A 144,179-nucleotide genomic window follows, 5' to 3' on the forward strand; every position below is an offset into this window, starting at 1 on the left:
CTAAGCAATGTAGGGGGTGGAAATTGGCACAAACCCCAAAAAACAAATGAACTTACAAATGGTCAAACAATACAAAGTCTATTCAAATCAGTCCTCAACCTCCTGCAGAGGGAAAGTGAAAAATATGATTTCTGAACACCACTCTAAAAATAATCATCTACATTTGATCAGTTTCAACCATACAAAAAAACATGAACAAAATAATTACCAAACATCGGATACAAAAACAAATATCCCTTTGGTAATTAATCAAAACGACTTTACTGTTGCTTTTTAAGGTGCTTTTTAAGTGTTACATTATATAAAGCGTTAAATTTAAGGCAGCTGGGGCGCTTTTCCAAAAAACACAACCACCTCTAGCAAAAGGAAGCACTCCAACCCCTCACGAGCCGTGAAACAATAGCATGGCATGTACCACCTCCTGGTGGTAATGCTGCTCAAGCTTTACAGTCTTGCAGTGTTCATGATGGCTTGCGGCGTCCTCCAGGTCTTCGGCCGTGTCTCCAAAGCCGTGGTAGTAGCCGTAGTGCAGGTGATTACCAACATCTGATGGGAACGTGGCCCACGCCGGCCTTTGAGACGTACAGCCGCCGGGGCTGCCACTGAGATGCAGCGAGCCGCACATGTCCCCATCAGACTCAGCAAGTGGCTGGAGTGGCTGGCAGTGACCGTTTGGGGTATAGCTCTTCTGCATGTAGCCACTGCTTAAGCCTGTGGCTGTTTCTATGGTGCCATCTGTTATTCAAAACAAAACACGCGGTCAGACAGACACAGACGAGCCCTCAGGGTATTGGAAAAGACAAGGAAGCACAACTGGGGGGCATGGACTGTTTTTTGTTTGTTTTTCATTTTGACCAATTCAATGAATTTGCTGTGGATAATTGTCCACCCACATGACAAAATTAGTCCCAATCAACCACGAGAGCAAGACAAAAATCTGTCTTTAAATACAATCCAAACAGATTATTAACATAAATGCCACACACCAAAACTGCTGGACACACCAGTGTCTAACAGTACTGTACACAACTTGGCCAACATTTATATATAATAGAGCTGACTTTTGTATAAACTTTTGGCCCCTATTGATGTATAATAGGTTTGCCATGGTTAATGTTGAAGTCCAGAATGTATGTACGCTTGTAACAGGCGTTCATTAAGATGATAGGATTTTAATGCTTTCTGCAGGTGTTTGTTTTATTTAACTGAAATCTGCTTTTCGTTCAGCTGCTCCCATATTTAGGGTGCATACCTGATTTGGCACGGTTTACGCTGGATACCCTTCCTGACAAGTGCACCTCCCAATGCCTGCCAATGGTTTGGCTGATCGACCAATCCCCTCCCCTGTCGGTCTGTGTAAATGCCCATCTGACCGATAGCACCTCTGAGTTTCCCACCCATTAGTCTTTTATTTAACAGAAACATTTAACAAATACTTCACCAGGACAAAGCAAAGGCCAAACATAAAAATAAAATGAAAAAAGTTATGTCAGATAGCAGGATTCGGATAGGATATAGAACATATATGAGGATCAAAGCAGTGTACGCTAATTTGCCAGAATAAAAGAGTACTGTGATATAATAATTGGACATTTACATGCCACTGGATACATAAAATGATCATTTTGCCACCATGCTAAGTACTTAAAGGACATAAAGATTGATGTAAATGAAATAAAATGTGACATTGTTTTACAATGTATATTACAAGTAGGCATAGGAGTTTGTGCAGCGCCATGGAACATGCTCAACTATTATTGGCATGGGAGAAAGGCTCTCAACTGCAGGACTGTCCACATGACTCTCATTGTCAGTAGGTGTAGATGGAAAAGGTCCAATCGCACCTGATTGGCTGGCTGAAGTGGATTCCACATGCATACTCTCCAGCTCTGTCCCATTGATTGTCTTTACAGGGAAATCCACACCTGAAACCAGACATTCAAACATTAGCTGTTGTATAATAAATAAATATTTTGTATATTATTTCATATAGGTGTAACAATGCATTGTGACCCAACATACAGATATGCAAAAACAGAATGTTACAGGTAAATTACAGCTAAATTATGACCATCAGGTGCTATCAGATATCACATCCATGTCAACATTATGCAACCGCACAATTGGAACACTAGAAGATGCAAATTATATGACACAGACAGATTTTTCCGCCGCAATTGTTTATCTCCCAATCTAATCCCAATCTAATCATTTCCAGTAGTGGGGCTGCTTGCACAACCCCCAATGTGATCAAGAAGAGAAGGATCACCACACGTTCCTTTCAACACATGTCCAATCTGCTGCTGCTTCTGATCACCTGTCAATGTTGGGTTCCCACACAGAGCCGCATCACGTACGAAGAGCCACACAGACATTGATCGACTATGTCTGGGTTTGGGTGGTCGAGGCCCCGCAATGAATTGGCCGGGGTGTGATTCTGGGGGGACTGAACCCATGGCGGAACATGAACATTTTATATATTATTTATTTTCAAATGAATAAGCAATACATAGATCCATCATTTTCTATTGCTGATCACTAAACATATTCCAAAGTTCATTTTAAAACAGTTTATAGAAGTATCATTTTTCTTCAGTTAAATTAAATGGTGAGTGTAAAATACCCCACTCCCAAAACTGTGCATTGTGGATACAAGTACTGTAAATTTGAGCTTCTACCACAAATTTCTCACCATCAACTCTTGCTTTCTTGACACGATTGAACTCGGAGCATTCGTGGAGCCTCTTCCTATTGGTTACTCCATTTAGAAGACTCCGCCCTTTTATGCATGCGTGCTCAGTTCCATTACGACCAAAACCATTTAATTGCCTGAGCTGATTTGCTGCATTGAACAGGAGTTGAGCGCACTCATGAAAGCCTTGTGCCCGAGCCAGGTCTGCTGCAGTCAGTCCATTTGTGTTCCGTAATCTGCACAGCCGGAAAAAACAGGATTACAATAATGCAATATTATAATTTTCATCTTTACTAATGACTCAACAACAAGAGTTTAATGAATTAGCAATGACTTAAAATGTGAGTCTTTGTAATTGATAGATACACACTGCAGAAGGACATTTATGCAACTTTTAAACTGTAATGAAAATATTCCATCAGATTTATAATGCAATACCCACTTTTTGGGAGGATCACCTCCTTTATTTAATAAAATCATTTGGTACAATACTGTAAATAAATACTTCAGCCACTTCTAGACACTTAAAAGCCAATATCTCTTTTAAGTCTACTGCACACTACACAATTTTCAGAATTGCTTACAATGTTAATTGCAAGAGGTTTCCCATTACTCTTGGCAACAGAAGACAGAGAGCAAACCATCACAATCTATCAGGCTAAGAAATGCTTGGGTGACACAGCAGACTAAGACGCTGCTTCCTGTCTGGCCAGGAGCTTAACAGACACGGTAACATGAACCTGGCCAGGAGCTCACACGGAAATAATTGGCTTTGCCCGAGTGAGGAAACAGGTCGAATTTACTGCTGCTGTACATCTGCATCCGGTGCTCTCTGGTCGAGGTGGCAGAAGAATACAAAGGGTGTAGCTTGGTCCCCTGTACACGAAGTGACACTGCCGCTACTTATCCACCACTGGTGGATGTGAAAGGTGGCTGCAAGCTTTTCAGAGAACGTGTATAGTAGTCTGCGGCCCTCAGCAAAGGTTGGAGGAAAAATTAAGCACGTCCAAATTTGGCGCAATGTGGAAAAATACTTTATAATAATTAATAAAAACTGGTGTAGTGTGCATTAGGTTTTAAATGTTCAGCTAATGACAGTAATATAAACAGGCTGACAGTATGTGTCCAACTGCAGTGTGTTACTAATAAAAAAAAAAAAATTATGGATGAACCAACTCAACATTTTTTTTTTTTTTTTTAATTAACGATTTTTATATGTATAGATTTACACTAATTGCATTTAATAATGTCTAACAGCGGTGAAATCTGATAAACAGGTACTATTATAGTTCTTACTGTACAGGACAGACATGTTAATACAATCACACCACTTATGTTGGCATTTTGTTATGCTATTGTAAGTATAAGTACTGTGAAATTTAAGACAGTGTACAAAACATTTACTTTTACTAAGGCTTATTTAATGAAGCTAAAAAACTGCTTGCACTGTTATTAGCGACAACTATACGTCTCTCTAGATAAAGGTGTCTGCTAAATGTCCTTTACTCATGGGCAGTGCTAGCTCAGCAGTTAAGATACTGGACTATTGACCAGAAGGTTGCTGGCTCAAGCCCCAACACTGCCAAGTTCCTACTGTGGGACCACTAAGCACCTTCAATTGCTTGCACTTCATTCAATCACAACTGTAAGTCTATTTGGGTAAATACAACAAAAGTAAATGCCAGAACTCTTAACCAGCGGTTTTAAATTCCATTTCTATTCTTTCTGTTTTAAATTTCATATAAAACTGTTTGTTTGTTTATTGGGATTTTAACGTCATGTTTCACACTTTGGTTACATTTATGACAGGAACGGTAGTTACTCATTACATCAGTATACATAGGTTCACAAGGTTATATCGAACACAGTCATGGACAATTTAGTGTCTCCAATTCACCTCACTTGCACGTCTTTGGACTGTTGGAGGAAACCGGAGCTCCCAGAGGAAACCCACGCGGACACAGGGAGAACATGCAAACTCGACACAGAAAGGACCCGGACCGCCCCACCTGGGGATTAAACCCAGGACCTTCTTGCTGTGAGGCGACAGTGCTACCCACTTAGCCACCGTGCCGCCCCATATAGGACTGAGCTACTTAAAACAGGAGTAACAAGGTAAAAATGTATAAAACAGATTTTACAGGGCCTTACTACACTGATTTTCTTCGTCTTTTTTTTTTTTATATAAGGCTCAGCAGGTGGATAGATGCTTTCTATTTACTACACAAAGATTTCTAATGTCTTGTACAAGCAGTAAGTTATAATCTAAAGTTTTTTTGTATCGACATAAGAGTACAGCGAGGAATAAAATGTTAGTGGGTTCATCCATTGATTTAGTCCCTTTACAAATCCAATTCATAGAGACAAATCATGATGACAAAAAGAATAAGTTATACAGGCTTTACACAAAAAGTACATGATCGATTTCCATTATAAACTTAAAAATACATAAGACATCTTTGCATTTGCCTTATTAAAATGTGCAGAAATCTAGACCTAAACTAATCACTTTTTTAATAATGCCAGACAATAATACTGCCCATTGTTATGTTGTGCAGTGTAAATGTGAGAAAAAAAGAAAAAAAAATCTGATGTTATAACATGAAGGTATGTAGGCGTTAACATGAAAAAAGGAGGAATATGTATCCACTTTTAAAATTCAACTTTTTATAAATCTATCAACTCACAGGCCAATTGTCTTGGTTCGGGGATAGACAATACAAAAAATGCTCCTAAAGTTTCTGTACTTCACAAAAAGCACAAAACTTGTTGCTTATGACTTAGCAGGTGAAAAGAATATATCTGCGAGTGTGGCGGAGGGGGCTCATGACAGCCGTGGCCCTGCAACAATCAAAGTTGGAGCAGGCAGCAGGAACAAGAGAAACTCCAACTGGCCACAAAGTTTTAAAATAATTCATTACGTGTTATATTTAAGAAAAACTGTGAATTTTTTTTTTTTTCATTTTTAAAATGTAAATAGACAAATTACTTGATTATCTAAACAACCAATAGCTGCAGCCCAACACATTTATTCACACAGTTTACATATTCAAATAAAATTAGGCAAATTTAGGGGCAAGGTTTTTACTTTCCTTCCCTATGTTCACGTACTGGAAAAAAAACCCAAACAAAATAAACAGTTTTGCACAAACCACATTTAGACTAGTTTTCCTTCCAAAATGTTTAATTTAGCAAATAAAACACTTAAGCTGTGAGGGATTTTTTTTTTAAATCTACTGCTCTAATCACTGGGGTTGGTTATTGAACCACAGAATACCTAATTTGCATGGAGAAATGGAGAAAGTCTACAAACAGGATTGAAACAGGAGTACAGAAGTCGTTGGTATTTGGTATATGAAGCAATAATTAAAAAGTCAAATAATGAATGCAGGTGTTTAGACGTCAGAAACAAGTTTCATAACCTGGGGCAGTTATTGTCTGGCATGAAGTACAGTTGTATGGAAACGTTTGGGCACCACTTGCCAAGTGACACCTTTATCTCTTTCTTTCTTAAACACCTCTGCTGTGAACTATTTTTAAATTTTTCTTTGAACATTTAATAACAATTGTTGAATCAGTCACAATAAAAAAAAAACTAAAAATTGTTAGGTCAGGACTGTGACGGCCATTCCAAAAGCTTCAGCTAGCGTTTCTTAAAGCAGTTTGTGGTTGATGTGCAGGTCTGCTTTAAATCACTGTTCTGTTGTAGATTTATTTCTTTGGATTTTTTGGTCATGTTTTACACACTTTGGTTACATTCACAGAAATGGTAGTTACTCATTACACAAGATTCATCAGTTCACAAGTTTAATGTCAAACACAGTCATGGACAATATTGTATCTCCAATTCACCTCACTTGCACGTGTTTGGACTGTGGAAGGAAACCGGAGCTTCCGGGGGAAACCCATGCAGAGAGAACATGCAAACTCCACACAGAAAGGACCCAGACCGCCCCACCTGGGGATCGAACCCAGGACCTTCTTGCTGTGAGGCGACAGCGCTACCCACTGAGCCACTGTGCCGCCCTCGTCCTGTTGAAGAAGCCTTCAAGCAGACCCTTGGTGACTGGCCAAAGAGTTTTATTTTGGAGTTCATCATTACACAGCATTTGTATCCAAAATGCCTCAGGCTTATCCAGATGTGAGCAAAAAGACATATTTGTGCGAGCAACACTGCACAACAGAACAGTGTCAGCTTGACCGCCCTGCTGGTCCTATTGATTTACCTTTCAGCTCAGCATACAAGCAGTTCTATCTGAGTCTAAAAGACTTCCAGTATTCCATAACTGTCATTTCTTAATGGCATTTTAGACAAAGAAAACTCAAGAGGCTTTGTTATCTTTTTTATAGTGTTTTTCTACATTGTAGGCATTAATTAGCTTTTTTTCAGAGTAAATTTTGTAGAAAAGCATTCTGTTGTTACATGTTTTTACAAGCTTGTCATTACGCTCGTCATCAACCAGCAATTATTAACAGTTCTTACATCTTACGTTCAGACCTAATGAGTCTAGGGCAGTGGTAGTGCATTGGTTAAGGTACTGATGCTGGTTCAATCCACATTAGCAAGGTCCTTACGTTTCAATTACTTGAATGGTATTTGATCAAAACTAGAACTGTGGAGTCACTGTAAAGTCAGCTAAGGCCTAAAAAAAAGCTCTGAGACTTTAAGACTGAAAAGTGGTTCAAGCATTTGCACAACTGTTAAAATGTTTAAAAGAAAGATGTCATTTGGGCCAGTGTGCTTAAATTCAATTAAATGAATGAAATGACTATAAATGGCAATTCACACAACTGTACATAGTTTGAAAAGCTACACTAAAATACAGATCATTCTCAAGTACATAAAGTTTAGGCTATTTTAACTTGTTTTTCAACCCATCTGTGCACAGAAGTATGTCATATTAACACCATTTTCTGACATTCAGAAGTAGTAATTCTCTGCATCATTAGATCGCTGTAAACCTCTTCCTTAACCATACGCTTAGATGTCCAAAAAAATTAAAGCAACTTTCAGACTAAAACCTGAGTCTGTCCTGTAGACTGAAAGAGAGCAAATATAAAACATTAAAACAATATTGTAAACAAATCATGCAGTTCTAAACATTACTAGCATTACTGATTTCACCGCAGGAAATACCTCAACAGTTTGCCAGTGTGTAGATACTGAAGGAAGCGATAGTGAGAACACTCAATGCCAGAACTGAAGCACGTGTGGCAGATTCAGCAGTTTTTGGAATGCTTCCCCCCTTTTCTGTGCTTTACTTGAGAAAATCATGTCATGTTCAAATTCAATGGCTGTAAAACATTAAGATGTGCAGTGTTTTGTTCTTCTGGGTCAGTTTTCACAATTAGCTTGAATTAAGTTTTGGGAACATGCTACGTTCAGTGATAAAAGCAACATTTATTACGCTATGGGTCAAAATTATAAACAAAACATTTAAAATTCTAGCTTGCACATTTGCCTCCAACTCTTTTGTAAACAGAGTCTAAAATTGTTAAATACAACACAAGCTAAAATCATTATTTGCAGGTTAGACTGAAGCTTGAGGGTTGAAAGCTCATTAGAATAAGACAGGAAAAGCAATAACAAGAAAACAACTTGTTTATAATGTTAAACTCTGAAGTGATCAGTGACAAAGGCCGTTTGTAGTGGTGACCATCAGTAAGTACAAGGAGCAAAATGAAGTGCTGCTGCAATAACTACATTCTAGCTTCTTAATATCGATACTGACACGTTTAACCTTTGGATTGGTTTGGATTTTTAAATTGTAATTGCTTTATCTCACCTTTAAACTTAGAAATCGACCAGAGGTTTCATGCTAGAGACTTGGACAATATTTAATAAAATTAATATTAAGTTTAACAAAGCTTTTCAGTAGTTTTTTCCTCTGTTACAAAAAAAATTCCTCGGGTGGAATTTAAAGCTGTTCTGATATTAACATAAATAGGCTACGATGGATCTGGTCTCTCTGGAATCAGTGAGCACAATGCAGTAAAACACCCCAGACTGGATGCCAATCCATCGCAGGGTCTCAGTCGCCCCTCTGTTCAGACATAGCCAATCATGTCTGTATGTAAATTCCTGATCGGCTGATAGCACTGCTGGGAATTCAAACCCTGGATCCCATGGTAGTGGGCTAGCATAATTGACAGCTTCATCATCGAAGTGCCCGTAATAGATCGGTGGTCTACAGAAGCATAGGTCATGGGGACATGGGCTTAACTTTGTCACGCTTTCCATGAGAGCTTCAAGCAGAAGGTGGACTGTCTGCTTTAAACTGCTTCCGAGTGTGACTGACTAAGTGCTTCTTGTATAGGTTGTGGCAGAAATGCATAAAATTATATAGAATCGAGCAACGACAAACATTAAAATGTGGGAAAAAATGGGATCTGAGTAACTTCCACCACACATGACATTGTTTCTGACATTTCTGTACTGATTGGCACTGATTGACTGGTCTATGTTGTTTACACAGTATAGTGCAAAAACCCCACACAGTGAGTGGATACACGATTCATATAATGAGGTCACATTTGTCTCCTGCAGTACTTATGGAAACTTTAATTAAGCTCATGGTCCGTGTCTGTAAGAAAAAACTGAATAAATGAACAAATCAGCCCTAGTGCAAAAATAAACAGCAGCACTTCATTTAGCAACATGAACTATATTTTGTGAACTACAGCTTTGAAGTTTTAAAAGTAGTAAACATCCCAGTTAGCATTGTGCCAAACATTTACATTAATTTAACATTAACTTAAATAACTTCTTAGTATTACCAAGGTCTCTTGTCTCTTCCGCCTGGTCACTAATGGACATAAGTTTAACATTTAACACCAGCACTAAACTATTTGACCTTTTCTTAACTGTTTAGTTGCCTCATGTTGCTGTGGGTGCTCACAGGTTTTGGTGGGTGATTGAGGGCTGATGGTCCTGCCCAAGGGCCCAACAATGACAAATAGTAGTTAGGGGGCTTGAACCAGAAACCATCCAATCACAAGCCCTGTACCTTAACACTGGTACTGGATGTGCTGGGATAGATACTTAATTGCCCAGCTCAATCTGGCACAGATACATGGTTTAGGTTTCTCTTTATCATGCCACAATCAAGTCCTGGACTTGTAATAGGAAACTCTCCGGTTTAAGCTTCTTCACCACCAAATTGCCACTATTGGGCACAAGAGTGCAAGGCCTCCCCACCTTTCAATGCTTGGGCTGTAAAAGTTTCTGCTAAAAGACTGAGTGTCTTGATATCTTGTACTTTAAACTAGAGATGTACCGATCTCCTTTCAGGGATATCGGCCGATAGCCGATTCCGATGGGGGGGGGGGTGTTGCAAATTTAGCAGTAAATAAAGTACATCAAACAATTATTTTTTTACCCACAGGAGACATATTTCATTAGTCTAACTGACCACACACACACGCAGGTTTAATGTTATCCAGTTCAATCTGAATAAATCTTAAAAAGAGCCTCACAGTGAAGATAAACCGGAGCAGCGCGTGCGTGTGTGTTTGTGCCTTTAAGAGAAATGATCTGTTCACTGTATCGCTTAAAGTGATTCACGAGTCGATTCATTTTTCGCGAAGCGTAAGTTTCTTTTCTCAGTTATCTCTCCATGTTTACTGTTATTAATTAAATGTCGTGGTTTTAAATAAACACCAGATACTTCAGAACAGTTTGTGTGACTCTCTTACATTAAAAAGCTTCATTAAACTGCTATTACCACAGATCTGTAACCGAGTCACACTCGTTCCGTCTAAGGAGCTAAAAGTTTTCTGATGATCCTAAAAGTTTAGCAGATGATCCTGAACTAACGAATTTGGTAATGAATAAACTTTTGCCTCTGATTGGCTCTGTAACGTTTTCTGTTCTCATCTACATCACAAGTAAGAACCGCTTACGATTTACCAAAGTGAACCAGGAGTTTATATAACGTGCTGATAGAATCGACTCAGATGTGACCGGGTTGAATTATCTTTTTAAAGTAAATATTTAAATCAGCAAAATTACATCGTATGTATGATGCACAACGTTAATGATGTTATTTTAGGTCATGAAGAGCTTTCACGATGGTTTCTGTGCGATTGTCGCAATTTTGATGCGATGGTTGGTGCTTTGTAGCTCAAAGTCTGGATCAATCCACTGAGCTGTTAACTTAACGTGATCTTTATATATCACACGATCGGATAGGCTACATTTAGGAAATATCGCCGATCGCCGATAGCATATTTTGATTAAAAATCGGCCGATACCGATTCATAGCCGATCGATCGTCCCATCTCTACTTTAAACTATTATTATAACTGTAATAGCAAATAAGCAAATTCTGTATTAATTCTATAATATAAACATGACAGAGAATTTCACTGAAGGTTAACTGTTTAAAACAAGCACAGATGCATTAAAAACAACTGTATTTATAATTTGGTTTTAATGGTATTTTAGTCAGTTCCTAACAAGGTTCCTCATCAGCAATAAAGTGTTAATTTGTATTTCAAGGATTTTTTTAGTTCACTGTTGATACACAAACACATTTAACTGTGCTTTTAAGTATTCTAACCAATTAATCAATCAATAACTACTAAATTACTAAAATAATTCACAGACTGTCAGTTATCTAAAACATAAAACTTAGTATTTAATTAAATACCACATCTAATATAAGGCACAAAGAAGAGATGTCTACTTGCGAACGTCAAAGTAGCCAAATTTGTTGTATTATTGTCACATCACCACGATTCTTTTTACATTTATGACCGTTTGTCAAAGCTCACATTCCCAATGAGCTTTCCTTTCTTCAAGCTCACAATTTCAACAGCAAGCATTTGTGTATTAATGTGCTTAATGTACAAGCCATGCTAATTTACTGTGTCTATTCAATGAATGATATTACACATAGTAAACAAATGCACAATTGCTTACAATAACCCCTTTACAATAAACGTTTTAATAGAAACACAGTTACATTGCAACATACCGGGAGCATCCTTCGTTCTTTTAATTCATGCTGACCCCACAAAAGGCAGATGAGGTTGCAGGAGATTACAGCAATGAGTTAATACGGTGTTCTAAATATTTTAGCATACCATAATTGTATAAGCTTAAACTGTTTACTTCTGTGCTCATCTTGCACTCATGAACGTATCAGCTACATGAAATGCACACTGATTAACAGGACAAGCCCGTCGGTGGGCCTGTCTGTGGCATTTATTAGGTTAGATTCTAGTGCATCTAAGGTCTTTCTTTACAAAAAGCCTGTGCATAACTGACAAAACCGAACGCAACAGACACTAATTGGCAAGAAAAAACAATTAGATGGTTTTTTTTTTTTTTTTTTTTTTTTAAACCATATTGAAACTTCCTCTTTTTAAAACGACTGCAATACGATGTTACAGCGCATGTGCAGAAATAAAAGTACTGTAGGAAATCTATTCTACTGTGCAAACAATAGTAATATCAGTGGTTTGTTCAAAACATCCCTTTTTAAAACGACTCGGCTACTTTTATGCGGAACACACACTTCTCAACAGAAAAGCACTGGGGAAAAATAATCCATAAAGTCCGGAGCGGGCTTGTGGATGTCGCAAATATCTGCCAACCTTTAGATAGTCATCGAACCTGTGTTGTAAACAGTGGCACTAATTTTAATGTATATTCAGTTAACTTATTTTATAACTCAGCAAGTTCCACAGAGTTTTTGTTTGGTTAAAAATGAAATTAAAACTATTTTTAAAAACAAGAAGAACTAAACTATGTATTCCTTATACTGTCTCGTGCAATGTGTAAGGATGTATAATTTCTTTTAATGCCACCACATTGACTTTGGGGAGTAAATACAGTGATGTTATTGGTCCCGTTTTCTTTGCCTTTTCCCCCTCATAATTTTGTTTTAAGTAAAAAGTATGTACGTTTTACAGCACTAGCAATTTACTAATTAATTGCATATTCATACCTTTCACTACCACACGCTATTTGTTCCAGGTCACAGGAGTATCTGTATTTCATACATTTGTAAAAGGGAATAGATAAAGAAATTGTGCATTTGTCTTGGTCTAAAAACAACTGACCATTCATTAGGTCATAAGTTAGGACATTCCTTTAGGTTAAAACATATACAGAGGGGTAAAAGGGAAATCCATCAAAAATGCCAGGGCAGCATGATACCAAAAGCCTTTAGAGCTGTATACATCAAGTGACTACCTAAATTATTATTTTTTTCACCACTGGGACAACTTGCTGCTAGGCCTACTTGTCTAAAAAGAAATGTCAGATTCAAGAGTACTGGGTGACTCTAGCAGCTTTAAAATAAGAAATTCCAAATCACATTTCCACTTGAGTTACAACCAGCATTGAAATTTTTAACTGGATTTGAAAGCCTCAGACCAGCTCCCACCACTTAGTGAAAGTGTTTTGGCAGATTAAATTCCTTTGTGTTGGCAAATAAAAACAAGTGGGTTTTTGTTGGAAATCCCTTTTATGACAGCATTGTTAAAACATTAATAGCAGTAGAGTAACAGTTTAGAAAATTAAAAAGGCACCGGGTGACTTACTCTGGTGTAGCGCCTGAGATCAACAGGGCATTGACACACTCCATGCTACCTGCTCTTGCAGACTTATGGATGGGAGCCTCACCTACAAAGTCCTAAAACACATTAAATTAAATGAAGACAAACTGGGTAGAGCAAAAGGAAACTCCGACTTCCAACATTTTCAAAAATAAGACAAAGGTGACATATTTACATGACTTCCTTGTAAACAAATACAATTTAAAGCAGTTAAGGGTTAAGGACCTTGCTCATGACCCCAACATGGGCAATCTAACAAAGGCTTGAACCAGTGATCTTTCCATTTTTAGTTCAGTATCTTAACTGCAGAGCTAAATGATGAATTACTTTATCATTTACAAGTGCACAGCACATGTATATGAATATAACAAAGGAGGTTTCTTTTTCTTATTATTATTTTACAATAATATAACAATAAAGCTTTGGATTACCAATTGCATATTTATTCATTTATTCAGTTAATGCTTGTAATGAACTGTGAGCTAAAGACTTGGTATAAAATCTACATTCTGAATTCTGAACTGGTTCTGCTCACTGTGTTTATGTTCTGTTCTACACCACCGTCATGTTCACCATGTTACCACGCTGTTTTTTTCCATTAAAATAATGGAAAAATAAATATTGATATGAAAGTTATTATTGTTTTTTAATGGTCAAATTCTGCATCCCTATCCTTGACGGTTTTGAATAATACAGTTTTTAATGTCGAATGAACAGGGGCTACTGAAAGAATGACAATAGTGGTTTTTAATGCAACATTCACCTGTCTGTTGATATCAGCACCAGCCTGCAAGAGCCACAACAGGCACTCTGGGTGTCCTCCGAATGCCGCAATGTGTGCCGGAGTCTGTCCAAATCGTGTCGTCACAGAGTTCACCTCACAGCCCACCTCAACCAGTCGTAAAACACACTCCAGCTGTAGTGGGGATCAAAGAGTGATGTTATTTGATGCTGCTTTGAAGGTAAAACATGCAACCATGTGCCTTTCAATAGCACTTCTAAATTTAATAAAGCCTGGAGCTTATACAGTTTATCAGGTCAGTAAAGCAATCCTAGCTGCCAATCAAACAAGAAGGCTGGCATAGGCTTACTGTAACCAGCAAGGGACAGTGGTAGCCTAGTGGGTAGAGCTTTGGGCTATCAAGATTGGCGGCTCAACTCCAGGCTCTGCTAAGCATCCACTGTTGGGTCCTTGAGCAAGGCCCTTAACCCTGTCTGCTTCCAGGGGCGCCGTAAGGTGGCTGACCCTGTGCTCTGACCCCAGCTTCCAAACAAGCTGGGATATGCGAAGAAAGAATTTCATTGTACTGTACACCTGTATATGTATATATGACAAATAAAGTATATATTCTTCTTCTTAAGGCAAGGTCTCCTTTAGACTGGTTTTGGCGGGCTGCAGTCCATTGGCTTCAGCTCGACCAATCGATGACGGCTTTGGTACAGTCTATGTGGGTCTGTTCCAAACAACACATAGTTTCCCTCACCTCTGCACACTACAAAGTGCATTACGGCTGCTCTTCATCCGCTGGCTTGAATTGTTAGAGGAGTCTACCCTAAAGTAGTGTGCTGTGGGAGTTTAGAAGTGCGCCAGGTATTCCCCAGAATGCTTTCGGACATGATTTTTGAGTGACGAAGCTGCTTAATAAAGTGCGCACTATACAGTGAACAGGAAGGGATTTGGGACAAGACACTGGTCTGCCTTTGTGTCCGTGCAAGTTGATTTTCACCCGTGGTATTATAATGCAAAATGATAATGTTCATCAGTGATATAGTGAATGCATATATAGTTCCTGCTGCCAAGTCAAAAGTCGTACTAATAAAACACAACGTGCATAAATAATTAAAATAAAATCATGCTGATGATAACATCTAACGCTTGTAATCAAGCAGGTAGCAGCATCAGTCATCTGACCTTAATACTGCTGACCCAGATTAAATCAGTGCTGTTAAATGTGTATGGTCCTTATTAACTCGTGCATTAAGCAGGATGTAATTAGTTTCCAATTTATAATATAACCTGAGCGTGTAAAACCAGCACTAAATCAGGTTCTCAAACGCGCCTACTTAACAGGTTGCCAGATTGGTTGAATTTCCGCACACATAACATTGGAAGCCCTTTTAGATGACCTAAACGAAAGTAACACAATATGTAATACTCGATTTGAATTAAGATCAGAACAAAAGCCATCATTTATCACCAGAACTGTACTGTGAATATACCAAATAATCAATTTCTCGCATTTAAACCAAGTACAGAATCCACAAGAACCGTTTTTATGATTTGAAACCACCATACAGCGGTGTTGTTATGTTATGCTTGGTTTATCTAATGCACTAATTCCTTTTAAGATTCAAGAGTTTTATTGTCATGTGCACAGAAGAACCAGCAGTTACACTGTACAATGAAATTTTTACTTTGTTCGTCCTCCAAACGTCAATAAGTATTATACATAAAACAAAATTAAACTAACAGAATAAAAACTTAGAATAAAAACTTTTAAAAATACATACATTTAAACTATAAAACTTTTTATATACAAAAGAATAAAAAATAGAAATAAACTAAGGCAGTAAAAAAGGCACATAGCAGCAGTCATATAAGTCATATATTTTAATACATGCCTCCTTCATAAAAAAATGTATGTAAAGTTAACTTTATAAAAAGTATTGTAAATTATATGTACATCAACCAGTTAGGAGAAAACTAAGATTCGAATAAATTACACTGTAGACTGGATTATAGTGAGCTGTTCGGGTCTGAACATTTTCTGAGTTGACTGCAAGCGTTGGGAATCGACGAGTCAATTTTAAGAGTCGATACCGCACAACAAAAGGGACATAGAAATGAGTTCACTGCAAAGATAACCTGAATATAGACTCGTTTCACATACGGCCAACATGTCAGTTTTATTACTTGGCTTCTCTTGGCAATCATTAAACATCTTTCTGATTACTTATTTAATTGTTTTCTACTCTATTCTTAGATAAATTGCGACCAGAATGATGTCTAGAGTGAACAGTGAGCGATTATTCTAATGTACGTTGGTGAGTCGAGTCTTGTTCTGTCAGAATCGACTCCCAGACCCGGTTAACGAGTCAGTCGGTTAGAGGTGGAGTTTAAACCTGGCAACCTCTGATCCGAAAATTACCTTTCTAAAGTGTGTTGGGCGGTTAACGGACATTAAAACAAACCTAGTAAATACGTTATTTTAAATGGCCGTTCGGAGCCTGGTTAGGTGCTGAAGTACAGCGGCTACCTTTCCAAAGTGAGCAGCCCAGTGAATCGGAGTCCAGCCGTACAGCGAATCCTCGGTGTGGATCTCGGCTCGGCCGCCGTGCAGCTGAAGCAGTGAGCAGAGCGCGCGCACGTCGCCGTCCCTGCACGCGCGGTGCAGCGGGAAGCGCGCGCACAGCACCTCGTCATTAGAAAAACCAGATTCGATACCCACAGACATGCTGAGCAATCTTACTTTCTTTCGAGAGGTGGACGACAAAAATAACGTTTTATTCCAGGACGACGAGGTACCCGCTCAAACAAAAGCAGCCGCCGAGCAGAACACCGGCCACACACTCTCAAACTTCACAAGGCTGCGCGGAAAACCAGGACTGGACTTTCAACTCCGGTTATTAAGGCGCACGCAAAAACCAGACATGGATTCTGGACTCGGATTAACATGCTACAATGAAATACACCCAGTTATACACTGCCTGGCCAAAAAAAGGTCACACACTCTAATATTTGGTTGGACCGCCTTTAGCTTTGATTACGGCACGCATTCGCTGTGGCATCGTTTCCACAAGCTTCTGCAATGTCACAACATTTATTTCTGTCCAGAGTTGTATTAATTTTCCCCCAAGATCTTGTATTGATGATGGGAGATTTGGACCACTGCACAAAGTCTTCTCCAGCACATCCCAAAGATTCTCAATGGGGTTCAGGTCTGGACTCTGTGATGGCAAATCACAGGCACGTGCACAGATCGACCCCTAGTGGTGCTCAAGCACCTGCCCTTTTGCCCTGGATGAGAAAAGTGCCCTTTCTGCTGGAGCCCAATTTTTTTCTACATTCATCAATGTTTAAAAATAAAAATTACCCTCTCTGTCATCAATTCCCCCCAAAAGTGTTTTGATATCTGACGGGCATTTATTTGAGTTCTTGTGAGAATTCTGCCCCCATCTGATCCCCGCCTTGCCGCTCCCGTCTCCTCCGGTTAGCACTCATGCAGTGCTGAGCGCCAGGCCAAACCGCTGCTACACACTTCTCCTCTGACCCGCAGCATCAGACAGACAGGTAATGACAGTGTTTCATACAAAGAGCATCCATGCATAACGCATAGCCTACACGTTTTGTGCTCATGAGTCATGAAATACGTGATTTCAAAGCCTTGTCCAGCTGTTTACTGACGTTTGTCATATTTAATGAAGGGGCAGGAGGACAAACTGGGAGCAAGGTCATAAAAATCTTCCAAGAGATGTCACCAAGGAGGATGCTCCTGTAAAGCATCTTCTATTTGATATACATGCTACTTGAATGATCCTGCTCCCTTCACCTCAGTAGAGAGCCTCGCCTCCTTAGTACATAGTTGTATTATATACGTAGAGTATATTAAATGCTTTATTTTTATTTCATTTATTCAGAGCAGAGTAAGTTGATAAGTTTTAAGTTAGAATATTTTTTAATTATTTATTATATTGTTTGGTTATTAAAAAGCGCGCACAATATGGCCTTGTTTTTGCCTGCCAATCCATGTGTGAAAATGATGTCTCATGCTCCCTGAAGCATTCTTTCACAATTTGAGCCCGATGAATCCTGGCATTGTCATCTTGGAATATGCCCGTGCCATCAGGGAAGAAAAAATCCATTGATGGAATAACCTAGTCGTTCAGTATATTCAGGTAGTCAGCTGACCTCATTCTTTGGGCACATAACGTTGCTGAACCTAGACCTGACCAACTGCAGCAACCCCAGATCATAGCACTGCCCCCACAGGCTTGTACGGTAGGCACTAGGCATGATGGGTGCATCACTTCAGCCGCCTCTCTTCTTACCCTGATGCGCCCATCACTCTGGAACTGGGTAAATCTGGATGTGTCTTTCGACATGAACAAATGAGAAGCTACTCACTACATCAGTTAAGGTAAAATAACTTGTTGCCAGCTGAAACATAATCACCCATGCAGTAATTATCCAATGGGAGGCTCTTACCTATTTGCTTAGTTAAATCCAGGTGGTGACCTTTTTTTTGGCCAGACAGTGTATTTAAGTATTTATATCAATCATGTAATCACACTATATATCCAATATTCAGATCACTTCAAAATGCCCCCTCCCTATATACTGCTGTTATTTTTTTAAATACAAATATTCCACTCACCAGCTTTGTGTAATGTTAGTGTTGTCATCAGTTTATATGGCAATCATGTTTAGGATTTAAGACGGACCCCTCCCCCTTAAATTTGGTCCCCGCAGTGTTCAATTCACGGCTACAGCCTTGATTTAAACATAAAGGTCTTTTAGGTATCACTTTATCCTGGTCAGGGCTGCGGTCTGCCCGGTTCCACTGGGAAACACTGAGCACAAGGGCTAAACACCCCCTTTTTTACTTTGATAAAGGCTTGTCAGTAAACAGTTTCTCAATGCATCTAAAAATGCAAGTTCAGACTGAAAGCTGAGGCGGCACAGTGGCTAGCACTGTCGCCTCAAAGCAAGAAGGTCCTGGGTTCGATCCCCAGGTGGGGCTCCGGGTGCGGAGTTTGGATGTTCTCCCCGTGTCTGCGTGGGTTTCCTCCGGGGGCTCCGGTTTCCTCCCACAGTCCAAAAACATGCAGTCAGGTTAATTGGAGACAGGTTAATGAATGTGTGTGTGTGTGGCCTGTGATGGACTGGCGTACCGTTCAGGGTGTTACTGTGTGTGCCTTGCGCCCATTGAAAAGCTGGGATAGGCTCCAGCACCCCCCTTGACCCTAATTGGATAAGCGGTTAGGAAAGTGAGTGAGTGAGACTCAAAAGCCATAAATCAACCACAAATGCTGCCAACTACAAATGTTGTTCTTGTAAGTGAATCAACGTGTGTATGTTGCTCTGTGTGCACTGGTGCCCTGTCCAGTGTTTATTCCTGCCCTGTGCCCACGTTTATCGGGTGGCACCGGACACACTCAACCCTTACCAGGATAATGCGCTAATAAATGAATGAATTAACATTTCAAATGTTTAATGCTTTGTGATGCAGGTGAATGCAGCACAGAGAGATGGGTGAATAACAACTTAAAACATTACCACGATTTAAAATCATTCCTTTTTAATTATATGTATGCAGCTCATTTTCGTCTGGTGTTTATCCTGTTGACCACCTGGGAAGCTTTAAGTGCTAGCAGTGCTGGTCGTACCACATTTTGCAAACCACTGCTGTGTAATATCCAGTCCTGTGTCAACAACACCATTTTGCAGAATCGATTCTTCTTCTTCTTCTTCTTCTTCTTGTTGGTTTATTGGCGGGTGACATCTCTTTGGTGCATACCGCCACCTACTGTACAGGAGTGTGTAAAGGGACTTAACAGGCTATGTTTTCTAGGTCTTAGATTCTTTTAATTAAACCTGTATCATTAAGGAATATAATTAATGATTTAATTCGGTCACACTGCATCCCTTCTTCTTTAAGAATATTTCCTATTTCATTCCCTTCCTCCCTTTCTTGCCATTGGTGTCTATATTTTGTGTATTTATTGCATTTAAATAATACATGATTTACATCTTCTTGGACGTGACATACATTACATAACCCATTGCCTTTCCCTATTAACCGTAGTGTGTTATTAAGACCTGTGTGACCCAACCTTAATCTACTATATACAATCTCTTCCCTTCTGTTGATACCTATTGATGTTGTCCTTTTCCCCCACACCTTTCCTTGAATTGAATAATATTGCCTGGCATTATATTCTGTTTCCCATTCATTTTGCCATTTCAGTATAACTTCAGATTTAATTTTGGTTTTAGCTTCTCCCTTCCCTATTGGAATTTTAATTTCTATATTTCCTTTTCCTAGCGCTTTTTTAGCTAATTTATCAGCCATTTCATTTCCTTTAATACCAACATGTGATGGAACCCAACAAAACTGAACTATTATTCCAAGGTTCTTTAAATTCAGTAAAATATGCCTAACCTCCATAATTAAATCCTCTCTTATTGATTTACCTGTTTCAAAGCTCATTAAAACTGCTAGTGAGTCAGTACATATAACTGATCTAATTGGTTTGATTTCTTCGATCCACCTCAGAGCAGTTATTATTCCAATCATTTCTATTGAGTAAATTGATAAAAAATTGCTTACTCTGTATCCATACTTTTTCTTAAAATTTGGAATATAGATCCCTATTCCACAATGATCATTTTCTGGATCTTTTGACCCATCTGTAAAAATTTTAAGAAAGCCATAATATTTAGATATAAGGTACCGTTGACTGCATTCTGCAAGACTTTGTTCATTTGGTTGCTCTGCCTTCTCTTTCAGTAATTTAATATCAACAGTTGGAGTTGGTAGTATCCATGGTGGAACCCTACTTATCACTAATGCAGGACTAAATTTAAAATCTTTAATTCCATACCTTTCTGCTGTGCTATTAATGTTCCATCCAAAACCATTACTCTTTGTTTGATATTCCCAACATTCATTTAAAACTGATAAAGATGGATTACACACACTCCCTTTCAGCCTTACCCAGTATGTTAAGGATAATTGATCATATCTTAGTTTAAATGGGGTTTCTTTAGATTCTACTAGAAGTGCACATGTAGGTGTTGTTTTAATGGCTCCTAAAGCAATCCTTATTCCTTTATACTGAATCCTGTCTAAACTTCTGAGAGATGTTATGCATGCTGACCTATATACTATGCATCCATAATCTATGGTTGATCTGATTAGTGCTTTATATATATTCATCAAGGATTGTTTGTCTGCACCCCAGTATTGCCCTGAGATCATCCTCATGAGATTTAGTACCTTTTTGCATTTGGTTTCTACATGTACTATATGATGTTTCCATGTCATTTTTTCATCCATCCAGATTCCTAGGTATTTAAATTGTTTCACTCTTTCAAGTGGCTGGTTATATAACATTATTTTAAAGTTGTCTGGTACTTTCCTTCTAGTAAAAAACATCACTTTAGATTTTTGCATGGAGAATTTAAAACCCCAGTCCATTCCCCATTGCTCTAATATTTGCATTTCTTTTTGTATGATTTCTGCTATATATGGCACATTACGTCCCCTTTTCCAAATCACAGCATCATCGGCATATAATAATCCTTCACTTCCTTTTCCAAATATATCATTTATCATGATGTTAAATAGAATAGGACTGATTACACTCCCTTGGGGAATTCCACTTTCCACCATGAATTCTTCTGATAATTCATTATTTACTCTGACCCTCAAGGTGCGTTGTGACAAAAAGTCAAGTATGTAGTTGTACACTTTACCTTTAATCCCAATCTTCTCCAGTTTGATTAATAGGCCCTCCCTCCACATAGTATCATAAGCCTTTTCAATATCAAGAAAGACTGCAGTCATTACTTCTTTCATAATTAATGATTTCTCTATCTCATTACAGAGTTTCACTAGGGCATCAGTGGTTGATTTACTCTTCCTGAATCCTGTTTGATAACTTTTAACCAAATTTTTATTTTCCAAAAAGTAGTTCAAACGAGCAACTACCATCTTTTCCATGAGCTTTCCTAAATGTGAGGTCAAAGCTATTGGTCTGTAATTCCCTGGGTTATTTGGATCTTTTCCTGGTTTAGGAAATGGAAGAATTATTGCCTTTTTCCATATTTTAGGTAATTTACCTTCATTCCAAATTTTATTAAATAGTGTTAGGATCTTTTCCAGCATTTCATCAGGGAGTTTCCTAAACATTGGATAACATAAATTGTCTGTTCCTGGTGATGAGTATGCTGTGTTATTTACAGCCATTCGCAATTCTGAAATATTAAATTCTTCATCCAGTATAGTTCCTATTTCTGTTTTGGCATTTAGGATACCTTTATTTACTTTTAAGATATCCTCTTTTCTTTTTTTAAAACATTCATCTAAATGATCGCCTTTATGGACATCGGCAAACATTTTACCCAGCATATCAGCCTTTCCTTTATCTGATATAGCTTTAATATTGTTATTATCTATTAGTACTGGGATACTTGTTGGTTTATATCTGCCTGATATCCTTTTAATCATCTTCCATATTTTATCCAGAGTTGTTTCTCCTCCAATTGTAGAACAAAACTGCCTCCAAGATTCTCTTTTAGCGTCTTTTATTACTTTCCTTGCTAGTGCCTTTTTCCTTTGATATTCTATAAGATTATCTACAGTTAAAGTTTTACGTAATATTTTAAAAGCTCTATTTCTGTTTTTAATGACTTCTTGACATTTATCATTCCACCATGGAACATTTACTCTTTCTTTTTGACTTTTGCTAATAGGAATGCTCTGACTAGCTGCAGTGAGAATGAGTCTGCTTATACTATCATTCAACTGATCTATAGATTGGTCTGTCTCAGGTATATTTTTCATTTCTTCACTGCATCTTTGATAATATTTCTCCCAGTTTGCTTTTATGAAATGCCATTTATGATGAATGTAACTCTTTTCAGTCTTCAACTCCATTTCAATTTTACAGAAGATAGGGAAATGATCACTACCAATGCTTGTGTTCTGATCTACTTCCCATTCACATATATTAGCTATTTTCCTATCAACTAAAGTCAGGTCAATACATGATGTTTCATTTTTGTATATATTTATCCGTGTTCCATTACCATTATTTAAACATACAAGCATTCTGTCATTTATCATTTCTTCAACAACCTCCCCATTTAAATTTGTATGTTTACTTCCCCATAGACTGTTATGGGCGTTAAAATCCCCACACCAAATTTCTCTATGAGTTCTTTTGATAATGTTTTTCAATACTTCCTTAATTAAAACCTTGCATGGGTTATAATAATTAATAATTGTATATTTACCAGTAGTGCCATTAAAAATTTCAGTCACAATACATTCATGTTCCTCAGCTGTTTCTATATGTCTGTATGATATTCCTTCTTTGATAAAGGTTATACATCCTCCTCCTCTATCTTTTCCTCTATCCTGCCTTATGCTGTTGTAGCCTTTTAAAACAAATTCTAAATGTGATTTTAACCATGTTTCCTGTATACAAATAATATCTGGCTTATTAGTTATCTCGTGAACATATCTTTTAAACTCTTGCCCATTTGCAATCAAACTTCTTGCATTCCATTGAAGAATGATTAGTACCATTAAATATTTAGACAGTTTGTGATTCTCCATATTTATTGTTTAACATTTCATGAATCTCATCAGCTTTAGTTGTTGTGCCCAAAAAATCATTTGCATTTTCTACAACTGATCTAATTCGGTCACTTTTTCTGGCGTGTTGCATTGTGACATTGACTATGGAACAGATAAATGCTATAAATTCATTTTTTTTAATCAACAGAGTCTCATTGGAAATTCTTGTTTTGCACTCACAACATTCTGATGCTTGGTTAGACCTTGGTAAGCCTACCTTTGTCTGTTGTGTTATCTCTCTCATATGGTTCTCATTATTCTGTCTCACTGTGTTTGAACTGTAGGTATTACTTGTTGGTGTCCTAGAAGTTTGCTCTGTTGGAGAAACAGTATTGTTAGTATTAGTGTCTTTCTTAGCTCTGTGTATTTCTTTGATTGCATCTGCATATGATACTTGATGAGTCAGTTTGTATTTCTGTATTTCTTTTGCTTCCTTTTGTTTCTCACATCCTCCATAAGCAGCACTATGCTGACCTCCACAGTTGCAACATTTTAACTGAACATTTTCTCCACATTTCCCATATACATGTTCACCTCCACACTTTACACATCTTAGCCTACCTTTACATTGTGCAGCTATATGACCAAATCTTTGGCATTTAAAACACCGTAATGGAGGGGGATTAAATTCTCTTACTGGGTAGCACATGAAACCCATTTGGACTTTTGTAGGCATTTCATTTTTAAAGTAAAGCAGGACTGACAAACTTTCTGTTTTCTCTTTACCTTTAGTCAGGCGTTTCACATTAACTATTTCTCCCCCTTTCAGGTTACTCTTGATCTCTTCGTTTGATACTGAAACTGGAATCCCGAATATTACTCCTCTTTTCTTTGCCGCTATTCCTGGGATATGCGAGGTTATTTTAGTACCATTTAACGTAGTCTTTTTTAAAATCTCCCCTCGCTGATCCTCAGACATTGCAAATATCAATAATCTACCATTACCCATAAACCGTGCATGATTAATTTTACCTATTTCCTTCTCTATTGCTTTGGTAACATGAATGGGGTGTAAATCTGGCCCTCCTTGTTGTTCAAACACTATAACTACTTTCCAAACTTCTTTATTTGGCTCCTTGACTCTAGTTCTTAATTCAGACTTGCTCCTTTTAACTGTGTCTATGGACTCATTACTACTGCTAAATTCTGATCTTCGTCTTACTTGTTTTTTCCTAATTTCCTCCCAGAACATTTCGTCATTTTCATCCAAATTCTCATGATCCCGTATATAACCATCTGATTCCTCTGCCATTGTCCACTTTACATTCACTGTACAGTTGTATTAGTTTAATTCAAACCTTCCGTCGCAAAACGTCCTCCTTCCACTCCCGTGCAAAGTCAATCTTCTCCCGAATCGATTCTTGAAATCGACTCCACGGATAACCATACAAAGAGTAAGAGTCGATTCCCACAATGTGTGGAACCGAACTGAAGGTTCGGAATTATACATAGGGAGCCAACAGAGGGAGCTAGAAAGATTCATTTACCCTGTAAAACATAAAAAAAAAAACACTAATACGAGTTTCTACAGATGTTGTGTATCAGAGAACTGACTAGATAAATGTATTTGATCAGCATGAAATCATCCGACCAAGCTAAAACCTCACCACAGGGCTCGATAACAGAGGTATTACACATAATACAGCCTACAGCATTTCCAAAATCCATTTTTTTGTATTAGTTATGAGGCACTACACTAGCATACCATGTTAATATCACGTTTGTAAACATGTAAATGTTTAATTTAATTAAAATTACTTACAAATAGTTGAAAAGGGGTTGAAAGAGACACATAGTCAAATGATGACAAACGAGTAAACCTGCTCAATCTGGCAAAAGCTAACAAAGATAGCACAGAAAACAAACGTTAGAAAGGTAGTTTAGAGATACATTTGGTTAGAATTTACTAAGATAGCATTACATAACATTGTCTTTAATTTCCAAATATACAGTATTATTATATAAACATTACTACCGTCGTGTTTTATTAAGTTAACATTATAACTCCCGCTCGTTTGCTATTTTTGCTGCAATACATCAGTAACCTCCAGATGTCGCCATTGTTTCACTCTAAAGCCATAGTATTACTGGTGACGAAGAGTAATAATCAGATAAGATAAACCTTATAATATATACATAATATAATACAATATAATATAATACAGTGGAATTACATATGTACAGTCAATTTGTGATGCTTTGAGGCACACAGTGTTTTTTTATGCAGTTTATCTTTTTACTTTTACCCCGTCTACAGTGGGTGTAGTAATCAGAAGGTCGCTGGTTTAATTCCCATCACTGCCAGGTTACTGCTGCTGGGCTCTTGAGCAAGGCTCTTTTTTTTATTTTACTATTTTTTCCCACTTTTCCCCCCCCAATTTTATCCCCCAGTCTAGTCGTGTCCAATTTACCCTGAATGCATCCTCTATACTGATTTGACCCTTCACCGCTGACTGAGGACGCCTCCCAACTGACATGCGCCCCCTCCGGCACGCATAGTCAGTACGGATAGTGCATTTTTCACCTGCATGAGTCGAGTTCATACACTTGACGGGCACTGTGCTCGGAGGGCCACACCCTCACCAGCGTTATTCCTCAGCCCTGTGCAGGCGCCATCAGTCAGCCAGCAGGTGCCGCAGTTGCACCAGTTATGAGGACCTATGATCCGACTTTCTTTACCCGCTAACCCTGAACAACAGCCGATTGTTGTTTATGCTGCCGCCCAACCCAGTCGGAGAGGCAGAGCTGAGCTTCGATACGATGTATTCGAAACCCCAACTCTGGTGAGCTAGCGTACTTTACCGCTGCACCACCTAAGCAGCCTTGAGCAAGGCTCTTAACCCTTAACTGCTCAGACTGTATACTGTAACTGTAATGTAAGTCGCTTTGGATAAAGACGTCTGCTAAATGCCGAAAATGTAAATTTAAATGTAGGAATACCTAGGACAGGGCACCAATCCATTGCAGGGGACGTCACATGGATCTGTGTGGGGACCCAACACTGGCAGTTGACAAGAAATGGCTGCAGATTAGACACATGCCGGAGGGGGCGTGTGGTGATCTGTCAGCAGCGGATTCACAATGGGGAATTGGAAATGACTAGATTGGGAGATCTATTCATCCAGGAGAAAAAAACAGCAAAAAATCCCAGGCCCATTATACTAATACCAAAGCTTTGAATAATGTCTCATAGCCACTGCATATGGAAATACTAAGGCTTTTTTATGTATGGATGTAGGATGCAGGAGATAACTGCTTTGTCCGGGTCCGAAAAAGAGATTTGGACAGACTGTGCACAGAGGTCATGCAACTGCGAGAGTTTCTACCCAAAGTCATCAATGGTGACTTTCTAGAAGCCCTGCATAAAGCCCGGGCCCTGGACATATGTAAGATGTAAACCTAATGCTTGCACTTTCACCTTTACCATCTCCTATTCAAATGACAACACTTCAGTTTATGGTCCCTATTTAGCAGTGGTACCTAACATCCTTGTTGTGTAGGATTTATGAGAAAGTTTAAATGTGTAGAATGCTTTAGAAATAACGTGTTTATTGGCTTAGTTCAGTAATGCTATCTCCATGTTCATTGTGTTGTACAGTAAAGGAGCAGAGCCAGCAGGAGCAGCGACAGTTAAAGCAGGACTGTTCACACCTACAGTCCTGCCTTGAAGCAGCACAATCTGAGTGCCAGAAAGAGAAAGAGGTGAGGAAAATATTGAGTATTATTCCATTTAAAAAAGGAAGAAAAAGGGTGCTTGGGTGGTGTAGTGGTCTGTTACGCTAGCCCAATACTGATGACACCCAGGTTTGAATCTCAGGGATGCTGTTAGCTGGCTGGCGTCTACACAGACATGACTGGCTATGTCTCAGGGTTGAATGGCCCTGCAATAGATTGGTGCCCTGCCTTGTGCCCAGTGTTTATTGGTGGAACCTGACTCACTTTGACCCTGACCAGGATAAAGCATTTGATGAAAATTAAATGATTTAGGAAAAAAATTCTTTAATAACTGTCATGTAACTACATATACTATAACTACATTATATCATTATCAATAATTGAGCTTATAAATTTGTTTATGTGATGTGATTGTGCTTTCAGGAGAAACTGGTTCTGAGAGAGCGGTTATGGGAAAGCCGTGAGCAGCTTCAGCAGCAGGCGGAGTTCTGTACTGGTCTGGGTGCTGCTACCTGCACTCTGCTCTGGAGCGCCTCACGCAAAGAAGAGGCTGTAAGAGACATCCTGGCTGATGTGAGTCATTTTAATAATAAAACATTTTTTATAGCAGAACGGCTGGTGTACACTTTTTGGTGATTGTTAGCAACAGTAAGGCAATGTTTGAGCTGTGGGTTTTGTTAAAATAGGGTTTTGTATGCCCTTATAAAGTAAACAATGTTAATTAAATCCAGTAAAATGTGGTGAGACATTCACCTGACGTACTACTGCTGCTGCGATCCAAGGTTCGAATACCTATATGTGCTATCGGCTGGTCAGGCAAAAGACATAGAGACGTGATTGGCTGTGTCTGAGGGGGAGGGATGATCGACACCTGTTACTGCATCTCGCCAATTGATTCTAGGGTAACTGGACCAGGATAAAGCAGTGAAAAAACATGAAAATTATTTAAAAGAATAATATGATGTAATGATATTAAGAAGCGTAAAAGCTGTTATGAAATAAAACACAGTTACTCTTGTGTTTTATATTTATGGAAGTGTTCCATAAATTCCATATTTAGTTTAAACTGATGGGGCTTTTCTTATTTGTTGGTTGTTAAAACATAGCTTGTGTGTCTCTCTGTGATCTTCTTTCTGTCTGTATGATCGTGTGCTCGGATCTGTGTGAATGCAAAGGGAAAGCTGGAACCCTTCCTAAGTGTAGCGGGTCAAACTCTGGAGAGTTTTGTCAAATCTTTGGACGAAGAGGAAAAACCTCAAGAGCAGAATTACAATTCCCACGAGCACCAGTTTGTGCTAGCACTGGCTGGCGTCATCACTAGTAAGGATTCTTTATGTACTGATAACTTAAATCCAGCTGCTTTTGGCTGCATAAAGCAGTTGTAAAGCACTAAAGCTAATTGTTGATGTATTTTCAGATTTAGCAGCTGTGACGTGTGGGAGGGACTTCATTTCTAGTTCTGCTCATGTCCTGTTGGACACTCTAATGCAGCTGCTTGGGCTGATGAAACCTGGAGTCTTCCCAAAACTCAAAGTGTAGGTCGCAACTCACATAGGCACATAGGCAAAGAGGTGACAATTTATAGGGGAAAAAAAAACAAGTTACTGTATCTTGCTAAGTTAAGCTGTCATGAACCTTTAAAACTGTACTGTACTGAAATTATGACACACCATTCTGATGGTGATGGGGAGGGCGGTTCTATTGTTTTGGCTCATTATTGAATAAAACACTGCTCTTTGTAAATAAACACACTTAGCTATCAATCAGTAAGCAAATGATGTATTAAGGTTGAACTCTGACGCGTGTGTGTGTGTTGCATCTGTGTGCAGATTGATGCTGATGGCTTTATACAACGTCAGCATCAGTGTGACAGGACTAACATACATCAGCGAGAGTCCTGCACTCCTACCACTTTTAACAACCCTACTTAAAGGTGTGTGTCATTTGGATTTGAACTGTTTGAAATTACTTTCTAAAGCCTAATTTACCTAATGAAGTGGCCTTGACCAGGTTAAGACTGGTATCTGTTAGCTGTGAATGATAGCAATGTAGTCATGTCATTGTATTGCATCTATACCTAACAGGTTTTTTTATTTTATTTAATCTTCATCAAGGCAGGAATACACTGGACAGGGCTTTGGCCTTCCCCCAAGACATAATCAATCATTTATGTATAGATGTGTACAGATTATGGATAGATTATAGATATATAGACAGATTATAGATTTATAGATTCTGTATAGCTGTGCTGTATAGCTGTGCTCTCAGCCACAAATTACTTGTGAGCCACAGAATTGGGGTCTTTTTAACTTCTTTACCTGAGGTTTGATGATCAATGTTTTTGCACTTGCATCCCTGTAAAGCTGCTTTAATCCCATTTAAATTCTAAAAGATACATGTGAATAGACTTTGGAGTACATGGAAAATGTGTATGTCCTCAAAAGTGTCTTTTAAAGTTACAAACACAACCAAATCACAATCCCCATTTTACTTAATCCCCCTCTCTTCTTTCTTCTCAGACCTGTCAATTAGTGTACTTTATTACATTTGTAAAAAATCCACAGCCTTTGGATATCTGCTATATTATCATTGTTGTTGTTGCTGTCATTGTTAGACCAGGATTCGGAGATATGTCTGCAGGCTCTGCGGCTGCTTCAGTCTCTACTGGTGGAGGGTGACGTGTTGGTCCAGCTCAACCCAGACCTGCAGCGTTCCCTTCCAGTAGAGAGAATCCATCAGTTGGCCTCAAGCCGCCACACAGCCCTTAGCAAGACTGCCCAGGAGACTCTAGAGGACATTGCCAGCCTCACCAAATCTCCCTTTCTGAACACAGAGAAGGAACAGTGAGCTCACTGACTGAACTTATACTTCGTGTGGGCTAGTTTTTACTCCTCAGCTCATGTTGTCCTCTTTTGGCAGTTCAGTGCTCTTTTACTGGTTTTCTGGCATTAAAGGCAGTTGTTTAGTAGGATTGGAAATTTAATAGACAAAATGTATGTGTTCCAATTTTGCTGTTACATGTATTACGTTTTTGGATTGCTGAAGTAAATGAAAAGTTTTTATACTTTATAATAGAGTGATAATTAATTAACACACAAACTCATAAAAGAAGATGAAAAAGAGTTTTAGCTAGACCCTTTTCTAAGAGATGCATTCATATATGCTTTGGAACTAAAGTTTTAAAATCAGAGCAAACAGTAGAAGTAAACACACTGCTTCTTGATTAACTTCTTTTATTACTATTACTATAACTTGTAACAGATCAGGTAAGGGGCTTTCTGAACGAAAACAGAGCTAAGAGCTGAGGGACAGGTAAAAAGACCAGTGTGACATGAGTTAAGGTAAAAAGAGAGCAGGCAGGTGAAGTAAAAGCCAGTATGCAAGATAAATCTGCTCACAACCTCTAAGAATGGAAATGGAACAAATCCTTTTTGTCATTTTATAATTCTCTAAATCCAGGGCTACACTAAAAAGGAGTTGCTATTGTGTTGGGCAAGAAAATCAGAAGTCAATCTTAAATGAACCTTTAAATGGTTGTCTCAAAATTTAGGACCAAACCTTTTCTACTGATCATTTCATTATCTTTTAGTTAGTTGTACTAATTTTGAAAATAAAAGACTCTGTTAAGCCTCATTCACACCCCCTCTTTTATCTGTCTAAGAAGAAGGAGCGGAGCTGGATTTGTCATCCCGGGTAACGGGGATGATACGTTCTCCATGCCCAGACTCTGAGCCCCCAGTTTTTGGTCCGCAGCAGGCCATCAGCCGACAGCGTACAGGTCACGACCGACTGGTCCACGTTGGAGGGCAGACGGTAACGGCGGTGGAACTCACGCGAGATGTATCCATGGTCATCCTGTAGGACAGAAGGAGAAAAGAGGAAAAAGTTAAAGGAAAAAAGTGGTGAAAGTAAACTAAACTGCACTGAAGTATAAAGAGGTTTGTCTAGGACTCTTTTTGTGAAAGTGGCACACAATCTTATGCATGCACATTCTAATAAAGGACCACTTTTCCCACTTTAGATTAAGTAAACCAAGTGCCAATTAGTGGCATTCACTTTTGCATTTTCTATGAAATGGCTCACCATCTGAAACAGATTTAAGATGAAGATTGTGTTGCCTATAAATGATTAAGCACAAGGTGTAAACAAATGCCAAAAATGAGGCAAATGTGATGTCTATCTGAAAACACATGCAGTTATATAACATCTGCTGCACCACCACATTAGGCAAGTTAATTAAAGCTTCAACAATGTCATAACAATCTGTGGCCAAGACAATATAAGACCCTATGCCCTTCTCTTGGTACAATTTGGTCATTTTTATAGTCCACAACAATGTTGAGTGATGAACAAAAGTTACATTGTCTCCAATTAAAATGCTTAGAAACTGGTTTGCTTTGTCTAAAATAAGATAATACTGATATACAAATATTTTTTGTTAGTTATTGCTTGGCTACACATTAGTGATAATAGTAAAATAGTAAAAAATATGGCTGACCTAAATGTCTTGTGCAAAAATAGTGTGCATGAGAATTGGTTAAATTTGCATGAATATTTGTGTGGTCAACTCACCTGACGCTCTCCGTGCTTGCCCTGAATCTCCACATAGTGATCTGCCACCTTTACTTGAAGCTCCTCAGGCGAGAAGTGTTTCACATCCAAGTGGACTGTGAACCTATCCCTGTCAGAGCTCACCTGCAGAAGAGACACGCTTTTAAACTGTTGAATTACTCAGTAGAAAACCTCATTTTCACTCAGCATGTACTGTGATGTACTCAGAAGTTCCCTTCAAAATAAAACTAATAGTTAAACTAAAACTTAATTTTTTCACTTATTTGCTGGGACATCTTGCTCTAGTACATGGTGATATCGATAATACAAAAATTTAATTAGTGTAGGAGAGTTAAAGACTAACCTATACAACTATCACAATCTTTTATTTATGATGACAGACTCATAGTAATTACAGGCTAGTACTAGTAATACTAGGGATACTTTCTCCTCAGCACTACACATCATTGACCTATTCTTTATTTCAATGGTTCTATTATATAATAATCAGGTCTATAATAAATAATGAGCACTACATGCATAATACAGCATCCCAAGCTCATTTCATCTGTTTGTTTTTATTGCAAATGCTGTGCTAATTCTTACCCCGTCAGATAATCTATGTCAGAAAAACAACTTAGCATTATCAAACCATAAACAAACCTCAATTATGAAATTCACGTTTACATTTAGGCCTAATTTAGAAACAAACTTGTACACCTACCTCAGAGATGCCTGAGCTGGAGGAATCCAGAAAGCTTCGGAAGAGCGAGTGGCGGTAAAAGGGGCTGATAGTGGAGGCACTGTAGGGAAAGAGATCATAATCAAACAGACCTTCCCCAAAGAACTGGTCGAATAGGCGAGTGGGATAGCCCAAGACACGTCTGACCCATGGGTGTTGGATGGTAATATCCATAACGACTTGGCTTGGCTTGTTTCGGACTGTTGTGACTTAGATACACTTAGGTTTACGATCCTGGTGCTCTATACACTTTTTAAATGACCTACTTGCCTAAGGAAAACGAGTAAACGAGTGTAAGGTTAGAGAGGGCCTTTTAAGGTTATCGTAACAGACTGATATTGTGCCAGGATGAGCACTAGCCCTGAAATGTAGACTCCCCCACCTTTATATAGAGAAAGTGGCGGAAAAAAGGGCTTAGGCTTGTGTCTGTCCGGAATGGCATGAGTTCATGGTGGGAACAACAGTGTCAGCAGAATGGTTTTGACCTGCAGATGACAGTCTGGCCCTGGTTGGCAAAACAATCTATGCACAGGGATAAATAAGTGAAATTGCTAGAGAAAGGTGAATTTAAGACAAGGTCAGGTTCTGGTCGCTATGCCTCTTGGTATAAAATTTGTATGACAGTTTAGGAGTTACTGTGATTTCTGCTGAATTACCCTAATGACTGGCCACTGGTTTATATTCCATGAAAAAGCTGACCACTACTGCTTCAACCTGTTGATCAGTCAGTAGTCAGCGAGCTTATTGCAAAGACATTTATTTGTAAAATGTGACCCCCTTTGTTTAGCATTAAATGTTAATTAAAATGCCTATATCTTTAATTAAAGAGCAAACAGGTTAGCAAAGATATTTATTGTCTACGGTTTAAGTGGCATTTCAGTAGCCAGGACTGTAATATCCCGAACTCTTGCACAATCCCCTATCTGATGACCCTACCTTTGACACATGTGGGGTGGTATTAAGGTAATCCTGTTGGTATTTTTCTCACCCGCCATGAAGGCTTAAACAAAAACCAGTGATGCTTTTTGTCAATGTAAAAAGCACCACGGCAGCAACAATCATCAGACAGCTTGGCTATTTGGGTGTTTTCCAACAGCGTGGCCAGAGGCAGGGTATTACTGGTGATTAAGTCCTGACCTTATGTTTAGCATTATCAGCAAAAAAAAAATCTCAGTGGACTATACATTAATAGGATAAAACACATGACAAATTTTGATTTAAAAGGTTAATGTTCTTGTGGCACTAGTTGCATGGTCTGAAAGAAACAGAAGAATGAACTAAAAAAAAAATCTATGTTTTTAAAATTCCCTATCATTAAGGGTTGTGTTTAATGAATGCATGCTTACACTTACTAAGCACTTAATTGGGTACACCATACATTTGAATTATGTCAATGACATATTATTGACTTTAGCCCATTTGTTGCTCCGGACACTTTGTCACCATCCTATACCCCATTAATCAAAAGAAACCCTTATAGTTCCCCACTGGACTGTGGGAGGAAACCAGAGCTCCTGAAGGAAACCCACGTGGACACGGGGAGAACATGCAAACTCCACACAGAAAGGACCCAGACTGCCCCACCTGGGGATCGAACCTAGGACCTTCCTGGTAGGAGGCGACAGTGCTACCCACTTAGCCACTGTGCCGCCTGAGACTTACATGGTAATGACATGGTAGAGTGTGTTGTTTTGGTATGAGTATCAGGTGCATCAGTGTTTATGGGAATTTTAAAGACCTCAGTTTCATCCCTGGGGGAGCAGTATTGCTCAGACCAAAAATATAAGCCAACAGGGTCCTGTGCCCAGCAATTGTCCACTGATAACAGAATAGAGAAATATTTTTTAAAAATAGAAACAGCTCATAAAAATAGTTTTAGTCTCTAAATGTACACCTACAGTAACGTGCGAACAGGGTGTGTTTCTAACAAAACAGAACAACACACCCCACAGTGTAATTACCATTTTAGTGTAATTAAATTGCAGCGCTGAAAATGATCCATCACCCAAACATAATCTGGTCAGTGGGAGCCCCTTTTGATTATTAAATGGGGTAAAGAGATGTGACAGATAAACAGACTGTACATGCTACAAGCATACAGTAGTGTTCAAAATAATAGCAGTCCAACTCCATTAACCTGATAAATCACTGTTTTTAGTAGAAATGCTATTTCTACATAGCAAAAAAATTACTTGAAAGTGTAGTAGAGTAATGAAAACAAAACAAACCCAACAATTAGGACATGCATCCCACTCATTCTGAGTAATCGAAGCATTGATTGAAAGGGGGTTGTTCAAAATAATAGCAGTGAGGAGTTCAATTGGTGAAGTCATTCATTCTGCAGAAGAACGGGTGTCAGTTTTGGCCCTTATTTAATTTAGGAGGGTGGCAAATGTTGCTCAGGTTGGTCATAGCACATTTCCTTCTGAAATACTGGGGAAAATGGGTTGTTCCAGACATTGTTCTGATGAACAGCGTACTTTGATTAAAAAGTTGATTGTAGAGAGAAAAAACATACAGAGAAGTGCAGCAAGTTATAGCCTGCTCAGCTAAAATGATCTCAAATGCCTTGAAGTGACAACCAAAACCTGAAAGATACGGAAGGAAACGTGGAACTACTGTTCAATTGGATCGAAGATTAGCCAAAATAGCAAATACTCAGTCAATGATCACCTTCAGAAAGATCAAGGAACATCTAAATTTACCAGTGAGTACAGAAGATGATTAAATGAAGCCAATTTACCAGCAAGAACTCCTTGCAAAGTCCTGTTGTTAAGATAAAGACGTGTCCTGAATGGGTTAACATTTGCCAAGGAACACATTGACTGGTCCAAAGAGAAATGGCTCAACATTTTGTGGACTGGTGAAAGCAAAATTGTTCTATTTGGGTCTAGTGGCTGTAGACAGTATGTCAGACGACCCCCAAGCACTGAATTCAAGCCAAAGTTCACTGTGAAGACAGTAAAGCACGGTGGTACAAAATGATGATATGGGGATGTTTATCATACCATGGTGTTACGCCTATTTATCACATACGAGGGATCATGGATCAGTTTAAATATATCAGAATACTTGAGCAGATCATGTTGCCCTATGTCGAAGAAGAAATGTCCTTAAAATGGGTGTTTCAACATGACAATGACCCAAAACATCTTGGTTACAGACAAACAAGATTGAGGTAATAGAGTGGCCAGCACAATCCCCTGACCTCAATCCCAGAGAGAACTTGTGGGCTGATATCTGAAACGTGTTTTTTTGAGGCAAAACCCAAAATTGCAGAACAACTGTGGAATGTAGTCTAATCATCCTGGACTGGAATACCTGTTCAGAGGTGCCAGAAGTTGGTCGACTCCATGCAACATAGATCTCTGAAACAATTGTTATGCCACTAAATATTAGTTCAGTAATTTAAAGTAAAGTGAAACCTCAAACATTTTTTGAACTGCTATTATTTTGAACAGCCTAATATTCATTTTTCTTAATTTTCTGTAAAGGATTGACACAAACTGACTAAATTTTGTTAATGTTTTGATTTAGAATTGAAAGTGTAGTATTTTCAGTGCATTTGCATTTATGGAAATAAAAGTTATTATAATGATTTTGTGCTTTATTCATTTAAAATCACTGCTATTTTTTTGAACACCACTGTACTTGACACACATTATAGAGCTTTTATTTATTTTCTTACTTAAAAATGACAAACGTATACAATAACAACTTTTCACAACATTTAGAGTGAAAAAGGGGAAAATGCCGATTATATTTAAGGACAAAATACTTGTTTTAATATCTCTTAAAATCAGTTTAAACTGATCACACAAACACTAATCCAAAGATAACAGATACCCAAAATTACTGTTTAATCTTATCATTTAATTTTCAATTGTAAATAATTATTTTAAAGAAATTATTGAGCAAAATCTAATTTTCACAATTATTAACTTTCCTTAAATGAAGTTTACTAGCTGATAGACATCTGGTGTTTTACATTTGCTTCTTTAGATATTGAGAATCATGTAAAGTAACTGTTCAGTAAAGATCTCAGGTGAGACTTTAAGAGCACCCCGTTCATGTTTAACTGAATGTGGTAACATGGGAATAGCCATTATGGACATGTCTTGCTAGGACATTTTACACCATCACTACACAGCCACAGTGCTAATTTAAACACTGATATATAAACTTCATTTGTTTCAAAGCCTTGATTTACAACTATTCTAAATAACCAAACAACTGTCAGTCACCAAACATTATTACGGCTGAAGACAAGTAATGTAAGGAGACTGGATTTTATAGTGAATGATTCCTTTACATCGTTACAGTTCAGAGCATTTGTTGGAACAAATAAGACACATACATCATTATCACTACCAAAATACACAAGAAGCAAAATCTTTGTTTGCATATGCTCAGTTGGGCTCATAACCAAAAACTCCTAGAACTGAAACCATTTACACACAGGCAGAGGTTAAACAGGCCTAATCACTGTTCGTCTGTACATTCAGATACTGATCGTTCCCGTTTCTTGTAAGCTGTGACGAAGTTGAGTAAATCGATGGCTGTCACTACTCCAAATACCATGTGCTTCATACTGGTGGACCCATCTGTCAAATCTAAGAGGAACAGAGACAAATGGACAAATATAGTCACAGATAAGGTGGCATGGACTTTGAACATTTAAATAAACTGATCAAATCATCATAAACATGGCAACCCTGAATGATAGTTATCAGACTAGTAAACATGATACTTTTTGTGAAACATTACATGGTTTACACTTGTACACCATATTGTCTAGATCTTGAGTTTGACCCCAAATAATGCTGTAGCCACTCATGGCTGAAAGTTTTTAAAAATACAGCTGGCTGGTAGCTGGCCTTAAACAACACAGAAATGTATTATGCTGACAAAAAGCTTTTGACGATGTACAAGTTACATATCATTTATGGCTCATATCACTGGCTCACATTTGCTTCCAGGAAAAATAAACAGTGGCGAATTGTAACCTTATTCACCAGTTCCATTAGTTACACAAAACTCAGTGGAACATGTGCAAGTATATGGTTATACATACAACTGTGATCCAAATACCAAGGGTAATATTAACATTTAGTTTAAACTAGTTTTATCTTCTACCATATTTACTAGAAATAAAATTTTAAACATCAAAATGTAAAAAAACCCCACTGTTATGCCGCAAGTTCACCCTGGCTTTGCACAAGCGTCTGGCAGTGCATTAAAAGGTTTAATCCTTGGCATAATGAGTACTGGCATCAACTTAGGGTGAAAGTACATGTAGATATGTTAATAATGATTGCCAACTGTGCTACCAGTAGCTTATTTTCATACAGCTGACATAATTTAATTTCCTAGAATTTCATTTCATTACAAATTGTAGACATTTTCTTCATCTATTCATCTATCTATTTCTTCTCTGGCTTTAATAGAACCAACCACTAAACATAAAGTAAGGAATACAATATTAAGGTAACAAATAAAAAACAAATGCTAAAAACGTTGTATATATCTGCAGGATAGTACTGTTAACTGCTCAACTTTTAATGTAAAAGCTAAAAGCAGAGCGAGCACTTACACTGAATCTGTTTGTGCACCACCAGGGCGAAGTGATCCGTCTCCAGGATGCGAGAGAGCTTTCCAAGATTATCAGTTAGACAAATCTAAGCAAAGAAAGTGGCTCATTAGAATATATTGTGAATATATTTAGCACGCTCTGCTAGCTAGGTGAAGATGGTAATGCAGCTCACCTGTTTGAACTGCTTGTAAAGCACTTTGCTGACTGGGTCAGAGGGCTTCACCTTGCCAGCAAGCACAGAAGCTAACATGTTTCCCAGAGTTACCATACCAAGAATAGCCCTAATGCACACAGAGAAAAAAAAACGTTTTGAGTTTAGTTTGGCTTATTTTCCTGTTTAAAAACCCTCTATTTTTATACTGATGTACCTTCTGCATCTGCAGTGTTTACAAAATTACCACAAATGTTTCTATTTATGCTCAATCCTAGAGTTTTTGGTAACCTTGCTAAAGAGAATTAAAATGGTCAAGAAAAGGTCTTGGTGGGTAATTTCACATCGAGAAGCAAGTATCAATTCATTATTCTTCATTAAATGTTCTAGCTTAAAATGGTAAATAAAAGACTCACCCAGCCTCATCCAAGACTGGTGCTTGATCAAAGCCCTTTTCTTTTAGAATCTGGATGGTTTTCTGACAGCTAACTGTGGGTAGAACAGTAAGAGGAGCAGAGAGGTTCAGATTCTGCAATCTTAGATTCCACCACCTGACAGAGAATAAGAGAGCAAGAGCAACAGATCAGACTTTATTCAAACTGTGTTTTGTATAGTTATTAATTATTTACGGAATAAATACTGTAACACCTACTCACCAGGGTTTGTTAGTCATGATGTCTTCCGCTGTAAGGAAGCCCTTTTGGAACATCCACTTGTCACTCAGGAACTTGGACCTAAAAAAGAGGGAGGAACTGTTTAAACCTCTTGTAAAGTAAAAAGTACTTTAAATACTTTTGTTTTGTATGCATAAGTGTGTATAGCATTGCCTCTGCTAAAACAAAATACACAAAAATTAGTGACAATTTTAGTCATTAACTTAATCCTTAGTCTCACTTTTATTAGTTTACTTTATTTCCCCCCCTGTTCTTACATGTAGTTACGGATGGAGTCAGGGAGGATGACCACACAGCGCTGTCCTTCTTTCAGCTCTTTAGCGACCTTCACCGCTGCTGCCATGGCTGTGCCTGAACTGCCACCTAAAGAATGAGTAAAATTAAAACAGATTTCAATCTGGCTTATATAAACCAGTCAATTAAACTTGACGTATTCAAAATGTCATTTTTTCTGGAAACCAATTAACCATACCACATAGCAGACCCTCGTCTCTGATGAGCATGCGAGCCACAGCAAAGGATTCTTCATCATTGGACTTGTACCAGCTATCCACAACCTTACAGAGAAATACACACAGAGCATTTGGTATCATACACCGACATGGTGTCAGAGATTGCTCGAAATTATGGAGCTTTCATTATAAATATAATAACAACATTATGGTAATTTTGTCTGTATTTGTTAAGACACAAGCACAATGTGCTAGAATAATATTGGTGTGTTGCTTAATTGGATGGATGTGATACTATTTATGGACTGGACTGAGTTGAGTTTTATTGTACTTTAATACTTTGTGGTATTTTCCAAAGCATTTTGGACCAAGATTGCAGACACGACTGCTTTCTTACTTACTGCTTACAAGGCTCAGAGGTTAAGGTGTTGGACTAGTAATTGAAAGATTGCTAGATCAAGCACCACCAGTGCCAAGTTGCCACTGTTGGACTCTTGAGTAAATCCTTTAAACCTCAATTGCTCAAATTGTCGTGAATGTAATTGCACCTACTCTTATTGCAAATGTTTCTAACACTGTTTCTCTTGTCACCTTTTCTTATAAAACTGTCCAATAATTTTTGAATAGAATGCCTTTATTTGTCATATATACATATACAGGTGTACAGTACAACTAATTTTTTTCTTTGAACATCTCAGCTTGTTTGGAAGCTGGGGTCAGAGCGCAGGGTCAGCCATTGCACGGCGCCCCTGGAGCAGAGAGAGTTACAGACCTTGCTCAGGGGCCCAACAGTGGTTGCAAGGCAGAGCTGGGATTCGAACTATCAACCTTTCAGTTGATAGCCCAAGGCCCAACCCAATAGGCTACCACTGTCCCTGTAGCTTATGCTTCCCACTTTTCATAAATCAGCACAATTGATGTAGCAAAGTAACTGTGTGAAGATGAATCATCATGATCTTATCTAGAAGAAGATTTGTATGTGAGCATTTTATGTGGAATGTGTAAAAAATTCTGCATGTTTTTTTCTAAACATTTACTTACAGATCTGTCAAGCACAGTAGGAATAAAGTCATAACCGATGCCCTCCACCTCATACTGAGTCTTATCAGTCCGATTCAGCTCGTCTGGCTCAGCCAGAATAGATCCCTCTGGGTCCACACCAATGATCTGACACACAAGACAGACAATGCATCATTCTCTGCCCAGTTATAAAATGAGTCAAGAAAAAAAAAGAATTAGTAGTACATCACGATTCTCACACACACATACTAACCACTTCTAAAAAGACTTAGAAAACATTTTGAAAAAGGCACACATCTGGTAGGGGTTTCACAGGGGCTGGACACTTAAATATAAAAATAAACTGAACCCATTTCTGCAACTGGTGACATTTTATTTTTTTCAAAATTTTTCTGACCACTTTATCTTGGTCAGGGTTGCAGTAGAGCTGGCTCAACTTGGTAATAATGGGGTCAGACTACTGAAGCAAACACATTCATTCGCTAATTCACATAGCAATAGAGGACAGCCAGGAGGAGGGATATATCTATATTACTATGCACATTAATCCCCATAGTTTTGGAACGGGTTGCACACTCAGAATACAAACACATGAATTAATTTAACAGTTACTAATTATACCTTCACTGATGGTTAAAAATTAAAAATATCCTTTGACACAAAACAGTCAATTACAAATAGTACGATCATTTTAGCATTTTAGGCAGTGTAAATTGTGAGGTCGAGACACCAATTACCTTAATGTTGGGGCATTTCTCTTTTAGCTTGCGAGCAATTCCAGTAATGGTGCCCCCAGTGCCGGCTCCTGCCACCAGCATGTCCACTTTCCCTGAGACAAAGAAGACAGCAGTCTTAGATCATGTGACACTGTAGGCAATAATGAAATTAATACATTTCATCTAACATTTTAATCTTGGGAACAACACGGGTAAATGACAAGAACATATTTAAATCTAAAAAGGTTTATGGCGAGATAAAAAGTAGGAGAGAAAACACTAACCATCACACTGTTCCAGTATCTCCTCAGCAGTGTTGTCGTAGTGAGCCAGGGGGTTGCTGGGATTGCGATACTGATCCAGGATGTGAGAGTTGGGGATCTCATTCTTCAGGCGCCACGCCACACCCACATGGGACTCAGGTGAGTCAAAACGAGCACTCGTAGGTGTGCGGACGATCTCTGCCCCCAGGGCTCTTAACACATCCACCTGAATGCAAAATCAGGTTTTTAAAGCAATGGTTTAAAATTGCAATCAACCATAAGATAAAGGTAGTAGTAGTTTAAAACCTCAAGGATGTTTGTGGCAAGTGATTATTGAGACACTCAGCTTCTGCTTAAATATTAGCTGCTGTATAATCCTGTACCTGTTAGCTTCATAGTTAACAACTAACTCAGTGTAAAACTGAGAATGCAAACTTTGTATATCAAAGCAAAATGTCTTGGACTATATGGTAAGGGAAAAAAAACCATTTACTTATGTATAGAAACCATTTATCATATAATGACCATATTTAACCTACAATAATTTTTTATTTAGACTGTTTTTACCATCTATTCTTTTTGTGTAATTTTATGCATCGATTATGCATGGCACTAATTGTACAGTGAGCACAAGACACACATCATAGTCACAGTGTTTTACCTTCTCCATACTCATCTTCTCTGGCATGACAATGATGCAGCGGTACCCCTTCACGGCAGCAGCAAGAGCGAGACCAATACCTAACACAAAAATATGTATGTTTGTTTGTTTTGTAATTTTGACATTTTCGACAATTTCGCATCTCCCCCTTTTACACCGTCAACCTCAGCCCCACTGGCTGAGGACTGCAGACTAGCATGAACCCCCTCATGTATGAAGCCATGATGCTATTCTTCTCAGCATGCAGAAGAGGATTTCTGAAATGCACAGAAGTGCACACTGGGTATTTCTCCGCAGCTCATGCAGGCACTTCAAGTAGGAGACGCTGGTGCAAAGGCAACTAAGACACAGCCAATGGACTTGTACCAGCTATCCTCAGCTCCCAACCAGGTCTGTTGGAACACTTAGAATTAAACATCTACACTTCCACTTTCACAAGGACATTACCAGTGTTTCCTGAGGTGGGTTCTATGATTGTATCTCCAGGTTTTAGGACGCCGTCTCTCTCTGCATCCTCAATCATGCGCAGACTGATCCTGTCCTTCACACTTCCGCCAGCATTGAAAAACTCACACTTTGCCACTGAATACAAAACAAGCACACACAATACATAAGAAATGTAAACTATTCATTTATGTATGCAAAATATAAATGTATATAGTTTGTTACTGGTACTGCAAATTTCCTTACACAGCTCACACTTGAGTTCAAAGGTCTTGGGGATCTTGTTCATGCGTACCATTGGTGTATTACCTATTTTCATTAGGATGTTGGGTAGGATGCTTGGTGTAGCTGTCCTGAAAAGATGGATTTTATTAGTGTAACCAATTCTTTTTTAGCTTAGTCATAGTCAGTTCTTACCACCTCAAAATTCTTCCCTGTCACACAACACATGCTTCCTCCAAGACACATAAATCATCAAATGTTTTTTAACATATCAACAAGTCTTTTCTTTTTTCAGGGTAGAAATTCAAATATTAAGTGAGGAACTGCTCACCTTAGTGGGTGTGAATGTGGAGAATCCTTGTGCGGTGTTTTCAGGTTCCAGGTGCACTTGCTGGGGAGATCAGGACGAATCCATATCCTCTCTATGGCCCCGTTGTCTTTGTTTATTTGAACTGCTTGATTTACATCATCATTAAAGCGCAGTTTGTCTTTCTCTGTGTGCCCCCCTTCATTTTTCTGGAATTGTCCATCACTGACAGTGCTGTTGCCCTTTTTTCCAGCAAACGGGCAGACTGGTTTAGAGACGTCACTCTCTTTGGTGGAGGGCACTGAAGGCATGATTTACTGGATGGGGTCCAAAAGGCAAGTTACTTCAATGCAAAACTCTTTTAGACTGAAGGATATCAGGGAGAGGTAAATTTGCAATAAACTATTGTAAGCATATTGTAATTTTTTTATTTTTATGCAATATTATTAAATAAGCCACTAACAAAATGAAAATGAGATTGGGATTTTAACGTCATGTTCTACACTTTGGTTACATTCATGACAGGAACAGTAGTTACTCATTACACAAGATTCATCCGTTCACAAGGTTATATCAAACACAGTCCTGGACAATTTTTCTCCAATTCACCTCACTTGCATGTCTTTGGACTGTGGGAGGAAACCCACGCAGACTCGAGAGAACATGCAAACTCCACACAGAAAGGACCCGGACTGCCCCACCTGGGGATCGAACCCAGGTCCTTCTTGCTGTAAGGCGACAGTGCTACCCACTTAGCCACCGTGCCGCCCTGAAAATGAGATACTGAAAGCCTAATTGTACCGTTATGGATCACATTTCAAAATTCAACCATGTACAATTTCACATAATTAAAAATCACCAATTTCTAGTGCAGCTTTTGGATTCTGGCATTGACTGGGAAAAATACACACCAAGATTGAATGAGAATGTTCCTTATCTAACATGTGGTGTACAGCTGTTCAAACCCGACTCTTTCTGATCAGCTCTGAGAACACACGTCTTGCTTGAATACTTCATCATTAGAGACCAGGTTCAGTTTGTCCTCAAAAACCCAGCTGTAGTGACCATTTTAAATTTTATTTTATTACCTGGATTTACACATAACTATTGGGATTTGGCCTGACCTTTAACCAAGTCATATGCAAGAAAAACCAAACCAAACAAAAGTCATTAACATAGCTTTAACACTTTGTTGAAGCATTTATACTTTGTACAATGCTATAAGTTATTAATTTCTTTCAGATTATTTGGAGTAATTCATAAAACGTGTATTGGTTTCATTGGCCTAGTAAAGGAACAGGATACTGGGCTAGGACTTTAATAGTGGTCTTTTTATAAAACATCACAGGAAACAGACTGATAAGCAGGCAGCACTTCTTGGAAGTACATGTAATTCAACACTGTACACTACAGTAACAGGCATTAGCATATGGAAGAAGCTTAAGACTCGGCATGAACTGGGCACAAGGAGTACTAGATTGTTACACACTGTTTGGTGTCAGATACTTAGTGGAAAAGTTTTTCAGAATGTATAACATTAAATCAGTTGTCCTTAACCAGGAAACTTAACAAATACATGTCATCTGTCGAAATAAAAAATGTATAGCCTATGATGGAGGAACAGGCCTAGCAAATTACAGGCCAAGTCATTTTTGATTGAAATGTATAACCTATTAATTTACATTGAATGCAAAATAAAAATTAAACCCAAATAGCAAATACTTTTAAATCCTGGTTTATCTTTCTTATTCAACTTAAAGAGTATTTTCTTGACAGTGTCACCAAATAAGAGGGGAATCAACTCTAATAACCTCTAAAAACAGCTAATAACTAACTGTTGAAGCACTTTTGACTGAACATGCTTTTCAAACAAAAGAAAAACTTAAGTTAAAATGTAAGATTAATGTCTGACCATAACTTTTGTGTGCTACAGGTCATTAGAAACTAGCATTTACCATAGACCATGCTATAACATAGCAGTGATTTCATTTTATTTTATTATTTTATTTTATTTATTAGTGATTTCAGTGATTTTATAAGGTGATTTCATTAAACACATGGGACTGTGCAATTTCACTGACACATGGGACTGTGCAATTTCACTGACACATGGGACTGTGCAATTTCACTGACACATGGGACTGTGCAATTTCACTGACACATGGGACTGTGCAATTTCACTAACACATGGGACTGTGCAATTTCACTAACACATGGGACTGTGCAGTTTCACTGACACATGGGACTGTGCAATTTCACTAACACATGGGACTGTGCAATTTCACTGACATGGGACTGTGCAGTTTCACTGACACATGGGACTGTGCAATTTCACTGACATGGGACTGTGCAATTTCACTGACACATGGGACTGTGCAATTTCACTGACACATGGGACTGTGCAATTTCACTGACACATGGGACTGTGCAATTTCACGGACACATGGGACTGTGCAATTTCACTAACACATGGGACTGTGCAATTTCACTGACATGGGACTGTGCAGTTTCACTGACACATGGGACTGTGCAATTTCACTGACACATGGGACTGTGCAATTTCACTAACACATGGGACTGTGCAATTTCACTAACACATGGGACTGTGCAATTTCACTGACACATGGGACTGTGCAATTTCACTAACACATGGGACTGTGCAATTTCACTAACACATGGGACTGTGCAATTTCACTAACACATGGGACTGTGCAATTTCACTGACACATGGGACTGTGCAATTTCACTAACGCATGGGACTGTGCAATTTCACTAACACATGGGACTGTGCAATTTCACTAACACATGGGACTGTGCAATTTCATTAACACATGGGACTGTGCAATTTCACTGACATGGGACTGTGCAGTTTCACTGACACATGGGACTGTGCAATTTCACTGACACATGGGACTGTGCAATTTCACTGACACATGGGACTGTGCAATTTCACTGACACATGGGACTGTGCAATTTCACTGACACATGGGACTGTGCAATTTCACTAACACATGGGACTGTGCAATTTCACTGACACATGGGACTGTGCAATTTCACTGACACATGGGACTGTGCAATTTCACTGACACATGGGACTGTGCAATTTCACTGACACATGGGACTGTGCAATTTCACTGACACATGGGACTGTGCAATTTCACTAACACATGGGACTGTGCAATTTCACTAACACATGGGACTGTGCAATTTCACTAACGCATGGGACTGTGCAATTTCACTGACACATGGGACTGTGCAATTTCACTAACACATGGGACTGTGCAATTTCATTAACACATGGGACTGTGCAATTTCACTAACACATGGGACTGTGCAATTTCACTAACGCATGGGACTGTGCAATTTCACTAAAACATGGGACTGTGCAATTTCACTAAAACATGGGACTGTGCAATTTCACTAACACATGGGACTGTGCAATTTCATTAACACATGGGACTGTGCAATTTCACTAACACATGGGACTGCAATTTCACTAATGCATGGGACTGTGAAATTTCATTAAACACGTGGGACTGTGCAATTTCACTGACACATGGGACTGTGCAATTTCACTGACACATGGGACTGTGCAATTTCACTGACACATGGGACTGTGCAATTTCACTGACACATGGGACTGTGCAATTTCACTGACACATGGGACTGTGCAATTTCACTAAAACATGGGACTGTGCAATTTCACTAACACATGGGACTGTGCAATTTCACTAACGCATGGGACTGTGCAATTTCACTAAAACATGGGACTGTGCAATTTCACTAACACATGGGACTGTGCAATTTCATTAACACATGGGACTGTGCAATTTCACTAACACATGGGACTGCAATTTCACTAATGCATGGGACTGTGAAATTTCATTAAACACGTGGGACTGTGCAATTTCACTGACACATGGGACTGTGCAATTTCACTGACACATGGGACTGTGCAATTTCACTGACACATGGGACTGTGCAATTTCACTGACACATGGGACTGTGCAATTTCACTAAAACATGGGACTGTGCAATTTCACTAAAACATGGGACTGTGCAATTTCACTAAAACATGGGACTGTGCAATTTCACTAACGCATGGGACTGTGCAATTTCAGCCAATGTTTACAAAGGGTAATGTGCAATTTCCACCAACTTGTTACTGACAGAAGGCCTATTTGTGTGTTATTGTAAATTCTGTAAATTTTGTGAATGCTAATTTTTGGTATTTTGTAAATTCTAGTTTTTTTTAATTTATTTATTGTTTGTAACAATGTAAAGTATTGCACCTTAATTTCGTATAATTATACTTGGTATAACGACAATAAAGATATTCTGAGTCTGATTCTGTGACAAGACACCCAACACAGGTCCTAAAACCCGGCGTACTTTAAGACCCGTGAACCCTGTAGTCTGGATAAAGAGCCATGTGCGTTTTGGAGGAAAATGGAAATCCTTCGAAATCAGAAGATCTGACTCTGTTCTGATCGCATTAAGCTGTTCATCTTTTATAAACCAACCGATTAGCCCGGTTAATTCTTTTATACACAATGCGGTAAGATTGTGCGACATGCCTGAGTGCGGCTACTGACCAACACGTGTTCATGTATAAGCACATTTAATAGAAATAGGATAAGGAACTGCACTCAGGTATGATGCAACTCTTAGTGGCAAATCATGCAGATCTAAAACTATAACACTTCATCTCTTATTTTCTACTAACCTTTTTGCTGTTTAATTTCTTATACGGATGTTTAGGAATAACTCACATAAAACAGCATTCCCAGTTTTAACTTGGAACTAAATGCATACTGAAATACATGTGTTACACTGTCCCCTACAGTCACATATATCAGGAAGTTAAAATGATTAAACAGTTAAATATGTCTGACATGATCTAACATGAATGAAATACATGAAGCACAATCTGCTTACCTTTATAGGCTGGTGAGTGTGTGCTGTGAATACCCTGAGCAGCAGCACACTGGTTTAAGCAGGTCTGTGAACACACTCAGCACAATCAGAACAGTTTAAAGGGAAACGACTGGAGGGTCACGGTGGGTGTAGTGGGTGTTAGTACGTCACACTGGAGCAGGATCTAAACAGGCTGGTCGACCTGCCTATTACATGACAAATATGTCCTATTACCCTGTTGGTAATATATGTTCGATACTTTTCACGTGGTTCTTACATTTCAGCTCATGTGTCAATGCAGGTGTGAACATGAACTTCTCTGTGAGCATGAACGCTCTGTGATTGGCTTGGTTGAGGGCGTCGGCTGGCAGAGGTGCTCAACACCCACAAGGAATGGCACTGGCACCACCGATAATATAATCATAAAATCATTTATTTATGTATCAAAGTGCAGTTAATATGTTTCTTATTTAGCAGACGTCTCCCAGACGAAACACGGCCTTCTTAACATCTGCTTAGAGCCGCGATGAGTATTTTGATTCTTTCAAGTGAATCATACCACCTGACTCATCTTAGATAAGATTCTATATAAGAATCGACTCTTCTGGCATCCAAATGACTCTTTATTAACATTGCCATAAAAAATGAGCCGAAGTAAAGCAACACCAGGACTTGTGATTTTTTTTAAGAAGTTGATTTGTTTAAATTGCTAAAACTACACATTAATGAACAAAATAACATTATATATGCCCCAGCAAGCACAACTTTGCTGGGCGTTGTTACCACCAGCATATTTAAGATTTGCAATGTTTTATTGTAGTTTAGGGTTTAAATGACACTTCTTGGTTTTGTGCGATGTTCTACTATTTGTAAATCATGGGCTCAGTACAATGACATAAATGCCCAAAATGGAAATTACCCTTACAAAAGTAAATGTTTGTTTTTTTTGCATTGTTACATAAATAAATGTTTGTTTGTTAGGATTTTAACGTCATGTTTTTTACACTTAGGTTACATTCATGACAGAAACGGTAGTTGCTCATTACACAAGGTTCATCAGTTCACAAGGTTATATCGAACGCAGTCATGGACAATCTAGTGTTTCCAATTCATCTCACTTGCATGTCTTTGGACTGTGGAAGGAAACCGGAGTTCCCGGAGGAAACCCACGCAGACACGGGGAGAACATGCAAACTCCACACAGAAAGGACCCAGACCGCCCCACCTGGGGATTGAACCCAGGACCTTCTTGCTGTGAGGCCACAGTGCTACCCACTTAGCCACCGTGCCCATAAATAAATGTAACTTAAAAAACAGCATTGCTTGAAACCTTAGTCACCACTGATATACCATTACTTAGCAATCATCATCTATAGTTAACTATAACATGATTTTAACACAACTTTTGAAATGTTGACTTTTGCTGTTGTTGTAAAGTTTCATTTGTTAATCACATGTTGGTTATTTCTTTAAGGATTTGAAGTAATGTAAAAATATCTTCATTTATTACAAACAGCTTTCTTGTTATGACTATAACAGACATTATTAGGAAGGCTGTTCATGGTGCCCATTCAGTCAAATGTGCATCAAATGAGACATCAGGTGCTAATGTTTGAAAAGAATAGCTTGCTGCAATCAAAGTTCCAGTCCATCCCAAAGGACTTTATTCGGGTTGAGATCTACATTATTTTGACAAGTTCATGCATCCTTATTAAGATCAGTTAAGGTAACATGTTCTCTATCAATTGTTTAGTTTTGGTGTACCATTGAGATCCTCAGCCACAAGCAAAGAAAGAAAGAAAAACTAATACAAGTAAGGAATTAATAACAACGTACTTTTATTGAGAAACTGAATGTTCATATTTGTGTAATCCTTAAAAAAGAAAAAAAAAAACAAGAAAAAAGAACAAGTAAAAGTAAATTACAGCACAAAGTCCAATGTTGTGAACAAATGTCGGTTGTTTGGGATGGGCACTACACTGATGGGTAAAAAGCGAACAAGTTCAAATATCTCAGAACCTCCCGGAACGCTCCCTCGATCTCCTCCTCTCCCGATCACGACGGCCACGCTCCCGTGAGCGAGAACGCCGTTCGCGGGAGCGAGAACGAGAGCGATGCCTGAAAAGAGAGGAAAAAAATAAAGATCACTCATAAACCGAACGTAAAAATATACGACTACCAGGTGAGTCAAAATTATGTTAACACTAATGTCCGGGCTTTAAATGGAACTGTTGCTTGCTGGTTTTTGTGTGTTGAACATGAGGGCGAACAGGTTGAGACTGTCCTGTAAATCATCTTACACATATGAAGTATGTTTTGTGAATAAATGGTTTCCGCCATTCAAGTGTTAACATAATTTTGACTGCCTGGTATTTACCTTTTACTTTTGTTATTATTTATCCACTAAACCCTAGGAATCTAAAAGGGATCTAAAACTAAATCGAGACAGGATGCCAGAACATTACAGGTCCTTTTACATATTTATAATGCAGTAAAATACAAAAATATGCTATTTATAATTATGTTATATATAATTAATAATATAAATATATTAAGGTGGAACATTATCAATATCACTGTGCCATCAGTTATTGCAATTCTTAGTCAACTACTTTTTTGTAACAATGTGAGGTTTAAAGAAGTTGTAGCTTAGCCACTCCTGTAAACAAAAACAATCACACCAGATTGTTGTTACCACTCTGAAATTCATTAATAGTTTCTACATAATCAAATCTGTTATTTCTTTTCTTAATTAAAAGTTGCTTTGTGCATTATAAAATGCAAACATACATTTATTCAGATTTTCAACTTCAAATAATATAAAGAACTGCTCCATCAGGCTTTAAGTCATTATTCCTCAACGACAATAACATCTAATGGCATTGATTTGTTGGATTGTTAGGCCTACATGAATGCAGCAATTTTGGACAAATAATTCAGTACAAAAGACAGATAACTACCAAATTTAGCTGCCAGATTTTTATGTTAGTTATACCTTTTTCTACGCCTGCCATACAGTTCCCTCCTCAGCTCACGAGAGATGGGCTTTAGGTGCATGAAGTTACAGAAGCCTCCTCGAGTGCACTCCCTGTGAAAAGACAACACGCTGCAGTCAGACACTACACACACACACAAAGCCAGGGTTTTCTTGCACCCTGACCAAGACAAAGTGGTTAATGAAAATGAAATATAATGACACCAAGTAAGGGTTGTGATGAGACATACCCCATTTCATACTGCCTGCAGCAGGCTTCTCTGAAGTCAGTAACAGGAGAGAGCTCAGCATGGATGGGCTGGCTGTTAAACCAGCGGTTGTTCAGGTCCATCACAGCCTTTTCTGCATCCTCCTCACGCCGGAACTGTTCACACAAACATCAAGGTGAGAGCCTTTAAATCATGCAGCAGCTTATTCAGTGTGCGTTTCACTGGATCTAACATGCAACCTACCTTCACATAAACATTTCCGACGAGGTGATCACCCAGATTATCACACACGTTCATCTCCTCCACTTCACCATATTTCTCCTCCATTTCTGTAAAGACTTCCTAATAGGACAATTATCTGTTATTAAATACTACACATAATGCACAATGGCTTATTAAAGCCCCATCTAAACAACGGTTTACGTCCACCCATTAGAGACTACAGTTAGTGTTTTTTCCACAATGACCTGTTTTTCACCTTTTAACTATTGTTTTATTTGTTATTACAGATCAAATAGATTTTATATATATATATATATATATATATATATATATATATATATATATATATATATAAACAGCTCTATAAATCATGTGACATCCATGGAAAGCATATGAAAGACTCTACGGATAGATGTACCCATCAAGATCAGTATATCAATCTTAATAAGCATCTCTGGTACATTCTGTAAATACAGGTCTGAACTTCATAAGTGACCCACCTCAAAAAACTCGTCATAATGTTCCTGCATTTCCACATCACTGACTGCACCTAGCAACAAAACAGAATGATATACATAAATTACATGTCACATGTATTTTTATAGTTGTACATATTGGTCTACAATCCCACACTGCACACAATAATTGGGATAGTTGAACAGCACATACATTTCAAAGTGTAATCTATGTAAGCTAAAAGTGGAGTGATTAGCCTTTCTGATCAGGTCAATTTTATTTTAACAGCATCCAACTGCAAACATCGCAACACTTTCTTTAAATAACTAAAACTTGGATGAACAAAACTGCATGAACCGCAATAAATTTTAGCAGTAGGTCAGTTATGAGATGAGAATTAAGCTTTTTCATGCAATTTATGTCTTAAAGAATAGGCTCAACACATCCAGACATCTCTAACTGTGTTACCAGAAGCTTAAAAATTCATCAATGTGCTTATCTACTTACATTTGTTGCATTTAGCAGACAGTTTTATTTAAAGTGACTTACAATTATGACTGAATACAATTTGAGCAATTGAGGGTTTAAGGTCTTGCTCAGGGGCCCAAAAGTGCCAAGAGAGGGCAAAGACTTAAGCTGTCTTATTAAGCAAAGTTGCATTTGGACTTAAAATACTAAAAAAAAATGCAGTTTACCGCGACACCACCACAAAAGAAATGTAAGACATTTATTGTTAATAGTAATTGTATGTGTAAGTCGTTCAATGGTCCAGGCCAACTACATAAAAAAATAAAGCTCAGGACTAGCAATAACTGTAAAGCTGTTAACTTACAGCGAGAAGCATCAGCCGTCTGTGCACTGTTCTGGGGGTTGCGGTAGATGTTCTGAATCAAGATGGTCTGCAGAAAGAAAAACACAAAAGAGTAAACGAATGAGGACAGACAGAGCAACATATTATCTAACAGAAAGACAACTAAAGAAAGTCTTTAAAACAGATCTGAAGATATGTACAACCCTGTGTGTGTAAAATGAAAGCCACATTTATGTACTGGTTAAGAGAGCACTGGAAATTTACTGGCAGTGATCATGTGTGAACAAAAGTCAAAACACAGCTGCTCAAGAGAATTGAGAAACACCAAGCAGTGCACATTACAAGCTTCAATCTCTTGCAACTGTGTGATCTTGTGAGGCATTGTGGTAAGAGCCACGCTGCTAGAAACAGCAGTGCCTGGGTGTTCAAAATAATATAGGATCTTGTCTGGTATAGGGTACTATATAATAAAAATAGTGAATAGAGCTTAGGACACACATCTTTTTGTGTATGTAAGAAGTATACATAAGATCTGTAGTGATGTCTACTTGGGACATAATATGACAACATGTTCTGGAACAAAAAAAGTTTTAATATATAACACCAGCATACCTGACTGAAAGTTGGTTTATTGTGCAGTCTGGAGCAGCGATCCCCATGTCGGCATGCTCCAATTTTAAAGTAGAAGGAGCAATTGACCCTGGTTGTTGAAGAAAACGGAATTAGTTTATGGTTAGTAAGCAACCTTTACATATTTACATACTTATTTGTACATATTTTAAAACACCTTACCAATATTACAAACGATGCACAGACAGATTAAACAGGTCCTTTGTCCCCAGAGCCATTAGGCTCTTTATCTCCAGCATTCGAGGACAGCGGGTGATCGCTAAGGACTGAGGGCCCTACACGTAGCCATGTATGTATGTGTATATACATATATATGTGTACTTAAGTATATTCATACACATGCATATGTATGTTGATGTATACATAAATATAGCTATATTGGCCCAACTTAATGTGCAACACTCGTCACTTATCACTTTATATTTTATATTTAATCTGTACCATATACTGTATACTTGCAACTGCACCTTCCTGCACTTTTAATTCCATTCTATTTGTTTATATAATTTCATTCCATTTGTTTACTTACACTCAATCCATCCCCATCATTAATAACTGCTCTGTAATTATGCAATATATGTAAAACTCAGGTTACCTCCAATCTTGGTGCTGTTTTCGAATTTATATTGTTTAATTTCTATAGTGTGTATTTGATGTATAATGCTACTGTGACTAATTTCCTTCGGGATCAATAAAGTATCTATCCATCTATCTATCTATCTATCTATCTATCTATCTATCTATCTATCTATCGTGATAAAAGTTTATTTAGTAAATAAACCAACGGATTTAGACTGAACTACCTGTAGATTTAAGTCGTATATATATATGAATATAAATATTCTCTTTATTTAAACAGTCTAGTCAATAATGTTCTAATAGTAATACCTTTGTGGTATCATTCTAATCTTTACACGATGTATTACAAAATACAAAAAAGCCTCTACAATGGAGTCGCTGCCATTAGTAAGTTTTACATAACACTGAACGTTAATCATGAAGATAACGTTCAAGAGTCTCGTAATAATCTATAAAAAGCGAAATTATTTAATTTAGAAAGTATTTCGGGGGCGGGGGGAAGCAGGGGTAAGTCTATGTACAATGATGAAAGCGAGCCTTGTTAGCGACTTGTGTTTAGGCAACTATCTAAGATTGATTGAAAATGTTCAAATACAAACAAATAATCGATAAAAATGAACAAATTATAAAAATTGTGCATTTTATTACATCCAAATGTAAACATGTGTTTTGTTGCTGCATGCTGTTCATGCTACTGGCTCGTTTCTTCCTCTGCATGCTAGTTAGCGTTAGCATAGCATAATGAACACTAACAATTCAATGAACTCTTCTCCCATCTCGTTGCATGTTTTATTTCTCCACAATGTATTTTTATATATTTACCTAAACCTGGGTGCTCATAAAGGAACAACATTAACCGAGAATTCAATTAATTCTGTTTTTACTTACTTGTCTTTCTCTGTACCGAAAATGGACGCTAGATACTCCGCCATCTTCCCGTCGTCAGATTACTTGTGCCCTTCGTCATCAAATTACGCGTTTTTCGTCACACAACACTTGCGCGTTGGAGTAAAGTCCACCCCATTTAGCGTTTTTTCCCACCCTTATTCAGTCAAACCCCACCTACTACGCTGCGATTGGCTAGCTGAGTGTGTCCGAAGATAAACTGACCAATCCTTGAATTACTTGTTTAAGAACTCTAAGCGGGATTGTATGAAAACGGGTTTAGAAAAAAACATATTTGCATTTACAGATCTACAAATCAAAGTCCAACCAATTAATAGCACAAACTGAAACTGGTGTATGGTATACAGATCAGGGGATCGTACATCGCCATATACCGTCCAAAAGGTGTTCTTATGCATTTTAAGTCACAATATAAATATATCTCTACATCTGGGGGTGGGTGTTGGGCTAATATTTTGAGTAATAAAGTTTATTGTTGTCTTATTTGTGCCAGCATCTCAATAATGCCACAATATGTTAAAGTACACTGTTTACGTCTGGTCAGCATCATTCTTTATATTAGTGTTCAAATACAGTATATTGACGGTAATTTTAGCTTAGCATGGATTTTAAATCACAGATTGTGCTACAGCTCATAAAAGAAGTGTGTATATCAGCGCAGTGTCTTTGTATAGTGAGTTTCCTCTCCAATAAACTGAAAATTAACATTTCACAATCAGACTTTATTGGCCAAGTATGCTCACACATACAAGGAATTTGACTTTGGTTATACAGAAGCTAGTAGTGCACGATAAACACAATAAGGACAGTCTCACACACACACACACACACACACACGTAAACATTTAGCATGTGCATTTCACATTATGGGTTAAAGGTGCAGAGTTCTGTGCAGTATAAAAACTATAGAAAAAAAATAGAAAAATATATAAATAAGAAATGAAAATAAATGTGAAAGACCAGTGTATGCAGTGTTGCGAGTCATTATATAGGTTAAATATGTAATTGTAGTGGGTAGCACTGTCGCCTCACAGCGAGAAGGTCCTGGGTTCGATCCCCGGGTGGGGTGGTCCAGGTCCTTTCTGTGTGGAGTTTGCATGTTCTCCCCGTGTCTGCGTGGGTTTCCTCCAGGTGCTCCGGTTTCCTCCCACAGTCCAAAGACATGCCGCTAGGCTAATTGGAGACACTGAATTGTCCCATAGTTACCTAGCCGCTGGGATGTACAGACCAGTGCATTGTAGTGCCGGTCCCAAGCCCGGATAGATAGGGAGGGTTGTGTCAGGAAGGGCATCCGGCGTAAAACTGTGCCAAATCCCGCCGGTGACCCCTAACGGGAAGAAGCCAGAAATGCCAACCCCGTAACTGAAAAACGGGACAAAGGCTGAGGAATAAGAAGAAGAGGTAATTGTAGATGTACAAGTGTCCCGAAGATTAACAGTTCTGTAGTGTTCAATTGTTCATGAGCAAAATGGAGTGTGGAAAAAAGCTTCTTTGTAGTAATACCTTCCTTTTTGTGTAAACACTGACCAAGTTAAAGAAGTAACTGAACTGAAATTAAATAACAGCCACCAGCATAATCATAATTATAAAGAATTTGCCATGATTAGGCTGGATTCCAAACAGTTCACCACAGAGACAGGCGAAGGGCTTTACTTTTGGCAGGTATTTTCCCATAATGCCTAAGTATAGGAAACGCATGATACTGGAAAGGGTTGAGTGATAACAAACGATTTTATTTTATTGTGCGAAAAAATATTTTGCCAATCTTATTATCCAAATAATTGATTTTTCCATCTAGATACGATACATAATAACAGAAGCACGCCAATTTCATGGTAAGTAAACGATACTCATTTTCACTGTAGCTTAGCTAGCTAACTACGGCTGTAGTCCAAATTGCTACCAAACGACTCTATAAGTGCACTAGACTGGGTGTGTAATTACAGCTTTCGCGCTCTTAGTAGTGCACTTTGTGTTCTTATTGGAACACAGCCTACATTGGTGCCACATTGTGTTTGAGATAAATGCTTTCTCTGTGCGTTTGTCTATGCTGTAATTAAACCTGGTATATATTATTTAAATAGCACACATTTTAAAAACAAGCATACTGCTGTGTAATGTTTACAACATTTTAGAGCTCTGATTTGCATGTATCAGTATACCTAATTCTGAACTGTCTGTCCTAGGATTTAAAAAAACTTTACTTTGCAGCTTTGCAGTAAAACCTGCAACATTAAAGGAATAAAATATCAAACAATACAATAGTCTTATGAACCATTTATTTTATAAATCGTGAAACCAATGCCTGTAACTTTGTAGATAGTTTTGTAGCTTTGCAATATTTGGTGGAATGTATTCTTTTATCTACGTTATGTTTATTTATTGTATTTATTGATTAGGATTTTAACGTCATGTTTACGTTAATTACATAAACAGTAGTTACTTATTACACAAGATTCAGTTTACACGTTTAATGTCAAACACAGTCATGGACAATTTAGTATCTCCAAGACACCTCACTTGTACGTCTTTAGACTGTGAAGGAAACCGGAGCACCCGGAGTAAATCCACGCAGACACGGGGAGAACATGCAAACTCCACACAGAAAGGATCACCCTGCTTGGGGATCGAACCCAGGACATTTTTGCTGTGAGGCAGGCAACAGTCCTACCCTATGTAATGTTTGTTTATTATGTTTATGTAGTATTTAAGATGTAGTCTATTGTATATTCTGGCCCTTCTCTATTACATGGTACCCAGTGGAACATATTTTGATCCCAAATAGTGGTTAGCGTAAAACACATCTTACCACAGTGTACTATTCAATAAAAAAGGCCAGTATTGTACTCTATGGTACCTTTTCCATTGCACGGTACCCTACAGTACAGTATGTCTCAATGCTGTAATTGACAATGCAGGGCCTGCATTGTGTTAATTGTTGACATAAGTGGCACCACATGATCAAATTTAAACAAATTTACAAGATATAAACAATTAAAAATAATGTACATTTTGATTTGTCTAAACTGTTTTGCCAATAACTACCTTCATTTTAATAAAACTGTTTATTTTAATTTTATTTCCACTAACAGGCCAGCCAGGGTGACATGGATGCATGGTACGCACACCCTGTCTATGCTCGCTACTGGCGGCATTACCAGCAGGCTATGAGCTGGCACCAAAGGCACAGGCGGGCATACAGCAAGGCCTTGCAGGCTGCCTATGGTCCCATTCCACACCCTATGTTTCCGTCTGAAATGTGCCGCTATGCAGACTGGCACAGTGAAGAAGAACAGGGCAGAGACTATAGGAAAAGGGGACAGGGTAGAAGAGAAGAGATAGAGGACGATGACTCTGAGAGTGAGAAAGAGTCAGAAAGTTCAGAGGAAAGTGAGCTTGAATACGATGTCAACAACATGGACATTACGGCTGAGCTGCGGCAGTACTTTGCACAGACGGAGCGGCACAGAGAGGAAATGAGTGAGTGTCCCTGGATTATGGTTGGACAACATGAGTCATTATGAATCGTACAATATACTTACAATATTTTATCATGCATGTTTTACTGTCAGTACTTTATTAATTCAGTTTACAAGTGTAAATGGTTAGATTTTTGTGGCTTAAAAAATCCAACACTGAAAAAAAGAAAATCTCAAGCGTTCTATCATTCTGATACAAGAGTACTTTAAGTTACATTTACGCTGATTAAAAATACATACTCATATATAATTTTTATAGTTATTCTTAATATTTTGTAACGTGTGCTTAAAACGGAATATTTACCATGTTGTTTTCATCATATAAAAGTTATAGTTCATGTGATTATAAAATAATGACCGATCTGTATTGTGTATGGAGAACCGGGCTATCCTCCATATGGACAACCAGTCCAACCTTCTCTCCCTCAAACACGGCCAATTGTGTTTGTGTGAACACCAGGCCAGTTTGATGGCTCTGCTCAGATGAAGACTTTGCAGTGGTGTGCTAGCGCATGCTGCACCAACATATCATGTTTTTAGGGTTTTTCAAATAAATATAAGTATATAGACTTACATTCTAAATAAATATTGATTAAAAATTCCTGCTGGTTAGAAATGAATCTTTAGTTTAAAGTAGTTTTGGCAAGTTCCCCCAACATTTTATCTACATTCACCTCATAATATTTGGACGAAAATAAAGAAGCCCCATGTGTAAAATTCATTCCATTTGAGGTGTCTGGTATAAATATTTGTTCATTAGATTTTCCCCATATACAGAGAGTTTAAACAGTGTGTTTTTCTTCCCATTTGTCTGTATTTCGCTTTGCAGAGAGGCAACAGCAGATGGAGGCAGAGAGACATGAAGCCTATGTGCCAGCTGACCAGGACTTGCATGGTTCCTGGCGGCGCAGTGCCACAGCCCCAGCAGAGCGGCCGGGTGAGAGGAGAAGTGCTGAAATGAAAAGGCTCTATGGAAAAGATGCTGCCAAGATCCAGGGCATGGAGGCGGCCATTCAGCTTACTTTTGACCGCAACTGTGATCGCAAGCAGCCAAAATACTGGCCTGTTATACCTTTAAACTTGTAGCAGGACTGTGTTAAGCTGCTTAGCCAGCAGCTTGTCTTTACTGTGTTTATTGCTTTCTTGTGCTACACTAAACACTGGTGAGTGTAAACGTATAGCTGCAAGACTGAGTGTTACTGAGTGCTTTGGAATAGACTGGGTGTCTGCACCGGTTACTAATTAACTGTCGTCTTGTTTTATTTAGTTAAATAATAAACACATTCTGTCTAAACTAATGACACACATGTTTTCTTCTGTTAATTTTGAGTCATTTGAGCTTAAGTGGCACAGAGGTCTGTTATGCTAGCCCACCATCGCCGAGATCTGGGTTCCAATCCTGACAGTGCTCTCGGCCAGTTGGGCGTCTACACAGTAAAAGCCCTGCGATGGATTGGCACCCTGTGCCCATTGTTTCCTGTTTTATCCGGCCTTGCTGCGACCCTGATCGGGACAAAGAAGTTTATGAAAATAGAAAAAATATACAGTATATATTAACCAACTTGATTAATTGTTTACAAAGTATGTGAATCCTAATGTTAATTCTCTGGTCAAAGCTCCATTTGCAGCAATAATGTTTTCTGTAGCTGCCTATAAGACTTGCATAACAGCAAGAAGTAATGTAAATGTTTTTTTTTTTTACCAATAATAAAAAATTTAAATAATAAGTTAATAAATGTTTAAAAGTTTCGCATAACCAGCCCTTTTTTGGTCAATTCACACTCTTAACTAGATTGTTTTGTGAGAACAACAATCTAGATTAAAGATGCAGGTGATTATAAGTGAAGTGGTAGCTTAGTGGTTAAGGTACTGGTCCAGACAGTGATTAGAAGGTTGCTGGTTCAAGCCCCACCATCACCAAGTTGTCTCTGTTGAGCCCTTGAGCACGGCCCTTAAGTCTCAGTCGCTTTTTATTGTAAAAGTCATTTGTGTCTGTAGAATGCTATAAACCTAAATGATGAATTATCCTGACATTCGTCTATAAAAACTATATTGGCAGTGCTGAGGCTTAAACCCTCAACCTTGAGATTAATAGTCCATTATCTTAACCACTAATCCCACACTGCTCTGTCAGGCTTTCCACCCAGAAGGCTTATGGCATTGTCAGGGCTCAAACTTTCTGTGGTATAAACTCTATGGTGTTAAATTCTTCAAGATTAAATCCTTTGTTTTATTACCAATATCTTGTACTGTTTTTGTTGTACTCCCAGTTTTTGTAATAAAATGTTTCACTTTAAGCTTTTCCAAGGTTCCATAGCTTGCTACTCTTCTCTTTTTCCACTGATAAAAAAATATTTCACACAATACTGTTTAACACTCCCCTGACTTTCGTATTCTAAGTCTATAAAGGATGCCGGAGTTGTATGATTACTGCACAGCTCTTTCACAAACTGATTCTTCCTAACTAGGTCAGACTCAGTACCCACTGCCCCCAACCCACAGCATTTTCACTGCATTTTCCTTTTTTTCTCTTTATTGTGATGTAAAGAGAGCTTGGCATGCATTGCACCAAATTTTATACAATTATTTTGAATGCCAATGATGTGTTTTTACGTTTTGACAATGGTAGTGTTCTAATAAAATACATTAAAGTGGAATCATGTCCGATTATTTGAAAATGGTGCATTAATGAGGGGGTTTCCATTGTTTAGAACAAAGTTTAGGAGGCTTTATTGTCATTTCAGCTATATACAAGTACATATTGAAATGAAACCAGGACCAGGGTGCATAGAATACAATATATACAGCACAGATAAAACAGTTCAATAAACATGACGACCTACAAAAGATATTGTCTAATCTAAAAATAGATGAGGGTTGGGTGCCACACAACAACATGGGTCATGAGGACTGATTCTTACCCTGTGCATAAATCGGAGTGTGTGTTGCCTTACAATGGATTGGCACCTATTCAGAGCATTTCAGTTTCCAAGTGGCATTGATTCCACCACCATCCAGTCCAGAAAGAGGCAAGAATAATTCAACGCATGATAGAAAGTGAACACATTCTCACAAATGTGTGTTAAATGATTTTGTAAATACGTGGGTAGCTTAGACTATATATTACTTAACATCATTATACACCAAACATGTCTTGGCTGTTTAACTAAAATTGAAGTTCAAACTGAGATTACTATGAAAAGAATGTGCTAGACTAAACAAATGCCAATTTTAAAAACTGCAGTTAAAGAAAAGGGTGAGTTATTGTATGTTTGGAGGTGAAACATGAGTGATAAAGGAAGGCGAGCTTACAGTTATACAGCTGTTTCCCGGGGCCAATCAGGTGTGGTGACAACTAAAAGAGTGCCACTTTGAGAGGCTGGATAACTTCTGCTGTGTCAAGGATTAAAGTGAAGCTACAGTTGGTTGCAAATAAACAGAATTTTTAACCTGTTGAAGGTGAAATAACAGAACTGACATTTTCAAGCAACATATTGAGGGGTGAACCACACCTACGTCCTGAGAACCTTGGGTTAAACCTTTTCTCAAGCTGCAGACTCACAGCAATCCTGTTTAGAATGAAGTGGGAATAAACAAAATCATTGTTATTATAAATGAAATAGCTTGTATTGGCAAAACTTTATTAACTTGTTTGTAAATGTTTTAAAACAACATCAATTTTGGGTGCATATGCTCAATGCTAAAACATTTTCCTGAAGTAGGTCTGTTTTAAATAGAAAAGACTGAAGTGACCGAATATGACATTAAGTGATATTTTAGTGAAGTTTACAGATCATTAAGGGCTTAATTAAAGCTTAATAACCTTATATATGAGATTGGGTAGATTACTGTGATTGTGGTATTTTAGAATATATAAATAAACATATGCACTTAGATAATTCGAGATTTGAGCCTCAGGCAGCAGTACTCAAAGCCTTGGCTCATCAGTGTGTTTGCCCACTTGGGAAACCATTGGCACTGTGCCAGACGACCCAAACTTGAATAGAGTTCCCAGCCTGCCCGGATTCTGGTCTCCATGGCTACTTTTTTACTTGAGCATCCGGCAATTTATATTCCTTGGCAGTCCTACAGCAGTCTTTTTTACCCCGGACAATCTAATGTGTGTTCAGTGCCCAGAAAAAGTAGGGTTTAAATTGTGTTTGTCTACAATGTAGAATTGCATGGCACTTTTTTATTTTTATTCATTTTAGTTAAGTGCCTTACCAAATTGAGGAGGTTTGGCATTATCTTCAGGGTATTGTTATCATCTAAGTGCTAATTATTAACTTATCTGCTAAAAAGCTTGAACTTTCCATGATTAAAGCAAAAGCTATTCTATTTCTGTGCACTGCTAGCTGCATACTAACATAACCTACATAAAATCATGGTTACAGAATATTGTGACATTGAAATTTACATGTCTGTACCAGTGACCAGCGTAAGTTCGTTCATTAGCATTTAGTCTCTTAACTGCTCTCTTGAGAAGGTCCTGGGTTCGATCCCCAGGTGGGTCCTTTCTGTGTGGAGTTTGCATGCTCTTCCTGTGTCTGTGTGGGTTTCCTCCGGGTGCTCCGGTTTCCTCCCACAGTCCAAAGACTGAGGTGAGGTGAATTGGAGACACTAAATTGTCTATGACTGTTTGATATAACCTTGTGAACTGATGAATCTTGTGTAATGAGTAACTACCGTTCCTGTCATGAATGTAACCAAAGTGTAAAACATGACATTAAAATCCTAATAAACAAACAAACAAACTGCTCTTTTGCTTATGCAGTTCTTTGGTAACTTTGTATCTGGCTAGATGCCTGTTTGGTTGATTGTGTGCTAATGCAATCTACATAAATTACCAATAATAAAGGATTTTAAATTATAAAAAAATCACTAGGAATTTAATGTTCTACACTAAAGGTGTGATGGGTGGGGGTTTTCCTACTGGACCCACTATGACTCTGACCAGGATAAAGTGGTGTTTGACATTTCATTACACAGAAAGGACCTGGACCACCCCGCCTGGGGATCGAACCCAGGACCTTCTTGCTGTGAGGCGACAGTGCTACCCACTAAGCCACCGTGCCGCCCCCCTAAAAACATACAGAAGGAAAATCGTTTGCGCTAAACTGATCTTAATTAAAGTCTGAATGAGTAAATGTGTGTGTGTGATTGCCCTGTCCCTGTTTGTGCCTTGTGTTTCCGGTATAGCCGGTATAGCAGTTAGTATGAATTAATAAAAGTGTGACTGACATTTGATGATTATAACATTTAATTCCTAACATTCTTATTTTCCTATTATTCATAAGTTTCAGCAAATGCAACAGACAATTGAAAATTGTACAGTGACCATTAGTCTTAACAAATAATCTTTTCATTTTTTCATCTAGACCAGAACAGATGGAATTGGGAACACTGCAGCCTCTAGTGAGTGATGCAGTTATGCAACTAAGTAGGCAAAAATACAAATTACAGCACATTAGTTTTCTTTCTATCTTTATAAACTACAAACTATACGGAGCCTTTTGATTAGAGTAGCATATCAAAACCTTCAAATCAACCCATGCATGCTTATGTGCTGTTACTGCTGAAAAACACTTCAAGCAAACACTTGCTCCCTACCGTCCCCCTACCCCTCCTTTTTTGTCTATTATGTGAATAAAGGGGCCCATGTGAGTCCCCCAAAGCACAGACGTCATTCAAGTGACCCAAGTTGGGACAGTGGGTACAAACTGAAACACCACTTTTGTCTTGTGGTGCAGCTGACCCCCTCCATCCGTGCACCGACTTCCCAGACTCTGCAAACTCAATAAAATGGGTAAGTTCTGTCATATTTGAAGATAAATTTGTATGTTTCTTGCTTTAATAAAGCTCTTCAATAAAATAGCTTTGCATAATCCAGAATTTATGAAGAGCAAAGGAATTACAATGTGCTGCGATTTGTATTTTTGCCTTCTTGGCTGCATAACTGTATCACTCGGTTCTGCAGCCCATTTTCTTTCCATTCCATCTGTTCTGATTTGGCTGGATAATTTAGAAGATTGTTTCTTAGGACTGGTCGTCCCTTTTAATGTCTAATCACCTGCTGAATTTGTGAATTCACTACTAGTAGTCTTTATTTGTTTATATATTCATTTTTAGATACAATATATAAAGTTACAATAAGTGTATATATACAATATGCAGTGTTCATGTATCTACAGTGGTAACTTGATCATATGTATTTTGTACTTGCTGTTATTATGTAGTCACAATTATAAAAAAAAAACATTTAGTTTAAATGATGAAACGAGGTTGTTAAAAATTAAATAAATAATGTCTATAGCATGTTTGTTGAGACTGTTAAAGAGTTAAATGTACTGGCCTCACGTGCACAGTAAATGGAGCAGATTCATGGGAAACATTCCTTGCCTTTTTTCTTCTTACTGTTTCTCTGAAATTATAACTTTTCCACCACCCATCGTCTGCCACTTCCCTATACCCAGATAAACTTTACAGCTGTTGGCGGTGCGTATTGACACAAGATCTTCTCCTGTAAAGACAGATCTTACATGGCCAGATTAGACATAATCTACCATATTCGAGTTGGTGTTTTTTTGTCAGAGAAGAAAACGCAGTATAAAAAATAACCTGCTTTACAATTCCTGCTTTACACATTTTGAAATTACTGTCTCATTTCTTAAGGTCTTTGTTTAAAACTGAAGAGAATCAATCAGCTGTGCCTGTAGCTTTTAACTCACTTAGCCTGTTGGCATGATATCCTATTAACCATCTTTAGAAATGCTCAGTCCAGGCTCTTACATAATAACCATGTGGGATAAGTGTCTAGATTAAGGATTCTGCTCAAATTGGATTATGGCCTGAACTCTCCATGGAGATCTCAGCTACTCTTTTGTTGAAGTACTGAGACAGAGGACTGTCCTGATGTCTGACTGGATTTATTTGCTTTTCGTGTCTAGATAAAGTGGCCCAGATTTCTGTTCTTCCCTGCACTGTAGCGTCTAATTCCGGGGCAATGTAAAGCCTAAAAGATTGTAAGCTGATTTTGGTTGGATTCTCACAAGAATTTGAAGTATGTCTGTGAGAATTTTTGTTACTTCTAGTCAAAAGAGTATTTGTATGGCTAGGAACCGATGTAGGTCAAGAAAGCCCGAATTAACGTTCCAGATCATTCCAGAGCTGTTCAGTGGGGCTGAGGTCAGAGTTCTGAGCAGGCCACTGGAGTTTCTTTAAATCAAGCTTTTCTTCAAGTCTTTATAGAGCTTGCTTTGTGCACAGGGACACAGTCATGCTGAAACTGGAAAGGACATCTCTATACACTTACTTTATTGGGTATGTGTCCCAATAAAAAACGCTAGTATTGTAAATTGTAATATTGTAAACAATATTTAAAATACACTGATAAAACACGCTAGCACACCAGAGCTGACATTTCGAACTCGTTGGTTCGAAACTCAGCTCTACCATCCGCCTGGGCTTGTCGGCCACATGAACAGCGATTGGCTTGTTGTTCATACAGGGCGGGAAGCCGGAGAGGGACCTCATAACTGATGCAATTATGACTTCTGCTGGTTGATTGATAGCGCCTGCACAGAGTCAAGGAATAATGTAGACAGGATGTGGCTCTCCCTACACAAAGCTAATCCACATATGAACTTACCTTGTGCAGGTGAAAAGATGCAGTAGGCTACTGCGCACATGTCGGAGGGGGCATGTGTCAGTCTCGCTCTCCTCAATCAGAAGTGGGGATCAGCATCAGTAGAGAGGGAAAAAATACACTGATATGGTGCTGCACTCGATATACTAATATATGTACCAATATACCAGTGGGAGTCGTATTGGGGTTCCCTTGTATTGATGGATAGGGGAGAGGTGGATAACGTTCACAGAGCTGTGCATCAAGTTTGACTTTCACTATATATGACTTTCAAACTGCTATTTTGAGCCATTGCATTGGTATTAGGACTAGGTGGTTTTAACTGAAACTTCTCAAAGACTCCAGTGATTTGAAATCTTCTTTTCAGTGTTTCCTTTCTGGTCAGGATTAGGACTTGGAGCGTGAGAGCAGCTCCTCTACTAGCATACAAATACTGACATCGCCTTTGCTGGAGGGCCAGTCTTATTGCCAGTGAGAGCCGTGTGACTTTCCATTTAGCTCCTTTGCAGCACCAGTTTCTTAGCAACATGCAACCCACCGCATCCCCCCCACCATCACCACTTATTTTACCTCTCACACTGCTGCACCTCATCTCACTGCCTGGCATTAAACACGATGGTTGCAATGAATGTTGCTCCAAGTTAAGGATCACTATCTTGTGCATGATGCTTGCCAAAATATCCCTGCTGTTACCAAAGGAACAGTGAAACATTCAAGTGCTCCTGCGCTGTAAATCAGAATCCTATTGGACGAGTAGACAACAACTGGAGGTTTCTGAGGAACTTTATGACTAATGCTGCTATCATTATCCATGGCTGTTGTTATTGCTTTGATTTTAAGATGATATGTTTTTCAAAGGTTTGAAGTGATCTAAAAGAACAATTGTGTTTGCATTGACAGGGATTCTCAATAGAGAAACCTATATTTTTTAACTTTTAACTGTTTGTTTGTTTGCTGGTAAAACAGAAGCCCAAAACAAGTTATTTCCAGACCTAGATGTGGACATGTAGACAACCACATGTAGACAATGTTTCTGAGGAATGTTATCAACAATGATTCCACCGTCATGACTGTTGTTATTGCTTTGATTTTAAAATACTAAGTCGTTGGAAAGGTATGAAGTGATCCAAAAGTGCCACTGTGTTTGAACAGGGATTCTCAACCATTTTCTGGCTAGTGATTCAATTTTTAGTGCTCAAACATTTTGCAACCCCACCACAACCCCCCTCCCTCCATAAAAATGATATTTTTATTTTAGTGCACTGCTGTATGAATCACATAATTTACAGAATGTTTGCCAAGTCATTTTAAAAATGATCCAAACAAATTCATTTTAATATTGTTGTTTGCATATAATATTTTTGCACATGCAGATCACATTTAGTTTGTGTCCACATGGGATTTATCTGGTTTTCTTCCTTCTTAAAATGTGCAGAAATTGCTCTTATATTGAGTGAATTAATAAAGTAAGTGTGTGTTGCCCTGTGACTAACTGGTGCCCCATGCAGGGTGCAAAACACCAGGTCAGTAGCATCCACAAACCTTAGCAAAGGCAGACAGATATTTATAATTTTCTATGTTTTAAAAGGTTAATTAATCTTACATTAAAAAGTTCAACATTCCAAGTTTGAGTCCAAATGGTGATACAAATATGGGTGCATAAGAGGCACAATTAAAATAATATGTAAATGATATTTAGTATGATATTAATATGAAATGCAAAAAGATTTTAGTAACTTGATTGAAAAACTGTTTACATTTACTCTGTTTCAGTACTGCTTGTTTATCTGGCTGCTTGTTAATGCAGATCTGTCAGACCTTACCTCCAAAGCCTAATGATCATTCCCAATACAAAAGCTTCACTCAGAGGGAAAACTGATGAATATTAATTGTCTCACACACTGTTCAGATTAACTTCACAATTGTTTATTTGTTAGCCTATTAGTTGTTCAATGAACACTCAATATAAGTTGGAAGACTGTAATGACCTAAATCAACTGGCACATCTGTTTGTTTGCTGACACACTTTTTTCCCTTTGTACAACACATGGCTGTCATTAACATAACTGCATTTTTTTTTGCCAGACGGCATATCGGGAAGCAAACAGTCCAAAACAAGTCACTGTGAGGGATTTTTTAACCCCCCCCCCTTCATAATGCATTTAGTTATGTCCATTCATCTGATTTTATAAGATGACTCCACCCTTTGTAAATCTGGGCTAGAAGGATTATGGGTCAAAGGGGAGGGAGGTAAATCCATCAATGATAATTTAGAGAGTGAACAATGGCGCAAGAATAGAGAGTTACGACCTTCCGCATGTCTTTTACTCATGTCTGTTTTAAAATGAAAAAATATTGTATTGACCCTGTCAGTGTACAGAGGAGGTGTATTTAGGTCCTCGTGGGGACCCAATATCCCATGATGGTAATAGGAACACATGATATTTTGTAGAGATTAGACTGTATGGAGAGACCAAACAGAAGAAAAGTATTTTTCTGCTCTTATTTGAAAGACTTAAAGATATATATGTTTTTGAATACATTGTTTGCTCTTTTAAAGTTTGTTTAATGCAAGGACCTATATATATCAGACTACAGTATTTCCTTAAAAAACTGTATAAGAAACAACAAAAGATTTGTTGCTGTAAAAAGTATTTAATACAATTATTACTTACACAGTATTTTGCAAAGTGTAATATTTAGCTTTTGTTTTTAATACGGTTGGACCACCTTTAGCATAACCCAACTATACTTCAGCTTCAGGCCATAAACAGATGACCTTACATCATTCCCCTATTCATCATTCCTTTACACAAATTAAAATATCACATCCCTGGTACTATGTAATACTATTTTATAGTTTTTTGGTAGACATTATGAAACGCTTGTTGTCCAGTTGTTTGAAGGTGTGAGTAAAACATGCAACACTCCTCACAGTGACTGGAGGTGAGGAATGAACCCAAGGACTCAAATGGTACCACTTTACCATGTGCCACTGTGCCATTCCTGTTCTGTCCTTAGACTTTTTAAAGCAATATAATAATTTGGTAATAATAGTATTTTTACTACTGGACCAAAAGATTGGCAGCTCTGTTATAACACAAAGTGGCACTTGTTGGAGACAAAGTAAAGGGTTGGGGGTGCTTTGGCCCCATGGCATGTGGCTCATGTTCCATTTCTCTTTGTGTGTTTGTCACTGGCTGTTCCCTCCAGAGTCGGGCCCCCTTTACTGATGCGGCTTACTAAACAAAAACAAAGGCGTCTGGGGATCCCACGAGCAGCTGTTTGCCCATGTATGTTTAAGTGAGAGAGAGATAGATTGAATGTGAAGGAAAAAGGAAAGTGTATAAAACCTTATTCTAAAGCAGACTTATATTTGTTCAGAACCCTTACTGGTTCCGGTAAATGGACCAACTTGCAGGTACACTGCTTTAAAACATTGCTGTGAAACATTTTGTCATTAACAAACGAAAAGCAGCATCTTTAAGTCATTAGTTGAAAAGTAATACAAGTCTTAGTTTAGTGTTTCTTGGACTTTTTTGATTCTAATAATAGCTTTTTGTTGTATTTTCCTAAATTAGTGCCAGATTTTGTCTTAAAACTATGATACAGACAGCACAGATCAGTCATAAAGATATCATTAGCATTGAGCTAACTGACAGCAAAGGCAAACATGGGGGTAAAAATTGGTGGACTCCGCTCTCTTATGGACGTTTGACATGTTATGAAACTCATAGTGGTAAACCATGAAACTAACCTTTGTAATACAATAACTTCCTTGGTATGTTTTTTATGTGTTAGAATATAATAAAGCACATGTATGATATTTCAAATGCCAGCATATCCTCACAAAGTGGCTAGAATGACCAATCTGAGTGTCTTAAACCACAAGAAATGAAATACTGTATTACTGTATACTTCAAATAAGTTTCAATAGTATAAACACAGTATGAATTAGAAACAGCCTTTTAACTTTAGCAGTTTAGCATGCTGACTAGCAAGAGATAAGTGACATCTTGCTGTTGGAGTCTTGAGTTACATTGTTGTTTCCATAGTATTTTTTACGTCACAAGTAAATATTTTTTACATTATAAGTTAATGAGCAGGGATGGTACAATAACTCATTAGTTCATATTCTGTTAAGTTATTTTTAAAACACTTTACATGAATGAGCTAATCCATGCTGGTATGCTAATCACTGGTATGCATGTTTTCATGACACAGAATCCACATTAGTCATCAGTGACCCTTTTACAAGTTGCCCAAACTGCGTCACTGCCACTGTCTGTTAGTTTGTTAACACAGAATTTGTACTTAGTGTATAATAACAATGTTTGATAATAAGCACAAACAAACCAGGATTTTAGATCTTACAGTTCCCAACCTGGACCTGTCAGTTTTCTGATTTTGACATTAAATAGGTCAGCACATTGTATTTATTAGCATTTCTCCTGCTGTTTATGGGAGCTATAAAAGAAGACCTTGCTGTATCTCCCGTTTTCCACTTTAACAGTTTGGAAGCAGATGAAAGAGGCATATTGACCTCATTACTGGGGGAGACATGTACTCTGTCTGTTCCACATTAACCAGACTGAGCTGTCAGTACATTTAAACTATCGGCAAACCCTGCATAGGTCTGTTAGCTATTAAACATCATCAAGGGTTTCAGACAAACACAAGTAAGTACAGTTTAAAAACGCAGATTATTTTTCAGGACATATTGCTCAGTTCAATAATCATTTTTGATTTCTTTCATTTAGAAATATTAATAAAATAGTTTAAATAGGCAAAGAATGTAACAGAGAAAAAAGTTTATATATGTATTTATTCATATGACTATATGTTATATAATTATTAATCAATGTACAATAATGTATTTATCCAGTGTCACTTGGAAACAAACAGTGAAAGGCAGTAATACACACTTAGAGTATCACACACCTACACATTCACTCAACTACTCACACCAGTGGCAATTTAAAGTAGTCCATTCACCTTCTACATGTTTTTGGGAGAAGAAAAAAACCCCAGAACACCTACATAGACACCCACATGAAGAAAATCCAAGTAGAGAGAGAAAGAAAATGATCCCATTTTGCCCCCTAAAATCTACTTTTCAAGCAGTAACTATGACATGATGTATTCTTATGTGCATTTATCTAGTTATTACAATATTTCTGGGTTTTTTGTCCATTGATCACTGTTTGTTTTGTATTTTTTCTCATGTTCGAGTTTTCTTCAGGTACTTTGGTTTATCTTACCATCCAAAAATCTGCTAAATGTGTACTGACTGCTCTAAAATTTTAATAAAATCAATCCAACCTGTTATTATCCTGTTAATACATTTTACACAGTGAATTCACTATAAAATTTAACGTTATTATTTAAAGTTATTATCAGTCAGTCTGAGCTGCAGACTTTGTTGTTTTGTAATGACAAAAATAATCTGAGGATTTAAAGATGGTTTGTCTTGGTAAGACATTTTTACTGTCACTATTTTGTTTGCCTCTACAGTAGTTGGTGTAAATTTCACCTCACCCCTATTGTGTTTACAACAGCTTACGCTATTGTCTCAGTAATGACTTACAGCCTGTGTCTGACCTGATCTGACCTAAAATACAGTATATACTATGTGCTCAGGCTTAACCACAAAGCCATAGTAGATTATGTTTCTGTTGGGTGGAAGGATTCATGGTAGTATGTCAGGGCTACCTCACAAATTGATGTCATGCAAAATTCCTAAAAAACTCAAGGTTAAGCAATTTTGTTTTATATAGAATAAAAAATATGCATGGCCACTAACCACACTATTTTTACACCCTCACCATTGCCAACGTTTCAGGCAATTTAGCTTTTTGTGATTTAAACATTGTGAGAAAGTGCTGACCTCAACATTGACCTCCTTAAAGGAGGAAGCGGGAATCTATTAATGACCAGAAAAAGGATGCATTTAAAAGCCTGTAGTTAGAACTTGGCAGGATGTGGAAATCATCCAATTAGCTGTACCTCTTTACATGCCAAAGATTAGGGGGCATTTATTAGAAAAGATGTGGCTGTTCATTATGTTCTGTAGTTTGGTGATTTCACGTACATCACGAAGGGCAATGTAGAGGAGAATTTTGAGGTGAATGTATAATCTGCTCCCATAATAGTAATAAATGAATTATATAAAGGAAATTATATGCTTCCAACTTTGCAGCAGCAGTTAAAGAAACTTTCCTACTCCTGCAAGGTCTAAAGAAAAGCTTAAAGAAACACCAGTGGCCTTCACAGAGCTATGACCTCAGCCTCACTGAACAGCTTTGGAATTAACTGAAACATCATTTGAGGTTTGCTTGACCAAAATCAGTGTCCAGCCATACAAATGCTCTTTTGACTGTATGGGCACAAATTCCCACAGACATACTTCAAAGTATAGCTGAAAAGATCACATAGAGGTCACTTTATACTATTTATTTTTAAAATGGTATAAAAAACAGCTCATAGTCAGGTGGCTAAATACTTTTGGTCATATAGTGTAATTTTAGATCTAACATGCTCCTGCTGCACAACAGCTACCACTCTGTGTGGGCGAGGGCTAAAGCCAAAAACCTCAAAGAAGATGAACAGAAATAACCATCCTTCTCACCCAGAGAGTCATTTATGGTCTATGGGCCTCCAGGATGTAGGCTGCAGTTCTGTTTAATCATGATATTCTGACAATAGAAACAAGTTTTTTAAACATGTCAGAAAATTATGAGAGATTCCCACATGATTTAAATGTAAAACCGCTTCCTAAAACATGGTAGAGAAACCTGTGCATCACCTACATTAAGAACTGTACTTGCCTATATTTCAGTGTGGCAATTTTCTGGTGTTTTCTGCCATTGCCAGTTTACTGGGTTCCCCTGCTTGGTTTTCTGATGAGCATTTGGGGTGTAACTCACCAGTGGATTAAGTAGCTGTCGTTGTTGCATCCAAGCGTTTGTTTCATTCTACTCACGTTTTCTGTGTTTCCTAGTGAGCTCTATCAGCATTTACAAAAATGCTTGGTCAAAATATATTTAGAAAGATTTAGAATATTGATGGTGGTTTAGGATTGTATTTAATGTCATGGCCATGTCATCACTTTGGTCACTATTTTTTAGTGATTAAAAGTACAGCTGGTGACTTCTCCGTGCCTATAAAAACAAAGCTAGTTTGACTGCACTCATTATAAAGTATGTGGAACATTGGTATCTTGCCTAGTTTGGGAACTGTTAGTTCTTATCTTAGTTAGATATAATCCAAGAAATACTAAAAAAACAGGTCTGGCAGAAATTGAAAGCTGCTGAAGTATGTGTGACTCTGTCTGTATTTGTGCTTTTTTCATTACTATGTGCTTAGAGGCTGGTGCCCAAGAATATTTTTCCCATGTGGTTCCTGTGACAGTCAGACAGAGCACATTTGGAAGAACAGGTGTTTTGCAGTGTTAATGTGAAGTCAACACATCTGCAACAATTATGTTATGCAATCATGTCAACAAGGACTAAAATCTAAAATGATTGTTTTCAACACCATAAATAGCATCCCAAAGACCATTTAATACTATGATCCATTAAACAAGCTCATTAAGTAAAAGATATTAATTCAGGACATCATGATTCTTACTGTTGAGCTGCTGCAGCTGTTTTACTGCCAGTGTTTGTCTATGATTTGTTTGTTTATTAGGATTTTAACGCCATGTTTTACACTTTGGTTACATTCATGACAAGAACGGTAGTTACTCATTACATCAGTACACCAGGTAATATCAAACACAGTCATGGACAATATTTTGTATCTCCAATTCACCTCACTTGCATGTCTTTGGACTGTGGGAGGACACCGGAGCACCCGGAGGAAACCCACGCGGACATGGGGAGAACATGCAAACTCCACACAGAAAGGACCCAGACCGCCCCACCTGGGGATCGAACCCAGGACCTTCTTGCTGTGAGGCGACAGTGGTTTGTCTATGAACGTTACATTACTTTGTGCTTGATTTTATGTATAACTTAGATGTGGCTAAAATATCTAAATTCCCTGATTAGAAGATGTTCACATAGCCATGTAGTGTACAATTTGATGTATGGATCATAGTAATATATGCTAGAACGTATATACAAAGCATTCTATGTCAAAGTGGTCTATAGTTGTATTTACACCCTCACTAAGTTGTTTATAGTGGCTCTTGGACTCCAGTATTTTTTTATATGATGTTCCCACAGCTGGCAGTGTTTATATCTACTCTCAGTGTTAACAAAATGGTTTATCACACAAGGTGATGAAGATTTATTGTTGAGTTTTAAAAAAGTCTTCGGTGTAACTCACATTTCTGCTCCATTTAACCTGGTGTCTGACCCAAGGATAATGCATTAGTGCCGAACTGTGATCAATCCCATCTGTCCCGAGCATAAACCTTAATCTAATAGCATTTTCTACAGCTGTAAAAATCATTGTCGCCTGTCTAGATTGCTTGTGCTTAGTAAAACGTCTGCTTCTATCCTCTTCAAATTCATAAGACACCTTAAATGGTAATGATGATGTTAAGCGAATGTTGATGTTAAGCCCCTTTCCTTCCAGACAGCTGTGCCTGGAAGTACTCCTGTATATGGTGGAATATATTAATCAGAGCCAGCATAGAGTCACGTGCATGATATTTAATACTATTTAAGATGATTCAGGGCCAAGGTCATCTTTTTGTTCAAGTGCATGGTGTATTTTTAGAAAATTGAGGACATAATAAAATGTAGTGTCACAAACCATTGTCCTAGTTTTATTTGCAAATAGCATGTGTTGCAGGAAATGATTAAATCTCATGCATGCTTCATCTCTCATGGACATATTCTCTCTCCAAGTGCTTCTCTAGAGTGGTTAAGCTGTACAGAAGTGCTTCTGGTTTACTATTTAGTGGTTTTTGTGCTGTCTACAGGCAAACATTGCAATGTGTTAGCTTTTCCTTTTAGAGACTAAAGCAAAAAGTGAAACCTTCGGCACTTTAAAAGGTTTATGTAGTCTTTGTGTTTTTCTTCTTATACTAATGTTGGTTGTATTGAGTTTGCCATCTTTTAATGTCCTGGAAAAGACATTAAAACACTCAGTCCAGAATTAGACAATGTCCTTAAGGATAGGGATTTTTCTGAAAAGTGTCTGCTTTGCTATAATCTGCTTATAGGATAGAAGCTCTAGAAGTAGCTTGAAGAATTAAGCCATAAAACTTATAGAATAGGACAATCATTTGCTATGGTGCGTAGCCCATTAAATACTTCATCACTTATAAGTTGCAAGCTCAGAAGCATTGGAAACACTTTCTCAGAGATGAATCTTGCTTCTCAATTTGGCAGTCTGACAAGTCCTGTTAAACAGAAATCAGTGACATTTTAGAGAACTGTCTGTCTAGTCAACACCTCAGGGATTAGCTTGAACACCAACTTACTAACAGGTCTTATTAGCCAACAGTAGTGTCGACATCACTAATGATTTTCTGGCTATATGAAGGCAAATTAGTAAGTCATTATCCAAAATCTGGTGTAAAGCCCTCCCAAAAGAGTGGAAACTGATATACCATTAGGGCAGTTGTAGCCTAGTGGTTAAGGTATTGGTCTAGTAATCAGAAGGTTGCCGGTTCAAGCCTCACCACTGCTAGGCTGCCACTGTTGGGCTCTTGAGCAAGGCCCTTAACCCTCAATTGCTTCGATTGTATACTGTCACAACTATAAGTCGCTTTGAATAAAAGCGTCTGCTGAAAATGTAAATGTAAATGCATACCATTACGTCGAGTTTTTGTAGGAAGGCTTTGGACGCACCCCGACCCTTATCAGGGAAAGACAGTCAGTAAAGATGAATGAATAAATAAATGAATGGATAAATAATGTCGTGTATGCGTGGATGCTGTTTGCACTAAAAAAGCATGCCCCATTTGACAGCACGTCGCATCTTCCAGGGCGTTTGTGCATGTGGGTGTTTGTGTGTGCGCGCGCGTATGTTAAATGCGCGTGCACGTGTGTGCGCGTGTGTCTGGAAAGAGAAAGGCGCGCGTATCCACTGAGCTGAGTGTTTGTTAGTGAGGTTTTTCCAAATGGATGGTATGAAAACAGGCATGGAGGCGACGGCTGAAGAGAACCAGGATGAAAGAGAAGAGAGTAAAGGTACAGAGGGGACTTTTATAAATTAATTTCTTTTTTTTTGTGTGTGTGTTTATAGTGAGATTTATCCGACTGGCGACGCTCTTTGACGCGTTACATAAAGACGCGCAGTATTCAGTTGCCTACATTCCTTCTGCAAGGCGAAAACGCTCACTTTCTTTCTTATATATTTACTGTAATTCATGACTTTTTGGCGCTCGTTGTGTTTATTGTTGGAGTGGTTTGATTTGCTCTGTGCATCAGCAGAAGCGGCTCTATACAGCAATTGATGGCGACCTGACATAACGGTGCACATACGCGTAACAAAGCCCTTAATTTATAGCAGAACATTAAATTACAGTATCCTGTTTAATGTGTTTTAACCGCTGTTTGGTTACATTTATACATCAAATCGATTTTTGCACATATTCTGAAGGTTGATGTTGGTGGCATTTTGTGTGAGAGCAGGGTGAGGACTGTAGTGTCGCATTTTCCTGGAGGTGTTGTTTACCTTGTTTACACTATTCACATTGTTGCATTACATTGTTTACACCGCCCTGCTGATCAATAATCATGATTTAGGCACCTAGATTAAGTGCGTATAGCAATGCTTTATAAATGTGCACTTTAACTTTATTTCATTTTAGTGTCATCAAAATCAAATCCATTTATTATTTAAAACGTCAAATTTGAAGGATGAACTTGAATTATTCACCATTAAGGAATTAAACTGGAATTTCACTTAATGCAACTTGTTATCCAGAATTCTGACCTAAAAGGAACTGAAGGCTTTACACTAGTGTGAATGAAAATAGATGTGGGTGTAAATGCATTGAAGACTGCCATTATGCATTACATTACATCTGTTAGTTAGATCTGGCTAAAATGCTATTAAAATAAGCATAGTATAAAAATAGGCTATAAAATGTATTATATATATATATATACAGTATATATACAAATGTAATGCTTATGTTTGTGTGTGTGAATGTGGGTGTGGCTTAGTAATGCAAAAAATATTAGGGATTTACAACGTTTATGATATCAGTTAACTAATTTAAATTTGAGTGGGATAACAGCACAGGAAAATGAGAGCTTCTTAAGGACAAAACAGAAACTCTGAAACAATGGCTAAAACACATGCTCAAAAACACATCTAGAACTACAATATAAAGGGAACAATGACTGATGTTATTGGAATTTGTAATCAAGTTTAGTGCCATATAGTTATATTTGAATCATCTAGTGCAGTATAGTTTAGTAAAATGTTGGTCTCTGAGTCTTTTTCTATTTTTTAATTCTATTTTTGCAATTCCCCATTTTCTTCAAATCTAATCGTATCCAATTCTCCGAATGTAACTCCCTCTGCTGCAGCAGACCCTCACCCTGAGCGAGAAGAGCCGCAGACAGTTTATATTAGGTTTTAATTCATGCACAATGACCCTTCACAAACATAAGGTCTCAAGTGCATGTGCACATCCCTTCCCCCTTCATTGCCTTTAGTCTTTATTGATTTTACTTCAGCACTTTGGTTCAATATGTACCATTTTAACCGGTCTTTGTTGCATGAGTCCTTTGTGTGAAGAATTAAACATGAGAAACTCATCGTTCTCTTGAGTATTTCCCACACATAATGGATAGATGAGCATAGACAGCAGGCCCATACGCACCAAAAGCCTAAATACCCATAAAACACTTTACATTAACGTCCTATTTCAAGTTTTAACACAACAAACAATACAACACTCCTAATAGAAATAATTTTTTAAAATGACATTTTACAATCAGGTGGTATTTAAAACTAAACATAACTGTTAAGGACATGGTTAAATCACCGTTGGCAGCTGTTACACCCATTTGTCATTTTGGTTAAATCTCAGATTTCTTTGTACAATGTAATAACAAATGGCCCATTTCTCTTTAGAAAAATGTTCTCTCAGGTTAGTTAAGAAGACTTGAGTACAGCAATGTTGTGGTCTCTTCACATTTACGTTTACAGCTCTTAGCAGATTCTTTTATCCAATGCAACTTACAATTGTGACAGATTACAATCTGAGGGCATTGCTCAATAAAATATTGGGACAGGAAAACTTTTGAGAGTACCCTGGATGCCAAAACAGACAAACAGTTTGATCCTTTGACCAGACCAAACCCAACCTCTTACTTGAGGCCCAAAAACTAAAATTGGATCATGACTAAATCTCTCAGTAGGACAGAGATCCAAGCCAAAAGCCACTCAAAACACTGACCACAAAATCAAGTTTTTGCTATAGATTTCATTTTTAGTTCCTCATTAAAAGCTGTGGGGTGTAAAAGAAGAGAGTTCATGAGAAAATATTTTGAAGGCTGAAGAATTCAGAAAGATAACATATTGAGAAGTGTTGCCATTTTTTTTATTGTGGAATTACTTGACAATTAAGCTTTTTCTAGCTTTTGTTTACCCATCTTAACCAAGGTTACCAGTCATTCTGAAGCTGTCTGTGTATTATATGATTAAAAAGTCAAATTGGCTGAACAATTTGCTGCACACAAAAAAAGAAAACATAGGAAATGTGCAGAAATTTCGGACTCTGCTTATCTTAATAAAAAATAAATGAGTATGGAATAGGTAATCCCTTTTTTAATCTAGAACCTGGTCATACTATAGACTGCTGCATAAATATGCATACATATAAATTTGGTCACTGAGCACTTAATTAGGTACACCTTTCTGGTTTAAGCTACACATTACATACATACTTTGCCACCCCACTGTAATCCATTTATCAACTAAACGTGACCTCTGTAGGAGATGAACTACAGTTTTTTTTTAGTTCAGTTTTTTTTAGTATCCACAAATGTAATCTGTATGGTGGGTGTAGCGTATGGAATAATTAATGAATGTACGTACCAGGTAGGTGTACTTAATAAAATGCTTGGTGAGTGTATATGTAGATAATGTGTTGTTTGGAGCTCTGGGTATTTAAAGATCAATACAGAGTAAGACAATATTAGTAAAAGCTTTGAATAAGGCTCGCTCTCGTTCTGCTCTTACATAACTCATGCTCGCTCTTTCATAGATGCTTGCCTGCTAGAGTAGGTGCTGAGAGGGATTACATCATCTCAGTGATGAGAGGAAGGTAGAGTGAAGGCGGGAGGCAGCACAGAACAGGAGGATGGCAGCAGAAAATTTGTTGCACCTATTACATCACTGCTGAGAACTAGATTAGACAATATAAATGCCGAAAATGGCAGTAAATATTTTATTGCTTGTTATGCATTCTGTTGTTTAGTATAAACTGTAAAGTTAAATTTTAATATCGAATAATTTGGGGCTATATATTATTGAGCACACAGTAGACATAATCCTATTCTCTCTGTCTGAATGTGTGTGGGTTTTTGTTAGCATGTAAGAAAGAGAAAGAAAGGGAGGAAGCTTATGTGCCTCTAATTTGGTACATCTCGCTCAGGGCCCAATGACAGCCTCCATCTGCCACTGCAAACTCACAAGTGTGTTGAGCCATGCCTGTAAGTATGTGTACATGACTGTGCCTGTGTGTGTATGGGTATGAATAGCACTCACATGCAGGTTGGCTCAGCATGCCCAGTTCCTGTATGATGCCAGGCCTCACCCTACACATGGACTCTCTCCATCAGGCCCACTGGTACACAATCTGCTAGTCTTTCTTACGACTCTCTTCAGAACTTCTTCATCAAAAAGGCTGACAGAGAGGGGAGAGAATTAACAGTTGTACCCTATAGCTATATTTTTAGGAAATATACAACTAGTTGACAAATCAAAGGAACAGTAACAACGATAAGCCACCGGAACAGCCTCAGTGTGCTAAATTTGACAAGTCTCTGGTTCTCATGCTGAGGGGTAAATAAAATTTTTTCCAAAAATAGCTGATTTCGTATTGGTGGTTGAGAGTGCAATCCTACATTTTGAGTTAAAAATATCCTATAGGTTTTCAATTTGGTTGAGATTTTCTGACTCCAAAGACCAAAACATAAGATTTACATTATTTTTTAACATTAGTAAGATTTACTTCACAAAATCTCCACTCATTTTCCCACTCATTTCTTAGGTTATTCCCTTTATTTATTACCCATCTGTTCTGCTCTTCACTCCCCATTTGTAAAGTTTTGGGCCAAATCTCTGCCTTTGTGTGGAGTTGTTCTCTGGCTCCAAACACTTGGTGCAATTACACTTCGTAGTTGCGGAGGAGAAGCTCTGCTACAGCCAAACACCAAAAAAGAGCTAAAAATGGCATCTGCCACCCACTTCCAGATGAACAGGCACTCAGTTTAAAGCTTCACCGGCCCTCAAGCTTGCTTTCTAAGCTTTATCTGATGAAGTATATGATTCTTCATGCCTTCTTTTTGTATTACATCAATCCAAGGTTGAAAATGATGTCAGGCCTTTGCCACATCTCTCCTGACTTTAAATGAAGACTTAAACTAGATCACACAAGACTTTAATTCTGTTTCTTTACGTAATTCAGTAAACTTGCTTTTTTGGACTGCTTGGATCTCCTGATGCATTGTATAATTGCAGTGTAGCTCACAGTTGGATGATCCATTTTATTTTAGTAATGCATTTTGTAGAATTCTCTATATCTGCTTCATCCATGTTCATACATGCACTTATTTCATCTTACACATTTTTATTAATTAACTGAGCTGTGAGTGTGGCCACCTGGATGACTTTTCAGAATTTTTATGTAAATAGATAGAACGTGTAACAAAGCCTGTACCATTTTAAGGAGTGAAGAGCCTGGCATCAACACACTTACATAACAGCTTGAATGTGTGCCATTGCTCAGGCCAGCAGTAATAAGAAGAGCTTCCATGTTGGAAAGGATCTTCAAGTACTTGTTCCCAGGCAGCCATTTTGCTAATTAAGTCTTTAAGGAAAGATCTGAAAAACTACAAGCTTGTTTAAAATTTGGGCTTTCCAATAATATATGTGTGCTTATAAATGTAGAGGCAAAAGCAGAGTGAATGAAAAGTGGACTGCACAGCTGTTTAAGAACAGCTGTACTGATGGATGTTGACAGCATGGCAGATGAGGAGCTGAAGGCCGCCTCACACACACACGCACATCAACTACGATGAAGCTAAAACCACAAAATGGGCATCGATCAATCCAGCAGAATGGTGCTGTAAGGGAAACCACTTTAAACTCTGTGTACTTAATTACAGTCACTTAGCCCAACTTAACACACTCTATCCTGCAGCAGGCTGAACTGGTATCAACTCCACATGTTTAGTTTGTACTCGTAATTGATGAATTGGATTGATGCACTGGGACCCAGACAACTGAGGAACGTCAGTTTACTTTAGAGTAATCTATGTTTTGAAGTACTCAGGACAAATGTAGAGTATCTGGTGCTACGTTATTTAATAATGTAGCACAGTGACGGCGATCATCTGTGTGCATACTGGGAATTCATTTCATTTTTAGCAACCACTTTATCCTGGTCTGGTTTGTGGTGGGTTTGGTTTAACTAGGAAACACTAGAACAGGGCACCAATCCATCGCAGGGCTACGTCCATCCTCCCTCCCTTAGTCACCAATCATGATTGTATAGAGTGCTTACTGACATATCCTTTCTTCTTAGGGTGCAGACGTAAGATCATCCAACTCTAAATATGGGTGATAATGTGTGGTAACAGACAAAACCACATGTACAAAAAGACATCTGTACATGTAGAAATAGACAGAAACAAGAAATGAGATTTCCTTTCTGGTCTGCTTGATTAAGCATGACATTTATTTAAATTGCATCAAACAATATAGTTCTCAGAACTTAGCCACTATCAGAATTATTATTTAATATTATAGTAAATTATTAATTTACTACACTTTATAATAGTATGAGTACTGTTAATACATGCAGTGCCTTGACAAAGTATTTTAACTTTTTTCATAAATAATTATTTTGTAATTTGCTTATTCTCAGTAAAGACCAAAAAGAAGAGGAAAATTTATCTGCTAGGTGTTACAAGGTAAACCACAAAATATTGTAACATTTAGTTTGCATTCTGTCTTCAATGCAAATTCTAGCATTTGTCTTTTCACAAACCCATGTAGCTTCAAGTCATTTTAGCATCATATTTATTATAAATATCTCTACAGAGAAGCTCCATTGCAGTCCTGCTACACTAAATAGTGTATACATTACAAAGATATCAGTCGATTTTGCCATTATGTATAGTGATTTTCATATAAGACGCATACCTACATACTTAACTACCATCTTCCATGGTAACAACAGTTTTGTTTTACTATAAAACACAAGTGTCCCAAATGGCATTCTATTTAAATATAAACAGCATTATATTTATATTTGACATATTATTTATGTGTGGTTTAGATACAAACCGGTTACAATCGCTGACAACATCAAGCTTCACACTGGATTGGCTGTTACATTTTATACTTTTTTCCTTTACTAGATTATTATCATCTTAATCAGTCTTAGGGGCGAAACATAAACTCAAACTAGAGATGGTGCACTGGGTACATAGCAAAATGCTGAACATGCTGGTTATACTATAATCTGTTAAAAGTCAACATTAATATTCTTACAAGCTTATTCTTATGTTAATCAGTTGTTTGTTTGTTTGTTTATTAGGATTTTAACGTCATGTTTTACACTTTGGTTACATTCTTGACAGGACAGGTAGTTACTCATTACACAAGATTCATCATTTCACAAGGTTACATCGAACACAGTCATGGACAATTTTGTATCTCCAGTTCACCTCACTTGCATGTCTTTGGACTGTGGGAGGAAACCGGAGCACCCGGAGTAAACCCACGCAGACATGGGGAGAACATGCAAACTCCGCACAGAAAGGACCCAGACCGTCCCACCTGGGGATCGAACCCAGGACCTTCTTTCTGTGAGGTGACAGTGCTACACACTGAGCCACCATGCCGCCCTGTTAATCAGTTGTGTTAAAAATAAAAAATAAATGCCAGAGATGCAAATTACTGGCTGAAAACATAACAGATTGGGCAAATCCTAAATTATTTCATACTGGATGTTGTATCCAATTTAGTGTAATGTTGTAGGCAGTAGGAAGCCATTCAAGATTTAGTTGTCCTTAGTCACTAATCTAGAAACATCTGTAAAAAAAAGTCAAAAGACAAATCAATGGTTGTAAAAAGGTAATAAAAATATTGCGTACAACCGTGGTACTTTAACTGTTTAAAGATTTCGAAGTCCATTTTGTAAGGCTGGAAATAACTGCTCAGACATGTTTTAAAAATGTATCATAATGACCCATGTCTTTCCTATACCATCTCTGCACTGTTTACTTGAGAACAACCACAATATTGTAAATACTGGTACCCAGTGCAACTATTTGACTAGTTTCTATTTATACAGTGTATAACACTGTTACTTTATTCACTATCATTACCCTATTTCAGATTTTTACCTTATTTCGGAATATAGCAGAACAGCAAAGTATTCAGACACTTATTGTGTGGATAATAGCATCCTGTAGACAGGGAACATTCTTCTACTGATTGCAAATTGCAGTAAACCACAGAGACGCAATCCATCAGGAAGAAAATAAATGGTTATAAAAAGCTTGATTTCACCATATTTAACACTGCATCAGTCTTTCTACTGTATTCTTTCCAGGTAGTAAACAACCATAGAAATTATTATTTACAAATCCAAAAAAGGAATTTGGCAAATATATGGGTGTTGTCTCTTTAAATACTCACAACAGCTTGGGTAAAGATGTTTGTTTTTATGCATCGTTGTTAACTGCACAGTGGAGAGTCAATTAATTAGCAGTATAGTCAGCAAGCGCTGCTGTGGTGATACATCAACAAAATAAAAACCTTACAGGTTACATTTATAAGTTCATTGTACGATGAACAAGTACTGACGACTTCTTATCTAACAATATTCCAGTGCATTTCCAAGGAAGAACATTTCCACAGAAAACTGATGGTTTATAGTGTAGTTTGTGAATACTTTATTACTTATTATTCAATTGCTTTATTCTGGTCAGGGCAGTGGCAGATCTGGTTCTACTGGAAAACACCCCTTCCTCCAGAGACATAGCTAAGCATGTCTGCCAGCCAATAGCACTCTTTAGATTCAAACCCAAGGGGCTCAGTGCACACTAATTACAGTATCATGCCTATTTGCCTTGCCTTTATAGCTAAACGGGGCATGGAGGCACATATGACCGACAGTGCCACATCCATTATTTAGCAGTTTTTGCACCTCATAAAACGTGAATTCACTGCAAAGACTTTTAAATACCACCTTTGTTGGCTAGCTCCCTGCTGGCCCATCTTTACCTGTTTTTCCCAGTAGGCTTGTCAGTAGGCTTGTCTCCAGTGCTTTTGCTGACAGCCGTTTGATCTTTCTGTTTCCATCCTGGACACGGATGTCATCAGGTGTTGGAGTAGCAGTCAGCCTTTTCCCTTTTTAACAGCCACTGGGTCTCAACTCTACTGAGATCTCTGGCTTTGTTCTTTTTGAGAGCTTGGGTTGTTACTTGCTGGTGGGTTGAGTGGATTGCTTTTCTGTGTGGTGTTGCGTCTCACAGGGGGCTGTATTGATTATGCCACTGTGAGAAAAGCGCATGGCCATCTGTGATTTTTGATGTTCGCTAGGGGCAGCTAATGCTTATACCCCAGTGGTAACCCTATTTTATTTTTTGGATAAGTGCATGGAGTGTGACGTTCCCTACTCTGTCAAATGCACTTGCATACCTGTTTTATCTTCTTTATAATTGTGTTTACCCACTTAGTTTAATTATTATCCTGCTTAATTACTTTAATTATTATATATTATTTAGAAACCCCCCCCACCCCATGTACTCTCATTCATGCTTAATGCAGACTAGCACATGCTCCCAGCAACACGTGAATCAATCACTCTGCAGACTTGTAAAATGCACAGAGGAACACAGTACTCTTAAGTGTTTCTCCAGAAGCCATGACCAGACAGAAGAAGTGCCTGTAACAGGTTTTAACGAGGGGACACTCCATCCACCCTTTCCTCCTTGGACAGACAATTATGTCTGTAGAGCACCAATTGAGGCTGATGAGTCTGCTGACACTGGAACCCAAATCTTAGCCGTGGTGCACAAGCAGAATCGATAGCTGATTAATTTATGGAAGTGTCAAAGTAGTAAGTAAAGATGAAAAGGAAATAGATACTGAAACAGTTATTTCACTGTAGTTTTTATTTATGTAAATGCAATTTTAAAACAAAGTAATCCCTCATTTTGCACCCCACACGTTAAAAACCACATGCCTAGGGCATCAGATCACCCATAATACTTTGTATTTAATAAAGAATAAAGACTGAGGCACTATGGCAGACACACGATGCATCTTGTGACTCGCTGCTGTTATTACATGATAATTTCAAAGTCAGATCTGTCTCACTCACTGTCTTGTTTTTTCGCTCTCTCACGTTAACACTCTCACACACCCTGGGGGTACATGTGTGTGGGAAGTGTGTGGAAACTCTGGCAACGCTGAGACAGTCACTGAGCTCAACTGGGTCGTGGGTAACATGCTTCCATGACAACCGCTTTTCATTAGCTCCTCAGCCAAGAAATGCTTTTTGCTTTCTCTCTTTCCAACTCTCACTCCATCCTTCTCTGTGTCTCCTTTGCTTTTTCTCTTTCTTGCCCTCCAGATTTCATTTTACTAACCATCAGCCTGAACTCTTTGGCTGTGACTCTACTGTACTGCTCTGAATAGAGGCTCCAAGGAAGCAGATTTATAGAGGAACTTAAGTGATAAACAGAGAGAACATGCTGAAAGCTTTTGGAAATCTGCAGCTTGTTTTCAGTTTTGTACAGAGGAAGTCTTTTGTATTGTTTGTAGACTATTGCCAGGCCTATTTGGACAGAAAATATGATAATCAAAATCAGTTTTAATCTCAGAAGTCTTACTGGTTGGATAGAGATAAGTCAAAGTTTCAGGAATGGATGTGGTTGACTCTGGCATACTCATAACCAGGGGTGTAAAGTAATAAAGAGGTCTTGTAGGTCCAGACCTCCTATTACCACTCAGATTTAGGTCGTGTTTTTACTTGCAGTTTGGTTTTCTTGGTTTGGACCAAACAAGAAAATTATACATAGACCATATATTCTGGTTCTGCCTAAACTAGACTAAAAGCAATATATAAAAGCTGTTAACCAGGAGCAGGTCTGTCTCAGATCTGCACTCTTTCAATCTTTTAGCATTTACCATGCAGGGAGTCTGTTAAGTCTGTTTTTTAATAAGCTACCCTGGGTTGTTTTATTTGCTGGCACGCATCTTCCGAATTTTCCCCCAAAAAAGGTTTGCTTTATTGGTGGAATTAATCTTAGCTACATCAGCAGAAGCAGTAACATTTACAGGCTGGTGTGCCTGCTGTTTTAGTACGGATGGCATCTTTAGTGTAAGTTTACAACACAGTGTCCAGTTTCAAACTCTAGGCAGCAGATTGTCATTTATTTATATCACATGTTTGCACTGAAAGAAAAAACAATCTCAAAAAAGTTAAATTACAGCTGGCAAATGTGTGTATTAATAATATCCACAATAATAGCCAGTTACTGCATCCTGAGTTGTCAGAAACAGATCAGTAATGAGACCAGTAGAGGCTTATCAACAGATTAACATTTGCTAAAATCACAGATAAGACCATTAAAAGGAAAGAAGTTTTTCTATATTCTCAAATTTGCTTGGCTAACGAGTTTGGTTTGCTGTATATATCTTTTAAATACAAAAATTATAGTTTGTCTCACTGCTGTTCTGTGGCTCTATCTGATAGTGTTAGCCGTCTCGTCATTGCTCCATTAGCCTAAGATGGATCTATTAAGCAATGCCCTTTTATGCTCGTATGCAACCAACCAGAGCTTCATTGTCACACTTCCTCTGCAGGACGATGTACATTAATGATAACTGAAGTTAGTCCTAAAGATTTGTTGCTGTAAAGTGCTAAATGCAAATCTTGCAAACTAGTATGCAGATACGGTTTAGCCACCTTAATCCAAAGCGTAACAGTAACATGCTGATGCCCGGTAAAGGATTTCCTGACAGGTTCTCATCACAGAGATTGGGAAGTCGGATGCCAATGGCAAAGGGTTTCCATGGAAACATTAAAAGTGGAATGCACTAGGGCACATGATCGTAACACCCTCTTTTATTCACAGCGTGTGTGTGATGAGTTATATTTAGCAACTATTATAAAAGATTTAAATGATTGTGCAGGGATTCATCTCCTTTATCTCTTTTGCCTCCATCTTGTCTCCATCTTGTCCATCTCTTCTATCCTGCAGCATTCTTTTTTTCACCAAATTCCTCCATACACAAACTAACTGTTCTTTTAAACAACAGTCCAGTGATTATTCTGATAGCCAGGTTAATGGGCGGTGCTGATTATAAGTGCTTTAATTCTCAGCATGATGGAACAGATGGTTATGTATATTTAAAACTGCCAAATGGTCTAGAAATAAATTAGCATCATTCATGGGATGAAGGGGTCACAGGTTGTGGAGCTTTCAAGGGCTTCATGATTGCGTTTCAGCCTGGATTATTTATTGCTCTGTTGAAAAACGCAGACAGTAGGAAAGGTAAAGCTGTTTAATGATACTTTATCCTGACTAATTTCAAGTTTATTAACCTTCTGAACCTGTATTACACTCACACTGACCATGAGCTTGTTGGACATCCCATTTAAAAATACAAATGGTATTGAAATAGAGAGAGATCTCTTTATAATTTTTCATCTATAACAACAATGTAGTATGTCTGTGGAAATTTGTGCCCATTTAATCAAAAGAGAGTTTGTATGGCCGGGCGCTGATGTTGGTCAAAAAAGCCTCAATTGATGTTCCAGTCCATTCCCTGGCTGCACAGTGGGGCTGAGGTCAGAGTTCTGTGTTTCTTTAAACCGAGCTTTTCTTCATGTCTTTATAGACGTTGCTTTGTGCACAGGGACACAGTCATGCTGGAACGGGAAAGTTCCTTACCTAAACTGTTGCTGCGAAAACGGAAGTGTATAATTTCTTTTATATAATTGATTTATTACAGCTGTTACCAATTTTTGTGGCTAAAACACATGAATTCAAAAATTAGAAGGGGTGTCCCAATACTTTTGTCCAGATAACATATTTATATTAGACGTGCTCAGAAAAAAAAAAAAACTACTAGACATTAGATTTGTAATGTAATCATTTGATATTTGTTTCCTGCTGTAGGTTGTTTGGACTGCTGCATCAAATGTCTGGGTGGTGTGCCATATGCATCGCTGGTGGCCACCATCCTGTGCTTTTCTGGTGTGGCTCTGTTCTGTGGATGTGGGCACGTGGCACTGACGAGCACCGTGAACATGCTGGAGAACCACTTCTCTCTAATCAAATCTGACCACGCCACCCTTGTTGATGTGTAAGTTTGTGTATGGCATTGGGTGTATGCATACATTCTGTGGTGGCTTCATATAACCATATATATATTTGTCCCTAGTCATTACCTAAAATACAGAGACATCACTGTGAGTGGTGTAGCAGTTCAGTACACTGCAGAGATCTGGGATCTCTTCTAAAAAGGCTTCTCAAAAGACTTTGAAGTTTTTCTGTGGGAATTTCTGCCCACTCAGTCAAAAGAGCATTTGTATGGCTGGGCACCGATGTTGGTCAAGAAAGCCTCAATTAATGTTCCAATTCATCCCAGAGCTGCTAGAGTTTCTAGTGTCAGAGATATAACACTGACGGTTGGTTTGACAAAAAAAGATTATATAGAAGCTTTGGAATCCTGGATACCTTGCTAGAATTCATAGCTTTTTGGACTCCTTGAAGTACCAGGAGATTAATAATAAAAATATTGGTTTGTTACTTAATGTTACCAAGGATGTCAGTAAGTCAGGATCTGTCTGTATCTTATGGTTGTTTAAATGTCTTTCGTTTTTATAAAGGGTTTCTAACAATGTTTCATGGATATACACCTTCAAACCTTCTCTTTGTGGTGTGTCTGTGCAGTGTTCAGATTCTGCAGTACATCATCTACGGCATTGCTGCTTTCTTCTTCTTGTATGGCATCATTCTGCTGGCTGAGGGCTTTTACACAACCAGTGCTGTCAAAGAGATGCACAGCGAGTTCAAGACCACTGTGTGTGGCCGCTGCATCAGTGCCATGGTGAGATACACACATACACATGCACACACACATGCACACTACATCACACTCTCTGTACATACGGGCCAAGCCCACATCCCCCGAGGACTGTCCCCATACACTCAAATGTGTAGCTTAATTTCCTTTAATTGTTACACATGTGCAATAAAGCTTTAAAGCCTGGCTTTGGTGAGTTTGTATGTGCCACAGCGTTAATCCCTTGGCTAAAACCCTACTCTTAAATAGGTCATTGTAGTAGGTTATGTTGCAGTAGAGCATTAAACCCCCCATTATGTGTATGACTCTAAATGACCCATTTAAAATCATAGTAACAAACCCCTGAATACATACATTGTAAAAGACCTTGGGACACATTTGGTCAAACTCTATGTTTTGTTAATTATCTGTGTGTGGGTAGATAGGTTGACACATTCTCTAAGGGAGCAAATGTCTGCACATTTTAATGCAATGTTACTGTTTATTTTATAAACAAAGTAAAATATATTAGGTTTTAGTTTTTGAAAAATGTTAAATCAAGATTTTTCTGACTGCATGTACAGTATGTGAACACTAGACCTTTTCACACTAGAAAATTGATTTATCAGACATTTTAACCCTTCAGAATTATTCGTAACTGGTTCTTTATACTGATGGTTCATGTATGAGCGAAAGCATTACAGATTCCATCTCAAACCCAGGCAAAATGTATTGTTCAAAGCAGGTATCTTTCATACCATTACAGTATACCATCATCATATATCATACTTCCATTTATTTTACTGGGGTTTATTTACTGGTGTAATGTACTACCAAAGTTCCAAAAGTCATGTGAGCAATTTTTAAACACTGGCCTCAATTTTAGGGAAAATTACTATAGGTACCATCATAGTAATACAGAGTTTTATCAGTTTATTGACTCTGTAACACAAACTCAGACAGTTATTAGAATTCCAAATAGACTGTAAGCTCATTTGTTTCCTTGTGTCACAGTTTGTGTTCCTGACCTACATCCTGGGTCTGGCTTGGCTGGGCGTCTTTGGCTTCTCGGCAGTGCCAGTCTTCCTCTTCTATAACATGTGGAACACCTGTGCTGCCATTAAGTCTCCCATCGCCAACCTCACCTCTGTGGAAAACATCTGTGTGGACGTCAGACAGTATGGTGAGTGCTTCCCAGGTGTAATCTTGCACTTCATTTTGCAGTGGACATCATAGGTGGGCAGAGAAACAAAAAATGATAGTAAACATTTTACTATCTTATAAAAATGAAACTCATTGGGATTTATGTGAAGCATGTGTGTAACTGGTCCAAGCATGTAAAAAACGGTACACACATCTCCTTGTATAGAAACATTTATCTGACAAACCACTGATGTCACGTTACTCTAATCTGACCACATTTTTCAGTAACGAGTAATCTAACGCGTTACTATTTCCAATCCAGTAATCAGATTAAAGTTACTTATCCAAGTTACTGTGCGTTACTATTTTTGTCATTTTCCTTAGTAAAAAGATGTATTTTTGCTTTCTTCTTGCGTCTCGGGGAGTGACGTCTGTCCTATGCGACAATTAAGTCACGGGCTGCGTCCGGAATCGCATGCTTACAGAGTCTGTACTAGATTGGAGGAAGTGTGCACTACTCGGCCGGTAAAGAAGTACATCTTACCAACGTCAAGTGATGACGTGCGGACGTGATGACGTAATATCACAATAGTTACAGACTCATTACAAACCCCACTCGCCAAAATTTTGGATATTTATCGTCTTTTTGTTATTTATTTGTCTTTAAAAAAATTTATTTTATTTATCTTACTTACACTTGTGAACAGAGGACTCAGTTTTCCGCTATCTTTCTTGTTTCTTATTCCGCTTCAATCGCCTACGCAGCTCCAGTTGCATTATGGGATACATTAGCGGACCGCATTATATAACTAATAAAGTAACTTGTAATCTAACTTAGTTACTTTTAAAATCAAGTAATCCATAAAGTAACTAAGTTACTTTTTAAAGGAGTAATCAGTAATCAGATTACTTTTTCAAGGTAACTATGCCATCACCGTGACAAACATAATTAGGTAAGTGAATAATTATATAACCAGGTCCACAAGATGCTTTGCATCTAAAAATAAAATTGCCATTTAAGAAATCTCTTGTGTGAGAGTAAGATTGTATGGTTAAATACACACGTTTAGGCACCCGCTAATTAATTATACATTTTGTTGATTTCTTTTTGTCATTGAAACATTTCTCTCAAATGTCAATGTACATGTACTTGATGTGTATGTGTACTTTCATGTTTTGTGAAACATGCTGCACATGTATGGAACCCTTATATTTAAAAAATTAACAAAATATGCAGTTTGGTCAAAAATGATGTGTATTGTTTTGGTGTTCCACCAGGTGTCATTCCCTGGAATGCAGATCCCGGCAAAGCATGTGGACAGAACTTGGCTGACATCTGTAACACCAGCGAGGTAAAAATATGCAACATTTCTGCATATCAACTATATACAATTAGCTAAGAACTTTACTGATTCGATTATGTTTAGGTAAAAGAGCCTAAACAAAACTTTGCCAATGAACATAAAAATGTATTTGTATGTGTATGTGTGTGTGTCTTTAATGACATTGTAGAATTGTTGATGTAACAGATTTGTTTTACTTTGCAGTTCTATTTGTCCTACCATCTCTACATTGTTGCATTTGCTGGAGCTGGAGCCACTGTGATTGCACTGGTAAGATGATCAATTCTTAACCAGAACATATAACTTTTAAAATACACAGTATATAGATTTTTTAGTGTTTATTGATCATCATTCACCTACTATACCATTACTGTTATTTGTGCACCAAGGAACTTCTGTCATCGTGACTCACAGTTTTGTTGAATGTCCAGACAAACATTCTTTTCACAACAACCAAATGCAGTGGCATTAATGTAGAATCCCCACCCCACTTCACTCTCCTGTGAATCTTTTCACTAGATTTCAAAAACTGACTGTAGTGTTTGATGAGACTTGATAGACAGGATTGCGGTGGGCCTGATTCATTTGGGCGAAAGGTAGGAAACAGTCCAGACAGGTCACCAGTCCATCACAGGGCAGACACACCCCACTGTGCCACCCAAGTTGTGAATAATCTTTTTAAAAAATGTATCCAATGTTCCTGAGTCCTATGATAGTGGTGCCTATGAGCAATGTGTTATTCAATAATTCAGCATAAAATATGCTGGTGTACTATCCAAAACTCAAAAATTAGGCTGCAGACAGAGCAGAGATGCTGCATCATCCAGTGGGCTCAAGGTCTGTGTCTCAAATGTAATTAGACACTATTTTAATTACAGTTTGTTCAAACAAGTAATGTCACCATTTGTGGAGAAGTAACTAGTACACTATTGATTAGTTCATGTTTTATTAGAAACAGCAGCTTTCATCTGCTCCATTTGCAATGTGATACAACAATCTTTGATGCCAACACATATTATGATTTTAAACAAAGCAGTGCACTTTTAACAAAGTGCAGCACTGGTGTATTCTTTTCTATGTAGAATACATTGATTTAAAAAAAGCATTTTTGACGCAGGTTTTTACAGTGGAGACTGAATAGCTGTAAACTTGATTTTATGTTCTTAGCAATGTTGTCTACATACTTTTTTCTACATAGATAATAATAACACAAATCACTTGTATTAACCTTACTGTCATTGTGCATATATGACAAATGTTCCATTTGTTGAGGTTTAAGGTCTACATCACCCACACACTGTCTTCTCCTCTGCTTTCTTCCTCCTAGCTCATCTACATGATGGCCACCACATATAACTATGCTGTGCTGAAGTTTAAGAGCCACGACCACAGCCACACCACTAAGTTCTAAAATGTGGGCTTTAATTCTTGAGCACAAAGTGTGGACAGTATTCTGACAGAAAGAGGGGATATTGTGGGTCAAAATTTGCTAAAAGGAGATCAAATTCAGAAGGAGTAATACTGACCATACAATAGCTTACTGAGTATTATTTTGGTCATTAGCATCATGTAGAGCAGCAAATTGTGTCTTGTTTCTTGTTTGACCTCTAGAGAAGAATGTTCATTTAATTGATTGACCACCTCATTGACCAGTTGGTTTGAGGCTCAATTACATCGTATAAGACCTGTCATATTAACTTTAACATAATCTACAAGAAAAATCTTCAAATTGTGTGTCTGATAGAATTTATTGAGTAGGTTCAAAAGCAGACGACTAGTCACAGACGCAGGATTAGTATTAAGGGACACATTATGTCTTTAACATTGTACAGCAAATGCCCTGAGGCACCAGAAGTCAAATCCAAGTTGTTAGTCAGAAAGAAACTGCAGGTCAAGTGTTGTAACCTGGGAATATTTTTCCACTGCACAAAGTATCAGAACTTTTGGTAAGTTTTTTAGTTCCAGCACCAAGAGGCCCTAATAGTACATAATGTGGCTAGTGGCACTGTTCTATTCTAAGTCTGAGGCATATCATACAACAAATTACTCATTTCAAAAAAGTATTTTGTCCAAAAGCCTTTTTTGGTAGTAAATACAGTTACAAGGCCAATACAACTGATAATTAGGATAAGGAGTAACAGATTAAGTGTACAGTAGTCAGTGCTTGGTTAAAAAGTAAACCTAAATCCACTTAAGTCCTTTTTAAATTAGATTAGACCCCAACTTCTGCAACTATTTAGAAAAAAAAAAACCTATGTATGTAATTAATGAAATAATTATTTATGTCCTATGTTTAATTATTCTAACAATTTAAATGCCATTATATGTAATAATTATGTAGTTTATTGCATTGCATGAGCACCACACATAATTCATCATAAGTAAAAACCCTTTATAACTGAAGTACCAGTGTTTGCATACTGTGTGGAAAAAACATAAAACTAAAAATAGTAGTAATTAAGGTCTTTTTCCCAAATAATTGGTGCCCTGTGTGGGTACTGTAGCTCTGAGGATAGTGGGGACTGAGGCATTTTGCCTACCTGTATGTGCAGTGGAAAAGTGTATCAGGGAGTCCAGTAGAACATTACAGTGAATCCAAGGAGAATGGAAATGTCCAGGTTTGCTCCCAGTTGAACTTTTTAATCAACCTTTTAGCAGTTGTACCTGTGAAGGGCATATATTGTATGTTAACAGATTCTAAGAGTATTTTAGGCTTGCAGAGCTGAAATGACTAAACTGTAAATTACTTATTGGCCTTGTTTGAGATCTTGTCCATTGTGAAGTTCATATGTAGAATTGCTTCTAGATTAGGAAAGGCTTTTTTTCTAAGTCAAAAAGGAAAAAAATAAATTTTTAATACACAGAACTGGAACTCTGACTGTTTATTTAAACTAACTGCTCTAGCCTGGGTGATTGTTGCTTATTTATTTAGCTTACTGTCTAGCCTCCGACACATTTCTTCTTTGCTAATGTTCTCATCTTCAACTGACAGCATAACCATGCTTTTTATAAGTTACTTCTCACTTCCAATAACTAATTCATGTTTATTCAGTTTATTCACTGCAGGTAGAATCACTCTTCCAAGCATCTTATAGATCTTAACCGATCTAAATCTAACTCTTGTAGCTAACTTTAGCTTTAGCTTGAACTAACCCACTCACTGCTAATACTTCTTTCCCCACCTCTTTTCTGCACTTTCTACTCTTTTTCCCCCTTCCTGCTCTGGTCCTCTCCTCTTTAGGTGCACTACCTGATGATCTTGTCGGCTAACTGGGCATATTTGAAGGGCGCATGTCAGCAGACTCACGCCTACCAGGACATCAAGACCAAGGATGATGGTGAGCTGCAGGATGTGCAGTCGCGCTCCAAGGAGGGCCTTAACTCCTCCTACTCATAAAATATCTGATATCAAATTATTTACACAAAATCACACATACACACCCTCTCTCTCTCTCTCTCTTTCTTTCTCTCTCTCTCTCTCTCTCTCTCTCTCTCTCTCACACACACACACACAATACAGTGCTAACTAACAAAGCCTAGTAGTGTGCTTCATCAACAGTGTGTTATAACGGTAAGATGCAGATACAACTGTGGCATTGCATTTACATGCCTTGTGGACCACTAGAAGATAAAAAATGTTGTATTTGTTTAGGTTTTTCCTACATCACTCATCTGTATACAATGCCTGATCTAGACTAATATACAAAACAGCTCTTGGATGAGACTTTAGTAATCAAACTTTGTTTACAGTGAAATATTATAAGACTGCCTCAGGTTAACACACTTTTGTAATTCTGTTTTGACTAATATAATAACATTCAAAAATAAAAATAAATCAATGTACAGTGTTTTTTTGCTTGTAGTTGTATTAACTGCTTTTTATTTCTGGAGCCTGCAAGCTAAACCGACATGACAAGCAATTTCATGGTTTTTCTGAAAGATGTCGCCACACCAATAATTTACCTATTGAGTGTTTGGTGCCGTCTGCCGGAGAAGCGGTGCAATTGCATGTCCGTTTTCACAATTCTTTAAAACTCTGTGCCACACTGTTGATGTAACACACAACTCACACAGCTCTTTACTGTCTGCACTAACATGCTACAGACATTTTGCAGGAACTTCCTTTTTTGGTGTTTTTTACATATACAAATATATAAATGAATGTGTGAAAGTGTATGAATGTTGTTTTTTTAATACTTAATAATGTATGGCAGGTTTAATATGATGCTTTTCTGATCTCTTTCTCTCCTTCTGTTGGTTATTGTTTTCCTGAACAGCTTTTGTTTTTATATAATATATACATAATGTAGATATTAAAATGGTAGATGCTTCTTTAGCTTTTGTTGCTTGCTGTAGTGATGCTTAAAATATATTTACAAGGTTTGATTGTAAAATGTCAGACCTGGAGGATATAGCAAGGTTTTATCAGGTGTGCATTTAGTGATGTTATTTCAACATGCTGAGAAATAGTCAAATGTCTGAGTAAGAATGAATGCACCACAGTGATGCAGCTTAACATATTATTATTGACCCATTATAAGCCGAAAGTTCTAAATATGGCTGGTGATACAAAAATTCTGATGTTGTCAGCCTGCTGAAAACTAGTTTAGCCATTAAATGATCCCAAAATAAAGCTATTCTATACTTTGATATTCATTGTGAATCGATAGAGGTTAATATCATTTTGTCTGCAGTTACTCAATGAGCACCAAGTGACCAGAGACATCCATAGATTTTAATTTCTACATTTCTACATCCCCAAAAGAACATAAAAAAATGCTGGAGAAACATTATTCATATGGTCGCCAGGATTCGTAATGAACTTCTGGACAACATCAACAACAAAAATAATAATAATGATGATAATAATAATAATAATAATAATAATAATACCCAGCTATTGCATCTACTGTTTTGTATATCTTTGCTTTATATGTTTCACTATTTAACAATTAATTCTACTCTTTCAATTAATTATTAACTCTTTCATATTTTAGCATTTTTCTGTGATTTCTTTGGTAAATAAATTGTTTTTAGTGAAACCTATAAATAAGCAAATTCCAGAAGTAAATAATTATTTTTTCTGAATTTTTAATTAAGAGTAATTGTGAAATGTTTGGATTAAAAAAAAATCAAATATCTACAAGAACATTGGATGGAAATAATACAAACTGAAATAAAAATAAATATTACAATAAAACAAAATTGAATTAACAGCATGAATTAGATAACAGAAAAAACAATAATGGATTGTATTATTAAAATACAGAAATAATACATTTAAAAATGATCATTAAAATAAAACTAAATGAAATTTAAACAGTTGCAGTAGGATAAGGGATTAAATTATTAAGTAATATGGTAATAAATTAAGCTATACCAATAATGTAAGTAGACAAAATGTTCAATAAAAAGTGAAATTAATTAAAGGAAATGCATTTAAATATGAAATAAAATAAAGCTTATATTACAATTAAAATGTTTGCAAAAATATAAATTTTTTAAAATATAAAATTAAAATAGAAATAGAAAAAATGACAAAGCTGTCAAACAATGGAACTAATCTGCAAAGACAGAGCAGTGCATAGAGTATAATTTTTTCAGAGAAAACCAAAAGAACCTCTAGAAACACATCACAAATGTACAGGTAGATATTCAGACATTAGGGAAATTATAAGATTACTACTGTTTTTTTTTAATAGAGAACTGTTCTTTTCAGTCTGTGGTTTTTTTGCTATCCTTCTGTGAAACTATTCATGGCTTCATATTTACTTAGAGTTTGTGAGTTTCAGTGATTCTTTTAATATATGAATAATTGCCATCCAAATAACCACTATATATAAATGACACATTTTTCAACCTTTTTTGAGATTTTATATCTTTGTTATCACAGCATTTATAAATAGTGTTCTTCTCTTTCACATTGATCTATGACTCGCTTCTTTCTGAGAACTTAAGCATGTTATTGTTGGTCACACATACAGTAATAATTATTGTTGAATGGTAAAATTTCTAGCTGTATGTTTTATTCTGATTAAAGGGACGTGACTGCTGGGATGTGCCCAATAACTTTTCTTCTTTTTTTTGTATAAATTGATGTGTGTCTGGATGTTCTATTGTTCTTTGTTATTGCATGGAGAGATGATATTCTATTAACTGTATCTTTTATTCCCCAGGTGATGTGTAGTCCCTTGTTCTATTAAGATGATAGTAATTCGTCTTTTTCCTGTTCGCTATAACTAATCAGCCGTTGTACATTGATGGAAATTGTAGTCCTAGATGTTTCATAGTCCATTTGATTTAAAAAGTTGTATGAATCCTGTATAGTGATTTTTGTAACCTTCTCTAGTAAAAATGATATTTTATATGATCGACTCAGCCTCCCTTTGGTCTTTTCATTTACAAAATGTGTATTCCTTATTACTCTATATGTGATCTAATCTTAATTTAAATAAATCATACTGCATAAACTTATTTACAAACAATTGTGCTTTTCAGTTAAACACCCTGACTGATCATTTACAGCCAGTGGTGGAAACAGATACTGTACGTTTATTAAAACCTATTTTACCAGCAGTAACCTTCAAAATCTTTTCTAGCTCAGTGGTGAGACCAGTCTGAATCGCTGTTTAAACCTTTATTTGCTGATTTTTTATGTGATCTGGTTGCATCACCATATTTTAAGTTTCAAGAAATGTACCATCTTCTGGCCTATTCTGTAAAACAAATTTATAACTTATTTTAAATTCATTTTTCGCTCAGTGCCAGCTAGCATTCCAAGCACTAAGAAAGCAAAGTGGTCCTAAATCATGATGCATCCTCTATCATGCTTCATAGCTGAAATTAAGTTTGTCAGTGTGTTGAAAACTTCAGTTTACTACATTACCCACAATGCCATCCAATTACACTGATAAATGCAACTGGATTTACTAATTGTAGCCATACCTTCTACTTAAACTCAGCTGTGTCTTGTTGCACTGCTTTCCTGACTTCTTGATGTCTTTCACTTCTGTGTAGAATTTCTTGCCTGTAAAATGCTGCACGCTGCTGCAAACGGTGAGTTCTCAGGTATTACCAGCAAAATCTGATCCAAGAGATTGTGAGAAATGTGAGATTATTGTATGCCAATGTAACTGAGAGACTAATGACCCTGTGACAAAACAACAGTAAACAACCATATAGCACAAATATGTTCATTTAGACATGTTGATTAGGTTCTGTTATAACTAGGATAGACCTCTTTATTTTCCTGGTCCAGTGGCAGCTCAGTGGTTAAGGTTTAAGCTCCATCTGCCAGATTGTCACAGCTGGATCGTAAAAACTTACAATTGCAAATTGGTTTGGATTAAGACATTAACAAATTATATTTGAAGAATTTATCAAAAAACTTAAAATAGTTTTGGATTCTGGGTTTTTTATTAGCAATTTTAAATTAACCATTTTAAATCTCAGCTTTGTTACTAGCAGGCCGGGCACCTATACGGACAATGATTGGCTCGTTCATGGTTGGGATTGCCTGATGGCTGCAAAATTGTTTGTTTGTTTATTAGGATTTTAACGTCATGTTTTACACTTTGGTTACATTCATGACAGGAACGGTAGTTACTCATTACACAAGATTCATCAGTTCTCCAGGTTATATCGAACACAGTCATGGACAATTTAGTATCTTCAATTCACTTCACTTGCATGTTTTTGGACTGTGGGAGGAAACTGGAAAACCCACGCAGACACAGGGAGAACATGCAAACTCCACACAGAAAGGACCCGGACCGCCACACCTGGGGATCAAACCCAGGACCTTCTTGCTGTGAGGTGACAGTGCTACCCACTTAGCCACCGTGCCACCCTGGCTGCAAAATAAAATAAGTATAATGGAAATCGGTGCGTGACTCTTTGGTGTGATACGGATCTAAATATGAACCTGCCTTGTGCAACTGAATAAGACGCTCTTGGCTTCTGCGCATGTGCCTCCTCGGTCAGGAGTGTAGGTCAGGAGCAGTAAAAGGAAGCAGACTGAGACTGGGTTATTGGATATATCTAGATTGGGAGGAAAGCTGGGGAAAAAGTGTAATAAAATAAAACCCTAACATACTAAACAACATACATTAATCATCTTATTGGGTAAAAAGAACAGGAGCCGGAAACTGGAAAACTTAAAAAATAAACAAAATACTGTTAATAGTAAAATAAAGGTAAAATTTAGCTATAAAACACAATTTTAAATAAATTCAAAACTATTAACAATGCGTTTTATTTTTATAATGAATATCAAGTCATTTAGCAACACACAACATTAAAAACAGTGATACAGAAAGATACAGAAAACAATGTAAAAGTTAGGAAACGTGTTTTATATTATACATGGTCATGATCATTTTAGTGTAAAGATTGACATGTAATTTCTTTTGTAGTTTTGATTTTACACAGTTGGGCATCTATTAGTTTGTTATTTAGGGTCAGAGCATATTTATGCAGCATGGCTAGCCACACTTAAGGGTAATGCTAACAACAATGCACACAAGCAGAGTTCTAGTCTGTCACTAGTGTTAGCGATGCCCAACGAATTATTTGTCCATCAGAAAAGAAAAGGCACTATTAAGCAAAAATTGTCAGTCATAATGTTTAGTACACATGATTAAATCGTTTTTTATTATTAATGAAGTGTTACACATAAATCAATCCTTATTTCTCAGTCTTAATAATCAACAGTGATCTTTATAATTCTGCATTAGAAATCTTTCCGCCTATTTATTACATGGCTGTACTTGTATACCATAGGTGTGCATCTCATCAAACACTGTCCAAAACCAATATTCCTCTGCCCACCAGTGTTGATTTCACTTGAACACAATTTCAACTAGAATTTCAACCTTTTTGAATATTTAACTGTAGCAATTAATTAATGTTTGCAGAATTGAACAAATAACAAAAATCTCATTTTAAACATCGTCATCACAACTGAGTTTCCTCAAACAAATTATGTTTACTAGCCAGAAAGAAACCTTTAAAGCAGACCTTTCTATGAATTTTAACTCTTTGAAGCTACACCTGCTTGCACATCAGCATCACCTGCTATGCAGATGCTGTATTAGTCTATGAATGCATCATTAATGTAGTTTATTTTGAATGGGTAGTAGTCAGTCAAGACCCACAAAGAGTGCCTTTGTGAACTCTTTATCCAAACACAATATATTTTGGTTATAAGTTAAATCCAAGACTTAAATCCAAGGCTTTTTAATAACCTAATCTCTATCCATCACATCTGTAGTCTATGGTTGCTTACCAGGAAGAAATTGTACTGAAATAAAACCACAAAAAATGAAATAGCAGTTACTGTGGCAGCAATTATTCATTCATTCATTTTCATCAACCCCTTTATGCTGGTCAGGGTAGCAGGTCCGGTTCCACCAAGGCAGGAATACCCAGAACAGGGTGTCAATCCATTGCAGGTTACTCAGCTGCCACTCATTCACAGCGACCAGTAGCAGTTTTGTTTTTCACTGTCAGGTTGATCCTCTGTATTGCAACCCAGTGGATTAGACATAGAAAGCACCAACTGTAATTTATACACGAAAAAAAGTGACATTGTTGGAATGAGGTTGACTGGATGGTGCAAATGGATTTAATCGTTGTGTTTAAGTACTGATGTTTTTCTACTCAGATTTACTAGCGAGAGAACTGTCAGTGGAAGGTGTTTTTCTAGGCCTGGACTTCTAGATTACTCTAGATTGGTTTTGTTTCTCAGATTGAATTAGTTTATCAGGGAAATATTTCAAACACATTTTTCCACGTCTCCTCTGTGTTAAAGCACGTGAGTTTGGTTGGTAATTAAATTTCCTCGGGAGAAGCAACTTTCTGTGTGTGCGATCATGCACGCTCCACACGTAACATATACAGAGAAATGCTCTTTAAATAAACTTTATTCTGCTTCTTTTGTAAAATTCTGCTTCTCTAAATGTAAAGAGAGTATGTAGGCGGTTTTACCACACAAACAGGTCATTTGCACCGTCATTTATTTTCTTAGAGACGTAGAAGGAAAAAACACAGAAGCACCTGTGAAAGCCGTAATTTCCCTGGGTCCCCCGATAAACTAATCCAATCCGACTAGGGTCAACAAACATGAAATGCAAACTTCTGGTGTGACCATGGGTTTTGACAGCCATTGTTAAGAGTCCACTTTAAATGTAAATATAATTGTACAGTATTTATAATCTACAGATGTAGTAGATAATAATCAGGTGGGGAACAAGCTAAATTTCTTTAAACACTATGATGATTTTCCACCAGTTCATACATGAAGACTTGAGTCACAGTTTTATGATAAGCAAAAACTGGTGAAAGTAATCTTGGCTTATTTTAAAATATATTATTAATGGCTGAACTTCTTCATGCACTATGAAGCCTTTTGTGAAACAGGATATACTAGTGAACAAGTGAAGTCCAATAAGTCTTTGAACTCCATTAGTCAGCATTAAAATATCCATTGACTGACTTGTTACAAACAGCAGCGACTGCCCGACTTCGGCTTCCTGCGTAAATCCACAACGTCCGAGGGCATCGTGTGCTCCTGCCGATCCTCCAGTGCCAACACGCGTCTAGCCGCCTCTTCAAAAGCCTCAGTAACGTTCGTGGCATCCTTGGCGCTTGTTTCGAAGTACGAGTGGCCACCATTATCGCGGCACCAAGCTTGTGCCTCTTCAGAGGTCACCTGCCGCTCCGTGACATCAACTTTATTGCCAAGCACGATGAAAGGAAAGGTTTCTGGCTCTTTTACATCAGCATAGTAGGTAAACTCCTTCCTCCAGTGGCTGAGGTTGTGGAAACTCTGCGCATCATCCACACCGAACGTGAGCAAGCAGCAGTCAGAGCCGCGGTAGAACGGTGTACGCAGGCTCCGGAAACGCTCCTGACCAGCCGTGTCCCAAATCTGCAGCGTCACGCGCCGCCCATCTACCTCAAGCTCCTTGTTGAGAAATTCGACACCAATGGTGTGGAAGAGGTGCGCATCGAACTTGTCTGACACGTAGCGGTTCATTAGAGACGACTTGCCCACACCGCCATCCCCCAGCAGGATCACCTTCAGCAGAGAGGATTTGGTGGCCATGGCGAATAAATTAACACACAACCTAAGACAGAAAAACATGTTAGGGATGACCTCATGGTTGGAGAGCACAGGCCAGTTTTGAGGTTTTCGAGTCTCTGAACTATTTGCACGGTGGCTAAGTGGGTAGCACTGTCACCTCACAGCAAGAAGGTCCTGGGTTCGATCCCCAGGTGGGGCGGTCCGGGTCCTTTCTGTGTGGAGTTTGCATGTTCTGTGGGTTTACTCCGGGTGCTCCGGTTTCCTCCCACAGTCCAAAGACGTGCAAGTGAGGTGAATTGGAGATACTAAATTGCTCATGACTGTGTTAGATATAACCTTGTGAACTAATGAACCTTGTGTAATGAATGATTACTGTTCCTGTCATGAATGTAACCAAAAGTGTAAAAACATGATGTTAAAATCCTAATAAACAAACTAAACTATTTGAGAGGTGGGCAAGAAAAGAAAAAAGCACTAAACCTTATTGAAACCAGGTTCTACAGTAAGATTAGACCAACACAGAGCATTCTAATCTAAACCTAACACACACTTATGGACTCTGAAGTACCAGGGGATTTTAAATGAAATCTGCCTTGACCAAGAAGCTAGAATGGGTTTGTGGTTGGGATCTTCCCACAGTTGTAAAGAAATCTTCCCACAGGGATCTTCCCACAATGGTGTAAAACGTTTATAGAAATCCATATAAAGTCCCGTCGGATAATATTTTAAACATTAATAGACATGTTTGTCACTCCAAGATGTCATTGGATACAGTGTGAAAGCCAAAATACAGTAATCTTATGTGTACATCAATTACATTAACCTGATGTTAATATTTTTTCAGCTTTTTACTTTAAACAGTTTAAAATAAATGGGGTCCAACAACAAACCCTTAACTTCCATTATCCACATGTGGCAATATCCAACGTGTTGCATCTGAAGGCTTGCACTTAAATGAGTGAAGAGTCCAACAGTCTACAATATTTTTAATGCTGGATTGCAATGAATTGTGGATAATCCTCATCTACAGTCCATAATATAATCAAAAGATTCATAGGCTCTACAAAAACCTCTTTGAAACCAATATTGAATATTAAACCCTTGATCCCAAAGACAGAATACTGGGGAAACATAAAGCAGTGATTTTTCTGTATGTTGGTGAACATTTTGTTGCTGCATCTACAAATGCAGGTTCAGGTTCTCCTATACAAAATGGAAACCAACATCATCCAGAAATGCCAAATAACCAACTGTTACCAATGCAAAATTTAAGAAGCTACAGTGTCGGTCATGGTATAAGAGTTTGTTAGTGCAAATGGGAAACTTGCACATTTTTTGAGACACCATTAATGCTGAGGGTTACATACTATCCTGTGCAAAAATGAGCAAAACATGAAATTGCACTAATAATCTTTACTGTCTGGTACAATGTAATATCTGTTTGTCATGGAAGAAAACACTGCATATCTGATCTAGCTACAATTCAGCTAGCTAGCAACTGACAGCCGGTACAATCCACTAAGATCTCAATTCTACATTAAAGCTAGAGCAACAGTTGTATTTAAATAACCACTATTTAAACAACTGAAGACGATATTAATGCAGTAAATGTGTAACACTAGTAGCAAGTTAGCTAAATGAAACTGGATAGCATATAAGCAAACTATGATTTGAACAAGCTTCCTGGATTGTTTAACATTCCCGCTAGCTAAAGGCTGATTAATCAATTTATTTAACTTGACAGCTTTTCTATATTTAATAACACACACGTCTTAGCTGAAATGCACTCATTTTCTCCAAACTGTATCTGCATTACCTTTATGATTTAGCGACGAGTGTAGCACAGTTGTGTATGAGACGCCATTACAACTGTCTAGTCGGGATTATTCCGAGTCATGGCGCCCTCAGGCCCCTTTCATTCTCATATGACCAACAGTAGGGCTGGGATTCGAGTCGATAGAGTCGGTTCAGTAGAGTCGATTCACTTAATTGAAATGTTCTTAAACAAGAGTCGACTCCTAAGCTTTAAAGTCAATTTCACACTGTAAAACTAACGTTAAAAATGCCACTCGAGACCTTATTATCGACAGAATAAAGTTGATAACATTAAATATATGTTTCTTGACCCGTCATCAACTTTACACTTTACTTAGTTACAGATTGTTGGTAGTTTATATCAAGACAATCCTACATTTGAGGAACAACTTGGGCAAACTTACATTTGAAAAACGTCCTTGTTGTTTAAACTACGAATCTTGATAGTGCAGTTTGCATTTAATTCGTGCTGCATTGTTTCATTTAGCAAAATCTCTCCTGACATGTATTTTTTTCATTGTTTGGTTTCGAGACACTCATACTGTATCAAGTCGACTCATCGATTCTAAACACCTTGATTCCGAATTTATCAGAATAGCCCTCACCATTTCTGAAATTAGACAGCCGTAAAACACACATATTTTATCGGGATTAAGGAACGCTGAAGTATTTATTGCTAGGACAATAAGACAGAGTGTAACACAGCGTATTAAATACAATGTCAGCATTTCGATCGACTCGATTGAATCATGAACCAGAGTCGAGTCTAAGCATCGAACTCAACAGCCCCTGCACAGCCCCTTTCGTTAAGAATTGGTAGCTGTAGAACATTTAATCTGTTAAAGTCAGTAAACAGAAAGATCACACAGTTTAAAACAGTGAGTCAACTGACGTGGTGAAGCAATCAACCTTAATCAATCAAACTTGAATGCTTAACAAATATGCAGCGGTTTGTCAATCAAGTCTTATTGACATAATATGGTGACACCCCTGCATGAGTAAAGAAAATGCCGTGTTTAATCAGTTTGACCCACAATGTCTAGTCTAAACTTACTGGAACAACTAATGTCCAATATAAAGGACAAATTTACTCAACATATCTATCTTTAAACCAAATAATAAAAAAAGAAACTCTCATGCAATCTGCCCCTGGTTTTATTATTAAACTGCCATGATCAATAATAGTAGTGATCCTGTTGATGCATTACAGCTCCAAGGACCTGGATTTCACACCTCTGTTTACTGTTTGTGTTAAATTGGCATGTTCTTCCTGCATCGACATAGAAAGTCTGGTTTTCTATACCTTAAAATATGCCAGTAGTTGGATTTTCCAAACTTGCAACTATTGGGATGCAAAAACAAAATATAGAAGGAAAAAACAAAAGTCTGCATTGTGCCGTTAATAACATGCAGCACTAAATATGCTTTATATTACAATTTTCTTCTCGTCAGAAACCTATAATTGTTACACCAGGGCCTCACAAGTGAAGTAAGTTTTACATTAATAATACGTTTTTATATTCATGTCCTTCATTTAAATGGATGAATGGTCTAATCAATTACCATTCTAAATAAAACAAACTTTGCTAATACAGTACTTCCCCATTTCTTGAAAGAGATTCATGATCTGAGATATACTGTAACTGCAGAGAAACTGGAACTTGCTGTTCAGTGATGCTTAAAGTTTCCTGAAATAAAGCATGATGCCAAATAAGCCACAGACTGCAGATCACCAAGTCACATGCTCCGTGCATGCCGCACACTTCATGTCACATGTCTTTAAGGCCAAACAGTTTAGACCAGATCATTCAGCATCTCTGCACCAAATCTATTTTTGTGATTATAATCTGAGCCTTAGAATACAGCACTACACACACATAGCACCTTGTACACTTTTTAAAAAATGCATTTTATGTTTGTTTGCAGTTGTTGCTGCTTAGGATGGCACAACTAGTTAAGACTAGTGTGGCAGTATATTTTTCATGCGATAGATATGGGTTTTGCAAAACCCTTTCCGTAATAAATGAAAAATGTTGTTTCCTCTTGTTGTATATTGACTGTGTGAGAATCTATCTGTGTAAGAATCAGAAACCATCTAGTGTGAGAAATATGAGAAAAGAGGAAATTGTGGGGGAGGTACACTGTATTTTGTGCAGTTAACCCAGAAACATTCTATTGACTATAATTAACTATTAATACTTTCAATTAAGGATGAGCGTAGCACATTTTATCCTAATGTCTATTTACAGGAGCTTGAATTTGCAGTAATTAAATCACAGTTACAAACACAGCTGGACAAGTAAGTTATATTGGTTGACAGCTAATTAACAATATAAAAAAAACACTTTTACATGTAAGCAAAATAACTAACAGAAGTGCTAAAGAGGACAAATAGTGTGTGCCCAAAGTTGAGATTAATTTATACTTAAGGAAACTGAAAATATATTTATTGTTGAAAGAGGAACAGTCTTTAAAGTCACAGCAGTGCATGCCAAACATTCACATACATACTCAGCAAAGAGAGACAGTAATCTAAGCTCACCGACAGGGGTAGGCAGCATGTTACAAGATAGTTGCTAAATGCCCCAAAAGTAGCCCACATTTGTTTGTGATTTTTTTTAGCTGACTAATTTGACACATTAAATTGACAAAGAATTTTTAAATGTTAGTGTTACAAGAAAATGTATTGTATTATAACAGTCTGTATTATAACAAAAATGGCAATATTAAAACACACACAGAACTATACATAATAAATAACTATACATTACTGAATTTCTGCTGCCCACTAAACTGGCTCTTGGGCACTGTTTACCCTGCTGACAAAAAAGCTGAGAACCAATGCCCTAAACTCTAGACTTAATCAAAGGCACACCCAGCGATTATGATACCACTGAGCCCCACATGTGGTACAAGTCATAAATGTCAAGGCGTCCTCATCTGCACTGTCCCTCTTGACCCAGGAAGGGAGGAAAAGTGTGCCACGGGAAACTTGTGTCATCCTGCAGTCTGTACCCTCGCAGCGTTGGCATCGCACTTTCGTTGTGGGGGTCCCTTCCAGTTCATGCGGCATTTGGTGCTCACCAATACTTGCTTCCGTGTAGTCCTGCCTGAGCCGGCGTAGCTCCTCGCCAGCCATCTCCTCAGCACTCATGCGGACAAACGCATCCGAAGCCAGAGTGCCGGTCAGAAGTCCATGGCGCAGATGAGGGCTCTTTTTGTTCTTCAAGTTGGCAATTTTGCTTCTTATGCAGGACTTGTATTTAAGTAAATTGCTGCCATGGATTGTGTAAATGTGTGTTTCTATGGTCTGAGCCAGGCTGTGAAGCAAGTCTGTCTGCTCAGGGTCTGATTTTTGATCTGGGTTTATGGCCTGGAGAAGTAGCTCCACACACTTGGCTCTCAAAGTGGTGGAGTTTGTAAAACTGCCAGTTTGAGGTGAAAGTGTCAAGGTGGTTGGAGACTCTCCTGAAGGAACTGTCTCAAGATCCTTGGGTTTTGGCAAACTAGTTTCCACTGTTGATATAGTGGCATCTTTAGAAGAATGGTCTCCTGTTTCCTGATCCTGATGTATGATATTGTGCTCGACTTTGTGGCTCGTAACTGTTTCACTGTCTCTCTCATTTTGATCAAGGTGCTTTGTGGTACCAGAAATTAATTCACCCTTTTCAGTTGGAGTTAATTTGTTATTTCTGTGTTCGTAAGGTGAACCGTATAGGCGCTTCCATTTTGAAAGCAGACCCTTGGCACTTTTGCGAACTTTAGTTACTGGACATGTCTTTAAAAGCTGATAAACACGAATGGCAACGTCTGTGGTTTGTAGCTGGACTAATGATACGTGAGCATTGTGAAGATCTGTTAAAATACATAAAATGTCTTCGTAATTTCCAACCTCGTGTAGTTTTTCTATTTGTATCACCAACTGTAACATTTCCTTTGTTTCCATTGTCATCTCTAAGAAATGAGAAACCTGGTTATTTGTTAAGAAGAGCAAGGCAACGACTGTAAACATCTAGCTGGCTCAATCACAAATTAATCAATACCAGAAAAGAAGTGCACTAGCTAGAGTTACTGCATTATACCATACTAGGGTGCCTATGTAGGATGTATAAAGCCGTTTGGGATTAAACCAGAGCGCGCGCTGTTTAGGCTAGGCCTAGTAAACAGGCCACAGATAGTCAGTTTCCACCACATCGCTATATTTTATTACTTTTATGTCCTAATATAAACCGTTCATACACATTATAAAATACGATATATATAAATATTTATTTAAGAATACTTACCGATTTTTCAAACCTAAATCGCCATATTTGTTACGCAACACGGACAGACGTCCACTTTGACCGCTAGAGGGCGGATGGTTCCAGTGTCACATACTACAATACTACTGAATTCGCCCTTTTCACAGAGCCCGATGACGTATTTCCGGTTTCATTTAGCAGGGTAAACAAAGCGCCGCTGTAATGGAGTCCACTGCGTCTCTGCATAATCTCCCACGGATTTCTTTTGCCGACATCGCCCGGATCATTGATGAGGTGTCGGTTGCAAAACGACTGAAAGCTGAGAAGGGTTACAAACTCTTTCACGAGGGGTATCTCTTCAATTACGAGGGTAAGTCATTAATTTTATACAGCTTAGCAGTTAGCAAGTCAGATAGGATGGATAGTCATGATAGTCAGAAGGAATAACTAGATGTTTAACATTTTTCTCCTATTTAAACAGTTACTATACTGCTAAAGATTTAATGTGCTTATTTTAGGATGTGAGTTGGATAGAATAAAGAACTGTGTTTCCCCCTTTATATACAGTTTCAAACACAGTCCGTGAGGAAGTGACAGTCAGGGCTAGGTGTTCTCGATCGATGAGGAAAAATGAGGAGCCCCACAGAGTGCAGGTGTTTTAGATAGGAAGGTTCATCAATAGGGAGACAAATTATTGTTAACATACATTGTTATCTTACACCTATTTATTTAAACAGTTCAATTAAGCCTAAGCTGACTTTATGCTGTTTATGTTAGATAATCAACATTACATTACCTTATGGTGAAGTAAATCTACTAGAGTTAATTTGTCGTCCTGTTCCTAATATTAAAGTTCTGCAGGGTCGTTTGGAGTTTCAGTATGTTTCCTCGTCTTTCAGTTTTTTTCAACTAGACAGTCACCTAACAAGTTACAAATAAAATAACAATGGATGGCTGAAATATTGCTATTTATGTTTGCAATTAGAAATTCTTTATTTTCTCATTACTAACAGTATGTCTGTGCTTTGGAATACAGATAACCTTTCATGCCACCCAGGTTCCTGCAGAGGTACAGATGACATCATGCACCTGTGTTGCAGGGAAGGCTCTTTGCAATCACCTTATTGCATTGCTTTATCAAAGTGCCCATTATAGCACCATGGGCTTTAAAACAGTTCCTCTTCCTGTAGCCTGCACCAGCACCTTGCAAACTTGGCACAGGCCAAGAACTCAGGTAAAACACAAGAAGGGCATCATCATAATTTTTTTTGCATTACTATATATTCAGTACAATCCTCATAACTAGTATATAACATTATTTCCAAATTATCATCTCCAGGGAATACAGCCAGAATCAACAGGTGACATGGAAGTTCGGAAGCCGAAGTCCACCAGCAGAACAGGTGTGAAGTCAACACTTTATCAAGCATATCCAGGTGAGCTGATAAGTATTTTCCAAAGACTTCTGTATGGTCAAGATTTTGTGCTAGATCTTATGCAAATGAAAAACGTGTTAAATGCAATGTTCTGATATCACACTGTAAAACAAATAGTGGTGATTTAAGAACTAACATCATATAATATATGAAGGTATATACTAAGATGGTGTATATAATGTAAAGAAAAAACAAGAAAAAAAGAGCAATAGGTCATAATACCTTAAGGCAACTTAACTCCTGTCTTTTTTTGCAAAGGTCCCTTTCCTGACCCTCATGTTTTGGAACTCGCAGAGAAGCTTAGAAACATGCGCCCACAACCTGGAATATGCAAGTCACTTCTAAATCGTGATGAAGAGCTGCTTATGGTTGATTCCAGATTTGGTTCTGTGCCATATGGCTCAGTTTTGTCCTATCAGTGCCCACCTGAAAGTAACAGCGAATTAATCAAACACCCACATGCCCCAGAATATCCTAAACTGCCCATTGATAATTACAGATTTCAATCTCAATTTGACTTTACACCCAACTACAAACAGAAATGTCACCTGGAAAGCTTGCAAGTGACTGCCTCACAAACAGCCATAATTGAAGAAAATACAAGGAAGCAGTCTACCTCACAGCTTTGGTTCCAAGTGCGCCGGCCCCGTGTCACAGCAAGCAGATTTCGTGAGGTGTGCCACGTCTGCGGAAAATCTTCTACTCAAGCCCTGGCAACAAGAATCCTTAAAGGTACACCCCAAACCAGGGACATGAGAAGAGGACAGGAACTGGAGTCTGAGGTGTTAAAACAGTACTCTGAATCATGCAATGTCTCAGTACTGCCATGTGGAGTCATCATCCATCCAGATGCTCCACACCTAGGAGCAAGCCCAGATGCAAGGGTTTATGACCCTACAGCATCACCACCATTTGGACTGGCAGAGGTGAAGTGCTGCAACGTGGCATCAGTCCTGGAGGTTAAACACCTTAAAGTAGTTGGTGGTGAAGCTACACTGAAAGCCACTCACAAATACTACTGGCAGGTACAGGGGCAGCTTGCCATTACTGGTCTCGAATGGTGTGACATCATCACAGATACCCACTCTGATGTCACCATTCAGAGGATCTGGTGGGACCAAGGACTAATAGAATCCATGAGAGAGAAGCTGGATGCATTTTATCATCATGTATACATGGATGTCTACCTAAGCTTGAAATAGAAAAGACAGATTGAATATTTATAGACAGTAAATTAAGATTTGTATAAATAGTTCTCGATTCTGTTTGTTGTTGCTGTATTATATTGTTTTGTTTGTTTAAATATTGAATTCTCTTATTTCTGTTTGAATTTTGCCTTAAAAAATGTACGTACATAAACCAGCACTGAGAATATATTCAGACATTTGTTTGCTGTCGTAATTTGTTTTTGTTAGTTAAGTGCACATCAAGAAACATTTTACCCTTAAATGCACTTCAAAAATAAACATGTTCACTGAGACAATATTAATATTGTGTTCTAAAGAATGCATTAGTTTTGATAACCGTAACTGAATTGACAAACAAACAAAAGGCAGAGTAAAAGTAGGTTAAAATGTATTTGATTTATTATATTAGTAAATATTTATAAAAATTACTTAAATTCATTAAAATGATCATCTTAATTCATGAAACATTTTTCCATATCCAGTGTTGTTTCAACAGAAGCAACATCAACATACAAAAACATCCTCTAGACCAGGGGTGTCGAACTCATTTTTACCGAGGGCCACATCAGCATTATTGTGGCCCTCAAAGGGCCGATTGTAACGTATCCTGCTGTGATTGCAGTCTGTTGTTTGTCTTGGAGGCTAAATTCTGCATTTATATTGTCCTACTTTACCACAGACACAGCCTCATAACACAAGAGATGCACCGGTTTCTCTTCCTGAAGCACAAACTTGTTTTCACTTTCATTAAATTTCCTCCTTATGTTTAATTTTCTTAATTATCTTCTTGTACATTTTAGGATCATGTGTAAATATGTGTAACATCATCTACTGGCGGGATGTGTCACTTTGCAGGTCACAAAATCAGCCTGCATTTTGAAAGATGCAGTTTATTTAGGATTTTACAGCGTATTTTTAAGACAATCATTCTGCCCTCACTAATAGTTTATCCCCCTTTCTCAGCCAGACAGACAGACAGACAGAAAGATCTCTTCAGAATACAGTCGGTTTATTTGCTCGCCAGCTGTGTGATACACTGTGTGCATCAAAATGAAGTAAAAATACAAACAATAAAAACTATAAAGAACCTAATACAGTAAAAGCACACAGCTGTAGTCAAGTGTTACATCTGGTACAATATGAGATTTAACCAAACGTAAAATAACGCTAACGAGTTAGCATTTAATGTAAAGATACTAATTGCTATAGTAACAGTAACAATTGTATTTAATTATGGTAAATTTGTAACTAAAGCGCTGTGATATACTCACTAAACATTTACTAACAACCGAGAATATAAACGCCACTACTTACAGACGATGCTTTGGTATTATACTGCAAGATAATTATCTGTATTTATTTATTATTGTTTACGTTATTGACTACGCTACTTCGCGTTCTTTTGCAGTAAAAGTCACATGGCTACTCAGCGAGGTCAAAGTTAGTTGCCATGACTACGATGTCGCCAGTTGTACTTAAAGGCGCAGGACTCCCATTAAATTATAAGCGCGTCTCTGTAACGACTCGAACCAAAACAACAATCGTACAGTCGTTTAAGCTCTCGCGGGCCACATAAAATGACGTGGCGGGCCGGATCTGGCCAGCGGGCCGTGAGTTTGACACCCCTGCTCTAGACAATAACCGTAACACCTGAACAACTAAAGAGAAACCATATTTGCTTGAGGGAGAGTGGTTGAGAAAAGTGATGAAAAGGTTTAAGCATGTAAGCAGAGTTTTGTACAAAGTAAATTAGAAAAAATACATGAATCTGAACTGAAATATTCTAGAACCTGAAAATGGCCGTTATTGCACTTGCAGTGAGGAAAATAAGTATTTGATACACTGCCGATTTTGCAAGTTTTCCCACCTACAAAGAATGGAGAGGCCTGTAATTGTATCGTAGGTACACTTCAACTGTGAAGTGAGACAGAGTTCAAACAGGTGCAATAAATACAGGTAATGAGTGCAGAATAGGAGGAGCTTCTTAAAGAAAAACTAACAGGTCTGTGAGAGCCAGAATTCTTGCTGGTTGGTAGGTGATCAAATACTTATTTCATGCAATAAAATGCAAATTAATTATTTAAAAATCACACAATGTGATTATCTGGATTTTTTTAGATTCTGTCTCTCACAGTTGAAGTGTATCATCGGCATCAAGTATCAAATACTTATTTTCCTAACTGTATATGTTACCATTACTAAAACTATGCACGTTCAAACAGGTTTATCCTCCTTGATGTCCAGGGGACCCTGATAGTTCGACATCAAGCAACAGATGGTCCAAAGTTGATTGACCGAGCCCGTGAGGGAAAGTGGAACAACCCCGTCCCAGATGTGGTACTCCTTCACTCTGCGGATTGCCCTTTCCACCAGCACTCTTAGACGTGCTATTGCTTGTGTCTTCTCAGCATCTTCTTTGGTGAACTGAGCAGACTTCTTGAAGGGGGGGATGATCAGGGTTGCACCTACTTCTGCCAACATCCTTTCAATCTGAAAGCCCTTATCAGCCATCACTCCATCTCCTGGTTGCAGTAGCCTGGCGAAGTTAGACCTCCGAGTTATTTCCTGATCTGAGATGGAGCCTGTGTAAAGCTTGGAAACAAATGTGATGACACCACAGGGAGCAACACCAACCAGTGCTTTGAAAGTTGTGTGATTTTTGTAATTTGAGAAACTTTCAGACTGTAGGGTGAGTGATGTTGCTGTCTCACAGCGGACCTCTGTACAGTCAATCAGCACACGGACCTCTGGGCAGTACTGGCGGAATTTTTCAGACATGGTAGCTTGCACTTGCTGTCGAGTCATCCATGAAGGTTGAGAACCCAAAACCAGGTATAAGTAACTGGTCCATGTTATGATGATGCGACTAACAGTGGACAAACTGACCTTAAAAATTGACGCCAAAGCTTGTTCCTTGAGTCCAGCAGCAATGCGGCAAAGAAAAAGGAAACATTCATCGATGAGGGGCAGTTTGCGATGAGGACTGGGTGTTCCATAAGCCTCCCTCTGTGCCTTGGTCCAGTAAATGATCCTAGAAGCTGATGGTGCAACAGACTCCCAGAACAACATGAAGACTTTCTCAGAGGGGAATCTTGTGAAGAAGCGGAATTCTTCATCAGTTGAGCAGAAATTATTCAGCTTAGGTTGGTCTGTCAGAAGCCTAATCTGCTTTATTTCATTCTCCAGCTCCATCACCTTGTGCTCCAGCTCCTTTATCCTCGCAGATGCAGCATCCACTGCACCTGTGACAAAAGACATTACGATATTCTTTTACATTAAATATCTAAAATGAAGTCAAATGATGTGCTGGACATTCATTCAGGCTATATTATAGACTCTTAAGACTGTTGTTCAGGTAAGTATTGTATCTTTACACTGTTATTCAGATAAATATAGTATCTTTAGACTGTTATATTGGTATATTTAGTTGTAATGTGACTCACCAGGAGATGGTGGATGGCAGTAATCGTGCTCCATAACATAAGCCATGGGCTCATTTAGCATCGCTCCCGGTTCCTGCTCGTCTCTCTCTCCCGTTGCGGCTTCAATGTTAAAACCGAGGCGAGTACTTGCCCTCTTGTATGGTGCCTGACGATCCTTCCGACTCCCAAAATCATTCCAGGCAAATCGCGATGGAACCGATCCCTTCCTAAGTCTAACTCTGCTCCCTCCCTCTTTCACATACACCTCCTCAGGCTTGAAGTGCAGGCTACACACATACGTACTGCCACGCAGAATAGTAAATTTGGCACCTTCTTCTCTCCTAATTGCAGTAATCCATTTAAGGCGTAAATGTACATTTTTGGGGAAGTCGTGAAAACTTAAATGTGGATGTTTTCTTTTATTCTTAGAGCAAAAAGGTACGCTACAGTAGCACTTGCTATGCTGCTCCATTTTACCGGTACGGCTAAGCTGCACTGTTTACCCTGCTATTTTTTACTTCCGCATTCCAAACCCGGAAATGTGAAAAGGGCCTATAAAGTAGTATGGATAAATATCCGTATACACATTCATATAGTCCATACTACTACACTCAGTAGTATTAAACAAGCACTGTTAAACAGTAGTTTCAGATTATATACGTTTAATTTACCTAAATTTAACAAAACTAAAGAAAAAAACCAGTAAGATTTTCTCCATAATTAAAGGCAAACTTCTTTTTAAAACCTATTTGCTATAGTGCCAAAATTACTGCAAAAAATGGGTATTAAAGGTTATGAGAAAATATGCATAGTCCGTTTTCATAAAAGTTGGGACGTTTTGTAAGATACACTAAAACTAAAATCTGTTATTTGTACATTCTTAATTGTATACTCATCAAATTTAGAAGGTGATGCCTGCAACACCTCTTTAAAAAGTTAGGACAGAGCAATGTTTAACACTGGGAACTGACTATACTAACTGTTAAAGGAGAATCGGACAGTGGTCACAACCGACTGCTGAGCACTTGTGATGTGTCATTCATTTACAATAGGAGACAGATCTGGACTGTTGTGTCTATGAAGTCATACTATTGTATGAGGCCTGGCATTGTCTTGCTAAAATTACCACAGAGCATGAAAAAGACACTGTTGTTACGATAGCATGTGTCACCCTAAAAACCAGTAAAATCATGATACCCTCAACTGACCTTTCCATCAGTTGACCAAAAAACAAAACTCTTTATGGTGCAAAAGCTTTTATTTCATCCCATATAAAAGGCTCTTGTATAGAAAGTAGACAGCAGGCTGAGATAAATAAACATTTATAACCAGCAAAACCTTAGGGACAAGGTGTGGAGGTGCAGTGGGATTTTCAGTCAATATTAAGAAAATTCCTACAGGGTTCAAGGCTGGCAGGGGATTCAAGGCTGGCAGGGGATTTGGTAATATCCTGTAACCCACAGTGCACATTTTTATGTGCAGACAGACAGTTCTCTTGGGGTGTTTGTAAGTTAAGTTATTTGAAATCTTTCAAATACATTTGCGTGGCTACACAAACATTACAAATACCTATGCCCAGATACACACACACATTTACAAATACACATGCTAGGCATCCACGCATTTCACAGACATAGGTTGAGAAATGCTTACACATACACAAACCCCACAGCAAACTTGATGCAGACGCATAAGAATCTTTGTAGACTAACTCACACAAAGTAAAACAATAATAATAACAAATCACAAACATGGTAGACATAAACTTAATTGTTAAAGAATAAAACACTGTGTCTTGACCCTAAAGTTGTACTGTATTATTTAATAGCCAATGGTGTTGGGTCACATTCGGCATAGCTTTGTGTATTTTAACACCATTGGCCATCAAAAATGGAAGCACCAGCCTAAGGCAAGACTATTTCATCACTGTCTCTTGGATTGCTGTTTGCATCCATCAAATTAATTTTTGCTGTATGACCATTAGTGCAATATATGCTCTCACACAAGTTTTTTTGAATGCCAGTTTTCTTTTTTACAAGTTACAAACTTTAAGCAGCTTTAACAGCTTTGTGTGTGATTGTGTAATTTATTAGAGCTATTATAAGTATTTAGACTTGTGTATTTATCATGGTGTATTGTGTATTACTCATTCACTATGTAAATGTTGAAAATGTTATTTAATAAACACATTTTGCATGTATCCAGTAAAATAATACTGTAGGAACACAAACTGTTCTATAAAGTGAATTCAGGTGGGGTCACTGTAAACCTTTGAACTGTATTAATATATCAAGCCTTTATGAATTTAGCACCTGATTTTATTATCAGCTTTAAACTTTAGTCCATGAGATAAAGACACCACGCAGACCTCCTGGCTCTTTCTAACTAATAAGTCTGATATAACTTAACCAAGTAGGGTTAAGTTTTCTAGGGTTACACTTTCATCATTCCACGAGAGGGCAATCAAAGCTCAGTTTCTTTCCTCCATGCTTTAAGGACGCAAGCAGCAAACTCATTTCCTGCTTGGCTGTGCTGATTAGACCCTGTTTTAACAGTTTAATTCTTCTGTCTTTATTTCTTGTGGTCTTCTGATACCAGTAATTTTGAGAAATGTCTCAAATTCTAGAACATGTAGTATTATTGGCTTTTAAACTATGCATAGTATTTTAATGCACTGCAAACATGTCAACTTGAATTGACCTGTAAAAATACATAGTAAAACCACTTACTTGTGTTCCACCTTGATCACTTTTGATAAGTATGTACATTCATAAATACATTATTAAAGTGCCTGGAAGTGATCTGATTGTTAGGGATCTGCCTCTTCATGGTTGTTTCCAGCACTGCAGCTCACTTACTCTGTAGCTAATGCACAATATGAGATTCACTTGCTCACTAAGTAGACATAAGGCCTTATCTACAGGGAATGAACTTAAACAAACACAACAGGACAACCAACAGGTTTATTAATCACAAAACTATATTTGATTAGATCCAGATTTTGTTTGCATAGAAAGATACACCTTAACCTAGTTATCTAACTTGGCGGCTCTTACTTGAGACCCAGGTAGGGTTGCTGGTATTTTTAACAAAAACATTATATTAATGTACCAGGCAGATTCATTTAACTTAATGCATTAAAAAAAAAAGCTAGGTGTTTACTTGTATATTTACTGGTTTCGGCACATGTTTTTAAGGGTTAAGTAGAATTGGTTTTGCTGAATTTAAATTTACCAATACTGACAATCCAAGATCACATTGCTATTCAAGCTGGTTGTTTCACTGAAATTCAAAGTGCTCACTGCACACAAAGACGTACTTTGTTTCTGTAAATTGATTAATAGGTTTTTTTTTTATCAGTGCTGGAACTTGGCTTTTTTGCCACTTTTATTTGTTACTTTGTAATGTTCTGTCCCAAATGACAAGGTACAGAAAGATGTCTTTTGTCATAGACTAATCTCTGCCCATATTCAAATACTCACGTAAGTACCCCTTACTATTGTAAAAGCATCATCACAACTGATGTCAGGTCAGTAAAACTCAGAGAAAGGCTTTACATAATATGAGCTGCTTTATGTGATGGCATGTCAACATAATGCCTGATTGTTCAGACTCTGTTGTGGTTTTCTAGCGTGCCTTTTTCATCACACATTATCGCTGTTTAGCGTGGACAGGCGATGAAGAAGTGACTTGTTTGCTGTCCCAGCTTGAGTGTGCCGTATTTTCAGTACCCATATCTATTTCCTCCATTCACTTCACTTTAGTTTGACAAAATGGGATGCTTAAATGTCAGCAAAATAAAATGCTGCAGGGGATGCGATGGTGCCGTATTAAGCAAACGATTTGTCTCCAGATGGATTGTCTATTGTATTTAATAACTTAAGTAATGAGAAACCTCCAGGCATGTTTGGTATTAATTAAGATATAATTAAGTTTCTGCTTTGCACTATTGACAAGCATGAAAACTGAATTATGCTCATTAATATGATCTTAATGTTAAGTGCACTGTTTGCTGACTTGCACTAATTGAAAGCCATATGATCCCATCATTAATGTACTTGTATTATTTCTTCATTTGATACAAACACTAGTTTGTGCTGAGGTAGTGAGGTTGCTGGTTACATTTTGCAAGTGCAAACCTGATGTAAGCTGAGAGACAAAGAATGAAACAGGGTCAAACTTGTCCCACAAACCAAAGTGCAAAAAATAGGTGTGATAAAGTATAACAAACGGAGACATGACACTTTAGTACAAGCAGGACAGGAGCCAAAAAACAAAGGCCTTGTGTGGGTCTGACCTTGAGTTTGGAGAGAGCGACAGATCAAGACAGCCAGAAAGAAAAACAGAAACAAGAAACTATGGGTAATCTAATATGGGTTTTTATAGTTTTTAGCTTATTTTTGTACCATCCTTTTTTGTTTTTCTCACTCTTTATTCTCTGTACTGCTCATAATTAAGGTTAGGAATTACACAAAACCATAAACGCTGGCTTCACAATTATGGTCCACTTTGTTTTGACTAAGTCTTGTTTGGGTTTTAGACTGATAAGAGCCAAGACTAATGTGACTAATAAATATTTCCTAATATCATGTTTACCAATATTATCATCTGTAGCTTTTAGAGATTGTTATGCTATTAAGTCTGCAAGAGCAACTATCAATAGCATCAACAGAAAGCATTTGTTTTTATGTGCCTATTGTTACTGCACTTTGTTTTACTCTTTCTTTTCCTTTAAATTATTCATTGCTTTTATTCATTTGTTTATTTTTGGCGCAGCGGGTAGCACTGTGGCCTCACAGCAGGAAGGGCCTTAGTTTGGTTTGCTGGGTCCTTTCTGTGTGGCGCTTCCACGTTCTCTCTTTGTCCGCATGGGTTTCCTCCAGGTGCTCCGGTTTCCTCCCAAAGACATGCAGTCAGGCCAAGAGGAGCTACTAAAAATACCCCAAATATGAGTGTGTGTATGTGTGTGTGTGCTCTTTGATGGACTGGCAACCTGTGCGGGGTGTTTCCTTCCTTTCGCCAAATAAATCAGACCGACCACAACCCTGACCAGGATAAAGCGGTGGTAAAACAGACAATGAATGTATGAAGATTTTATAGAAGTTGGGACAGGGTCAATATAAGACTCAGGGGTTTGTAAAATGCTCACCTGTTTTGAAACCTTCACAGGTAGCAAAAAAGTGGTATCAGATGATTGGGTATTAAAGGAGCGTCAGTGAAAACTATATAACATTACAACATCATTTTAATTGTTCTAACCAGCATGTAGCTGCATTGTGAACATATGAAAACATCTATTTAAATAGGCTATACATATGTATTTGTATAATAATTTACTAATTCGTAATTAGGATATTTCATTCGCGTTTAGAAACCAGAATGACCAGAATGACCTCATGTCAGTAATATTTTTATACATGCAAGCACTGCATTTATTGTCTGAAGCGTATTCTATATTTATGACATAATGCAGAGACATCAGCTGTGTGATGTCAGGAAGTCTATATTGTACAAACCACCCAGACAAAGTCAACCTAGAAGCATAATAGATGTACTAACAGTCTCTCTTAGACTTAATCTCACGCAACAGACAGTTATAAGCATGCAGTCGGCAAAGGAGGGGACAAAAGGAGGAACTGTCTGGAACGGTGTTTGGTAGCCATTAATTACAGCACGACGGCGTGAACAGGTGCACAAGCTCAGATAAGAAGTAATGAACTGCTTTGCAATGAGCATTTGGTTGTGTGAGAGTATTTGTTAAACATCAGTGCAATTATTTAAAGGAAAAATCATGAGAAATTTGCATTTAATGAAGTGTAACTACTGGCATGTTTGACTATACTTAAAAATTAATTACTGTCAAAATTAAAAAAGCATCCTATGTAGTGTCCTCTTTACATTTTTTTAATATCCTTGGACCAAGAAAGCAAGGATTCAGTGCAGGTCTCGATGAAGCTTCTTGATTGTCTGATTTGCCATGTCCTCCCCCTCCTCCTTCAGATTTCGCAACAGTCTGCACATTCCTTTTCTTCATCTCTCCTTTTTTTAGTGTAATCTCTCCCCCTTTTTGTCTTTCTAGCCCCTCCTTCTGTCACATAGGCAAGCAGGAACACACACTGCTGCATTTATGTACATTATCTGAGGCTGGGGGAGAAAGGGAGCGCAAACGAGAGGAGAAAATGGGCGGAGAAAAGAAAAAGAATGACTAAGGAATGAGGAAGGTTTGAAGCAGCAAGCCTTAAAGAAATAGTTCAGTGTTTTTAATCTAATGTTTGTAAAACTTTATTATAGTTCCACTAATAAGTATTATAACTTTTAGACTGAATCTTTGCAACACTTTACAACAGTAGCTGGCTGTCCTGTAATTAAATCAAGCTTCAGCTAGTTCAAAATGGGTAATTGTGTACATAACAAGAATCAGCCCAATCATACATATTTACATAAGACTTGCTGGCTGTTACATTTTGCATTGATTACAGTTGTAATGGTAACTCAGTGGTCAAGGTACTGGATTAGTACTCAGAAGGTGTAAACCCCACCACTGCCCTTAACCCTCAATTGCTCGAATTGTGTTCAGCCGCAATTTTAGGTTCTTTGTATAAAAGCATCTGCTAAATGCTATACAATTTAAATGTATAATTATGTAATTCTGCTATTTAACCAAAATACAGATTTATCAAATGCAGTATGTTCATGTAAAATTTACATTTTACATTTACGGCATACAGTACAGTACTGTGACAGTATACAGTCTAAGCAAATAAAGTTTAAGAGCCATGCTCAAAAGCCCAACAGTGGCAACCTGGCAGTGTTGGGGTTTGAACCAGCAACCTTTTGATTACAGGTCAAGTACCTTAATCGATATGTTACTGCTGCCTCTGCTACAACTATCACTAGGTATGTACTGCATACTAATGAGAGTTATCATGTATGTATTAGAATTATGATGAAATATAAAGGAATCTGGGGTCACCAGATGGTCTAGCTGTCTAATATGTGTTCTTACTGCTGCTGAAACTAGTCTGTGTCAGATGTGGATTCACCTTTTTCCACATCATCAGTGACACCTGCTTTCAAGTCGAGGTGCTGGCACAAATGGTGGAAGAATAAGGACAAAACAGGGTAGTCCTTCGTAAATGCAGAGACTCTTTGTAGGAAGCCACTGCTGGCTGAAGGGCAAAGTACCCCGGAGTAGGCATGTTGGTCAATGTGGGCAGTGTGCATTTACCAGAGGTTTTTAAAAACTGTCAGTAAACCTTCAAAAGACTGCTATTATAATGAGTTAATAGCAATTAAACCTTTTTTATTTTTTTTCTTAGTACAAGGAATGTTTTTATCAGGTCAAATTGTTGTTTTTTTGGTAATCATTAATGGCAAAGGCTGTTGTCAACAGATACCAAGTATACTCAGTATTAAACCATTTATATGAATGATAAAATACTACTAAGAAAAGTGACGTTTACTACTTTAGACTGTATTATAAGACTGGCGATCAACCCTATGAAGCAGATGCAAAAAAAAACACACACAAAATGTGCTCAATGTCTTGAAACTCTTTGACAAAAGGCTCACAGCGAGTAGTGAAGGCCTTTTGTCTCGAGAGGCACGGGATCACATTCTCAACCGAGAACGTGCAACGAGTGCTAATATGATACACAACAATAGTAAAATGGGTGTGTGGGTGAAACAATCAGCATTATATGTCTCTATCCAGTCCTACAAAGCCATACTAAGCATTCAAATAACATAAAAAGATCAGACTAAGGATTAAACAAAAAGCAGCCCGGATGAAAGATATGAAACTGAACTGTATTGTTGTGATGCTCGATTAGTTGTGGTTATCTGTGCAAACATGTATTTGACCCTGAGGTTGTATGTAAAAGCTCACACCCATACAGTTACACCAGCCGAGGGTGCTGAATGTGATTCCACAGTACAATGATGTGCCCAGTGATGAATTTCAAAAACACATTTGACAACATGCAAAAGCTGTTTTAGCTTGATAAGGTTTAAAAAAAAAAAAGCATATTGAATTTAACAAACACTCCAAAAGTAGTTGAGAGAGTACAGCAGGTCATATCAGCAGGCTGAAGAAAGCAGGAAGGGGGCAGGGTGGTTTTGCTTCCTCCAGCATGGTGAATGATTCACCATCACTCTGACCTGCCTGAGAAAGAGCAACTCAGAAAGGAAGCAAAGTAGAGAAAGCATTACCCTAAAAAGTCAGAAACACCAAGAGGAAAATGTTACGTCATTATTTTTCAATTTCAAACTCCTCAGACTGAGCTGTGCAAGCGAACGTAAGGCTCACAGACGTCAGCAAGCACACATTTTTGTCAAGCCTCACCAAAAAGCATCATGTTTCAGCTGATGCTGCGAGAGCGAGCCCATATTTGGCAGCATGGCGCAGAAGAGGGAGGAGGAAAGAGTAATAAGTGGCCAAAATTCCACAGCATGTTTTTTATCAGGCCGAGGTTTCAGGCTGCACCAGGCCTGACCTCCAATTTGTGTGTGTGTGGGAAGTACGCAGTCTTACAGAGGTGAAAGAAACCAAAAGCAAAAAGGCCAGGTCCAAATTTCTAAAAACAGAGCAAAACATTTCACAGCTGCTTTTGTGACTTACTATTGAGGTAGGCCACAATTTAAGCAACTGAGGCCCACAACGGCAACTTGGCTGTAGTAGGGCTTAAACCAGTGACTGTACCGCACACAAACTCAGGCGAGGGAGATGGTTTAGCTTTTAACACAACAGTGATCTAAAGGACACAGCCATACCAACATGTGGCATGACTTTGGGTCTCTGCTGCTCACTGAGTGGCCCAGCCAAAGCCTAGACTTAATATCATTCTATCATATCAGGCATCATATTTCTGTGGAAAGACCTGAAGATGGCTGTTAACAGATGCTAGCCATTCAATCTTATGGAGCATAAAGAATCTGTTATGAATAATAGGATAAACATGCCAAATCTAGGTGTGCAAAGCATGTGGAGACACATTTAAGAAGCTTTCAGTGATGCCAAAGAGGCACATTCGTCAAATATTGAATTAATGGTAAGCACTTTGTGGTTACTTTTACTGACTATAGTCCATCTGTTTCTCTACATACCTTTTTAGCTTGTTTTCACCCTGTTCTTCAATGGTCAGGACCCCCACAGAGCAGGTATTATTTAGGTGGTGAATCATTCTCAGCCCTGCAGTGACACTGACATGGTGGTGGTGTGTTAGTGTGTGTTGTGCTGGTATGAGTGGATAAGACACAGCAGCGCTGCTGGAGTTTTTAAATACCATGTCCACTCACTGTCCACTCTATTAGACACTCCTACCTAGTTGGTCCACCTTGTAGATGTAAAGTCAGAGACGATCGCTCATCTATTGCTGCTGTTTGAGTCGGTCATCTTCTAGACCTTCATCAGTGGTCACAGGACGCTGCCCATGGGGCACTGTTGGCTGGATGTTTTTGGTTGGTGGACTATTCTCAGACCAGCAGGGACAGTGAGGTGTTTAAAAACTCCATCAGCATTGCTTTGTCTTATCCACTCATACCAGCACAACACACACTAACACACCACCACCATGTCAGTGTCACTGCAGTGCTGAAAATGATTCACCACCCAAATAATACCTGCTCTGTGGGGGTCCTGTGGGGGTCCTGACCATTGAAGGACAGCATGAAAGCAGACTAAAAAAGTATGTAGAGAAACAGATGGACTACAGTCAGTAATTTTAGAATTGTAGTGCCTCTATATGGTAAGTGGAGCTGATCAAATGGACTGAGTGTAGAAACAAGGAGGTGGTCATAATGTTATGCGTGATTGGTGTAAGTGGCTTTTTAATCCATTCAAAATCAAATCCACTACACAATAAAGTGCACAAAAAATCAAAGACGTGAATATAATCAGAACCTACTTTCATGTACATGATTGCTGGCTTTATCCACACTGATCTGCTATCAGTTATTTAAAATAAACTCTCATCAATAAGCAATAAATCAAACACTAAAAGCTGATCCCAGATTCTTTGCAAAACGTATACAGACAGCGTAAAACAAGTCGATGCCGAGACAGGAAACCAAAACCTCCTACTTCCCTTCTGCAGCAGCAAATGCAGAAGTGCTCCTCTCTGTCTCTTGCTTTGAGTCTTGTGATTAGAGAGAACTTTAGTGGTTACACTGGCTATTTGTGTTCCTGTTCTTCTTTTACTATGGACCTCATTTATTAAGCAAATGCCACCAATAAGTAAATGTCAAAGCCTTTCTGCATTTTTAAACACACTGTTAGCAAGAAAGGAACCTCATTAATAGATATTAACACAACATAAAACCTCTATGTCAAGTAATTGCATTATAAATATAAAATTGCTAGCTGGTTTTTTAAAAAGTAGTTTAACTATAATAGTCAGTGGAAGAGAACTTAGGCTTAGATGTGTACTTGCGCTTCCTTGCTTGATTAATTCAAAAAAACAGCAGTTCCTAAATTTTTCTAACTCATCTGTCATTGTAAGAATTCTTAGAATGATTTGTCAAGTCATTTGTCTCTGCATGAAACTGCAAATTAAATTAAACATGTACATTTCTTGCAGGGTTTTAATAGGCATGTCTAGTGAGAGTGCACAAATAGCCTTAATAGTACCCTTGAGCCAGAGAAACATCTGTTCCTAAAAACTTTTTTTATTGTAGTTCCCTAGGACAAGACAATATACTCCTGACCTGCTTCTATTAAAAGACTGATTTGTTTTAAAGTTTGCATTCTTTTGCCAGCAGAGTTAGGGTTTAAAACACTCGAGATTTCTTGCAACTCTCAGTTAAATAGAAAAAAAAACAGCTGTGTGTTTCTCCTCCGTGTGGCATAATGGTTTCGCAAGTTGTTGCCAGTGTTTCACATGTAAGTGCACTGGTGAAGAAACCTGAAATGTATCGAAATCTGAGAGATCTGTGGTCTTTGTAAAAACTTTTAAAAGCAAATTTGATCAGTGTTAGTGTTGGGTTTAGTGTTATGAAAAATGAATGTTAAACATTTACCCTAAAGTTTATTCTTTATCCTTTGTAAAACTAGTGCTTGTAAAAAATGCTCTTAGAAAATGTTAGAACTCAAAATCTGACATGCAGTATACAAAACATTTCATGATCTAAAACATCATGTTCTAAAAATTGTGCTGACCCTCTGTGGTGGAATCCAGAAGATCATTCCACTGAGTTTTCATCAGTTCTATCATATAATCAAACGTCCTGTTTATTACTTACGATCTATCTTTTTGGGATTATGTCTCATAAGGTCAGACCCCTTGCCTACACACAGAGCATTAACCAGGAAGTATTGAACAATAGGTGTTTTTGATCAGTAATGAAAAATAACTGTGTCTTAAGGAAGCTTCCTCTTTCGTTGCAGTGATCGGTACAGCTTAACACAGCTGAACAAACAAGGCCAGACTTTTACTGACCTGAGACTGAGGCAGGTGTTGATTGCAGTTTTATAGAAACTTATATTTAAAGTCTTGTTATATATTGTATTATGTTATATTTAAGTCATGAGCTGTTTGCTGTGTTCTGCTAATTTGAGTCTAGAACTTCACACATAAATAAACACTACACATCACTTGTGGTATTCGGCTCTGGTACGTGAGCATTAGCAGTAGGATCTGTTTATCAGTAGGTGATAAGAACTAAACTGGGAAATTCTTTCACCAGTAGAAACTGCATGTTCCTTCATGTCCTAATTTAGCACAGCTAAGAGAAAGAATGCGGGTTGGTTGTTTTCACCAAGGTGTATACATACCTATATTTTTGAACATTAAAGTCACATACATACTAGAATGAATCATTTCAACCTATTCATTCTAAACAAATAATTCCTCTATCTATCCTACCATGGCATCACCATGTTAGTGTCATGTTGGTGGTTCGAAGGGAGTCCCTTTCAATTCAAAATAGTGTATAAGAAGGTGACAAAGTGTACAGCGCAACAGATGGGCTTCAGTCAGTATATGTATACCTACAAAGTTTATCTTTATGCTATGTAAAGCTTATTAAATCATCAATAAACATACATACCAAAAAAGGAATGTATTTAATTTATTCTGTAATTGTTATGCTGATTATGATTCAATTATGATCAGTTATGATCAATAATAAAAATGCTTCTATTTTGCATGTTTCTTAAATTTAATACGTTATTAAATACATTATTTTTATATTACAGATCATAAACACGAACTGTACAATTACAGCATGCACTCATGGCATGGTTTCCACAAGCTTGTGCAAAATCTAATAATGCACGTTCTCCCAGCTTGATTTTACAATATTCCAAAGAGCATCTTGTGATGTACTAGATGTCTGGCTTTTCTGCTTTTAGGTGCTCAATAATAATCCCTAAATCTCTAACAATCCATAAATTCTTGATGGGGTTTATATTAGATGACTGTGGAGGAAAGTCCATAATAAGGGTCAGCACTCCTTGATCCTTATTGATTTTCAAGCAGTTGTTGCAATGCTGCAATTTAAAATGAAAACTATAGATTCCAAATAACAAGAATAAATAATGGAATTACAGTATGATATGACAATGTAATATTATGTAGTATTTTACATTTGCTTATGTTTTTGTTTGAACAATCGTAGGATGAAATAGCTGTCCTGGCTTTCTCATTGTTCTGTTTGTCCACATCAGTCTAGTCAAGAGGTATTTTAACTTTGTTAATTAGCTAAAATATGTGAACTGATTCAGCATCTTTAAGTTTTTAGACATTTTGCTGGATAGTTTTGGTTGTACAAGAATATATTTTTTACTGTGCCCTTAGATGTTTTGGTTTAACCTATATGTCTACACTATAATTTTTTGGGCCAATCCCAACAGCAGTTGAGCCATGTTGTATTAAGTCAACATGAAACTGAACTATAGCCATGTTGTTATAAGAACAAAATGGATTCTGGACACTGCATATAAACTGTTCCTGGAATTAGCCGAACTGGCCATGTTTAATTCATTAATACAGACAGTTTGAAAAAAGCATTTTGTAAAACTCATGTTCTCATTACAACTGCATATGCAAAAAGCTTCAAATTGTTTTGTCAGTCAACTCCCCCAATTCACCAACGCTGCAAACAAGTAAGCGGCCCTGAACTGAGTTGCGGACTGTTTTGAAAATGCTGAAAAAGCAGTGAGACGTTCGGCATTATAAATGAGCGCCTGGCCCATCTGTTGTGCTCGCCAGGCTTTTGTTTCTGCCAGGGTTGCATTGAAAAAGCTTAACACTTTTTGCCAAGATATTCACAGACATCTGCTCTCTAATTTTTTGTCGTTACATCATTTTACTTTTAATCAGAGCAGTCTTTCAGCAATATAGATGCACTCTTTTAGGTAAGGATTAGGCTGGTGACTCATTATTGGCTGACCAGATACGGTGGCTTTAGTTATTTCTAATCAAGAAACGGGATGCAACACTAACCAATCACTAGAGCAATGTGTGTCTGTTGTGTCGGTTGTCAGTTTGCACACTTTTTCACATGCTTTGATCCCACTAATGATATTACATGAGCTACACCTTGTACAATGGTGATGAATGGCTTCATGTGTCCTCAGAAAGCAAAAAGACCAAAGCCAAAGCTGCACAGAATTAACACTTAAGGAATCACAAATCGAGTGCTGAATAATGCCACAAAACATTACTGTTTTATAAAATGGCATGCACATTGGCAAACAAACTAAATGTAAAACATAAAAAATAGAAAAATCCAGCTGAGATTCCATGGATTGACCTGATAAGAATGGCTGTTTATGCAAAATAGTGTAAAGCTTCTGCTCACTATTGAGCAAGACTAATCAGCAGTTACAGTAAATGTGACTAATAAATATTTTTTAGTTATTCAGTGTAAGGCTTTACAGAACTATTACAGCCTGGATATTAGATTATTCATTATTGTTTTTAACAACGTATTATTTACTTTGTTTGCTATTAGTTTAGGTAGTGAGTGTTTGTGTTTTATAATGTAAATTGTAATCAGACCACAAATTACTAAAATACCATTGCATTTAATGTAATACATATTACATTTTACTACCCACCATTTTGTACAGACCCAACCACTAAACTGATAAAGTTGTTCTTTTCAAACACAGCCATATGAAAAGCATACAAACACACACACACACCCACTAAGACAAACATCCATTTAGCCTTTCTCAAACTAACCTACAAGCCCTCCATAATCAGGCAAGCAGCTGTTCATAGAACCATGTGCAAAGGCTTGTATTACTTTTTATGGCATTTATGAGATTATTGCATCATAATTACACCAGCAGATAGAAATGGGGCCGAAACACATTCATGCCAGTGCCAGTAAAAATCCTCTTTCGGTGGAGCGAGAGAAACAAAGTAATGTCAATGGAATGCTCAGTTTTAAGGAATGTTTACAATTACAGTCCCCAGCCTCATGTTTGCCTCCAGCATTCAGGAATTTACATTTTTTCTGCCTGCTTTTTCCAGACATCTATTATGCAACTGCCACTTTGACTTCTGTTTTAAAAGCACTGTGCCTCTATTAGTGTCAAAATGTGTGGCCCAAACCTTTGGCCCAACTGATGTCATTCCAGGAATGCAGGATCTTTAGTCAGTACCTTTTTTTCTCCTCTGTACTAAAAATTAAAGTTTGGTGGGGAACAATATAGATGTATTGCACTATAATTCAAAAAATAGGACATGGATTTCTTAAAGGCTGCATGAAAGGAACTAACCATTTACTACTGACTCAGTATAGGACTTAATTTCAGCTTTAGTTTTTGCATTGACTTCTCAGTTTGTACTTGTACTGATGTTTCTCTGGGGCAGCACAGTGGCGTTCATTATAATTTGTTCTGTAGACTGTGGACAGTCTCCTCCATACTAATAGACTTTACAAAAAATTGTTAATTAATCTTTGTAAAGATGTTTAAAGCAGCTGATCCAAAATTTTCTTATACAATTGCTGGTAGAAGCCTAATAGTAGGTTGTCAGCTTTGGGTGGAGCAGCAGTCTGATACACAAACCCACTACCAGCCTGGACAGAGAAAAGGACAGATGTGAAATCATCTCATTGCTGCTACAACAGTGACTTCCAAAGTCAGGTTGAGGAGCTGGAACAAATACAGAGAGTAATTGTTTAAGCTCCTTCAACCTACTTTTTGTACAAAGCCAAAATACATTGTGTTTGAAATAAATCTGAAGTGGGAATTTATACACTGGATATATATAAAATAACAAAAATGGTTAAATGTTATTTTCCCTCACTTCTGAAAAAAAAACTCCTCTTTTTACAAAAATGAAAGCATGGTAAATAATCTTAAATTGAAGTACTGAATATGGTTATTTTAGTATTAATTGTATTGACATGGGAATTGCCTTTCCTTGTCCTTTTATTTATTAATTTAATTCTATTTTCCCATTTGATAGCTACCAATAAACACCAACAAAGGATGTCTGATAGACAGTGAGCTAACCAGACACAATATAACACTTCTAAGTTGTTAGTCTATGAGGTAAAATAAATTCAAATGCTACTGAACATTCAGTGGTACTGAAAGTCTAGCACTCCTGGTAACAAGACTTTTGTTTTGCATTTTCCAAAATTAAATATCATGTAATTAAAATCATGTAGGCATGGTGGCTCGGTGGGTAGCACTGTCGCCTCACAGCAAGAAGGTCCTGGGTTCGATCCCCAGGCGGGGTGGTCCGGGTCCTCCGGGAGCTCCGGTTTCCTCACACAGTCCAAAAACATGCAGTCAGGTTAATTGGAGACACTGAATTGCCCTATAGGTGAATGGCTGAGTGTATGTGTGTGTATGTGTGTCTGCCCTGCGATGGACTGGCGCCCCGTACAGGGTGTTACTGTGTGCCTTGCGCCCATTGAAAAGCTGGGATAGGCTCCAGCACAGCCCCCCCCTCCCCGACACTAATTGGTTAAGAAAGTGAGGAGTGAGTGAGTGAGTGAGTTAAATCATGTAATCAGCAATTTTACATACGGTACAGACGTCTGATGAGTGGTTCAAATTCTCATGTTTAGGGCTGTCTGAGCATGCGCTTTAACAAAAAGGATAAAAAGAAAATTTGACCTTTTTAGTAATAAATTAAAATGATTAATTTCACGAGAGTTCAAGAGAGGCTATATTGTCATTTCAGGTATATACAAGTACATATTGAAACGAAACAACGTTCCTCCAGGACCAGGGTGCAACATAGAACAAAAAATGCAAGACAATGCAATATACACAGTGGGCCGGCACGGTGGCTAAGTGGGAGGCACTGTTGCCTCACAGCAAGAAGGTCCTGGGTTCGATCCCCAGGTGGGGTGGCCCGGGTCCTTTCTGTGTGGAGTTTGCATGTTCTTCCTGTGTCTGCGTGGGTGTCCTTCGGGAGCTCCGGTTTCCTCCCACAGTCCAAAGACATGCAAGTGAGGTGAATTGGAGATACTAAATTGTCCAGGACTGTGTTCGATATAACCTTGTGTAATGAGTAACTACCGTTCCTGTCATGAATGTAACCAAAGTGTAAAACACGACGTTAAAATCCCAATAAACAAACAAACAAACAATATACACAGTGCAGATAAACAACAATACAATAAATACAACAGACATTTCTAATCTAAAAAAAGTAATTAAGGGAGACAAGTCTATAGACGTGTAGTGTTGGCCAGTACACGGTACTGAGTAAATGATAGGTGAGGTAAAAAAAAAAAAACATATTCAGATATACATTTAGCACCGTAGGGTTTGTTTATTGAAAGCTTCTTTTCAGTAGTACCAAATGCTCAGAATATACATGCATTTTAAGGATTTAACTTTTCACTCAAATTATGATTATGAATGTAAAAACAATGTATTAAGTTTTAGAAAATGCTAAACAGAACAATGGTTACCAGTGGTCTCAGACTTTTGGCCTCCACCATATGTTGATATATCTGCATGCACATTGCTGAGGTTTTTAAATGGTGAGCAAGTTGGTGCATGATGTTGGAATGACAAGCTGACAAGCCTGAACAGATGTGCAACTGAACATCTTCTTTTATATATCTTTTTTTCCCTTCTTTTAAGTAGTTGTAAGATACTGACTTATCTTGAAATCATATACAAATGAAATGAACCTTAGATTATTATTGGTTATTTTGCTGATGTGACTAAAACACCACATCCTTGCATTGTTATGAAACCTCAGACCATCTTTATATTGACAACTAAGATAGTTAAAGATTTTTGGTTAACATGAGGCTTGTGCACACTTTGTGAATCATTTCCTTAATGTATATGGTCATCAAGTTATTTCTTTCAGAACACATCTACTCTTTAACTTTAGAAAGCTTTAGAATGTTAAACAAAAACAACTAAAGGAAGGTGTGCTATATTTTTACTACAGCTGTAATATGATCTCACCTCTGTGGAACTAAAAGGCTTCTAACACTGACGCATCTGTATAAAAATGCCGTTGCGCTTGATCAAATTAATTTAGCTGTAAATGCATCACAGTTCAGGGGGTTTCCAAAACTGCTGCAGCTAAGTTTGATCAAAGATTTTATCAGACACAGGTTTAAATAAATAGGTACATCGGCTTACTTCAGTAACACCTCAGTGTGCCACTGACCACCCAGTGTACCCAAACGCCAAAAAAAGTTTAATCTGAAATGCTACACTTGTAGTTACTGTACATTAACATGTTTCTCTGTAACACTATCTCACCATGTTTTTTTCATGTCTGACACTTCTTGTCCTTACTGAAGCTCCCATGGCTCATCTAGCATGTAAAGATAATATGAAGTACACTATATGCCCAAATGTATGTGGACAACCCTACCAAACATTAAGTTCAATATAGGTATATAAACTTAATTATTAAAAAAATTTTCAAGCATGATTGTGACAATGCGCACAAAGCCAGGTCCCTAGAGAGATGCGTTTTGGTTTGATTAGTTTAGTACGGATAAACTTTTGTGGCCTGCACAAAACCTTGATCTCAACCTCATTGTTTGTTTGTTAATTAGGATTTTAACGTCATGTTTTACACACTTTATAGTTACTCATTACACAAGATTCATCAGTTCACAAGGTTATATCGAACCCAGTCATGGACAATTTAGTGTCTCCAATTCACCTCACTTGCATGTCTTTGGACTGTGGGAGAAAACCAGAGGAACCCCACGCGGACACAGGGAGAACACAAACTCCACACAGAAAGGACCCGGACCGCCCCACCTGGGGATCGAACCCAGGACCTTCTTGCTGTGAGGAGACAGTGCTACCCACTTAACCACCGTGCCGCCCTCTCAACTTCATTAAAAAGTCTTTCCAGAAAAAGCAGAGGCTATTATAGCCACAAATGTGGAGTAGTATGGGAACTTATTATAGCAAAGCTCCTTGGTTTGAAATGGGATGTCCATGCTTATGGTTAGTTGTCTACATACTTTGAAATATGCACTAGCCAGAATGTATTGGATCAGTGGTGATGACTGGCAAACAAACAGATTCACCAAATAGCTGATCCTGGACCCTAGTGCAGTTTCTGACCCAGACTCACAAACTGGGGAAACATTTTGATCACGTACAGTACAGTACAGTACATGGATACAGTGTGTTTAGCCATTGCCAGCTGGGTTCATTTGGCTCTTTAGGAATTTCACGCCTCAATGAACCTCATTCCCACCTTACTGTAAATTAATTTTAATTCTTATAAGGCCTTCTCGCTTACTCTCAGAGGTAATATCGGGGGATTGTGCGGTGAGTAACCAACTTCTGATTAATAAAGCCTCAATCGATATGTATCATCCTGATACAAATTTGATAAGGACTATTAAAGGTCTAACAAGAGCTTTAATAACTGTGTTGTTAGGCTGTACTTAGCTTGAATGTTGTTTTTTTTCCGAGTGTCCTGTTTTGTTTTGCACATCAGTGTAGTTACCAAGCCAAACACTGTTCCAAGCCCAGCTTAGAGTGTTTAGATACTGCAACATAAATACAGAACCAGCTGAGAATAACTTCTCCTATTGGTACACCACTAATTACCTTGTCTTCAAAACAATGTTACCTAATGTGAGGGCTGGGCAGAAATATAATCTGTTTATCATCACTACATAAAATTATTAACTATTGGGAATATGTTTGTTTGTTTGTTTGTTTATTGGTAAATTGTATTTTTTATTAAATTGTGTATTGCTTTATCATTTTATTAGGCTACACCTACTTTACTGGTGAACTTGGTCATTGTTGGGATACAATGACTAGCTGTAGCATATCTCTTGCCTAGTACACTTTGTCTGTTTAGTTTGGTAGTACCCGTTACCATTCAAATTGGCCCTCTATAGGACCCTTGCTGACCAGATGATGTTTGGGTGGTGGCCCATTCTCCACACAACAATTACATTACCATGGTAATGACATGGAAATGCTTTCACAAGTTTTGGAGCTTTCATTAGAAGGTCTGGCTCCCAATCAATGTTCAAATTAATTCCAAGGCCGTCCATTAAGGTTGAGGTCAGGGCTTTGTGCAGCTCACTGAATTTATACCCCAAACTCATGAAACCATGTCTTTATGGAAATTTTTTTGTGCACAGGGGCACAGACATGTCACAAATGAAATTGATTTTATACACCTTCTAGCAATAAGTGTGACTGTATATAAATGGCTGAGGGTATGATAATCTAGGCTTCAATCCTAAAACTCATAATCGACCTGGGACAATAGTTAGCAGGGATTCATTCATCATGCTGGTAGGAGGACATTTGGAAACTTTCTATTTGTATTTTATATTAATTAATAGTTTATACTAGTGTTATACTAGTTGCTCAGACATTAGAAGTTAAATATTCACAATGGTGTGAAAATGCATTTGGTCTTCTGATTTGATTTAGCATATTTTCACACTTAATAAATTCTGATTATAAAACAACACATTTTGTGTCTGAGGGAGGAAATATCCTCAAAATGTGGTATACACTTCTTGATTCTGTAACAGTGACTCCTACTGTCTGGCTGAGACGGCAGCACGAGCAGTGGAAAACACGGAAAGAGAAACACGTTCCTGCTGAGGCTTTTTGTAATAATCCGCCACTGACCAGTATAAAGATGTGGTCAGTGACTTCACACAAGTCAGAGAGGGCTATCCTGCGGGCCTTAGTTGTTTTGCAACTGATGAAGGTCATCAGAGTGCAAAAGAGAATGAAGTATATCCAAATTCAGACCCTGCAAAAAAAAAAAAAAAAAAATAAGCCTTTATTTTTTTTACATTGTTTTTGTCAATATGTTGTAATTAATGATAAAAACAGCATTTAAATTTTGCATCTTGGGTTCACAGAACATTACTGAGAAACCTGAGAAACAAGTTTGCAAAATGGATTATTCACTTTAGAATTCTTTACAAATCGTTTTTCTTTTTTGGCCTTGTGGAAGTATGTTTTAGGTTATGCAATCACTGTGCTGCGAACAATATGGCTGTAGGCTTGGTCAGAGGTTAATCATTACAGTGGTTAAGTTATTTACCAACCTGAATTAACTGGGAACACCACAATCTTTTGTTTGCTCAGAGACCTATTGTGGGCAGAACATATTACGTTGGCACACAGGAAATCACAATAACAGCTTTTGAAAGATTGGTGTCTTATTTCATTAAGTCTGTTTCTGCAAACTGGTTTCAGATTGTATCCTTAAATAATGAACATAAGCAGTCTATTAATCTGTAGCAATGTAATGTCTGTTAAAGAACTAGGTACTTTCTGTTGGGTGTCCTAGAATCCGTTTCAGGTTCTGTGAGGCTCCAGAATGCATGTGAATGTTTTACCTCACCAGCATTGACTCGTACTATCACTAGTATAATATAGCCATCAGTATTTTCTTTCATATCACTGCTGACCCAAATAACGCAATATTTTGATACTTTGCCCAGCAGGAAGTGGTGTGTAAAACAGCAACATAGACATCAACAAACATCTATCAGGTTCCTGCTGATCCATAATCCTCCAAAACGATTTAGTACCATGCTGTTAAAGTTTTGTTTTGGTAGTATGTAGGTGTGGGTGTAGAACATAGCCCATTGTGAATAAAAAAAAGTTCAACCTTAGCCTGAATGGAACTGAAAGTGGGGGAGGAAAGTGCTTTTGGGGATGGTCTGTCCTTCCTTGTCACTCCCTCTGTGGCTACATTTATGTTATTCTCTCTCCCAATCCATTGGTATTTCCTCCTCAAGTCTCTGTGGGTGTTGGGCCACTTTAGCAGCGTTCCATTCTGTGTTTGTTAAATAATCCTACTGTAACAATCATTTTCATTACCAGATAAACAGAGCTAACATATTGTACGATTTCTCATGTTAGCTGTTTTCACTAAATTGACATTATTTAATTTTAGAGGCTGGCTTGAGTCAGAAGAAAGCATCTAACACTGCACAGAGGCCTATTGTTGTAATTCTGCAGAGAGATCTTACGTACTGGTGAAATCAGGCACTTAAGGCAGGAATGCATTCACTGTAATGGCAGGTAGTCTGACCTTCAGTTATTCGACTGGGGCTCAATTATATCAGTATAATATGATGGAAGTTATATTTAAAATAATAATAAAAACATCAACAAAAATAATAATAATGTATTATTTATTTGCTTCTTTTTATAGAAGTGTTAAAAGGAAGAGCTATTGGTAAACATTCCCAGCAGCTTTTTTAGAATGTGTTGCAACTATCATTTAAAAAAATATGAAATGTTTAGTCTTTTTACTGCTCAGTAGTGATATGTAAATCATTGCTGTTTGTTTTTATCTACACTTACTGTCCCTTTTATTTTGGAATTGGGTTTAAATAATTTTTAACAAAATCACTACTTTTAAATCTCAGTTTATGTGAAACATACTATAAAAACCCTTAACTTGTTCATGTAACACAAAACACTTCTGATCATTTCTGGCACTGAGACTGCGTGCACCGTGCTACTTAAAATGCAGAACTAGAAGAGCCAGTCTGAAAAATGAGGATGCTGCCAAGTCTTATTTTAGGCTGTATTCACAGTTATGAGCAAAACATTCAAGCACTTTTGCTAATCAAATTTCTTTGACTCAGATCAACAATTTTTAAGTACCTAGTAATTGAGTAAGCTGTGTCATTAGAAGAAGTTCTTCAGATTTGTACCATAAATAACTATAATTATGGCAATTAAAGGATCTTTTATTTATATTTATTTATATTAACTCAGCTCAATAACTATTGGCACAGGCACGTGTCAGTGATTGGCATGACTGTGTTCAATAGTTTGTGCTGATGTCCTTTGCCAGCATTACAGCAAAGAATCTCTTTAGATCATTCAGGATTTAGGGTCCTCTGTTGTGGGCTCCACCATATTTAACAATCCTATATATTCATAATCCTTTCCACACCAGTATCCTTCCCCTCCACACAAAACAAGATTTTTGTTTATGGTTATGTTTTGTTTATGTGTCTTTAGTATATTTTAAACTTTAGGCAATTAAGGCTGTAGTATGATGAAAGAAAACACTTTTTCCATTCATGCATTTTAAATTATTTGTTTGCATTAAAGTGGCATTAAATTTTATATTAGAATTGTAGAATAGTTTAAATTGTATTTTAAATTGTAGAACTCTGGCCTGTAGCCAGCTTCAAAACATTCACATGTTAGTGATGTAGTGAAAAATCTGTAGCAATGAGTTTAGAAGAACCAGACTGGGCACAGACCCAGCCAGACCTTGTACTTATTTATTGAAGGAGGACAGGCACACGTCCAGCTTAGGAGGCATACTTTATGGGTGCGCTGGACAAAAAGTGGGCACAAGGCAAAGTCTGTGGGTCCCTCCTCCCCTTCAAGAGTTTACTGTGAAACGACCAGCTCTGTTTCTACAGCATAGCAGCTGCCAATGACCACTGGATTGGCTTTGTTCAGATTTCTATTCAAGGCCCAGCTGCAAAATGGCTGTCAAAGGAGGATGTCTTTAAGTGAATTATTGAGCCCAAAACTTTGCACATTTTACACTCCCTACAGCCCAGCTTATTTTAATTGGTAGTTTTAATATAGGTCATTAAAATCCAGGTGCTACGTTTGCTAATTAGAACCTTTCAGGCATTTCATAGCATAGGCAGCTACTCTTTCATGTGAGCTTCACCTTTGATACATGGCTTAGCAGGGAGGAAAAAAAGAAGCAGAAGAACCCACTCATCTCTCTGTTCCGCTGCCAAAAAATGCAACACCAAAACAGGAAGTGCAATCAGTCCCCTACGAGCACACTTCCTGGTTTAAAGGCAGCAAGAAGAGACAAACTGTACTTTGTTTTTGATACAGGGTACTTTTAGAGCCTTTCCATGTTCAGCTTATAAGAACTGAAAATGGACATGGTTGTGATCAGATATTTAAAGAAAAATACATGTTTGTCAGGCAGAAGAAGATCCACCTAGAACTATCTACTCACCTATACCACTTAAAGCTATTTACAAATATTTATGAATTTTTAAATTCCAAACAAGCATGTTACACCGGCTAGTGTACTGCTAATAAACCACGTAACCTTTATTTATTTATTTATTGGCATTTTAACATCATGTTTCACAATCTTTAGTTACATTTATGACAGAAACAGTAGTTACTCATTACACAAGATTTATCAGTTCACAAGTTTAATGTCAAACACACAATTTTGTATCTCCAATTCCCCTCATTTGCATGTCTTTGGAAACCGGAGCTCCCGGAGGAAACCCACGCAGACACGGGGAGAACGTGCAAACTCCTGGACCGCCTTACCTGGGGATTGAACCTAGGACCTTCTTGCTGTGAGGCAGCAGTGCTACTCACTGAGCCACCGTGCCGCCCCAAACCATGTAACATTTTTGAAAGGTAAGCATGAGTGGGAGAACCATGCTTTTTTGGAAGTCACACCCACTTTAAGTATTGTTGTGACCCCAGAATTTCACCCCAGTGACCTCAGAATGTTACAACCTCCTGCAAATCTCCAATCATCCTCATTCATGGAGACATTTTGCCTTTTTAACCATCCTCCTCACTTGTGATTCTTTTTCTTATGCTTCTTGATTATTACAGTAAATATGAGCATTTTTAGACAGCTAAAGTCTCTTGTAGCTGAATATACAAGAATTATTGAAAATAATTTATTAGCGTTGATTAGAATTATTTTCACTACTTTTTAGTATGTGGTTTGACATGCGAGTTTGCCAGTAATGCAATGAAAATAAACTCTGCCTACAAACATAAGATATTTAGCTTTTCTCCCAAACCTTTCTAAAAGAAAGTACTTTGTAACTTTTAAACTAAAGAATGCATTAACATTACAAATGGGACTTTCAATCATTTGAAATCAAGTTTCTGAGCAAATGGGCACTTGAAGTCCTTAGTTTGTTTGACACCAATACTAAATTTTCTGTAGCTGTTTTATTTTCTTGAACATACTTTCTGTGCAAGTCTCTACCTGCATTACAGTTACTGAGAAGTTACGAGGAAGTAAATGACATTTAGATGTTTTTTACCCTAACAGGGCTAAAGGCTGATGTGGGAGTAAACCAGTACTCAGATGTTCCTTTCTAAACTAAAACGGACATATAATTTGTACTGAAGAATAACAGCATTTACTGTTTGTGTGATGTGTGTTATTAGGTTTTTCTTCAAATGTAATGACCCTTTATAAGGGATATGTAGTTTGCAATCAGATCTAATCAGAGTTTATGTATTTAAATCACAAAATAACCATCAGTCATGTGATTCTCTTTCTCAAACGATAATCTACAGCTGTCGTTTTCATAGTTGCAAGTTTGGGACAGTGGTAGCCTAGTGGGTAGAGCTTTGGGCTATCAACCGGAAGATTGTCGGTTCAAATCCAGGCTCTGCTATGCAGCCACTGTTGGGTCCCTGAGCAAGGCCCTTAACCCTGTCTTCTCCAGGGGCGCCGTACGATGGCTGACCCTGCGCTCAGACCCCAGCTTCCATACAAGCTGGGATATGTGAAGAACGAATTTCATTGTACTGTACAACTGTATATGTATATATGACAAATAAAGTATATCTAAAAGTTACAATGTGCTCTTATAGAAAGCTAGGAATCTGTGTATTTCCATTATTTAAAGCCTAATGACTTAAATGGCCTTAATAGTTTATAAGTTTGTTTTTAATTGCAAACTAGAAATCTATTCTTCTGATTTCAATTCATTATGCAGCTTTTCTTTTATTGGAAAAAGAACACATACTGAGGTTTAACTGGTTTGACTGCACCTGTTATGTAGGCCAAAAGGATTTCCTGTCAGCATAAGGTGACGTGTTCTTCCTGACCTTGTTAAATGAATATATAACGTAATATGTATGCATGTACAGTGTATCACAAAAGTGAGTACACCCCTCACATTTCTGCAGATATTTAAGTATATCTTTTCATGGGACAACACTGACAAAATGACACTTTGACACAATGAAAAGAAGTCTGTGTGCAGCTTATATAACAGTGTAAATTTATTCTTCCCTCAAAATAACTCAATATACAGCCATTAATGTCTAAACCACCAGCAACAAAAGTGAGTACACCCCTTAGTGAAAGTTCCTGAAGTGTCAATATTTTGTGTGGCCACCATTATTTCCCAGAACTGCCTTAACTCTCCTGGGCACGGAGTTTACCAGAGCTTCACAGGTTGCCACTGGAATGCTTTTCCACTCCTCCATGACGACATCACGGAGCTGGCGGATATTCGAGACTTTGCGCTCCTCCACCTTCCGCTTGAGGATGCCCCAAAGATGTTCTATTGGGTTTAGGTCTGGAGACATGCTTGGCCAGTCCATCACCTTTACCCTCAGCCTCTTCAATAAAGCAGTGGTCATCTTAGAGGTGTGTTTGGGGTCATTATCATGCTGGAACACTGCCCTGCGACCCAGTTTCCGGAGGGAGGGGATCATGCTCTGCTTCAGTATTTCACAGTACATATTGGAGTTCATGTGTCCCTCAATGAAATGTAACTCCCCAACACCTGCTGCACTCATGCAGCCCCAGACCATGGCATTCCCACCACCATGCTTGACTGTAGGCATGACACACTTATCTTTGTACTCCTCACCTGATTGCCGCCACACATGCTTGAGACCATCTGAACCAAACAAATTAATCTTGGTCTCATCAGACCATAGGACATGGTTCCAGTAATCCATGTCCTTTGTTGACATGTCTTCAGCAAACTGTTTGCGGGCTTTCTTGTGTAGAGACTTCAGAAGAGACTTCCTTCTGGGGTGACAGCCATGCAGACCAATTTGATGTAGTGTGCGGCGTATGGTCTGAGCACTGACAGGCTGACCCCCCACCTTTTCAATCTCTGCAGCAAAGCTGACAGCACTCCTGCGCCTATCTTTCAAAGACAGCAGTTGGATGTGACGCTGAGCACGTGCACTCAGCTTCTTTGGACGACCAACGCGAGGTCTGTTCTGAGTGGACACTGCTCTTTTAAAACGCTGGATGATCTTGGCCACTGTGCTGCAGCTCAGTTTCAGGGTGTTGGCAATCTTCTTGTAGCCTTGGCCATCTTCATGTAGCGCAACAATTCGTCTTTTAAGATCCTCAGAGAGTTCTTTGCCATGAAGTGCCATGTTGGAACTTTCAGTGACCAGTATGAGAGAGTGTGAGAGCTGTACTACTAAATTGAACACACCTGCTCCCTATGCACACCTGAGACCTAGTAACACTAACAAATCACATCACATTTTGGAGGGAAAATGACAAGCAGTGCTCAATTTGGACATTTAGGGGTGTAGTCTCTTAGGGGTGTACTCACTTTTGTTGCCAGTGGTTTAGACATTAATGGCTGTATATTGAGTTATTTTGAGGGAAGAATAAATTTACACTGTTATATAAGCTGCACACAGACTACTTTTCATTGTGTCAAAGTGTCATTTTGTCAGTGTTGTCCCATGAAAAGATATACTTAAATATCTGCAGAAATGTGAGGGGTGTACTCACTTTTGTGATACACTGTATATACAGTATGTATATACACACACACACACAGTATACTTGTGACAACACTGCTTTTTGTAATCAAAGTGTACACAAAATGTAGCATGTCCAGATGTTTCAAATAGTACAGTATATCTTTTGCACCCATCTGTATCTTTTAATTTTTCTAGTGTTTTCAGCAACACAGAAATCAGAAGGCCCTGCCACAAAGTGCCACATAGAACTTGAACCACCAAATGAATAATTCAGTGTGCTGTATGTACATTTCTTGCCATGCCAGCTGTCATATTTTCAGAAACCCCACAATCATCTAAATTAAATCAATAAAAACCCAAAAGACGTGATATACATTTTACTTACAAGTGCATGTAAACGTTTGACTTTAACTTTACAGTAGACCTTAATAGAAGCAGATAAACTGAAATCAAAAACAGAAGGCAACCCTTCTTATCAGTTTCTAGTACAATGCAAGTTGTGCCATGGCAACCACGACCTGGCTGGACCAAGCCACCCACTGGACCTTGATCCCCTGATGCAGTGCAGAGCATAAAAAAGATAACACAGAATGATGGCGCCTGCAGACACCCCCAAGCTTCCTGTTTCTCTGTGACTTCAGATGACAGAGCGCTCTTTGATTGGGTGACATCCCCACCACCGTTGGTGCATTCAGCCAGTCACACACACACACTGACAGGCGGTATGACTGCAGGGAATGCTGTGCGATTGTATAACGACACCATGTCCCACTTATACACGCCACACTGACAATAAGGGAAGTGAAAGCATGACTTCTGCTTCTGTATTCTAAACCTATTGAGTCTTTAGCATGGGAAAAAATGAACCACAATAGATAACACTTTAACCTCAGAGAAGCTTTTGTTTACACATGTCATTTGAGCCCTTAATTAAGGGTGCTGGTGTTGAAAATGTCTGCACTTGCTCATTCCATCAGACACGGTTTGCATAAAGAGCAAAACACAAAACCAGGATAACATATAACCAAATCTACACATTTACATTGTATATGTATTAACCCTTTGATGCACAAGCTAAGCAAACCCCTTCTAATGCACAACATGGGTCAAAAATGACCCATATTCATCCATTCAAGAATATTTTCATATGCACATTTGTCAGTTATTCATGTATTTGCTGTCTTAGCTAATAAAAGCTATCTATACTAGAATATGTAAACAGCTAGCAAGCAAATAGTATTGGACATATTCAAGATTCAAGAGCCTAATCTTTGGTTGTCTTTCAAAAGATCAGTAAATATGTTTTTGACTACAAACACTTACAAATGTCAGTAGTTTCTGTCAAATTCCATAGTAAATACATAAGGGTCATTTTTGACCCATGTTGTGCATTAGAAGGGTAGTAATACAAAAATGATTTTTATTAAAAAAGCAAAAAATATAAAACTGAAATAAGGATTTGTGATGATCAAAAACAATTTAATTGAAAAATTCAAGGAAGCTTGAATGACTAAATTAATTTATTGTATTTTTGGAACACAGGTTTGTGTAATGTCATATTTGGGTTTGTATTAGTGTCTAAGCATCACAATAATGAAACACATTGAGATTCCAATCATCATGACAAGATCCCCAAAAACTCACAAAATGTCTACCTGAAGTAGACTAATTAGCCATATTTTTGCTAGCTATCTGCTAATATTGTCTATGCAAAGTAATGGTTACAAAATATTTAGTTTTTAATCTGATATTATTGTAAAATAAAAACATAGAGGATATTACGAATCAATTAAAACTTTTGTTTGTACCAGTGACAAGTGCAGACAAGTTCACTAGCAGTAGCTTTACTGCAATGAGCAATTTGCTTCTCTGCTTGCCAGTCTCTGCATGCCATGTAAAGCTTTTTTGCTAGCTTTTCAGCCTGCTGGATGCTGGATGTTAGGTACATAAAGTTGAAGGCTATTATAAAATATTTTGACAGTTGGCTACTATTACATAAGCTGCACAAAAATGTATTGAGGTAAACAAAAAAATCCAATGCTAAAAACCAACAAGCTAGGCTAATTAAGCTTTAACAACCCATACTGCAAGATCCAGACTTTTGTGTTTCCTACATAAACCTGGAGCTATTACAGAATGTTTTAAAATAATTGGCTACTGTTGAATAATATGCAAGAATATAATCGTTAATGCTATTATTTTCACATCCAGTGCTAAATAGGCTAATTAAATGTAAACAGTTAAATTAAAAAGATAATAAAATTGTAATTATAAATGGAAGAAGTGGCACAGAGCCCTGACCAATATCATTAAACATATTAGAAATAAACTGGAACATAGATTGCCAGCCAGGCCTTATTGTCCAATATTAGCGTCTGACTTTGCAAATGTTCTTCCAGCTAAATA

General features: G+C 37.8%; 11 protein-coding genes and 1 long non-coding RNA gene across 16 annotated transcripts in view; 4 read left to right on the forward strand and 8 right to left on the reverse strand.

The window, feature by feature from the left end:
• ankrd10a (ankyrin repeat domain 10a) overlaps positions 1–16,831 on the reverse strand; it is a 17,026-nt gene extending 195 nt beyond the window's left edge. Inside the window, exons 1-6 of the mRNA XM_063010619.1 lie at positions 16,516–16,831; positions 14,022–14,174; positions 13,244–13,335; positions 2,693–2,928; positions 1,845–1,925; positions 1–735 (exon numbers count right to left, since the gene is read on the reverse strand). The exon at positions 1–735 is cut by the window's left edge and continues 195 nt beyond it. Of these exons, the coding sequence (XP_062866689.1) occupies positions 383–735; positions 1,845–1,925; positions 2,693–2,928; positions 13,244–13,335; positions 14,022–14,174; positions 16,516–16,713 (1,113 nt within the window). The 5' untranslated portion in view covers positions 16,714–16,831 and the 3' untranslated portion in view covers positions 1–382. The remainder of the gene's footprint in view (positions 736–1,844; positions 1,926–2,692; positions 2,929–13,243; positions 13,336–14,021; positions 14,175–16,515) is intronic.
• A 2,704-nt stretch (positions 16,832–19,535) lies between these two features.
• On the reverse strand, positions 19,536–25,024 carry LOC134329291 (uncharacterized). Its single transcript, XR_010014855.1, has 3 exons — positions 24,788–25,024; positions 23,843–23,940; positions 19,536–19,785 (listed from the first exon to the last, which is right to left on the reverse strand). It is a non-coding gene; the product is annotated as an uncharacterized LOC134329291 (long non-coding RNA).
• A 37-nt stretch (positions 25,025–25,061) lies between these two features.
• hsf2bp (heat shock transcription factor 2 binding protein) lies at positions 25,062–30,268 on the forward strand. Its single transcript, XM_063010503.1, has 8 exons — positions 25,062–25,252; positions 26,864–27,011; positions 27,224–27,327; positions 27,724–27,873; positions 28,476–28,620; positions 28,718–28,835; positions 29,130–29,233; positions 29,915–30,268. The coding sequence occupies exons 1-8, from the start codon at positions 25,187–25,189 to the stop codon at positions 30,145–30,147; spliced, it is 1,068 nt and encodes a 355-aa protein (XP_062866573.1). The 5' UTR covers positions 25,062–25,186; the 3' UTR covers positions 30,148–30,268.
• Positions 30,269–30,524: 256 nt separating this feature from the next.
• cryaa (crystallin, alpha A) lies at positions 30,525–33,100 on the reverse strand. Its single transcript, XM_063010504.1, has 3 exons — positions 32,576–33,100; positions 31,873–31,995; positions 30,525–31,155 (listed from the first exon to the last, which is right to left on the reverse strand). The coding sequence occupies exons 1-3, from the start codon at positions 32,765–32,767 to the stop codon at positions 30,985–30,987; spliced, it is 486 nt and encodes a 161-aa protein (XP_062866574.1). The 5' UTR covers positions 32,768–33,100; the 3' UTR covers positions 30,525–30,984.
• Positions 33,101–36,241: 3,141 nt separating this feature from the next.
• cbsa (cystathionine beta-synthase a) lies at positions 36,242–48,142 on the reverse strand. Of its 3 annotated transcripts, XM_063009360.1 has the most exons (15): positions 48,035–48,142; positions 43,121–43,413; positions 42,814–42,920; positions 42,571–42,705; positions 42,124–42,203; positions 41,484–41,688; positions 41,221–41,312; positions 40,505–40,630; positions 39,484–39,568; positions 39,269–39,374; positions 38,994–39,071; positions 38,754–38,888; positions 38,359–38,467; positions 38,187–38,271; positions 36,242–37,206 (listed from the first exon to the last, which is right to left on the reverse strand). In XM_063009360.1, the coding sequence occupies exons 2-15, from the start codon at positions 43,405–43,407 to the stop codon at positions 37,076–37,078; spliced, it is 1,761 nt and encodes a 586-aa protein (XP_062865430.1). In that variant the 5' UTR covers positions 43,408–43,413; positions 48,035–48,142; the 3' UTR covers positions 36,242–37,075. The 3 variants fall into 3 exon arrangements, with proteins under 3 accessions (XP_062865430.1, XP_062865431.1, XP_062865432.1); XM_063009361.1 differs by lacking the exon at positions 48,035–48,142 and having other exon boundaries at positions 43,121–44,114; XM_063009362.1 differs by lacking the exon at positions 48,035–48,142 and having other exon boundaries at positions 42,814–42,915; positions 43,121–43,194.
• A 1,692-nt stretch (positions 48,143–49,834) lies between these two features.
• On the reverse strand, positions 49,835–54,862 carry u2af1 (U2 small nuclear RNA auxiliary factor 1). The gene is made up of 8 exons (XM_063009713.1): positions 54,804–54,862; positions 53,319–53,406; positions 52,728–52,794; positions 51,940–51,989; positions 51,461–51,559; positions 51,239–51,372; positions 51,009–51,101; positions 49,835–50,131 (listed from the first exon to the last, which is right to left on the reverse strand). The coding sequence occupies exons 1-8, from the start codon at positions 54,845–54,847 to the stop codon at positions 50,026–50,028; spliced, it is 681 nt and encodes a 226-aa protein (XP_062865783.1). The 5' UTR covers positions 54,848–54,862; the 3' UTR covers positions 49,835–50,025.
• Positions 54,863–56,529: 1,667 nt separating this feature from the next.
• gemin8 (gem (nuclear organelle) associated protein 8) lies at positions 56,530–60,957 on the forward strand. The gene is made up of 3 exons (XM_063009856.1): positions 56,530–56,656; positions 57,914–58,301; positions 59,130–60,957. The coding sequence occupies exons 1-3, from the start codon at positions 56,654–56,656 to the stop codon at positions 59,384–59,386; spliced, it is 648 nt and encodes a 215-aa protein (XP_062865926.1). The 5' UTR covers positions 56,530–56,653; the 3' UTR covers positions 59,387–60,957.
• Positions 60,958–63,987: 3,030 nt separating this feature from the next.
• gpm6ba (glycoprotein M6Ba) lies at positions 63,988–95,347 on the forward strand. 3 transcript variants are annotated; one of them, XM_063009831.1, is made up of 7 exons: positions 63,988–64,106; positions 88,292–88,478; positions 89,069–89,225; positions 90,195–90,363; positions 91,602–91,675; positions 91,871–91,936; positions 94,908–95,347. In XM_063009831.1, the coding sequence occupies exons 1-7, from the start codon at positions 64,103–64,105 to the stop codon at positions 95,061–95,063; spliced, it is 813 nt and encodes a 270-aa protein (XP_062865901.1). In that variant the 5' UTR covers positions 63,988–64,102; the 3' UTR covers positions 95,064–95,347. The 3 variants fall into 3 exon arrangements, with proteins under 3 accessions (XP_062865901.1, XP_062865900.1, XP_062865902.1); XM_063009830.1 differs by lacking the exon at positions 63,988–64,106 and adding an exon at positions 75,970–76,093; XM_063009832.1 differs by lacking the exons at positions 63,988–64,106; positions 94,908–95,347 and adding exons at positions 75,970–76,093; positions 92,994–94,532.
• A 4,572-nt stretch (positions 95,348–99,919) lies between these two features.
• On the reverse strand, positions 99,920–104,639 carry rab9a (RAB9A, member RAS oncogene family). Its single transcript, XM_063010561.1, has 2 exons — positions 104,569–104,639; positions 99,920–102,795 (listed from the first exon to the last, which is right to left on the reverse strand). Exon 2 carries the CDS (start codon positions 102,771–102,773, stop codon positions 102,165–102,167), a length of 609 nt encoding a protein of 202 aa, XP_062866631.1. The 5' UTR covers positions 102,774–102,795; positions 104,569–104,639; the 3' UTR covers positions 99,920–102,164.
• Positions 104,640–106,997: 2,358 nt separating this feature from the next.
• Positions 106,998–109,670, reverse strand: LOC134329408 (transcription elongation factor A N-terminal and central domain-containing protein). Its single transcript, XM_063010663.1, has 3 exons — positions 109,608–109,670; positions 108,854–109,130; positions 106,998–108,521 (listed from the first exon to the last, which is right to left on the reverse strand). The coding sequence occupies exon 3, from the start codon at positions 108,517–108,519 to the stop codon at positions 107,431–107,433; it is 1,089 nt and encodes a 362-aa protein (XP_062866733.1). The 5' UTR covers positions 108,520–108,521; positions 108,854–109,130; positions 109,608–109,670; the 3' UTR covers positions 106,998–107,430.
• LOC134329550 (uncharacterized) lies at positions 109,034–111,609 on the forward strand. The gene is made up of 4 exons (XM_063010835.1): positions 109,034–109,181; positions 109,825–110,045; positions 110,151–110,247; positions 110,506–111,609. Exons 1-4 carry the CDS (start codon positions 109,034–109,036, stop codon positions 111,447–111,449), a joined length of 1,410 nt encoding a protein of 469 aa, XP_062866905.1. The 3' UTR covers positions 111,450–111,609.
• A 279-nt stretch (positions 111,610–111,888) lies between these two features.
• Positions 111,889–115,427, reverse strand: LOC134329186 (uncharacterized). Its single transcript, XM_063010373.1, has 2 exons — positions 114,878–115,427; positions 111,889–114,676 (listed from the first exon to the last, which is right to left on the reverse strand). Exons 1-2 carry the CDS (start codon positions 115,326–115,328, stop codon positions 113,649–113,651), a joined length of 1,479 nt encoding a protein of 492 aa, XP_062866443.1. The 5' UTR covers positions 115,329–115,427; the 3' UTR covers positions 111,889–113,648.
• Between the last annotated feature and the right edge of the window lie 28,752 nt (positions 115,428–144,179).

Source organism: Trichomycterus rosablanca, chromosome 15 (assembly GCF_030014385.1).
Source record: "Trichomycterus rosablanca isolate fTriRos1 chromosome 15, fTriRos1.hap1, whole genome shotgun sequence".
Taxonomy (NCBI): Eukaryota; Metazoa; Chordata; class Actinopteri; order Siluriformes; family Trichomycteridae; genus Trichomycterus; species Trichomycterus rosablanca.

What these genes read in the sequence shown, in the direction of transcription:
- cbsa (XM_063009360.1), bottom strand. Translation starts at nt 43,407, where the DNA reads ATGCCTTCAGTGCCCTCCACCAAAGAGAGTGACGTCTCTAAACCAGTC. An exon ending in AGAAGATGAGTATGGAGAAG is followed by an intron (nt 41,689 to 42,123) that starts GTAAAACACTGT and finishes TTTTGCATTCAG; the next exon opens with GTGGATGTGTTAAGAGCCCT. An exon ending in AGACGAGGGTCTGCTATGTG is followed by an intron (nt 39,375 to 39,483) that starts GTATGGTTAATT and finishes CTCATTCTTTAG; the next exon opens with GTGGCAGTTCAGGCACAGCC.
- gpm6ba (XM_063009830.1), top strand. Translation starts at nt 76,024, where the DNA reads ATGGATGGTATGAAAACAGGCATGGAGGCGACGGCTGAAGAGAACCAG. An exon ending in CACGCCACCCTTGTTGATGT is followed by an intron (nt 88,479 to 89,068) that starts GTAAGTTTGTGT and finishes GTGTCTGTGCAG; the next exon opens with TGTTCAGATTCTGCAGTACA. An exon ending in GCCGCTGCATCAGTGCCATG is followed by an intron (nt 89,226 to 90,194) that starts GTGAGATACACA and finishes CTTGTGTCACAG; the next exon opens with TTTGTGTTCCTGACCTACAT.
- LOC134329186 (XM_063010373.1), bottom strand. Translation starts at nt 115,328, where the DNA reads ATGGAGCAGCATAGCAAGTGCTACTGTAGCGTACCTTTTTGCTCTAAG. An exon ending in CTGCCATCCACCATCTCCTG is followed by an intron (nt 114,677 to 114,877) that starts GTGAGTCACATT and finishes CTTTTGTCACAG; the next exon opens with GTGCAGTGGATGCTGCATCT.
- u2af1 (XM_063009713.1), bottom strand. Translation starts at nt 54,847, where the DNA reads ATGGCGGAGTATCTAGCGTCCATTTTCGGTACAGAGAAAGACAA. An exon ending in TTCGGTACAGAGAAAGACAA is followed by an intron (nt 53,407 to 54,803) that starts GTAAGTAAAAAC and finishes TTCAACAACCAG; the next exon opens with GGTCAATTGCTCCTTCTACT. An exon ending in GACGGCTGATGCTTCTCGCT is followed by an intron (nt 51,990 to 52,727) that starts GTAAGTTAACAG and finishes TTTTGTTGCTAG; the next exon opens with GTGCAGTCAGTGATGTGGAA.
- gemin8 (XM_063009856.1), top strand. An exon ending in GCGGCACAGAGAGGAAATGA is followed by an intron (nt 58,302 to 59,129) that starts GTGAGTGTCCCT and finishes TTCGCTTTGCAG; the next exon opens with AGAGGCAACAGCAGATGGAG.
- LOC134329550 (XM_063010835.1), top strand. Translation starts at nt 109,034, where the DNA reads ATGGAGTCCACTGCGTCTCTGCATAATCTCCCACGGATTTCTTTTGCC. An exon ending in GGCACAGGCCAAGAACTCAG is followed by an intron (nt 110,046 to 110,150) that starts GTAAAACACAAG and finishes TATCATCTCCAG; the next exon opens with GGAATACAGCCAGAATCAAC. An exon ending in ACTTTATCAAGCATATCCAG is followed by an intron (nt 110,248 to 110,505) that starts GTGAGCTGATAA and finishes TTTTTTGCAAAG; the next exon opens with GTCCCTTTCCTGACCCTCAT.
- hsf2bp (XM_063010503.1), top strand. Translation starts at nt 25,187, where the DNA reads ATGTATTTGATCAGCATGAAATCATCCGACCAAGCTAAAACCTCACCA. An exon ending in CACAGGGCTCGATAACAGAG is followed by an intron (nt 25,253 to 26,863) that starts GTATTACACATA and finishes GTATGGATGTAG; the next exon opens with GATGCAGGAGATAACTGCTT. An exon ending in AGTGCCAGAAAGAGAAAGAG is followed by an intron (nt 27,328 to 27,723) that starts GTGAGGAAAATA and finishes TTGTGCTTTCAG; the next exon opens with GAGAAACTGGTTCTGAGAGA.
- rab9a (XM_063010561.1), bottom strand. Translation starts at nt 102,773, where the DNA reads ATGGCCACCAAATCCTCTCTGCTGAAGGTGATCCTGCTGGGGGATGGC.
- cryaa (XM_063010504.1), bottom strand. Translation starts at nt 32,767, where the DNA reads ATGGATATTACCATCCAACACCCATGGGTCAGACGTGTCTTGGGCTAT. An exon ending in CCAGCTCAGGCATCTCTGAG is followed by an intron (nt 31,996 to 32,575) that starts GTAGGTGTACAA and finishes TCTCTTCTGCAG; the next exon opens with GTGAGCTCTGACAGGGATAG. An exon ending in GCAAGCACGGAGAGCGTCAG is followed by an intron (nt 31,156 to 31,872) that starts GTGAGTTGACCA and finishes TCTGTCCTACAG; the next exon opens with GATGACCATGGATACATCTC.
- LOC134329408 (XM_063010663.1), bottom strand. Translation starts at nt 108,519, where the DNA reads ATGACAATGGAAACAAAGGAAATGTTACAGTTGGTGATACAAATAGAA.